The sequence below is a fragment of the Bombina bombina genome, chromosome 1 (assembly GCF_027579735.1).
Source record: "Bombina bombina isolate aBomBom1 chromosome 1, aBomBom1.pri, whole genome shotgun sequence".
Taxonomy (NCBI): domain Eukaryota; kingdom Metazoa; phylum Chordata; class Amphibia; order Anura; family Bombinatoridae; genus Bombina; species Bombina bombina.
Window position 1 is genome coordinate 1,382,301,325 of NC_069499.1, and position 144,179 is coordinate 1,382,445,503.

The 144,179-nt window shown below is 39.0% G+C and overlaps 1 protein-coding gene across 1 annotated transcript; it reads right to left on the minus strand.

Moving 5' to 3' along the window:
• Nucleotides 1–16,789: 16,789 nt before the first annotated feature.
• On the minus strand, nt 16,790–103,455 carry LOC128651188 (high affinity immunoglobulin epsilon receptor subunit gamma-like). Its single transcript, XM_053704480.1, has 5 exons — nt 103,321–103,455; nt 91,645–91,739; nt 55,775–55,825; nt 18,023–18,091; nt 16,790–17,237 (listed from the first exon to the last, which is right to left on the minus strand). The coding sequence occupies exons 1-5, from the start codon at nt 103,367–103,369 to the stop codon at nt 17,232–17,234; spliced, it is 270 nt and encodes an 89-aa protein (XP_053560455.1). The 5' UTR covers nt 103,370–103,455; the 3' UTR covers nt 16,790–17,231.
• Nucleotides 103,456–144,179: the final 40,724 nt, after the last annotated feature.

Consider the following 144,179-nt stretch of genomic DNA (forward strand, 5'->3'; position numbering starts at 1 on the left):
TGCCTATCAACTCACAACACAACATTATTTCAACAATCCCTGCTCTACGGTTGAGGCTGCCTCCTATATCTCTTGTGTATTATCAGCAGTAACTAAGCCATAAGATCTCCAAGAAGGTGAGGGGAACATGTACATGGCAGGAGTATCTAGTATAATCAATTCTACCTTATAACCCATCCCTACTATATAGCAACATATGCCCCACAATGAACTAAACAGGAGAATCCTAGTAAAATCTGATCTATGGCTGTATGAGGCATTATGTCCAGAGCTTAACTGGAGAGAGTCCACGTGGGTAATAAACTGAATGCAACAGGCTTAATAGTGCAATGTCACATAAATATATATATAAGGCCTCAGAGGCAGGTAAGGCCCAAGAACATATATGCATAAACCAGTGAAGGGAATAAAAGAAAGGCAAGGGGCAAAAATGGGCCTTAAAATAAAACCGGGATGTCCACATCTTTGGTTAGGAAAGTCTATATGGTTAATTAACCCATGCCTCTCCTAGGTGGCCTGTCCGTGTCATGCCAGCAGCTAATGAAAGGGTCAGCCGCTGTACTAGGTGACCATGGTTTCAGCCACCCTTCTCTGTTGGATCGGCGTCTACTACTCGGCCTGTAATATACACATGACCCCCAGTTTCTTCCCTGAGGCTGTGTAAGTACCCCATAGATCAGTCGCATCTTTCCGAGAATCGGTGAGGGAGGGATCAGTGGCCTGTTCCGTCTGGAAGGCTTGAGTGCAAAGGGCCGCTCCGATATTATAGATGGCCTCCGTGACGTTTGCATGTCGGGTGCTCTCCGGGTTTCCCCCAGCTGCTATTACTCCGTGGGTAACTCTTAGTTTGGGTAAGAGAGGATGGCCTGGCGTCATTCCGGTATTCTGTGCACTCTCGTGTAGGGATGTCCACCCACTGGGTTACTTGCTCCTTCGTTTCAAAGCCAGGTTTGGGATCGCATGTGGGCTTTAGTGATATGTGCTGCTTACTTAGGTTAGATGCCTCCTGCTGGGTAGCAATATCTGTCCCTTCAGGTTTGTCAGCTGACTTGTGTGCTACCTTCCCCATGGCAGCATGTAAGGTGCGGTGTAGTTCCTCAAAGTTGCGGAGCATCCGTTGCTCCAGCTCCTCAAGGGTCGCCTGCATCTGTATATTTACACCCCTCTCCATATCCGGATACTGTGCTGTAGTAAGTAATACAATTTTCACTAGCGTGGAACTGCTTTACCCGGCTGCTAGCAGACCGGGAGGGGGGGTGATTGAATGCTATGAAAAATATGAGGCCACCGTCGTCGCTCTCTGGAGACACAAGTTGTTCCTTTCAGCCGATGTAAACAGGGCTATATTTGGTATTAAAGAGATCCTCGTTTGCTACCCCTTTTAATTTCAGAGATTATGCGTAGTTATGGCTATTTAGGGCGAAGATGAGTAATATTTTCTGAAATTATAGAGAGAGCTTCTCCATTTTGCGACTCCTCATGGCTGTTGTTAGGACACGCCCCCCCATTAATTTATTTTTTTTAAATAAAATGATCAAAAATTCCTTTTCTCTGTCTGTGTCTTTGGTTAGAATTTTGTGTTTTAAAATGCAAATTATTAGTCTATATTTATTTAAAACAGCAAATATTACCTTTCTGATTACAGTACAGTTTTGTTATACTAAACAGTTACAGTGTATAGAAAAGTATTTAACATTATATAAATTATTATAGGTTGCATGTATAAGCTGTGTAATGACATGTAAATATTGCCTAAATGACATAAGATATGGTTGTTTACACGTGGTCCCATCCCCTCCAAACTGTCCCATTTTACAGATCCAAATATTACAAAATCCAAACTATTCCGAACCTTTTTCGATCCCAAAAAACTTGGATAAAGGTTTTTCTACCTGTAATACTTAACATAATAAGGGCCAGATTATAAGTGGAGTGCAAAATATCGATTTCGCTAAAGCGAGAGATGGCACAGAACCTAAGTGCAGCAAAGTGGGTAAGTAGCGCAGCGATGGCAACAATATTAAATTATTATATACATATATATTTATGTGTTAATATGTATATATACATGTTCCCATAGACTGCAATGTAAAGGCACTTTTCAGTGCAGTTTTTTTTTCTAACACCCCACATCCACCAACTTTAAAAATAAAAATGATAATATGTTTGTCTGTCCTGTTCACAATAACATTTACTGACAAGTATATTCCCCCATTCTACAGATCCTAGTCTTTGGCTTAATGAACAATTTTGTCCTTCCATATGTCTGTGTTATGAACTATACAATCTGGCATTTAGTCTCACACAACCACTTCCTACCACAACATTTGCACGTTCATAACCTGGTTAGACTACAAACTCACCTCTTTCCCAACAACAAACTTATTTACAAAACCAAGATCCAACTTACTAGCGGTCCCCATCACCCACTTCACAGCAACTTGTCTATAGATCAGTTTTATTTCCTCTACTTCAATTCCTTCCCAAAGCTATGAGAGACCAGACCATCAACTTTATTTAAATCAGACCATCCTCCCTTACTTCAATATACTAAAACTTAAAGGGACATGAAACCCAAAATGTTTCTTTTATGATTCAGATAGAACATACATTTCTTTTTTTTTTTTTTTTTCTTTGCCTCTTTGTTTATTTGAAATGCACATCTCTGGAAGCATATCACACCACAAGAAAACTCAGCTCTGTGCAAGAAAACCATAAAAAAAAAATTATATTTGCATTAAAACCATATAATTTTTTTTTTCATTGAAACCACAAGAAAGTGTGTAATTTGTGGTTCAGTCAGATTTGTACATATGTGTGTAACTCTTTGTGTTATATGTAACTGTCCCAAAGAACTTGTTTTTTTTTGTTTGTTTTTTAAGTAAATGTATGGGTACATTGAAATAGTATAAAAAAATAAAAAGATATACAATTAGTACTCTCCATGGCAGTTAAATGACATACAAACTAGCAATTCCAGCTAATACATGGGAATATGTAATATAAGAGTATGTTCAGCTGACTAGATTGTACCTTTTAATATACATCATAAAATATCGGATTTCAACCCTCATTTTACAACCTCCTCAGAACAAGTGAGGCCACTTTTGGACCTCCAATTTAGCTAACAGGATATATAAGAAGAGGATTATATTTATTTAAGGCCACTTTTGGGCCTTAGAAGAAAAATATCAACTGTAAATATAACATTTATAGGTTAAACACAATGACTATGAATATATGTATATACAAAACATTAATGGAACAAAGTAGAGGCATAAGTGGCTAACGAATTAGAGAATACTGGTATGAGGCATCCATCTTAAGGCCTATGAAGGGAACATATTTGTTGTTCAGAAAATATTTAAACAGGCTGGTAATGGTGAATATCGTGAAATGTGGCCACAAGTGATTGTATAAGGTATTAAAATAAGATTGCTAATGGGTAGCGCTAAGTTCTCTATAATGACCAGCATGAGAGCAATAGTGATCTCCAGACATTTGAGGGCAACATTGAAATGTGGTATGAAGAGATCATCTTAGAACTTGTTAAAGGGCTCCATTGTAGATTTTATAATTTTTGGATAGGCTAGCCCTGATAAGGAACATGCAATGCGATCACAGGAGGCTGTATACAGTACCTGGTTAGGGAGCTTCCATAACCATAGCTGAGAAAAAAATGCAAATGAAGAGGTCTGCCCCTTAGCTACAAGAGGTCTCAAAACTGAACTAAAACTGATAATGGACATGTTTGTTCTTTACATGACATTTAAACAGGCTAGCATTGATAGAGACCATGCAATGTGACCACAAGTAATTATATACAGTGATAAGATAAAAAGTATCATTAGGTAGCATTAAGTTCTCGATAATGCCTAACATGATAATAGTAACAAACTCAGAGCATTTTTTGGTCAGTAGTGGAAGCATGACATGGAAACAAACATATCTGCAATTAAGAAAAGTAAAAAATAAAGAGGTCTGCCACTTGACTACCAGATGCCTCAAGATTGAAATAAAAATTGGGCATGAAATTAGGTGCAGGGGGGTATTGATATCACCACGCTAAAGAACAATGATAGAGTCAAAGTTGGAGTCCTTGCGGGGAACACTATTTTAGATTAGTGAGCAGACTGTCCACTTTGAGGGTTGCATGTTGATTCCCCACCTGTACCAAAATAAAAATTCAGCCCACTCCAGACCGACCTCTCAATACGACCTGCAGTCCGTTCCAGTATAGTTTGACTGAGGGAAAGGGTTAACTGGTAGGTGGGAAAGTCGGCAGACCAACACTCCTTTGCTTGTTGATGCATGAAAGCGGCTTCTTTCTCGAAGCCTCTTGTGATAATGGGTAGTTCCTTGCCGCTTACCGTCTCCTCACTAGCAGCGGAAGATTTGCAGCCTGGAGCTTGTTGTGCAGGCCCGTCAGCGTCTAAATCTAGCCCATGTGAGTATCTTCGCAGCAAAGCACCATCGTGTGCACACAGAGCAGGCCCACCAGCTGCGGTCTGGGACGCCATGTTGCCTCATCATTTCAGTTGAGTATGGGGTAGATTTATGACCATTATCGTGGTTGTTGGAGTCAATATTTTTCTCAGTTCTCAAGTTAGCCTCGGGGGGAAGTTTCCCATTTGGAGAAGCTGTGTCACTAGCAATGTCTTTCCTGATGACCTGGTCTACCATTCTCGCATTCCAGCCCCTACCCTTAAGTAGGCTGCTGTCACCTAGCACTGTGATATCTGATGTAGTGTATGTCTGTGCCCTCCTCTCAGTAGTGGTGAGAATTATCTTTGCAGCCTCCAGGTCCTCTAGTTGCGGGCTAGTAGTAGTAGCGTGGACATCCCCTGATGCATAATCTGGGCGGACGTGAAAGCAGTTGTCAACAAGCTGATGTAGCTTTGCAAAATGGTCTTCCAATAATTCACATATAGCCTCTTCAAGCTTATGTAAGTTTACAGCCATGCTGGATCGATGCTTAATGAGTGTTGTAGAGAGAGTATCTGTGTCAATGCACTGCATCAAACATAAAACTGTGCACTCAGGGCACAGCTAGTTGTGGGGACGGTGTTGAGTCTTCTGGTATAGAGAAAGGCCTCAAATGTAATGGTCTGGTACTGAGGGCAATTAAGCCGCGCCTCAATCCAAAACCATATATCTCAGATCAGGTCACCAACAGCCAAGCTTCTCCGCTATTTTGAATAGGATATAGCCAGTTCAGCTTCATAGAAATTATTAGTTTTGGAGAGAGCTTAAGGAGCTGAAGCTCAGTGCATCCAGTAAGATGGCTGCCCCCCTTAAGTCCCCCAGAACATACATTTCTAAACAACTTTCCAATTGACTTTTATTAGCAGTTTTGCTTCATTCTCTTGGAATCTTTTATTGAAGGAGCAACAATGCACTACTGGAAGCTAGCTGAACACATTGGTAAGCCAATGGCAATAGACATATATGTGTAGCCACCAATCAGCAGCTTCAGCAATGAATACCAAGAGAGCAAAGCAAATTAGATAAATTAGAAACTGGAAGGTTATTCAAAACTGTATGCTCTATCTGAATCATGAAAGAAAAATGTTGGGTTTTATGTCCCTTTTAAAGCACTTAAAAGCTAGAATCTAAATAGTGGACATGTTTTGTTGGTATACATTTCATTGTAAAATTTGCTTTTTATTTTCAGTACCTTCCATTAGAGGCCTAGATCTAAAATAGAACCTGCATTTTAGTGTTGGTACCATATGGCCGGCACCTCACTCTAACGGTAATGCTGTGCGCAACACTTTTTACCTATGTCTGGCTCTAGGACTCGTTCTGCTCCAGATAATAGAAACTAACAACCAAGCTCCTGACCAGCAAAAATACCATTAACCATAATTAACTTTTTACACCATAGAGCAAATTAAACCAACCACAATTAACACCTTTAACCATCAGAACCCCTAATTTATTTACTTCTTACTATTAACCCCTAACTGCATTAACCCTTTACTCTAATTGCAATAAACCCTAACCACATCATCCTTTGAATGCTAGGATGTCCGAAGTAATTTACACCTTACTGCAATTAACCCCTTAACCCGCTAGCGACAAATAATGCTAACCACAACCAGACTAAACATAATTAACCATTACTAGACCCTCCTTAAAAATCTAACCCAAGCATATAGAATATTTACCCCCTCTGAGTTATCTCCCTCACTTTATAAACCCTTTCTAATTAAATATCACTTTGCAAACTCTACTTGTTAAACCTTGTATTCCAGGTTATCAGTATTGCCTATGCCTCCTGTCCACCATGGCGATCTGTGTATCCTGCTGAGCATTTTAGTCTGTGCATTGCCATCTGCATTTCCTACCATCTTTTGCTGTCTTTATATCTGACTGCACACTGTGTACCTGCTGGGCATCACTGTATGTGTATCTTGTTGAGAATAGCCATTGATGTTCCTGCTAGTTATCTCTGTACTCACATCCTATTGGCTATAGTTATCTGTGCTGGTCATTGTTACCTGAACATCCCACTGACTATAGCAAACTGCATTCCTGCTGGTCATTGCTGGTTGACCACAACCATCTGTGCTGCCTGCTGACCATAGTAATTTATGTATCGTGGATGGTGGCCTTACTATCTGGTTATTACTATGTGTGCCTTTCTAGCCATAACCGTCTGTGCTCTACTGGTTGGTCTTGACTATTAAAGTGTCCTACTGACCTTTTCCCTATATATAACTGGGTTAGTTTTGTATCCCTGTATCCTGCTGGTCTTTTCCTTCCCAACATACTGCTGGCCTTGCCATCTATATTATGGTTGCTCACTATCTGCCCATGTATCAATCTGTTCTGTTTTACTGACATTGACACAGTTATCCAAGGTCATCATTTTAGCAAAACATTCATTGTTTTGCAGTTCTTTATCTCATAACTTCAGCTGGAGCCAATTAGGAGAAGATATATGGCAGGATTAGATTTGTCGAATCTACTATGTGCTCTTCCAGTTGTTATTATTGAAAAACTCTTATATTTCAGACCTAACTTACAGCAAAAGCAGGCAATATAAATATTAAAAGAATATTGCAAAGTTCTTTTACTGCACATACATTGTATATTTTATATAAAAAATTGAAGTTGTGCGATTAGTGTTGATCATTGGATCAGTAGTGAGTCCCCAGTTGAACTTCTAGCGTGTTTAACCCCTTTGTGTGAGTTAAACATACAGTAGACTAGGGTTGATAATCTTAAAATGACACGCTCAAAACAAATTGGAGCATGTCATTTGTCGACTGTTTTGGCCATTTAATCTTTCAAGATTTAGACAGAGTGAAATTATGAAACTTTAATTTTGACTTACATGTTCATTTTATAAAGGTATTAAAGCATTTATTTTCCTATCTTGCATTTTTAAGAGGAAATTGAATACTGTATAACAGTTCCTTGTTCTGTAAATAACTTATGTTTCAGTTCCTGTGCTGGGAAAAAAACTAAATGAGTGGACAATATGCTTATCACCCAGAATGCAACAAAAAAACAACACCCTTAACTATGAATAAGTTAGCACCATTCTCCAAGACAAAATGCTCAAGATTTATAATAAACTTCTAATATGTAAAAAGTATTAAAGCTAAATTGCTGGATTACAACCATTTGCCAAGTATTTATATATTTTTTCTGTCTGGTTTTCACTCACAAAGTTTTTTTGCTTTATTATATCTGGGAAGAAGGAGAGTCTTTATCATTAAAGGGACATGCTAAATCATTTTATTATTGCCATATTGCTTGCATGTAACTAACGTTTGCAGGGGTTAAAGTCAGCTCCAGAGCTGCAATGCACTACTAGGAGCAAGCTGAACACATTTGGTGAACCAAAGATATGAGACAAACATTTGCAGCCACCAATCACCGGCTGTCTCTCAGTAATGTATTGCTGCTGCTAAGAATATGTATATATGCTTTTTTTTTTTTTTTTTTTTTTTAAGATACAAATATAACAGGTTCTCTCCTGTTCCAACATGACTGTGCCCATGTGCACAAAGCAAGGTCCATGAAGACACAGGGCTAGATTTATTAAAGCTGAGGCAGACAAGGGCGCGTATACGCACCCCCTGTACGCCTCAGCTCGTCTGTGGCGGGGCGAAATTACCCGCAGGTATTCACCATTGCACACGAGCGCAATTTTGCGCTCACATGCAATCCCGCCCCCTGCCCGTGCACAGCCAATCAAGCGCGGGCAGGAGCTGTCAATCTCCTCGGTCTGACTAGAGGTGGTTAGGGAAGCGGTGGTCTAGAAGAGGTTAGGGAAGCGGCGGTCTGGTGACCGCTGCTTGATAAATTACGGCGAGCAAGTTCTTGTGAGAACTTGCAGCCGTAGTGCTTTAATGAATCTAGCCCATAGTTTTAAGAGTTTGGTGTGGAGGAATAATTATACAAGTGGCCAGCACAGAGCCCTGACCTCAAGCCCACTAAACATCTGGAACTGATATGCCACAAATTCCCACAGACACCAAAAGCTTGTGAAAAGCCTTCCCAGAAAAGTGTGGCTTTTATAGCTGCAAAGGGGGCGGGGGGCAACTTCATATTAATGCCCATGGGTTTTGGAAAGGTACTCATATAGGTGTTCACCTACACATGGGCAAATAGAGTAAACTGAAAAGTCTCTTATAACTGCAGGCGTAAATATGATAATGTAACAGCCACTAATGAAACACTGGAAGATATAGGTGAAGTAGTCCTCAATTCATTTCGAACATGATCTTTCCTTTACAAACAGGCCTCTTGGCAGCCTCATGAGCTTCTATAACTCTATGCCTATGTCATTTTGTTAGTACCCTTTACAAGGTTTTACAAATCAAGAGCAGTTCAGGGATATACCTCTTGAAAAGCCTGGTGGGATCCATGTTCCTGTTCTCTATTGCTGTGGTAATTTAGAGATAGATTTAAATGAGCTGCTGCACTGAGCTAACCAATAACTATATAGAAAGTTGCAGGCTCAGATACATTTTACCATACTTAAGATCATTTTTATACCAAGAATATGTGACGGTAAAGATTAATAACTTTAAAGGGACATAAAACCCCATTTCTCCAACATAGGTGTGTCCGGTCCACGGCGTCATCCTTACTTGTGGGATATTCTCTTCCCCAACAGGAAATGGCAAAGAGCCCAGCAAAGCTGGTCACATGATCCCTCCTAGGCTCCGCCTACCCCAGTCATTCTCTTTGCCGTTGTACAGGCAACATCTCCACGGAGATGGCTTAGAGTTTTTTAGTGTTTAACTGTAGTTTTTATTATTCAATCAAGAGTTTGTTATTTTGAAATAGTGCTGGTATGTACTATTTACTCAGAAACAGAAAAGAGATGAAGATTTCTGTTTGTATGAGGAAAATGATTTTAGCAACCGTAACTAAAATCCATGGCTGTTCCACACAGGACTGTTGAGAGCAATTAACTTCAGTTGGGGGAACAGTGTGCAGTCTCTTGCTGCTTGAGGTATGACACATTCTAACAAGACGATGTAATGCTGGAAGCTGTCATTTTCCCTATGGGATCCGGTAAGCCATGTTTATTACGATCATAAATAAGGGCTTCACAAGGGCTTATTAAGACTGTAGACTGTTTCTGGGCTAAATCGATTCATTATTAACACATATTTAGCCTTGAGGAATCATTTTATCTGGGTATTTTGATATAATAATATCGGCAGGCACTGTATTAGACACCTTATTCCTTAGGGGCTTTCCCAAAGCTTAAGCAGAGCCTCATTTTCGCGCCGGTGTGGCGCACTTGTTTTTGAGAGGCATGGCATGCAGTCGCATGTGAGAGGAGCTCTGATACTTAGAAAAGACTTTCTGAAGGCGTCATTTGGTATCGTATTCCCCTTTGGGCTTGGTTGGGTCTCAGCAAAGCAGATACCAGGGACTGTAAAGGGGTTAAAGTTTAAAACGGCTCCGGTTCCGTTATTTTAAGGGTTAAAGCTTCCAAATTTGGTGTGCAATACTTTTAAGGCTTTAAGACACTGTGGTGAAAATTTGGTGAATTTTGAACAATTCCTTCATGTTTTTTCGCAATTGCAGTAATAAAGTGTGTTCAGTTTAAAATTTAAAGTGACAGTAACGGTTTTATTTTAAAACGTTTTTTGTACTTTGTTATCAAGTTTATGCCTGTTTAACATGTCTGAACTACCAGATAGACTGTGTTCTGAATGTGGGGAAGCCAGAATTCCTATTCATTTAAATAAATGTGATTTATGTGATAATGACAATGATGCCCAAGATGATTCCTCAAGTGAGGGGAGTAAGCATGGTACTGCATCATTCCCTCCTTCGTCTACACGAGTCTTGCCCACTCAGGAGGCCCCTAGTACATCTAGCGCGCCAATACTCCTTACTATGCAACAATTAACGGCTGTAATGGATAATTCTGTCAAAAACATTTTAGCCAAAATGAACCCTTGTCAGCGTAAGCGTGGCTGCTCTGTTTTAGATACTGAAGAGCATGACGACGCTGATATTAATATCTCTGAAGGGCCCCTAACCCAGTCTGATGGGGCCAGGGAGGTTTTGTCTGAGGGAGAAATTACTGATTCAGGGAACATTTCTCAACAGGCTGAACCTGATGTGATTACATTTAAATTTAAGTTGGAACATCTCCGCATTCTGCTTAAGGAGGTATTATCCACTCTGGATGATTGTGAAAAGTTGGTCATCCCAGAGAAACTATGTAAAATGGACAAGTTCCTAGAGGTGCCGGGGCTCCCAGAAGCTTTTCCTATACCCAAGCGGGTGGCGGACATTGTTAATAAAGAATGGGAAAGGCCCGGTATTCCTTTCGTCCCTCCCCCCATATTTAAAAAATTGTTTCCTATGGTCGACCCCAGAAAGGACTTATGGCAGACAGTCCCCAAGGTCGAGGGAGCGGTTTCCACTTTAAACAAACGCACCACTATACCCATAGAGGATAGTTGTGCTTTCAAAGATCCTATGGATAAAAAATTAGAAGGTTTGCTTAAAAAGATGTTTGTTCAGCAGGGTTACCTTCTACAACCAATTTCATGCATTGTCCCTGTCGCTACAGCCGCATGTTTCTGGTTCGATGAGCTGATAAAGACGCTCGATAGTGATTCTCCTCCTTATGAGGAGATTATGGACAGAATCAATGCTCTCAAATTGGCTAATTCTTTCACCCTAGACGCCACTTTGCAATTGGCTAGGTTAGCGGCTAAGAATTCTGGGTTTGCTATTGTGGCGCGCAGAGCGCTTTGGTTGAAATCTTGGTCGGCTGATGCGTCTTCCAAGAACAAGCTACTAAACATTCCTTTCAAGGGGAAAACGCTGTTTGGCCCTGACTTGAAAGAGATTATCTCTGATATCACTGGGGGTAAGGGCCACGCCCTTCCTCAGGATCGGCCTTTCAAGGCAAAAAAATAGACCTAATTTTCGTCCCTTTCGTAAAAACGGACCAGCCCAAAGTGCTACGTCCTCTAAGCAAGAGGGTAATACTTCTCAAGCCAAGCCAGCTTGGAGACCAATGCAAGGCTGGAACAAGGGAAAGCAGGCCAAGAAACCTGCCACTGCTACCAAGACAGCATGAAATGTTGGCCCCCGATCCGGGACCGGATCTGGTGGGGGGCAGACTCTCTCTCTTCGCTCAGGCTTGGGCAAGAGATGTTCTGGATCCTTGGGCACTAGAAATAGTCTCCCAAGGTTATCTTCTGGAATTCAAGGGACTTCCCCCAAGGGGGAGGTTCCACAGGTCTCAGTTGTCTTCAGACCACATAAAAAGACAGGCGTTCTTACATTGTGTAGAAGACCTGTTAAAAATGGGAGTGATTCATCCAGTTCCATTAAGAGAACAAGGGATGGGGTTCTACTCCAATCTGTTCATAGTTCCCAAAAAAGAGGGAACGTTCAGACCAATCTTAGATCTCAAGATCTTAAACAAGTTTCTCAAGGTTCCATCGTTCAAGATGGAAACCATTCGAACTATTCTTCCTTCCATCCAGGAAGGTCAATTCATGACCACGGTGGATTTAAAGGATGCGTATCTACATATTCCTATCCACAAGGAACATCATCGGTTCCTAAGGTTCGCATTCCTGGACAAACATTACCAGTTCGTGGCGCTTCCTTTCGGATTAGCCACTGCTCCAAGGATTTTCACAAAGGTACTAGGGTCCCTTCTAGCTGTGCTACGACCAAGGGGCGTTGCGGTAGTACCTTACTTGGACGACATTCTGATTCAAGCGTCGTCCCTTCCTCAAGCAAAGGCTCACACGGACATCGTCCTGGCCTTTCTCAGATCTCACGGATGGAAAGTGAACGTGGAAAAGAGTTCTCTATCCCCGTCAACAAGGGTTCCCTTCTTGGGAACAATTATAGACTCCTTAGAAATGAGGATTTTTCTGTCAGAGGTCAGAAAAACAAAACTTCTAGACTCTTGTCGGATACTTCATTCCGTTCCTCTTCCTTCCATAGCTCAGTGCATGGAAGTGATCGGGTTGATGGTAGCGGCAATGGACATAGTTCCTTTTGCGCGCATTCATCTAAGACCATTACAACTGTGCATGCTCAGTCAGTGGAATGGGGACTATACAGACTTGTCTCCGAAGATACATGTAAATCAGAGGACCAGAGACTCACTCCGTTGGTGGCTGTCCCTGGACAACCTGTCACAAGGGATGACATTCCGCAGACCAGAGTGGGTCATTGTCACGACCGACGCCAGTCTGATGGGCTGGGGCGCGGTCTGGGGATCCCTGAAAGCTCAGGGTCTTTGGTCTCGGGAAGAATCTCTTCTACCGATAAATATTCTGGAACTGAGAGCGATATTCAATGCTCTCAAGGCTTGGCCTCAGCTAGCGAGGACCAAGTTCATACGGTTTCAATCAGACAACATGACAACTGTTGCGTACATCAACCATCAGGGGGGAACAAGGAGTTCCCTAGCGATGGAAGAAGTGACCAAAATCATTCTATGGGCGGAGTCTCACTCCTGCCACCTGTCTGCTATCCACATCCCAGGAGTGGAAAATTGGGAAGCGGATTTTCTGAGTCGTCAGACATTGCATCCGGGGGAGTGGGAACTCCATCCGGAAATCTTTGCCCAAGTCACTCACCTGTGGGGCATTCCAGACATGGATCTGATGGCCTCTCGTCAGAACTTCAAAGTTCCTTGCTACGGGGCCAGATCCAGGGATCCCAAGGCGGCTCTAGTGGATGCACTAGTAGCACCTTGGACCTTCAAACTAGCTTATGTGTTCCCGCCATTTCCTCTCATCCCCAGGCTGGTAGCCAGGATCAATCAGGAGAGGGCGTCGGTGATCTTGATAGCTCCTGCGTGGCCACGCAGGACTTGGTATGCAGATCTGGTGAATATGTCATCGGCTCCACCTTGGAAGCTACCTTTGAGACGAGACCTTCTTGTTCAGGGTCCGTTCGAACATCCGAATCTGGTTTCACTCCAGCTGACTGCTTGGAGATTGAACGCTTGATTTTATCGAAGCGAGGATTCTCAGATTCTGTTATCGATACTCTTGTTCAGGCCAGAAAGCCTGTAACTAGAAAGATTTACCACAAAATTTGGAAAAATTATATCTGTTGGTGTGAATCTAAAGGATTCCCTTGGGACAAGGTTAAGATTCCTAGGATTCTATCCTTCCTTCAAGAAGGATTGGAAAAAGGATTATCTGCAAGTTCCCTGAAGGGACAGATTTCTGCCTTGTCGGTGTTACTTCACAAAAAGCTGGCAGCTGTGCCAGATGTTCAAGCCTTTGTTCAGGCTCTGGTTAGAATCAAGCCTGTTTACAAACCTTTGACTCCTCCTTGGAGTCTCAATTTAGTTCTTTCAGTTCTTCAGGGGGTTCCGTTTGAACCCTTACATTCCGTTGATATTAAGTTATTATCTTGGAAAGTTTTGTTTTTAGTTGCAATTTCTTCTGCTAGAAGAGTTTCAGAATTATCTGCTCTGCAGTGTTCTCCTCCTTATCTGGTGTTCCATGCAGATAAGGTGGTTTTACGTACTAAACCTGGTTTTCTTCCAAAAGTTGTTTCTAACAAAAACATTAACCAGGAGATTATCGTACCTTCTCTGTGTCCAAAACCAGTTTCAAAGAAGGAACGTTTGTTGCACAATTTGGATGTTGTTCGCGCTCTAAAATTCTATTTAGATGCTACAAAGGATTTTAGACAAACATCTTCCTTGTTTGTTGTTTATTCAGGTAAAAGGAGAGGTCAAAAAGCAACTTCTACCTCTCTCTCTTTTTGGATTAAAAGCATCATCAGATTGGCTTACGAGACTGCCGGACGGCAGCCTCCCGAAAGAATCACAGCTCATTCCACTAGGGCTGTGGCTTCCACATGGGCCTTCAAGAACGAGGCTTCTGTTGATCAGATATGTAGGGCAGCGACTTGGTCTTCACTGCACACTTTTACCAAATTTTACAAGTTTGATACTTTTGCTTCTTCTGAGGCTATTTTTGGGAGAAAGGTTTTGCAAGCCGTGGTGCCTTCCATTTAGGTGACCTGATTTGCTCCCTCCCTTCATCCGTGTCCTAAAGCTTTGGTATTGGTTCCCACAAGTAAGGATGACGCCGTGGACCGGACACACCTATGTTGGAGAAAACAGAATTTATGTTTACCTGATAAATTTCTTTCTCCAACGGTGTGTCCGGTCCACGGCCCGCCCTGGTTTTTTTAATCAGGTCTGATAATTTATTTTCTTTAACTACAGTCACCACGGTACCATATGGTTTCTCCTATGCAAATATTCCTCCTTAACGTCGGTCGAATGACTGGGGTAGGCGGAGCCTAGGAGGGATCATGTGACCAGCTTTGCTGGGCTCTTTGCCATTTCCTGTTGGGGAAGAGAATATCCCACAAGTAAGGATGACGCCGTGGACCGGACACACCGTTGGAGAAAGAAATTTATCAGGTAAACATAAATTCTGTTTTTTTTCTTTTATGGTTCAGATAGAACATACAATTTTAAACTACTTTCCAATTAACTTATATAATTACATTTTCTTCAGTTTTTTGTTATCCTTGGTTGAAAAGCAGGAAGGCAAGTTCAGGAGTGTGCACGTGTCTGCAGCACTATATGGCAGCAGTTTGCAACAATGTTATACATTAGCAAGAGCACTAGATGGAAGCACTATTTCCTGTCATGTATTGCTCCAGACACGTGCACGCTACCTATCTAGATATCTCTTCAACAAAGAATAACAAGAGAACAAAGCAAATTTGATAATAGTAAATTAGAAACATTTAAAAAATGATATTCTCTATCTCAATTGTGTACTTCCTGTTAATACTCATTAGCTGTTAGGTACAAAAGTTCATTGTCAGCCAATAAGCCACTTAATATTAGCAGGAAGTAACTATCAGCCAATCAGCAACAGCACAAGTATCTATCAGCCAATGAGACTTAGCAGGGAATACTCTAATTTTCTACATAATTTATTTTGTAATGATAAAAGCAGTGCAATTGTAATATTTTCAAAATTACAAATAAATTAGGCTCAAATATGTAGATTTTGCACCAAAAACATTTATGCTTGATTCCAATTTACAATACAAAGTCATAGCCCAATATTTACAATATAAAGTCATAGCCCAAGATCAAAGAACATAATTATTCTCCAAAAATATGTTTTTATTGTTTACATTTAAATTTAAATGTTCTAATATGTAACAAACAATTGTATTGTAAGGTTGTATTGCTGTATGAGTAAAGCCTACAAAGTAATAATGTCATACAAGTTGCAAACATAAAAAGCGCACATGAAACTCTTAAAGTGACAGTAAGAACTTTGAGATTGTAATAGAATATTTTTAATGTGTAGTAAAAAAAAGCTTTGCAATATCATTTTCTGCCATACTATAATTTGTTTGATATATTGGTGAATTTCTATTTGTTAAAAATTGGAAGTGAACATTGCAGACTTCAAAACCTAACCCTGCCACATATCTGCTTCTAATGGGCTTCAGCAGAGATGATAAAATAAGACACTGCAAAATAATGAATATTTCACTAACAAAATGACTAGCCTTTTCTACTCCCCTAACAAGCCTAGATAGGCTCCTCTAATTAAAGGGATACTAAAGCGATTTTTTTTTCCTTTAATGATTCAGATAGAGAATGCAATTTTAAGCAACTTTCTAATTTACTCCTATTATCAATTATTCTTTGTTCTCTTGCTATCTTTATTTAAAAAGCAGACATATAAAGCTTAGGAGCCTGCCCATTTTTGTTTCAGAACCTGGGTTATGCCATCCAGGGTGCTGAACTTAAAATGGGCTGGCTCTTAAACTTTGCATTCCTGCTTTTTAAATAAAGATAGCAAGAGAACGAAGAAAAATTGATAATATGAGCAAATTAGAAAGTTGCTTAAAAATGCATGTTCTATATGAATCATGAAAGGAAAAAAAATTGGTTTAGTATCCCTTTAAGGCAAGTGGTCAGTGGTGTATGGCTACTGAACAATTGCAAGAAAATGTTAATAATTTGTTAAAAAAAATAATCACACTTACCTAGTATCTTATTTAATTACAAAGCTTTTCTTTAAGTAATATTACTGGAAAGAAAGCACCCTAGGCAGTTGCCTATATTGCCTAAAATCTTAAAAATGGTCTCATTAAAGAATTCTACATTAGATATCCCTTTAGGCCTATAAATCTGAAATACATAAATGTTTTATAACAATTACTACACATTCTCAGCTTTGTATAAAGGCTGCCTTATGTTGTAAACTCTCATTAGTCATTGACGAAGTACAGAAAGATCTAATAATTATAGAAATGTATGAAAATAAAAAAGTATGTTTATTCAGCACAATGTCATCTTTAATAAAAAAAGGACACAAGACTAGGGAAGGGCTAAATGGATTATAGGCTGGTATAATATAATTTACATTTTATACACATAATCTTGAAAGATAGTAGCATCATAAATAAGGTATATTTGCATGCAAATGTAAGCAATGATCAAATTGAGTGGCTATATTTTATTATTATTATATCAACTGCACAATAATATCAGTAGTTTATCCTATATATTGCCCTGAATGCCATGCAACATCACAAAACAGAATGACAAAACTAAATATTGCTGTCCCTAAGCCAGAAAGGTTTCTGCTATTTGCAGCCAGTCGAGCCATTTTGCTGATGGATTATGAAATGGTTTCCATTACACAAAAACAGAACAACCAAGTCCCACTGTGTAGGCTGTAAAATGTCATTCTTCTTTTTTATTGCTAAAACAGAACAGGAAATATAATTAAACTCAAAAACGAATCTGCCATAAAATGCCTAAATAAAGTGAAGGTAAACTTTGGTGAATGAAAGCCCGTTTTTTAAAAATACTATTAAAAACAGGGGCACTTTCATTCATCAAAGTTTACAAAGCAGCCGTTTTGTTAAAAAAAATTACCTTTTTTTCTTTTCACTGCTACAGCAGCTTCCCCCACATAGAGATCCTCTATTCACACGTCAGCAATGACTAATCCAGCTTCCTCCAATCACAGCTTTCCCCCCAGTGTAGTCATTGCCTGAGACCATGCTGTGATTGGAGGAAGCCGGATTAGTCATTGCTAATCTCTAGATGGGGGAAGCTGCTGTAGCAGTGAAAAGAAAAAAAGGTATTTATTTTAACAAAATAGCTGCTTTGTAAACTTTGATGAATGAAAGTTCCCCTGTTTTTAATAGTATTTTTAAAAAACGGACTTTCATTCACCAAAGTTTACCTTCACTTTAAGTTTATTAAACCCATATATAATTTATAGTTATTTTGCCTATAATTTACCTATGAAATTTGTGTTTTTCTCTTTTCTCCATAGAGACATAAGTAGACATATCATACATGTACGTATGCTACACAACAACTGCAAGTGCTGGACATCTTTTTACATCTGGCCTCTGATCAGCCAGAAACAGTAGATAAGATAAACACAATCAAGATGCTTTTCAAGTAGTGAATGCTTGGACTTCTTTGGAATTGCAAAACCCTGCTAATTTCCCTTACAAATGTAGTTTTCCTTACCTTTGTCTCCATCTCTACATGTCCTTTGCCAATTTCACTGTAGATCTGTTTCTCAGGAAAGTTGAGTTGCTATGTTAAAAAAGGATATTAAAATTACATGTTGTATAAACAAATATATATGTATATATCTTTAACTAAATCTTACCCTTTCACAGCATTAAATAGATAATACACTGTAAAATTGTTTTTCCTAAATGTGTTTCCAATTACTTGTTAAAATAACTGCAGAGTATAAAATGTATGATTCATTGCTCCTTGTGTTTGTTTTTATATATGAAATAGCTGTTTTTGTTCTTTGACACCACAACCCACCAAAATGGGTTGAGCATGCAGGGAAATCAGATCTCCTTATTTTATCACTTTCTGTACACACATGCTTCCTTACATTATCTGTCTGTATATCAAATCCCAACACTTAGGCCCCAATATTCAAAACAATGACAGGTCTACTCTGCAACACAGCTAACCCCCCAAGACCCACTAAAGAACAAAAAAAAAAACATTACAAAAATAAACACTATCCTAAACACTACTACTAAAAGCCCTATCCTAAAACTAAAGTCTCCTAAAAAAAAAGCCCCCCCTCCTAAAAAAAAACCTATTCTAAAACTAAAACCTTCAGGGCATTTGTCAGGCAATGCCCTAGTTGGAGTGATCACTGCTCCTTTGCATAAAAAAACCCTATACTAAAACCAAAGTAGCCCCCAACGCCTCCCGCCCCCCAAAAAACTATAAAAATGGCCCTGAGAAGAGCGTAAGTGATTAAGCTCTTTTGCTTTTTATTTTTAAAACCCTATCCTAAAAAAATCCTAAAATTAAAAAGAACCTAACCTAAAAAATGCCCTGAAAATGGCATATGTGATATTACTCTTGCTTTTTTTTTTAAACCCTATACTAAGACTAACCCTCCTCCCCCAAGGAAAAGCATAGGGCTAAACCCCAAAAGTTTGTACTCACCAACATGAATCCAGCTCCTTAGGGGGAAGCGGCGGGTCCATGATGTCACTAATCTTCTGTCTCCGTCAAAGGGGGCTGTCCTCTGGGGCTGTCCTCTTCTTTTTTCAATTCTTTTTTTCCCTCATCCTCTTCCATCCTCTTCCTTATGCTGCCACTGAAGCTTGAATGCAAGCTCCCCCTTTATATAGGGGTGCTCTTGCAGTTCTATTGACTGAATTTCCAATCAAAATCAAATCAGCCAATCAAAAAAGCTTTCATTCTATTGGTTCATTTGAATTTGATTGGAAAAGCAGCCAATAAAAATGCAAGAGCACCCCTTTATAAGGGGGAACCTTGCATTCAATCAACAGTGTGCTGCGGTGACAGCATGAAGAAGCATCAGATGGAAGAGTATGAAGTGTCCAATGGAAAACAGAAGAGGACAGCCCCAGAGGACCGGCACCTTGGATGAAGACCGAAGAGGAGTGCCACCATGGACCTGCTGCTGTCCCCTTTAAGGAGCTGGATCCTAGTTGGTGAGTACAAACTTTTGGTGTTCAGTCATAGTTTTTTCGGGGGGTTAGTTTTAGTATAGGGGTTTTTAAATGCAAAAGAGCTAAATCCCTTATGCCCTTTTCAGGATATTTTTTTAGGATAGGTTTTTAAGCTTTCAAGGACTGCTTTTTCCCCCAGTCCAGCCCTGCAAAAGACCAGGAGTAGGATTTGATTTTTGGAGTCTTAGAATCCTAAGGATGAAACTTACTCTTACCCCTTAAGCATTTAGAAACCTTAGAAATTAGTTGTTGGTCAAAAAAGCCTAGTAGTTTCCAATGGAGTTAAGCTGGTATAAGATTTTGAGCCAGCACCAGCAATCTAATGTCCTATACAGCTTTATATCAGCAAGAAAGGAAAGCAGTAATATGTCACAACAGTGTCTAGCACATTTTCAGAAAACACATCTGATAACATATCTCGTCTGGATCAGTAGACCAGTACTGAAGCCTTCATAATACAAGACATTGACAGCAACAGATGAACCAATGCAGCCTGGAAAGCTTAAGTTTTATCTCTAGTTTCAGTTAAAGGGATATGAAACCCAAGCAATTTATTTCACGATTTAGATAGACCACTTGATTTTAAACACATTTTTCATTTACTTCTATTATCAATTTGTCTTCATTCTTTTGGTATTTTTGGTTAAGGAGCCGGCCTATTTCTGGAGCACTATATGGCAGCAGTTTTACAAGAATGTTACCCATTTGCAAGAGTACAAGATGGCAGCACTGTTTCCTGCCATGTAGTACTCCAGATGCCTACCAGAATATCATGGAAACAAAGCAAATTTGGTAATAGAACTAAATTGGAAATATTTTTAAAATTCTAAGCATTTACTAGCTGCCTCGGTATAGGAATTACATGTAGCTAAGGCACCTTAAAGGGACAGTAAAGGGACACCTTGTAATTACAAGACATGTCTGTATTGTTGCTATATTATAACAAATCTGCCAAATCTAAACATTTTTAAAACAAATTAGAATCTTGTTTGCTGCAATTGTCTTTCAACAGCCAAACTCCTACCACCTTATTTGGAGGAGCCAATCTGGGTTTGAGTCTGCAGACAACAAGGCTAACTGCAATCATAATATTAGTATAAAATGCATTGTTTTGCAGTTGTTATCAGTTAAACCAAAAAGGAAAAGATATGTACCAGGATTAGCCTAGAGAGGTCAGCAGGGTACATTTAAAGTTCTAAGAATTAGAAAATCCTCAGTTTTCAGAATTAAATTACATGAAAAGGGGCCAAATAAATAATGAAAGTATATTGCAAAGTTGTTTCCTTATGCAATAACTAAACATTATTGGTCAGATTCCAAGTGGTGCGATAACAGTTGTGCGCAAACGATATTGGGTTTATTAAGGCAGTTTGTGCGTGTCGGAGGTAGTGTGCGCATTACAAGTTGAAAGTAAACGCGTTCACTTGAGTGCAATTGAAATTAACACCAATCGTTTTAGCGCGACCTCAGAGCTCTGGTTAACTGTTACGCTTAAATAAAAAGTTGCACAAAAAACATTAAAATAAATGTAAAAGTGCAGTTACAATCAAAACACTATTTAATAAAAATTATTAAAAAGAAATTGCAATAAAAATTTATAAGGGCTCAAAGATATGAGGTCTCAGGTGCTAGAAAAAAAAGGGCTGCAAAGGGCTTTAACATAGAGATACATACATGCACATGTCTAAATTTCTAACATGTCTAGCGCTGCAGAATCTGTTGGTGCTCTACAAATAACCGATAATAATAATAATAATAAGTATATGTATGTATATCAATTGGTTGGATTTGGGAGTTGCGCCTGCGTTAGGAAAGAACTATGAATCTGGCACACTATGGGGGATCCTAGGGGTGGCTGCTGTTAGAGGAATCTCACTTCCTCCTTAGTGAGAAAAAAGAGGTTTTGTTGTTTGTAGAAGGGGTGTTTCTAACAGCGCCTTCCAAAAGGAACTCCTCATGTGCATGTGGGGATATAAATGCAAAATATACCCAAATGTGTTAAACTGTATAAAACAGTAGCGATATTGTAACCAATCTGCTCACCTGTAGGATCACAGGGATCAGTGATCAACGATGATATGATTTAGAAAATTCCTGTCCAGGTGCAGTTCCTTCCCAGGTGGAAATGTCCTCTTGTTTATAAATTAGGCAACTAAATAGTCTAATTAAAGACTGAAGTCGTAGTGCGGGACTCCCCTTTTCCACTCTGTATGAGTGGACAGAGGATGGATAGAAGGGGTATTCCATTTTAATGTGAGCTGATGTATGTGTGTTTTTAAAATGCAAATTTTATTAGTAATTTAAAATGGTGAATAAATATATATGTAGAATTTAATAAAAATATATCAAAAACTGAGGAATATAAAATAGATCATTGCATAATATAAAAAATATATATGTAAAAAGTATATATAAAATATATATATTAAAAAAAAAGTGCAAGAAGCAAGTGTACTGACTGCTAGCGAGTTGATGCCTGGCGGTAAATTGGATATCCGGATGTGATGTCATGAGCGTGCGTCACGTGCCTTACGCATTTCCTGAGCGTCTCAGCTCACTTCTTCAGAGGAGTGTAATCTGATGCCATCCTATGAGCCCTTAAGTAGTCTGTTAATTGCCAATAAGGATAGTTAATTGTAACAACATTGACTAATTGATATGATAAGTATTTACTAGTTTAAGCTGTTTTAAAAGTGCAAACCTTGGATTTAGGGCAAATTCCGGAATGGATCAAAAAGGATATTATTTGAATTGTGTTTGTAATGTTTTGTATTAAAAAGACTGATTATAAAATATTATTTTGTCATCAATTATCAGCCATTTTATGTGAGATTGTGAATATATGCGTAAATTTAAAAACGGCGGTATTAGAAAAATATTTTGTCTGTTTACTAGATACAAGTCATCTTGTCTCGTTTTTTAAATTACATATTATATAAAATGTTTAATGATACATCTGTTGAGGAGTGAACTATACATAACAAAAAAAAATACGATGTGTATATTTAAAACCGGGGTTGTACATTCATATTTTCTTATTTTTCTACTTGAGGAGCGCTAGTTTTAGCAATCAATAATTAATCAATAAATAATTAATATTCAATGAATAGGTTAAAGAATGTATATTTTATGTGTTTTGTTTTGTAAAAAATGAGAGTCCATATTAATAAAAATTCATATTAATTGATTGATATGTTGCAAATGCCAACAATTTCTTCCCTAGGGTAAAAGACTTTTTCAAAGTGATAGTGAATCAAAGAAAGGCTGCTAAATCTATATCTGTATTTAGCCCATATGGTTTTCTGGTTCTGAGCTTGTATATCCAGAAGGTCTCTCTTTTTCTCAATTGTAGCAGTATATTCACGCCTTCTGTATGTGGTATATGTTCAATAGCTTTTATTTTGAGCTTCTTTTCATTTTTATTATGAAATTCTTCGAAGTGGGTCCCTATACCATATTCGGGTTCATCACTAGTAATGTTTTTTATATGTTCAAGGAGCCTGGTTTTTAGGGTTCGCTTTGTCCTTCCTATGTACAATTTATTGCAGCTGCAGGATAGTTGATATACAACATACTGAGATTTACAATTCATGAACCTTTTAATTTCATATTTATTGTGTTCCCCATCAGTAATCCATTTGTTCTCATCTTTGTTCTTGCTGATGTGTTCACAGCATAGGCAGTTTTTTTCTATTACATTTATAGAATCCTTTTGTTTTGGTTGTTAGCCAATTTTCTTGTTTCTGTGTTTTATTGGTCTTTAATTTGGTTGGTGCTAGTATATTCTTAAAATTCAGATTTTTCTTATAGGTGATCTTTGGTCTTTCTGGTAATGTTTCCTTCAGTAGGGGATCTCTTTTTAAAATGTGCCAATGCTTGTTTAATATTTTCTCAATGTCTTTAGTGCCACTGTTAAAAGTGGTTATAAATCTAGGTGTCTGGTTTGAGGGTGAAATTGTTATTTCACAATTAATTTTCCCTGCTTTGTGTTTGCTTATAAGTAGTTCTTCTCTGTCAACCAAGTTTACTCTTTCATAGGCTTTGTCTACAGTCTTTTTATTATATTTCTTAATGTACAATTTCTGTTTTAAAGTTGCTGCCGCTTGTTCAAAGTCATTATTTCTCCAACATAGGTGTGTCCGGTCCACGGCGTCATCCTTACTTGTGGGATATTCTCTTCCCCAACAGGAAATGGCAAAGAGCCCAGCAAAGCTGGTCACATGATCCCTCCTAGGCTCCGCCTACCCCAGTCATTCTCTTTGCCGTTGTACAGGCAACATCTCCACGGAGATGGCTTAGAGTTTTTTAGTGTTTAACTGTAGTTTTTTATTATTCAATCAAGAGTTTGTTATTTTGAAATAGTGCTGGTATGTACTATTTACTCAGAAACAGAAAAGAGATGAAGATTTCTGTTTGTATGAGGAAAATGATTTTAGCAACCGTAACTAAAATCCATGGCTGTTCCACACAGGACTGTTGAGAGCAATTAACTTCAGTTGGGGGAACAGAGTGCAGTCTCTTGCTGCTTGAGGTATGACACATTCTAACAAGACGATGTAATGCTGGAAGCTGTCATTTTCCCTATGGGATCCGGTAAGCCATGTTTATTACGATCGTAAATAAGGGCTTCACAAGGGCTTATTAAGACTGTAGACTTTTCTGGGCTAAATCGATTCATTATTAACACATATTTAGCCTTGAGGAATCATTTTATCTGGGTATTTTGATATAATAATATCGGCAGGCACTGTATTAGACACCTTATTTCTTAGGGGCTTTCCCAAAGCATAAGCAGAGCCTCATTTTCGCGCCGGTGTGGCGCACTTGTTTTTGAGAGGCATGGCATGCAGTCGCATGTGAGAGGAGCTCTGATACTTAGAAAAGACTTTCTGAAGGCGTCATTTGGTATCGTATTCCCCTTTGGGTTTGGTTGGGTCTCAGCAAAGCAGATACCAGGGACTGTAAAGGGGTTAAAGTTTTAAAACGGCTCCGGTTCCGTTATTTTAAGGGTTAAAGCTTCCAAATTTGGTGTGCAATACTTTTAAGGCTTTAAGACACTGTGGTGAAAATTTGGTGAATTTTGAACAATTCCTTCATGTTTTTTTCGCAATTGCAGTAATAAAGTGTGTTCAGTTTAAAATTTAAAGTGACAGTAACGGTTTTATTTTAAAACGTTTTTTGTACTTTCTTATCAAGTTTATGCCTGTTTAACATGTCTGAACTACCAGATAGACTGTGTTCTGAATGTGGGGAAGCCAGAATTCCTATTCATTTAAATAAATGTGATTTATGTGATAATGACAATGATGCCCAAGATGATTCCTCAAGTGAGGGGAGTAAGCATGGTACTGCATCATTCCCTCCTTCGTCTACACGAGTCTTGCCCACTCAGGAGGCCCCTAGTACATCTAGCGCGCCAATACTCCTTACTATGCAACAATTAACGGCTGTAATGGATAATTCTGTCAAAAACATTTTAGCCAAAATGAACCCTTGTCAGCGTAAGCGTGGCTGCTCTGTTTTAGTTACTGAAGAGCATGACGACGCTGATATTAATATCTCTGAAGGGCCCCTAACCCAATCTGAGGGGGCCAGGGAGGTTTTGTCTGAGGGAGAAATTACTGATTCAGGGAACATTTCTCAACAGGCTGAACCTGATGTGATTGCATTTAAATTTAAGTTGGAATATCTCCGCATTTTGCTTAAGGAGGTATTATCCACTCTGGATGATTGTGAAAAGTTGGTCATCCCAGAGAAACTATGTAAAATGGACAAGTTCCTAGAGGTGCCGGGGCTCCCAGAAGCTTTTCCTATACCCAAGCGGGTGGCGGACATTGTTAATAAAGAATGGGAAAGGCCCGGTATTCCTTTCGTCCCTCCCCCCATATTTAAAAAATTGTTTCCTATGGTCGACCCCAGAAAGGACTTATGGCAGACAGTCCCCAAGGTCGAGGGAGCGGTTTCTACTTTAAACAAACGCACCACTATACCCATAGAGGATAGTTGTGCTTTCAAAGATCCTATGGATAAAAAATTAGAAGGTTTGCTTAAAAAGATGTTTGTTCAGCAGGGTTACCTTCTACAACCAATTTCATGCATTGTCCCTGTCACTACAGCCGCATGTTTCTGGTTTGATGAACTGATAAAGGCGCTCGATAGTGATTCTCCTCCTTATGAGGAGATTATGGACAGAATCAATGCTCTCAAATTGGCTAATTCTTTCACCCTAGACGCCACTTTGCAATTGGCTAGGTTAGCGGCTAAGAATTCTGGGTTTGCTATTGTGGCGCGCAGAGCGCTTTGGTTGAAATCTTGGTCGGCTGATGCGTCTTCCAAGAACAAGCTACTAAACATTCCTTTCAAGGGGAAAACGCTGTTTGGCCCTGACTTGAAAGAGATTATCTCTGATATCACTGGGGGTAAGGGCCACGCCCTTCCTCAGGATCGGCCTTTCAAGGCAAAAAATAGACCTAATTTTCGTCCCTTTCGTAAAAACGGACCAGCCCAAAGTGCTACGTCCTCTAAGCAAGAGGGTAATACTTCTCAAGCCAAGCCAGCTTGGAGACCAATGCAAGGCTGGAACAAGGGAAAGCAGGCCAAGAAACCTGCCACTGCTACCAAGACAGCATGAAATATTGACCCCCGATCCGGGACCGGATCTGGTGGGGGGCAGACTCTCTCTCTTCGCTCAGGCTTGGGCAAGAGATGTTCTGGATCCTTGGGCGCTAGAAATAGTCTCCCAGGGTTATCTTCTGGAATTCAAGGGACTTCCCCCAAGGGGGAGGTTCCACAGGTCTCAGTTGTCTTCAGACCACATAAAAAGACAGGCGTTCTTACATTGTGTAGAAGACCTGTTAAAAATGGGAGTGATTCATCCTGTTCCATTAAGAGAACAAGGGATGGGGTTCTACTCCAATCTGTTCATAGTTCCCAAAAAAGAGGGAACGTTCAGACCAATCTTAGATCTCAAGATCTTAAACAAGTTTCTCAAGGTTCCATCGTTCAAGATGGAAACCATTCGAACTATTCTTCCTTCCATCCAGGAAGGTCAATTCATGACCACGGTGGATTTAAAGGATGCGTATCTACATATTCCTATCCACAAGGAACATCATCGGTTCCTAAGGTTTGCATTCCTGGACAAACATTACCAGTTCGTGGCGCTTCCTTTCGGATTAGCCACTGCTCCAAGGATTTTCACAAAGGTACTAGGGTCCCTTCTAGCGGTGCTAAGACCAAGGGGCATTGCAGTAGTACCTTACCTGGACGACATTCTGATTCAAGCGTCGTCCCTTCCTCAAGCAAAGGCTCACACGGACATCGTCCTGGCCTTTCTCAGATCTCACGGCTGGAAAGTGAACGTGGAAAAGAGTTCTCTATCCCCGTCAACAAGGGTTCCCTTCTTGGGAACAATTATAGACTCCTTAGAAATGAGGGTTTTTCTAACAGAGGCCAGAAAAACAAAACTTCTAGACTCTTGTCGGATACTTCATTCCGTTCCTCTTCCTTCCATAGCTCAGTGCATGGAAGTGATCGGGTTGATGGTAGCGGCAATGGACATAGTTCCTTTTGCGCGCATTCATCTAAGACCATTACAACTGTGCATGCTCAGTCAGTGGAATGGGGACTATACAGACTTGTCTCCAAAGATACAAGTAAATCAGAGGACCAGAGACTCACTCCGTTGGTGGCTGTCCCTGGACAACCTGTCACAAGGGATGACATTCCGCAGACCAGAGTGGGTCATTGTCACGACCGACGCCAGTCTGATGGGCTGGGGCGCGGTCTGGGGATCCCTGAAAGCTCAGGGTCTTTGGTCTCGGGAAGAATCTCTTCTACCGATAAATATTCTGGAACTGAGAGCGATATTCAATGCTCTCAAGGCTTGGCCTCAGCTAGCGAGGACCAAGTTCATACGGTTTCAATCAGACAACATGACGACTGTTGCGTACATCAACCATCAGGGGGGAACAAGGAGTTCCCTAGCGATGGAAGAAGTGACCAAAATCATTCTATGGGCGGAGTCTCACTCCTGCCACCTGTCTGCTATCCACATCCCAGGAGTGGAAAATTGGGAAGCGGATTTTCTGAGTCGTCAGACATTGCATCCGGGGGAGTGGGAACTCCATCCGGAAATCTTTGCCCAAGTCACTCAGCTGTGGGGCATTCCAGACATGGATCTAATGGCCTCTCGTCAGAACTTCAAAGTTCCCTGCTACGGGTCCAGATCCAGGGATCCCAAGGCGGCTCTAGTGGATGCACTAGTAGCACCTTGGACCTTCAAACTAGCTTATGTGTTCCCGCCGTTTCCTCTCATCCCCAGGCTGGTAGCCAGGATCAATCAGGAGAGGGCGTCGGTGATCTTGATAGCTCCTGCGTGGCCACGCAGGACTTGGTATGCAGATCTGGTGAATATGTCATCGGCTCCACCTTGGAAGCTACCTTTGAGACGAGACCTTCTTGTTCAGGGTCCGTTCGAACATCCGAATCTGGTTTCACTCCAGCTGACTGCTTGGAGATTGAACGCTTGATTTTATCGAAGCGAGGATTCTCAGATTCTGTTATCGATACTCTTGTTCAGGCCAGAAAGCCTGTAACTCGAAAGATTTACCACAAGATTTGGAAAAAATATATCTGTTGGTGTGAATCTAAAGGATTCCCTTGGGACAAGGTTAAGATTCCTAGGATTCTATCCTTCCTTCAAGAAGGATTGGAAAAAGGATTATCTGCAAGTTCCCTGAAGGGACAGATTTCCGCCTTGTCGGTGTTACTTCACAAAAAGCTGGCAGCTGTGCCAGATGTTCAAGTCTTTGTTCAGGCTCTGGTTAGAATCAAGCCTGTTTACAAACCTTTGACTCCTCCTTGGAGTCTCAATTTAGTTCTTTCAGTTCTTCAGGGGGTTCCGTTTGAACCCTTGCATTCCGTTGATATTAAATTATTATCTTGGAAAGTTTTGTTTTTGGTTGCAATTTCTTCTGCTAGAAGAGTTTCTGAATTATCTGCTCTGCAGTGTTCTCCTCCTTATCTGGTGTGCCATGCAGATAAGGTGGTTTTGCGTACTAAACCTGGTTTTCTTCCGAAAGTTGTTTCTAACAAAAACATTAACCAGGAGATTATCGTACCTTCTCTGTGTCCGAAACCAGTTTCAAAGAAGGAACGTTTGTTGCACAATTTGGATGTTGTTCGCGCTCTAAAATTCTATTTAGATGCTACAAAGGATTTTAGACAAACATCTTCCTTGTTTGTTGTTTATTCCGGTAAAAGGAGAGGTCAAAAAGCAACTTCTACCTCTCTCTCTTTTTGGATTAAAAGCATCATCAGATTGGCTTACGAGACTGCCGGACGGCAGCCTCCCGAAAGAATCACAGCTCATTCCACTAGGGCTGTGGCTTCCACATGGGCCTTCAAGAACGAGGCTTCTGTTGATCAGATATGTAGGGCAGCGACTTGGTCTTCACTGCACACTTTTACCAAATTTTACAAGTTTGATACTTTTGCTTCTTCTGAGGCTATTTTTGGGAGAAAGGTTTTGCAAGCCGTGGTGCCTTCCATTTAGGTGACCTGATTTGCTCCCTCCCTTCATCCGTGTCCTAAAGCTTTGGTATTGGTTCCCACAAGTAAGGATGACGCCGTGGACCGGACACACCTATGTTGGAGAAAACAGAATTTATGTTTACCTGATAAATTACTTTCTCCAACGGTGTGTCCGGTCCACGGCCCGCCCTGGTTTTTTTAATCAGGTCTGATATTTTATTTTCTTTAACTACAGTCACCACGGTACCATATGGTTTCTCCTATGCAAATATTCCTCCTTAACGTCGGTCGAATGACTGGGGTAGGCGGAGCCTAGGAGGGATCATGTGACCAGCTTTGCTGGGCTCTTTGCCATTTCCTGTTGGGGAAGAGAATATCCCACAAGTAAGGATGACGCCGTGGACCGGACACACCGTTGGAGAAAGTAATTTATCAGGTAAACATAAATTCTGTTTTTTGGAGCAATTGTGTTTAATACGCTGGAATTGACCATATGGAATATTGTCTATCCATCTCTTATGATGATTACTAGTGGCGTGTAGATAATCGTTTGTGTCCGTTTCCTTTGTATAGATTTTGGTTTCGATCCTATTGTTTTCAATTTATATAGTGACATCCAAAAAATTTATTCCAATTGTTTTGATTTAAGGAGTTGACAAATTAATTGAACTGATGTTCATTTTCCTTCCATATTATGATAATATCATCAATTAATCTCTTCCACATAACGATGTTCCCTATGAATCTATTATTGGTCCATATATGTTGGTTTTCAAAAGCTCCTATATACATATTGGTAAAACTTGGGGCAAATGTTGTGCCCATTGCTGTGCCAAATTTCTGTAAGAATATTTTGTCTTCAAATGTGAAGTAATTTTTAGTTAGGATGAAGTATGTAGCTTCTCCTATAAAGGCGATTTGTTTTTTATTGATGTTTGTTTCACTGGTCAGAATTTCTTTGACTGCACAAATCCCCTTATTGTATAGAATAGATGTGTATAGAGCTGTAACGTCTAATGTTGCTAATGAATAGCTATCTCCCCATTGATTTTCTTTTAGTACTGACAGGAGATGTGGGGTAAATATATGATTTGATTTTTGGAACTACAGGTTGAAGGAAATAGTCCAGATATTCCGAAAAATGACTAGTTAAGCTATTTATACCGGAGATAATTGGTTGACCCAGTTTTTTTTTATGTTTTTGTGTATTTTAGGTAGGTGGTAAAATATTGCAGTTCTTATAGAGTGTCTGAGGATAGGAGTTTATACTCTTCCTCATTAAGGATTTCTCCTTTTTTAGCACTTCTTATTAATAGATTATATTCATCTGAAAAATTATCAGTGGGATCTTTTATTAATACTTCATAGGTCTCTTTATCAGAGAGTAGTCTATTTGCCTCACCAATATAATCTATTTTATTCTGTACTACAATTGAGCCACCTTTATCGGCTTCCCTGAAGACTAGATTATGATCTTTACTTAGATTTATCAGAATTTGTTCTTCCTTGTTTGTAAGGTCTTTTTGGGACAATTTAAATGATTTACACATAGTTTCCAGATCATTAGAACCTGGGTCTAAACAACTGTGTTTAATTATTTTACCTTCTTTTGTTTCAAGTGATTCTAAATCTAGTGACTCTAAAAGACTTAATGTAGGTAAATCACTTTGTGTTAGTGGAACAATGTTATTTGTTTCTATATTTACTATTGATTGTGAGGAAATAGTCAAACTTTCTATTTACTTACTATTCGTTTGAATGTTTCGTTGTAGGGTTAGTTTCCTGATGTATTTGTTGCAGTCAACAAATAATGAGAAGGCGTCTGGTTTTTTGCTTGGGGCAAAGGAAAGGCCTTTTTTTTCAGGATGTTTTATTCTCCCTCTGTTAGTTCTATATTTGATAGATTAAAGATTTTTACTTTGGTTCGTTCATCTGAGATTAGACCGACCTCTGTCTTGTTTGCCAATTTTCTCGTCTTAGTTTGTTTTTGTTTTCCTGCTCTACATCCTCTTCCCTACTTTCTTTTCGTCTTTTTTGTGGGGTTGATCGCTGCAGTGTTTGGAAATTGTGGAAGACTGTTTCTTGTCTTTCTGCCCTGAATCTTGGTGGAATTTACAGTTTCTGTATTGATTCTCTCCTTTCTCTTAAGCCTAAAAATGTGTTTGTTCATGATTGTTCTGATAGGTACTAGGCTTTTGGAATCTATCAAACTCTTGGTGTCTATTTGCAAATCTTGTGTCCCCTTTATATGATTTTAAAAATGGTTAGTATAGGAATTAAAGTGATTAGCACGAGTGTTAGAGTAATTTGTATAGGTGGTTTCAGGTTGGTTTCTTCTGTCTTGATTATAATTACTATAATTGGGATTATGATGATAATTATTATTCGATTGTCTGGAAGAACGTGACTTAGTATTATTACCAGTTTTGAAGTACATACTATGGTTTTTATTTCTGACTGTATTTTGTTCTGTTACTACAGTTCTGTTATTTTTATTTTTATTTTTTGTGGTTGTATTTGGAAAGAAATGGTTGGTTGTGTTTGGAAACACTTCTATATTGGGTGTATCTGTTGCGTCTAAAAACTCTCTTTCTAGGTCTATATTTTTTCCCCTAGTTCTGTTTTTTTAGTGTTGAGGTCTCTTTCTAATTTTTTCTTTTTCTTTTTAATTATATCCAATTCTAGTTTATTTTTCCTGTTTGCGATGTCTTTATCTGGTTGCTGATATTATAATCCTCATTATAGGGTTGGAGTTCATGTCTAATTTCTTTTATTTCTTTCCCTATTTTCTCAAGGTTTTGTTCTCTATATTTAATTAATATGTTTATAAATGTATTAGAACAAGTTTCCGTTGCTTCCTCCCATTCTGTGATTAATTCAATGTCATCTGAATTAAAAATCAGAGTTTTGGTAAGCTTTAAACGTTTTGGTATTAATTTTAATTTTTGATAATTCTCAAGAACTATTATGTCATTCCAGTTAGTGACTTCTAATCTTGAATTTTTCTAGTCTCCTCAGTAAAGCTTTGGGATTGACCTGTTCTGTGGTTTTAATGGGTTCTGATATGATTTCATTGATTGACCAAGATCTTATTTTTGTTTTTATATCGAAGTAGTTCCCAAAAGAGTAATTTTCCTGGTGGTATTCCTCCATATTTCAATAATATTATTATAATATTTATATTTATATTTATATTTGTGAGTTAGTATCAATGAAGGAATATAAAATTTAATAATGTTTGCAAAAGAAGTATTTTTATCTGTTTGTGTATTAGTTGAAAACCAAAAATAAATAACAGAACTAATTTGTAGATCAAATTTATAACATAATGTTTTTAGAGCTTGTGAGAGGTGTAGGAGTTTATAATCAGTCTTTTTAATACAAAAATTTAAAAACACAATTCAAATAATATCCTTTTTGATCCATTCCGGAATTTGCCCTAAATCCGAGGTTAGCACTTTAAACACTGCTTAAACTAGTAAATACTTATCATATCAATTAGTCAATGTTGTTACAATTAACTATCCTGATTGGCAATCAACTTAAGGGCTCATAGGATGGCATCAGATTACACCCCTCTGAAGAAGTGAGCTCAGACGCTCACGAAACACGTAAGACACGTGACGCACGCTCGGGACGTCACATCCGGATATCCAATTTACCGCCAGGCACCAACTCGCTAGCGGTCAGTACACTTGCTTCTTGCACTTTTATATATATATATTTTATAAATAATTTCTCCAACATAGGTGTGTCCGGTCCACGGCGTCATCCTTACTTGTGGGATATTCTCTTCCCCAACAGGAAATGGCAAAGAGCCCAGCAAAGCTGGTCACATGATCCCTCCTAGGCTCCGCCTACCTCAGTCATTCTCTTTGCCGTTGTACAGGCAACATCTCCACGGAGATGGCTTAGAGTTTTTTAGTGTTTAACTGTAGTTTTTCATTATTCAATCAAGAGTTTGTTATTTTCAAATAGTGCTGGTACGTACTATTTACTCAGAAACAGAAAAGAGATGAAGAATTCTGTTTGTATGAGGAAAATGATTTTAGCAACCGTAACTAAAATCCATGGCTGTTCCACACAGGACTGTTGAGAGCATTAACTTCAGTTGGGGGAACAGTTTGCAGTCCTTTGCTGCTTGAGGTATGACACATTCTAACAAGACGATGTAATGCTGGAAGCTGTCATTTTCCCTATGGGATCCGGTAAGCCATGTTTATTACGATTGTAAATAAGGGCTTCACAAGGGCTTATTTAGACTGTAGACATTTTTTGGGCTAAATCGATTGATATTAACACTTATTTAGCCTTGAGGAATCATTTATTCTGGGTATTTTGATATAATTATATCGGCAGGCACTGTTTTAGACACCTTATTCTTTAGGGGCTTTCCCAAAGCATAGGCAGAGTCTCATTTTCGCGCCGGTGTTGCGCACTTGTTTTTGAGAGGCATGGCATGCAGTCGCATGTGAGAGGAGCTCTGATACTGATAAAAGACTTCTGAAGGCATCATTTGGTATCGTATTCCCCTTGGGTTTGGTTGGGTCTCAGCAAAGCAGATACCAGGGACTGTAAAGGGGTTAAAGCTTAAAACGGCTCCGGTTCCGTTATTTTAAGGGTTAAAGCTTCCAAAATTGGTGTGCAATATTTTCAAGGCTTTAAGACACTGTGGTGAAAGTTTGGTGAATTTTGAACAATTCCTTCATGTTTTTTCGCAATTGCAGTAATAAAGTGTGTTCAGTTTAAAATTTAAAGTGACAGTAACGGTTTTATTTCAAAACGTTTTTTGTACTTTCTTATCAAGTTTATGCCTGTTTAACATGTCTGAACTACCAGATAGACTGTGTTCTGAATGTGGGGAAGCCAGAATTCCTATTCATTTAAATAAATGTGATTTATGTGATAATGACAATGATGCCCAAGATGATTCCTCAAGTGAGGGGAGTAAGCATGGTACTGCATCATTCCCTCCTTCGTCTACACGAGTCTTGCCCACTCAGGAGGCCCCTAGTACATCTAGCGCGCCAATACTCCTTTCTATGCAACAATTAACGGCTGTAATGGATAATTCTGTCAAAAACATTTTAGCCAAAATGAACCCTTGTCAGCGTAAGCGTGGATGCTCTGTTTTAGTTACTGAAGAGCATGACGACGCTGATATTAATATCTCTGAAGGGCCCCTAACCCAATCTGAGGGAGCCAGGGAGGTTTTGTCTGAGGGAGAAATTACTGATTTAGGGAACATTTCTCAGCAGGCTGAATCTGATGTGATTACTTTTAAATTTAAATTGGAACATCTCCGCATTTTGCTTAAGGAGGTATTATCCACTCTGGATGATTGTGAAAATTTGGTCATCCCAGAGAAACTATGTAAAATGGACAAGTTCCTAGAGGTGCCGGGGCTCCCAGAAGCTTTTCCTATACCCAAGCGGGTGGCGGACATTGTTAATAAAGAATGGGAAAGGCCCGGTATTCCTTTCGTCCCTCCCCCCATATTTAAAAAATTGTTTCCTATGGTCGACCCCAGAAAGGACTTATGGCAGTCAGTCCCCAAGGTCGAGGGAGCGGTTTCTACTTTAAACAAACGCACCACTATTCCCATAGAGGATAGTTGTGCTTTCAAAGATCCTATGGATAAAAAATTAGAAGGTTTGCTTAAAAAGATGTTTGTTCAGCAGGGTTACCTTCTACAACCCATTTCATGCATTGTCCCTGTCACTACAGCCGCATATTTCTGGTTTGATGAACTGATTAAGGTGCTCGATAGTGACTCTCCTCCTTATGAGGAGATTATGGACAGAGTCAATGCTCTCAAATTGGCTAATTCTTTCACTCTAGACGCCTCTTTGCAATTGGCTAAGTTAGCGGCTAAGAATTCTGGGTTTGCTATTGTGGCGCGCAGAGCGCTTTGGTTGAAATCTTGGTCGGCTGATGCGTCTTCCAAGAACAAGCTACTAAACATTCCTTTCAAGGGGAAAACGCTGTTTGGTCCTGACTTGAAAGAGATTATCTCTGATATCACTGGGGGTAAGGGCCATGCCCTTCCTCAGGATCGGCCTTTCAAGGCAAAAAATAGACCTAATTTTCGTCCCTTTCGTAAAAACGGACCAGCCCAAGGTGCTACGTCCTCTAAGCAAGAGGGTAATACTTCTCAGGCCAAGCCAGCTTGGAGACCAATGCAAGGCTGGAACAAGGGAAAGCAGGCAAAGAAACCTGCCACTGCTACCAAGACAGCATGAAATATCGGCCCCCGATCCGGGACCGGATCTGGTGGGGGGCAGACTCTCTCTCTTCGCTCAGGCTTGGGCAAGAGATGTTCTGGATCCTTGGGCGCTAGAAATAGTCTCCCAGGGTTATCTTCTGGAATTCAAGGGACTTCCCCCAAGGGGAAGGTTCCACAGGTCTCAGTTGTCTTCAGACCACATAAAAAGACAGGCGTTCTTACATTGTGTAGAAGACCTGTTAAAAATGGGAGTGATTCATCCTGTTCCATTGAGAGAACAAGGGATGGGGTTCTACTCCAATCTGTTCATAGTTCCCAAAAAAGAGGGAACGTTCAGACCAATCCTAGATCTCAAGATCTTAAACAAATTTCTCAAGGTCCCATCTTTCAAGATGGAAACCATTCGAACTATCCTTCCTTCCATCCAGGAAGGTCAATTCATGACCACGGTGGATTTAAAGGATGCGTATCTACATATTCCTATCCACAAGGAACATCATCGGTTCCTAAGGTTTGCATTCCTGGACAAACATTACCAGTTCGTGGCGCTTCCTTTCGGATTAGCCACTGCTCCAAGGATTTTCACAAAGGTACTAGGGTCCCTTCTAGCTGTGCTAAGACCAAGGGGCATTGCAGTTGTACCTTACCTGGACGACATTCTGATTCAAGCGTCGTCCCTCCCTCGAGCAAAGGCTCACACGGACATCGTCCTGGCCTTTCTCAGATCGCACGGCTGGAAAGTGAACGTGGAAAAGAGTTCTCTATCCCCGTCAACAAGGGTTCCCTTCTTGGGAACAATTATAGACTCCTCAGAAATGAGGATTTTTCTAACAGAGGCCAGAAAGACAAAGCTTCTGGACTCTTGTCGAATACTTCATTCCGTTCCTCTTCCTTCCGTAGCTCAGTGCATGGAAGTGATCGGGTTGATGGTAGCGACAATGGACATAGTTCCTTTTGCGCGCATTCATCTAAGACCATTACAACTGTGCATGCTCAGTCAGTGGAATGGGGACTATACAGACTTGTCTCCAAAGATACAAGTAAATCAGAGGACCAGAGACTCACTCCGTTGGTGGCTGTCCCTGGACAACCTGTCACGAGGGATGACATTCCACAGCCCAGAGTGGGTCATTGTCACGACCGACGCCAGTCTGATGGGCTGGGGCGCGGTCTGGGGATCCCTGAAAGCTCAGGGTCTTTGGTCTCGGGAAGAATCTCTTCTACCGATAAATATTCTGGAACTGAGAGCGATATTCAATGCTCTCAAGGCTTGGCCTCAGCTAGCGAGGACCAAGTTCATACGGTTTCAATCAGACAACATGACGACTGTTGCGTACATCAACCATCAGGGGGGAACAAGGAGTTCCCTAGCGATGGAAGAAGTGACCAAGATTATTCTATGGGCGGAGTCTCACTCCTGCCACCTGTCTGCTATCCACATCCCGGGAGTGGAAAATTGGGAAGCGGATTTTCTGAGTCGTCAGACATTGCATCCGGGGGAGTGGGAACTCCATCCGGATATCTTTGCCCAAGTCACTCAACTTTGGGGCATTCCAGACATGGATCTGATGGCCTCTCGTCAGAACTTCAAAGTTCCTTGCTACGGGTCCAGATCCAGGGATCCCAAGGCGGCTCTAGTGGATGCACTAGTAGCACCTTGGACCTTCAAACTAGCTTATGTGTTCCCGCCGTTTCCTCTCATCCCCAGGCTGGTAGCCAGGATCAATCAGGAGAGGGCGTCGGTGATCTTGATAGCTCCTGCGTGGCCACGCAGGACTTGGTATGCAGATCCGGTGAATATGTCATCGGCTCCACCTTGGAAGCTACCTTTGAGACGAGACCTTCTTGTTCAGGGTCCGTTCGAACATCCGAATCTGGTTTCACTCCAGCTGACTGCTTGGAGATTGAACGCTTGATTTTATCGAAGCGAGGTTTCTCAGTTTCTGTTATCGATACTCTTGTTCAGGCCAGAAAGCCTGTAACTAGAAAGATTTACCACAAAATTTGGAAAAAATATATCTGTTGGTGTGAATCTAAAGGATTCCCTTGGGACAAGGTTAAGATTCCTAGGATTCTATCCTTCCTTCAAGAAGGATTGGAAAAAGGATTATCGGCAAGTTCCCTGAAGGGACAGATTTCTGCCTTGTCGGTGTTACTTCACAAAAAACTGGCAGCTGTGCCAGATGTTCAAGCCTTTGTTCAGGCTCTGGTTAGAATCAAGCCTGTTTACAAACCTTTGACTCCTCCTTGGAGTCTCAATCTAGTTCTTTCAGTTCTTCAGGGGGTTCCGTTTGAACCCTTACATTCCGTTGATATTATGTTATTATCTTGGAAAGTTTTGTTTTTAGTTGCAATTTCTTCTGCTAGAAGAGTTTCAGAATTATCTGCTCTGCAGTGTTCTCCTCCTTATCTGGTGTTCCATGCAGATAAGGTGGTTTTACGTACTAAACCTGGTTTTCTTCCAAAAGTTGTTTCTAACAAAAACATTAACCAGGAGATTATCGTACCTTCTCTGTGTCCGAAACCAGTTTCTAAGAAGGAACGCTTGTTGCACAATTTGGATGTTGTTCGCGCTCTAAAATTCTATTTAGATGCTACAAAGGATTTTAGACAAACATCTTCCCTGTTTGTTGTTTATTCAGGTAAAAGGAGAGGTCAAAAAGCAACTTCTACCTCTCTCTCTTTTTGGATTAAAAGCATCATCAGATTGGCTTACGAGACTGCCGGACGGCAGCCTCCCGAAAGAATCACGGCTCATTCCACTAGGGCTGTGGCTTCCACATGGGCCTTCAAGAACGAGGCTTCTGTTGATCAGATATGTAGGGCAGCGACTTGGTCTTCACTGCACACTTTTACCAAATTTTACAAGTTTGATACTTTTGCTTCTTCTGAGGCTATTTTTGGGAGAAAGGTTTTGCAAGCCGTGGTGCCTTCCATTTAGGTGACCTGATTTGCTCCCTCCCTTCATCCGTGTCCTAAAGCTTTGGTATTGGTTCCCACAAGTAAGGATGACGCCGTGGACCGGACACACCTATGTTGGAGAAAACAGAATTTATGTTTACCTGATAAATTTCTTTCTCCAACGGTGTGTCCGGTCCACGGCCCGCCCTGGTTTTTTAATCAGGTCTGATAATTTATTTTCTTTAACTACAGTCACCACGGTACCATATGGTTTCTCCTATGCTATTATTCCTCCTTAACGTCGGTCGAATGACTGGGGTAGGCGGAGCCTAGGAGGGATCATGTGACCAGCTTTGCTGGGCTCTTTGCCATTTCCTGTTGGGGAAGAGAATATCCCACAAGTAAGGATGACGCCGTGGACCGGACACACCGTTGGAGAAAGAAATTTATCAGGTAAACATAAATTCTGTTTTTTATTGTGGTTTAATTCAAGGCATACATACTTTGGAAGTCAACTACCGGTACATGGAACAGAAATAACCATTTACAAAGCATGTAACCAGTATAAGACAAGAAAAATATACATTACATGCTCATCTAACATTATACAGTCTTGATGTACACAATATTTGCCTGACAAACGATATACCTCCTAGTTGACTCACAAGGCCACTCTTGGACCTCTCATCAGACTATAAATTGAAACTTCTAGTCGGTAAACTGAAAAAAAAGGAGACCGCTCATGGGTCTCAACTGATGAACCATGTTTTTCTTTTGTTTTGATTAAATTATAGATAGGGTTCTGCCTGCAATATAATCAGGGTGAACCTTTATAATGTTTAATTTAAGGTGGAGTTGTGCTTAAAATGAATAAACATATCTATATAGGATGTAGGGGCTTGCAAGTAAGGAAAAGTTATAGGCAGTATGCGTAAGATTGGGAGGGGTGTAGGCCACTGATTTAAGGTAAAAGGGAGACTCAACTAGTATCAACCCAGGAGGAGATCACTAATAATACTCTTTGTTTATGTTGCAGCACAATATCATCCATAGAAAAAACAATAAAATTACTCCAAAAACATTTAGAGAAAGAAATGGATAGCCTTTATGAATATGCTGAAAAATAAAGCTCAAAGGCTATCATGTATGTTTGGGATATAAATGCGGAGGTGGCTGTATACGTTTGTTACAAGTTTTGAGGAAATATATACTGTAAGTTGGGCACTGTTAAATGTATGAACATACCACATTTGATGTTAATAAACCATTAATCATTCAAGAGTAGGGAAAGAGACATGGAAATATATATCAAATAGAGTGTTCTCATGGATTAGGTAATAGGGGGTGAGGTATGAATTACTTAATTTGTTATTCATAAATTACATAGAAACTTTTCTAACCTGCAGCTATGTCAATGACATGCACAAAATATATAGCACAATGGTTACAGGGTATAACTTGTACCTAGTGAGACCTAACTATGATTTTTAGTTTGACACCTGTAGATGTAAAACAGATAGGGTATCCTCACTGATTGGGCCTTAAATGATATACCATAGATCTTTGAGCATATATTCATAGATTACATATAAGCACTTTTCAACCCTGAAATTATATCAACAACATTCACAATGTTCATGAGGTACGCCAGGGTAGAAAGTGATATTAGCATGCAACCGGGCTGATGATGTTATTAGGAAATGCCTATGTTGCGCTGTGATGAATCCAGTTAAGGTTGGTATACGATGCAACACACTTCCCCGTTTCTTGATTAGGATACCTCCTGGGATCTCTGTAGGTCTGAGCTTCATACCTTTCTGCATCAGCTCAAAGGCGGCATGACACACGGCACTAGTGCCTTCAAGAGCCGCCGAAGGCATGACGGTTCCCATAGCTTCCTGTGGACTCCCGGCCTCTGCTCCCTCCTTCCTTACTGCGGGCAGCACTGAACTGGACTCTTGATCATTTAGGTATCCAGCATAGGTAAGCGGCGAGCGCTGGGGCCCCAAAGCGCCACCACTCTCTAGCTGTACAGGAGTAGGTTCCGGCAAAGTGAGTTTCTTTGAGGTATAGTCGTGTACACAAACCAGCTCCTTACTAAGCGTCTCCTCAAAGGAAATAAGATAACCGTCCAGTAAACGGCACAGCTCTTCTAAGATAAAGGTTGCAGTCTCCATAGCCAATTTGATTTAGAATATATTCAGGCAAGGTAGAGAAAGATTTTACAGCTCTACTCTGAAAGGTGGACAGGATCAGTACTCTCAAGGTACTCCTTAACGACAGAGGCCCAAAGGCGCTCCGCCGGGGGGTTAGATAGGAGGCCTCAACCTCAGAAAGTCTCCGATAACTGTAGCTGGCGTTGTTCAGAGATATTATTAGCTCAAATTAGAGGGCTCCTTCAGCTGAAACTCATGTGCTGTGTATAACCAAGCGATTGTAGATATAAAAGCTGATTGTGGTTAGATTAATGAAGAAGCCTTCAGCAGCTAGCAATTAAGCGACCTGTCATGGCCGCCGCCCAGAAGTTCCCCCTATATATATATATTTTATATATACTTTTTACATATATATTTTTTATATTATATAATGATCTATTTTATATTCCTCAGTTTTTAAAATATTTTTATTAAATTCTACATATATTTTTATTCACCATTTTAAATTACTAATAAAATTTGCATTTTAAAAACACACATCAGCTCACATTAAAACGGAATACCCCTTCTATCTACCCTCTGTCCACTCATACAGAGTGGAAACAGAAGGGGAGTCCCACACTACGACTTCAGTCTTTAATTAGACTATTTAGTTGCCTAATTTATAAACAAGAGGACATTTCCACCTGGGAAGGAACTGCACCTGGACGGGAATTTTCTAAATCATATTACATAGTTGATCACTGATCCCTGTGATCCTACAGGTGAGCAGATTAGTTACAATATTGCTACTGTTTTATACAGTTTAACACATTTGGGTATATTTTGCATTTATATCCCCACATGCACATGAGGAGTTCCTTTTAGAAGGCGCTGTTAGAAACACCCCTTCTACAATATATATATATATATATATATATATACTGTATATATGTTTAGATGTGTGTAGAGATCTATTTATATGTGTATATATGTATTTACAGACATACTGTATATACACATAAATACATATGTATACATATATTCATATATATAGATATATATATATATATATATACACAAAACAGGGAAGGGGACTGCACTCCTAGACCAGACCAGGTACACATCCCATGACCCTGCAACATGCTCAAAATGGCCAATAGGATGAGAGCTACTGAAATAATATTGGCTGATTTGAACAGCCAATAGGATTTCAGTAGCTCTCATTCTATTGGCTATTTTGAACAGCCAATAGGATTTTAGAAGTTCTCATCCTATTGCTGATTTGAATTTGATGAATGCAAGGTACGCCATTTTGAAACAGCTACCTTGCATTGAAGCTTCAGTGTACGGCGGGGACCATTCCACCGGGAGGAAGATAGAAGACGCCCCCGCGATGGATGAAGATGTCTCCGCCTAGATGAAGACTTCTCACCGCCTGGATGTCCGGACTTTAGCAACCTTGAGTAGATATTCTGGGGTTAGTGTTAGGTATTTTTTTATTTTTGGGGGTGTTTTTTTTTCAGATTAGGGTTTGGGCTTTTGCAAAAGAGCTAAATGCACTTTTAAGGGCAATGAAAAAGAGCTGAATGCCCCTTTTAAGGGCAATGCCCATACAAATGACAATTTAGGGGAAATGGGTAGCTTAGGTTTTTTTAGAGTTAGTTATTTTTATTTTGGGGAGTTGGTTGGGTGGTGGGTTTTACTGTTGGGGGACTTTGTATTTTTTTACAAGTTGAAGCTTCAGTGTATGACTAGGACTGTATGAAGAGGACACTTTGCGCTGGATGTCTTCGCCGCTCCACTCCTCACCACCGGGATGAAGATAGAAGATGCCCCCGCAATGGATGAAGATGTCGCCGCCTGGATGAAGACTTCTCTCTGCCTGGATGTCCGGACTTCAGCAACCATGAGTAGATATACTGGGGTTAGTATTAGGTTTTGGGTTTTTTTTGGGGTGGTTTTTTTTTCAGATTAGGGTTTGGGCTTTTGAAAAAGAGCTAAATGCCCTTTTAAGGGCAATGAAAAAGAGCTGAATGCCCTTTTAAGGACAATGCCCATACAAATGCCCCTTTAGGGGCAATGGGTAGCTTAGGTTTTTTTGTAGAGTTAGGTTTTTTATGGGTTTTACTGTTGGGGGACTGTGTATTGTTTTTACATGTAAAAGAGCCTTTTACTTAGGGCAATGCCCTACAAAAGGCAATTTTAAGGGCTATTGGTAGTTTATTGTAGGCTAGGGGGTGTTTTTATTTTGGGGGGGGCTTTTTTATTTTTATAGGGCTATTAGATTAGGTGTAATTGTTTTTATTTTTGATAATTTCGTTTATTATTTTTTGTAAGTTTAGTGTTTTTTATTTTTCATAATTTAGTGTTTATTATTTTTTGTAATTTAATTTTTTTTATTTTTATCGTTGTGCTAGGTTTTTTTAAATTTGTAATTTTTTAATTGGTAGCATTTTTTATTTTATTATAGAATAGTAAGGTTAGGTTAATTTATAGCTTATGTTGTTTATTTTTATTTCACAGGTAAGTTTTTATTTATTTAAATATAGTTTTATTGTAAGTTTAATTTAAAGTTAGGGGGGTGTTAGGTTTAGGGGTTAATAGTTTAATTTAGTGTTTTGCTATGTGGGGGGGCCGGCAGTTTAGGGGTTAATAGGTTTATTTAGTTGCAGAGATGTGAAAGGCCAGAGGTTTAGGGGTTAATAACTTTATTATAGTGATGACGATGTCGGGGAGCGGCGGAATAGGGCTTAATAACTTTATTATAGTGGCAGTGATGTCGGGGAGTGGCGGAATAGGGGTTAATAACTTATTAGTGTCAGCGATGTCGGGAGCGGCAGATTAAGGGGTTAATAACTTTTTTAGGTGTCGACGATGTCGGGGGAAGCAGATTAGGGGTGTTTAGACTTGGGGTTTATGTTAGGATGTTAGGTTTAAACTTAACTTTTTTTCCCCCATAGACATCAATGGGGTTGCGTTACGGAAAATTTTTATTCTGCACTTCAGGTGTTAGTTTTTTTTTTAACACTCTCTCTCCATTGATGTCTATGGGGGAAAGTGTGCACGAGCACGTCAAAGCAGCCCTTGGATTTTGTGTGGTATGGAACTTAACGCCACCATATTGCACGCACAAGGAGGCTTTTTAGTAACTCGTAATGGCAGCGCTATGGAGGGTAAAATAACGCAACTTTTTTGGCGTTAGTTTCGCACCCTGTTTAGTGCAAAACTCGTTATCTAGGTGAATGTTATTTATATGACCCACATGAACTATCAGTCTCCTGTTGTGAACAGCAAATAAAACAGCATGTGATTAAGAGGCTGTCAATAGCCTTTGAAACAGGCAGAAATTTAGAGGTTTAAATGTTATAAAGTTTATTAATCTAACAATGTTGGTGCAAAGCTGGGGAATGGGTAGTTAAAGCATTAACTATCTTTTAAAACAATAAGGCCTAGATTTGGAGTTCGGCGGTAGCCGTCAAAACCAGCGTTAGAGGCTCCTAACGCTGGTTTTGGCCGCCCGCTGGTATTTGGAGTCAGTGATTAAAGGGTCTAACGCTCACTTTTCAGCCGCGACTTTTCCATACCGCAGATCCCCCTACGCCATTTGCGTAGCCTATCTTTTCAATGGGATCTTTCTAACGCTGGTATTTAGAGTCGTTTCTGAAGTGAGCGTTAGAGCTCTAACGACAAGATTCCAGCCGCCTGAAAATACCAGGAGTTAAGAGCTTTCTGGGCTAACGCCGGTTCATAAAGCTCTTAACTACTGTACCCTAAAGTACACTAACACCCATAAACTACCTATGTACCCCTAAACCAAGCTCCCCCCACATCGCCGCCACTCGATTAAAATTTTTAACCCCTAATCTGCCGACCGCCACCTACGTTATACTTATGTACCCCTAATCTGCTGCCCCTAACCCCGCCGACCCCTATATTATATTTCTTAACCCCTAACTTGCCCCCCACAACGTCGCCGCCAGCTACTTAAAATAATTAACCCCTAATCTTCCGACCGCAAATCGCCGCCACCTACGTTATCCCTATGTACCCCTAATCTGCTGCCCCTAACATCGCCGACCCCTATATTATATTTATTAACCCCTAATCTGCCCCCCACAACGTCGCCGACACCTGCCTACACTTATTAACCCCTAATCTGCCGAGCGGACCTGAGCGCTACTATAATAAATGTATTAATCCGCCTCACTAACCCTATCATAAATAGTATTAACCCCTAATCTGCCCTCCCTAACATCGCCGACACCTACCTTCAATTATTAACCCCTAAACTTCCGATCGGAGCTCACCGCTATTCTAATAAATGTATTAACCCCTAAAGCTAAGTCTAACCCTAACACTAACACCCCCCTAAGTTAAATATAATTTTTATCTAACGAAATAAATTAACTCTTATTAAATAACTTATTCCTATTTAAAGCTAAATACTTACCTGTAAAATAAATCCTAATATAGCTACAATATAAATTATAATTATATTATAGCTATTTTAGGATTAATATTTATTTTACAGGCAACTTTGTAATTATTTTAACCAGGTACAATAGCTATTAAATAGTTAAGAACTATTTAATAGTTACCTAGTTAAAATAATAACAAATTTACCTGTAAAATAAATCCTAACCTAAGATATAATTAAACCTAACACTAGACTATCAATAAAATAATTAAATAAACTACCTACAATTACCTACAATTAACCTAAGACTACACTATCAATAAATTAATTAAACACAATTCCTACAAATAAATACAATTAAATAAACTAGCTAAAGTACAAAAAATAAAAAAGAACTAAGTTACAGAAAATAAAAAAATATTTACAAACATAATAAAAATATTACAACAATTTTAAACTAATTACACCTACTCTAAGCCCCCTAATAAAATAACAAAGCCCCCCAAAATAAAAAATTCCCTACCCTATTCTAAATTAAAAAAGTTACAAGCTCTTTTACCTTACCAGCCCTGAACAGGGCCCTTTGCGGGGCATGCCCCAAGAATTTCAGCTCTTTTGCCTGTAAAAGAATAAATACAATACCCCCCCCCCCCAACATTACAACCCACCACCCACATACCCCTAATCTAACCCAAACCCCCCTTAAATAAACCTAACACTAAGCCCCTGAAGATCTTCCTACCTTGTCTTCACCATCCAGGTATCACCGATCCGTCCTGGCTCCAAGATCTTCATCCAACCCAAGCGGGGGTTGGCGATCCATAATCCGGTGCTCCAAAGTCTTCCTCCTATCCGGCAAGAAGAGGACATCCGGACCGGCAAACATCTTCTCCAAGCGGCATCTTCGATCTTCTTCCATCCGGAGCGAAGCGGCAGGATCCTGAAGACCTCCAGCGCGGAACATCCATCCGGACCGACGACTGAACGACGAATGACTGTTCCTTTAAGGGACGTCATCCAAGATGGCGTCCCTCGAATTCCGATTGGCTGATAGGATTCTATCAGCCAATCGGAATTAAGGTAGGAATTTTCTGATTGGCTGATGGAATCAGCCAATCAGAATCTAGTTCAATCCGATTGGCCGATCCAATCAGCCAATCAGATTGAGCTCGCATTCTATTGGCTGATCGGAACAGCCAATAGAATGCGAGCTCAATCTGATTGGCTGATTGGATCAGCCAATCGGATTGAACTTGATTCTGATTGGCTGATTCCATCAGCCAATCAGAAAATTCCTACCTTAATTCCGATTGGCTGATAGAATCCTATCAGCCAATCGGAATTCGAGGGACGCCATCTTGGATGACGTCCCTTAAAGGAACAGTCATTCGTCGTTCAGTCGTCGGTCCGGATGGATGTTCCGCGCTGGATCTCTTCAGGATCCTGCCGCTTCGCTCCGGATGGAAGAAGATCGAAGATGCCGCTTGGAGAAGATGTTTGCCGGTCCGGATGTCCTCTTCTTGCCGGATAGGAGGAAGACTTTGGAGCCTCTTCTGGACCGGATTATGGATCGCCAACCCCCGCTTGGGTTGGATGAAGATCTTGGAGCCAGGACGGATCGGTGATACCTGGATGGTGAAGACAAGGTAGGAAGATCTTCAGGGGCTTAGTGTTAGGTTTATTTAAGGGGGGTTTGGGTTAGATTAGGGGTATGTGGGTGGTGGGTTGTAATGTTGGGGGGGGGGTATTGTATGTTTTTTTTTACAGGCAAAAGAGCTGAAATTCTTGGGGCATGCCCCGCAAAGGGCCCTGTTCAGGGCTGGTAAGGTAAAAGAGCTTGTAACTTTTTTAATTTAGAATAGGGTAGGGAATTTTTTATTTTGGGGGGCTTTGTTATTTTATTAGGGGGCTTAGAGTAGGTGTAATTAGTTTAAAATTGTTGTAATATTTTTCTTATGTTTGTAAATATTTTTTTATTTTCTGTAACTTAGTTCTTTTTTATTTTTTGTACTTTAGCTAGTTTATTTAATTGTATTTATTTGTAGGAATTGTGTTTAATTAATTTATTGATAGTGTAGTGTTAGGTTAATTGTAGGTAATTGTAGGTAGTTTATTTAATTAATTTATTGATAGGGTAGTGTTAGGTTTAATTGTAACTTATGTTAGGATTTATTTTACAGGTAATTTTGTTATTATTTTAACTAGGTAACTATTAAATAGTTCTTAACTATTTAATAGCTATTGTACCTGGTTAAAATAATACAAAGTTGCCTGTAAAATAAATATTAATCCTAAAATAGCTATAATATAATTATAATTTATATTGCAGCTATATTAGGATTTATTTTACAGGTAAGTATTTAGCTTTAAATAGGAATAAGTTATTTAATAAGAGTTAATTTATTTCGTTAGATAAATATTATATTTAACTTAGGGGGGTGTTAGTGTTAGGGTTAGACTTAGCTTTAGGGGTTAATCCATTTATTAGAATAGCGGTGAGCTCCGATCGGAAGATTAGGGGTTAATAATTGAAGTTAGGTGTCGGCGATGTTAGGGAGGGCAGATTAGGGGTTAATACTATTTATGATAGGGTTAGTGAGGCGGATTAGGGGTTAATAACTTTATTATAGTAGCGCTCAGGTCCGCTCGGCAGATTAGGGGTTAATAAGTGTAGGCAGGTGTCGGCGACGTTGAGGGGGGCAGATTAGGGGTTAATAAATATAATATAGGGGTCGGCGATGTTAGGGCAGCAGATTAGGGGTACATAGGGATAACGTAGGTGGCGGCGGTTTACGGAGCGGCAGATTAGGGGTTTAAAAAAATATGCAGGGGTCAGCGATAGCGGGGGCGGCAGATTAGGGGTTAATAAGTGTAAGGCTAGGGGTGTTTAGACTCGGGGTACATGTTAGAGTGTTAGGTGCAGACGTAGGAAGTGTTTCCCCATAGGAAACAATGGGGCTGCGTTAGGAGCTGAACGCTGCTTTTTGCAGGTGTTAGGTTTTTTTTCCAGCTCAAACAGCCCCATTGTTTCCTATGGGAGAATCGTGCACGAGCACGTTTTTGAGGCCGGCCGCGTCCGTAAGCAACTCTGGTATCGAGAGTTGCTTTTGCGGTAAAAATGCTCTACGCTCCTTTTTTGGAGCCTAACGCAGCATTTGTTTGAACTCTCGATACCAGAGTTAATTTTATGGTGCGGCCAGAAAAAAGCCCGCGGAGCGTTAACAGCCCTTTTACCGCCGAACTCCAAATCTAGGCCTAACAATTTTAATGTAGACTGTCCCTTTAAGTAACTGAAAGCATGCAGAATCATCTTTATGCTATATTCATATTCAATAAAGTGTTTAACTCTGTACTGTAAATATTTTACATTCCAATGTTTTTAGATCGGACATTTTCTGTTTTGTGAAGAACATTGAAATGTGAAATATTAATATTTTATGTTGGGTGAGCACACTGAGAAAATGCGATCGGGTTTGTACAACTTGTTGGGTTTCTTCCACTTTTCGCGTGGTATCTGACATACGAAAAAAACAAACAAAGTCGAGCTCAGTTAGTGCTAGTGCAAGTGATAAATAGCGCTCCACTCGTAATCTAGCCCTATATGTAGAAATATATACATCTCAAATTGTTTACCGTCCCTTAAAATATGTCAAGTAAAGAATATCCATCTGTGGAAATAGGGAAATAGGAAAAAGCCTAAATAATGTACAGCAACATCGCCAACTCAAAACAAGCAAGTTCTTAGAAAATCTACATTATTTATTAGGATCAGCAAATGAGGTATCGGCAAATTCAGCGTATGTGACTTCTGTCTCAGACTTCACATTACAAATGCCGCTGATATGCTGAATATGATCTACATAAATACCAAACTTGTAGGAAGAGCAAAAGATTCTGTAACTGTTATAGACAATTAACACAAGGAAGCTGCATCAGTTGATTGTCACTGCCACATGTTGTATGTTCAGTCAGGGAACAAGAGCGTACACAACCAACGGGGCATATGCCCCATGGGCTATACGCAGTAAAGGTTATCATTATTAAATTAGTAATATTTTATGCTAGATGCTTTTTTGCAAATGGACTTATTCCGCAATGAAAATTCAATTAGCATCTGAAATATACTACCATGCATTTCTAATTCTACTACTACAATTACACTTTAATGATGGGGTAAAGTCACACACAGAGGCGTTAGTAGTTTGACTCCATATAAAAGAACAGTCACGAAGTAAACATAAACCAATTATTTTCTACACAAAAGAAACGGTTATCACCAGACAAATGCAGGCCCTTCACAGAAACATGCATATGCTCTTTGTAGGGCAAAAAATAATAATATACAGTATATATACAGAGTATATACCTATATATATACATATATATATATATATATATATCCTCCATGTGTATCTGCACTCACAGTGCAAAGTAGGGTCATTAACCAGGGTGCGAGGTCAATTATATTCACAGTCTATTCCAATTAGGGACTGCACTCACTGGATTTGGATCAAAACTTAATTTATTAAAGGGACATAATACTCATATGCTAAATCACTTGAAACTGATGCAGTATAACTGTAAAAAGCTGACAGGAAATTATCACCTGAGCTTCTCTATGTAAAAAAGGAAGATATTTTACCTCACAATCTCCTCAGCTCAGCAGAGTAAGTTCTGTGTAAAAAGTTATACTCAACTGCTCCCAGCTGCAGGTAAAATAAATAAAAAATGAAGAAATGAACAGCAGCCAATCAGCATCAGCAGTGCTGAGGTCATGAACTCTTACTGTGATCTCATGAGATTTGACTTAACTCTCATGAGATTTCATAGTAAGCTTCCTTTACCTGATTGGTGAAATAATATTAGAGTGCACGATGCTCATCCTTTCAGATGTCCCAGGACAGACACACTAAAATGCTGCTTAGAAGTCCTTTACAATGGGAGGTGGCTACTGAGGAACTTTTGAGGTAAAAACATAATTTATGTAAGAACTTACCTGATAAATTCATTTCTTTCATATTAGCAAGAGTCCATGAGCTAGTGACGTATGGGATATACATTCCTACCAGGAGGGGCAAAGTTTCCCAAACCTTAAAATGCCTATAAATACACCCCTCACCACACCCACAATTCAGTTTAACGAATAGCCAAGAAGTGGGGTGATAAGAAAAAAGTGCGAAAGCATATAAAATAAGGAATTGGAATAATTGTGCTTTATACAAAAAATCATAACCACCACAAAAAAGGGCGGGCCTCATGGACTCTTGCTAATATGAAAGAAATGAATTTATCAGGTAAGTTCTTACATAAATTATGTTTTCTTTCATGTAATTAGCAAGAGTCCATGAGCTAGTGACGTATGGGATAATGACTACCCAAGATGTGGATCTTTCCACACAAGAGTCACTAGAGAGGGAGGGATAAAATAAAGACAGCCAATTCCTGCTGAAAATAATCCACACCCAAAATAAAGTTTAATGAAAAACATAAGCAGAAGATTCAAACTGAAACCGCTGCCTGAAGTACTTTTCTACCAAAAACTGCTTCAGAAGAAGAAAATACAACAAAATGGTAGAATTTGGTAAAAGTATGCAAAGAGAACCAAGTTGCCACTTTGCAAATCTGATCAACCGAAGCTTCATTCCTAAACGCCCAGGAAGTAGAAACTGACCTAGTAGAATGAGCTGTAATCCTATGAGGCGGAGTCTTACCCGACTCAAAATAGGCAAGATGAAATAAAGATTTCAACCAAGATGCCAAAGAAATGGCAGAAGTTTTCTGGCCTTTCTAAAACCGGAAAAGATAACAAATAAACCAGAAGTCTTTCGGAAAGACTTAATAGCTTCAACATAATATTTCAAAGCTCTAATAACATCCAAAGAATGCAACGATTTCTCCTTAGAATTCTTAGGATTAGGACATAATGAAGGAACCACAATGTCTCTACTAATGTTGTTGGAATTCACAACTTAGGTAAAAATTCAAAAGAAGTTCGCAACACCGCCTTATCCTGATGAAAAATCAGAAAAGGAGACTCACAAGAAAGAGCAGATAATTCAGAAACTCTTCTGGCAGAAGAGATGGCCAAAAGGAACAAAACTTTCCAAGAAAGTAATTTAATATCCAATGAATGCATAGGTTCAAATGGAGGAGCTTGAAGAGCCCCCAGAACCAAATTCAAACTCCAAGGAGGAGAAATTGACTTAATGACAGGCTTTATACGAACCAAAGCTTGTACAAAACAATGAATATCAGGAAGAATAGCAATCTTTCTGTTGAAAAAGAACAGAAAGAGCAGAGATTTGACCTTTCAAGGAACTTGCGGACAAACCCTTATCTAAACCATCCTGAAGAAATTGTAATATTCTCGGTATTCTAAAAGAATGCCAAGAAAAATGATGAGAAAGACACCAAGAAATATAAGTCTTCCAGACTCTATAATATATCTCTCTGGATACAGATTTACGAGCCTGTAACATAGTATTAATCACAGAGTCAGAGAAACCTCTTTGACCAAGAATCAAGCGTTCAATCTCCATACCTTTAAATTTAAGGATTTCAGATCCTGATGGAAAAAAGGACCTTGAGACAAAAGGTCTGGTCTTAACGGAAGAGTCCACGGTTGGCAAGAGGCCATCCGGACAAGATCCTCATACCAAAACCTGTGAGGCCATGCCGGAGCTACCAGCAGAACAAACGAGCATTCCTTCAGAATCTTGGAGATTACTCTTGGAAGAAGAACTAGAGGCGGAAAGATATAGGCAGGATGATACTTCCAAGGAAGTGAAAATGCATCCACTGCCTCCGCCTGAGGATCCCGGGATCTGGACAGATACCTGGGAAGTTTCTTGTTTAGATGAGAAGCCATCAGATCTATTTCTGGAAGTTCCCACATTTGAACAATCTGAAGAAATACCTCTGGGTGAAGAGACCATTCGCCCGGATGCAACGTTTGGCGACTGAGATAATCCGCTTTCCAATTGTCCATACCTGGGATATAAACCGCAGAGATTAGACAGGAGCTGGATTCCGCCCAAACCAAAATTCGAGATACTTCTTTCATAGCCAGAGGACTGTGAGTCCCTCCTTGATGATTGATGTATGCCACAGATGTGACATTGTCTTATCTGAAAACAAATGAACAACTCTCTCTTCGGAAGAGGCCAAGACTGAAGAGCTCTGAAAATTGCACGGAGTTCCAAAATATTGATCGGAAATCTCACCTCCTGAGATTCCCAAACCCCTTGTGCCGTCAGATACCCCCACACAGCTCCCCAACCTGTAAAACTAGCATCTGTTGAGATTATAGTCCAGGTCGGAAGAACAAAGAAGCCCCCTGAACTAAACGATGGTGATCTGTCCACCATGTCAGAGAGTGTCATAAAATCGGTTTAAAGATATTAATTGAGATATCTTTGAGTAATCCCTGCACCATTGGTTCAGCATACAGAGCTGAAGAGGTCGCATGTGAAAACGAGCAAAGGAGATCGCATCTGATGCGGCAGTCCTAAGACCCAACATTTCCATGCATAAGGCTACCAAAGGGAATGATTGTGACTGAAGGTTTTGACAAGCTGATATCAATGTTAAACTTCTCTTGACTGACAAGGACAGAGTCATAGACACTGAATTTATCTAGAAACCTAAAAAGGTTACCCTTGTCTGAGGAATCAATGAACTGATTGGTAAATTGATCCTCCAACCATGAACTTGAAGAAACAACACAAGTCGATTCGTATGAGATTCTACGAAAATGAGAAGACTGAGCAAGTACCAAGATATCGTCCAAATAAGGAAATACCAAAACCCTATTCTCTGAATACAGAAAGAAGGGCACCGAGAACCTTTGAAAAAAATTCTTGGAACTGAGGCTAGGCCAAACGGTAGAGCCACAAAACTGGTAATGCTTGTCTAAAAAGAGAATCTCAGACACTAAAAGTAATCTGGATGAATCGGAATATGCAGATACACATCCTGTAAATCTATTGTAGACATATAATGCCCTTGCTAAACAAAAGGCAGGATAGTCCTACAGTAACCATCTTGAATGTTGGTATCCTAACATAACGATTCAATAATGATAGATCCAGAACTGGTCTGAAGGAATTGACCTTCTTTGGTACAATGAAGAGATAAAATAAAACCCCAGCCCCTGTTCCAGAACTGGAACTGGCATAAATACTCCAGCCAACTCAAGATCTGAAACACATTTCAGAAATGCTGAGCCTTGCTGTGTTAACTGGGACACGGGAAAGAAAAGAATCTCTTAGCAGGAGGCCTTAACTTGAAGCCAATTCTGTACCTTTCTGAAACAATGTTTCTGAAACCAGAGATTAAGAACGGAATTGATCCAAATTTCTTTGAAGAAAACGTAATCTGCCCCATACCAGCTGAGCTGGAATAAGGGCCGCACCTTCATAGGTACTTAGGAGCTGGCTATAGGTTTCTATAAAGCTCGGATATATTCCAAACTGGAAATAGTTTCCAAACTGAAACCGCTCCTGAGGATGAAGGATCAGGCTTTTGTTCCTTGTTGTGAGGAAAGGAACGAAATGATTATTTACCCTGGAAAGAAAGGGAAAGCAAAGTTGACTTAGAAGACATGTCAGTATTCCAAGTTTAATCCATAAAGCTTTTCTAGCTAAAATAGCTAGAGACATATACCTGACATCAACTCTAATGATATCAAAAGATGGTATCACCAATAAAATTATTAGCATGTTATAGAATAATAATAATGCTATAAAATTATGATCTGTTACTTGTTGCGCTAAAGCTTCTAACCAAAAAGTTGAAGCTGCAGCAACATCCGCTAAAAATATAGCAGGTCTAAGAAGATTACCTGAACATAAGTAAGCTTTTCTTAGAAAGGATTCAATTTTCCTATCTAAAGGATCCTTAAATGAAGTACTATCTGCCATAGGAATAGTAGTACATTAGCAGGAGTAGAGACAGCCCCATAACCTTAGGGATTTTTGTCCCAAAAAACTCTAATCTGTCAGATGGCACAGGATATAATTTGCTTAAACGTCTAGAAGGAGTAAATAAATTACCCAAATTATTCTATTCCCTGGAAATTACTTCAGAAATAGCATCAGGGAGATAAAACACTTCTGGAATAACTACCTTATTTAAACGTTTACATTTAGTATCAAGAGGACCAGAATCCTCTATTTCTAATGCAAATAACACTTCTTTAAGTAAAGAACGAATAAATTCCATCTTGGACAAATACAAAGATTTATCAGCATCAAAATGATGATGTTCATTTTAAAAATTCATCTGAAAAAAAGAGAAGTTTTAAAAGACTTTTATGTATACTAGAAGGAGAAATAACAGACATAGCCTTCTTAATGGATTTAAAATAAATAAAATCTCTTATGTTATCAGGAACACTCTGAAAATTAGATGTTGACGGAACAGCAACAGGTAATGTAACAGTACTAAAGGAAATTTTATCTGCATTAATAAGTTTGACATGACATGCAATACAAATAACAGCTGGAGAAACAGATACCAAAAGTTTATAGCAGACTTAGCTTGGTAGCTCCAGCACTGTGCAGTGATTTTCCTGTAGTAACTTCTGACTCAGTTGCAACGTGGAACATCTTGCAATATGTAAAAGAAAAAAACAACATATAAAGCAAAATTGATCAAATTCCTTAAATGACAGTTTCAGGAATGGGAAAAAAATGCCAGTGAACAAGCTTCTAGCAACCAGAAGCAATAAATAATGAGACTTAAATAATGTGGAGACAAAAATGACGCCCAAATTTTTTAGCGCCAAAAAAGACGCCCACATTATTTGGCGCCTAAATGCTTTTGGCGCCAAAAATGACGCCACATCCGGAACGCCGACATTTTTGGCGCAAAATAACGTCAAAGAATGACGCAACTTCCGGCGACACGTATGACGCCGGAAACGGAAATAGAATTTTTGCGCCAAAAAAGTCCGCGCCAAAAATGACGCAATAAAATGAAGCATTTTCAGCCCCCGCGAGCCTAACAGCCCACAGGGAAAAAGTCAAATTTTAAGGTAAAATATGTTAAATTAAAATGCATTATCCCAAATATGAAACTGACTGTCTGAAAAATAAGGAAAGTTGAACATTCTGAGTCAAGGCAAATAAATGTTTGAATACATATATTTAGAACTTTATAAACAAAGTGCCCAACCATAGCTTGGAGTGTCACAGAAAATAAGACTTACTTACCCCAGGACACTCATCTACATATAGCAGATAGCCAAACCAGTACTGAAACGAGAATCAGCAGAGGTAATGGTATATATAAGAGTATATCGTCGATCTGAAAAGGGAGGTAAGAGATGAATCTCTACGACCGATAACAGAGAACCTATGAAATAGACCCCGTAGAAGGAGATCACTGCATTCAAATAGGCAATACTCTCCTCACATCCCTCTGACATTCACTGCACGCTGAGAGGAAAACCGGGCTCCAACTTGCTGCGGAGCGCATATCAACGTAGAATCTAGCACAAACTTACTTCACCACCTCCATCGGAGGCAAAGTTTGTAAAACTGAATTGTGGGTGTGGTGAGGGGTGTATTTATAGGCATTTTAAGGTTTGGGAAACTTTGCCCCTCCTGGTAGGAATGTATATCCCATACGTCACTAGCTCATGGACTCTTGCTAATTACATGAAAGAAATATCTTTCTTTTTTACATAGAGATGTTCAGGTGATATTTTCTAGTCAACTTTTTACAGCTATGCTGCATCACTTTCAAGTGTTTAAACATTTGGGTATTATGGCCCTTTAATATATTAATAAATTAAGTTTTGATCCAAATCCAGTGAGTGCAGTCCCTAATTGGAATAGACTATATATATATATATATATATATATATATATATATATATATATATATATATTTATATTTAAATTGATTGCAATTTTTAATGCTGCGTTACATTTTTGAGTGGTAAAATAAAGTACACACAGGATCTGCAAACATGCCCATGACAGAAATTTGTGCAAGGCTTTGAAGACTTTAGATTAACATAAATCACAAAATGCAAAATACCTCATAGTGTTCAGAATGCGCAGACGATTTTTGGGCCTTTGCAGTCTTAACCTGAAAGAGAAAAAATAAATAAAAAAAATATTCAACTTTCCCAATGGAATTTCTGAATTTTAATAACTTCTGGGGGAAGCGGTACATAATTTTATTATACTAGGGAAATTGAATCTCAAAGCATAGATTAGTTGAATCAAAGGAATTCTCACTGCCCACCTCACTATCCCCTGCGTATATGTATATAAATATAGCTTATTGATGGTTTATATATTTATTGTTACACAGACCCTCTAATATTTTTAATAACTACTATTATTATCAATATGCACATATGCAAAATGCACAGATAGTGATACGGATATAAAAATCCAGTATAAACCTTTTAAAAACTTACTTAGAAGCAACCAGTTTAGTACTGTTGATGAGGTAGTCTGGGACACCCACTGAAAGGGGCTGGGAAAACAAGAAGAGCAGACACTCCCCCTCCCCCTCCCTGCATATGAAAAGACAGATATGATAAACAGGAGCCCGAAGGAGTCTGTAGATGCATGTATACATCTGGCACTGTGGGGCTTGGTTAGGAGTCTGTAGATGCGTGTATACGTGTGGCACTGTGGGGCTTGGTTAGGAGTCTGTAGATGCATGTATACATCTGGCACTGTGGGCTTGGTTACGAGTCTGTAGATGCGTGTATACATCTGGCACTGTGGGGCTTCGTTAGGAGTCTGTAGATGCGTGTATACATCTGGCACTGTGGGGCTTGGTTAGGAGTCTGTAGATGCGTGTATACATGTGGCACTGTGGGGCTTGGTTAGGAGTCTGTAGATGCGTGTATACATCTGGCACTGTGGGGCTTGGTTAGGAGTCTTTAGATGCGTGTATACATCTGGCACTGTGGGGCTTGGTTAGGAGTCTGTAGATGCGTGTACACTGGCACTAGTCTGTGGGGCTTGGTTAGGAGTCTGTAGATGCATGTATACATCTGGCACTGTGGGCTTGGTTAGGAGTCTGTAGATGCGTGTATACATCTGGTACTGTGGGGCTTGGTTAGGAGTCTGAAAATCAGCACAATGTTATTCTGGGAGTGGATGCTGATCAGGAGGCCCCAAATGCGTACAAGCAGGTACAAATCCCCGAATCCGGAATTCCAAAATCAAAGCAAAATCAAAACTTATTCTGAAATCCAAACTTATTAATTAATATTTAAAAAAAAAAAAATTCTGCCTGTAAATCACAATCTTCTGTGCCTGTGTTTTTTATTTTACTTTTGTGTTCTAAAATTCAAATAATAGTCTGTATTTATTTAAAACAACAAATATTACCTTTTTTTATTACAGTACTATATTATCTTTCTGATTGTACTATGTATTCAAAAGTATTAAACATGGTATAATCTACCTTTAGGTTGCATGTATAAGCAGTATCATGACATGTAAATATTACCTAAATGACATAAAAACTTGATGTTGACACTTGGTCCCATCCCCTCTCCAAGCTGTCTCATTTTACAGATTCAAATATACAGATATTTCTAGAATCAAACTATTCCGAAACACATTTTCCAGTCCCAAGCTGCTTGGATAAAGGGTTCTCTAAATAAAACATAAATATATATATATAGATATTGTGAGCTATCTAGAGCTCAAAAAACCACAAGGAACTATATTTCTCCAACATAGGTGTGTCCGGTCCACGGCGTCATCCTTACTTGTGGGATATTCTCCTCCCCAACAGGAAATGGCAAAGAGCCCAGCAAAGCTGGTCACATGATCCCTCCTAGGCTCCGCCTACCCCAGTCATTCTCTTTGCCGTTGTACAGGCAACATCTCCACGGAGATGGCTTAGAGTTTTTTAGTGTTTAACTGTAGTTTTTATTATTCAATCAAAAAAAAATTGTTTCCTATGGTCGACCCCAGAAAGGACTTATGGCAGACAGTCCCCAAGGTCGAGGGAGCGGTTTCCACTTTAAACAAACGCACCACTATACCCATAGAGGATAGTTGTGCTTTCAAAGATCCTATGGATAAAAAATTAGAAGGTTTGCTTAAAAAGATGTTTGTTCAGCAGGGTTACCTTCTACAACCAATTTCATGCATTGTCCCTGTCGCTACAGCCGCATGTTTCTGGTTCGATGAGCTGATAAAGACGCTCGATAGTGATTCTCCTCCTTATGAGGAGATTATGGACAGAATGCTCTCAAATTGGCTAATTCTTTCACCCTAGACGCCACTTTGCAATTGGCTAGGTTAGCGGCTAAGAATTCTGGGTTTGCTATTGTGGCGCGCAGAGCGCTTTGGTTGAAATCTTGGTCGGCTGATGCGTCTTCCAAGAACAAGCTACTAAACATTCCTTTCAAGGGGAAAACGCTGTTTGGCCCTGACTTGAAAGAGATTATCTCTGATATCACTGGGGGTAAGGGCCACGCCCTTCCTCAGGATCGGCCTTTCAAGGCAAAAAATAGACCTAATTTTCGTCCCTTTCGCAAAAACGGACCAGCCCAAAGTGCTACGTCCTCTAAGCAAGAGGGTAATACTTCTCAAGCCAAGCCAGCTTGGAGACCAATGCAAGGCTGGAACAAGGGAAAGCAGGCCAAGAAACCTGCCACTGCTACCAAGACAGCATGAAATGTTGGCCCCCGATCCCGGACCGGATCTGGTGGGGGGCAGACTATCTCTCTTCGCTCAGGCTTGGGCAAGAGATGTTCTGGATCCTTGGGCGCTAGAAATAGTCTCCCAAGGTTATCTTCTGGAATTCAAGGGACTTCCCCCAAGGGGGCGGTTCCACAGGTCTCAGTTGTCTTCAGACCACATAAAAAGACAGGCGTTCTTACATTGTGTAGAAGACCTGTTAAAAATGGGAGTGATTCATCCTGTTCCATTAAGAGAACAAGGGATGGGGTTCTACTCCAATCTGTTCATAGTTCCCAAAAAAGAGGGAACGTTCAGACCAATCTTAGATCTCAAGATCTTAAACAAGTTTCTCAAGGTCCCATCGTTCAAGATGGAAACCATTCGAACTATTCTTCCTTCCATCCAGGAAGGTCAATTCATGACCACGGTGGATTTAAAGGATGCGTATCTACATATTCCTATCCACAAGGAACATCATCGGTTCCTAAGGTTCGCATTCCTGGACAAACATTACCAGTTCGTGGCGCTTCCTTTCGGATTAGCCACTGCTCCAAGGATTTTCACAAAGGTACTAGGGTCCCTTCTAGCTGTGCTAAGACCAAGGGGCGTTGCGGTAGTACCTTACTTGGACGACATTCTGATTCAAGCGTCGTCCCTTCCTCAAGCAAAGGCTCACACGGACATCGTCCTGGCCTTTCTCAGATCTCACGGATGGAAAGTGAACGTGGAAAAGAGTTCTCTATCCCCGTCAACAAGGGTTCCCTTCTTGGGAACAATTATAGACTCCTTAGAAATGAGGATTTTTCTAACAGAGGCCAGAAAAACGAAACTTCTAGACTCTTGTCGGATACTTCATTCCGTTCCTCTTCCTTCCATAGCTCAGTGCATGGAAGTGATCGGGTTGATGGTAGCGGCAATGGACATAGTTCCTTTTGCGCGCATTCATCTAAGACCATTACAACTGTGCATGCTCAGTCAGTGGAATGGGGACTATACAGACTTGTCTCCGAAGATACAAGTAAATCAGAGGACCAGAGACTCACTCCGTTGGTGGCTGTCCCTGGACAACCTGTCACAAGGGATGACATTCCGCAGACCAGAGTGGGTCATTGTCACGACCGACGCCAGTCTGATGGGCTGGGGCGCGGTCTGGGGATCCCTGAAAGCTCAGGGTCTTTGGTCTCGGGAAGAATCTCTTCTACCGATAAATATTCTGGAACTGAGAGCGATATTCAATGCTCTCAAGGCTTGGCCTCAGCTAGCGAGGACCAAGTTCATACGGTTTCAATCAGACAACATGACAACTGTTGCGTACATCAACCATCAGGGGGGAACAAGGAGTTCCCTAGCGATGGAAGAAGTGACCAAAATCATCCTATGGGCGGAGTCTCACTCCTGCCACCTGTCTGCTATCCACATCCCAGGAGTGGAAAATTGGGAAGCGGATTTTCTGAGTCGTCAGACATTGCATCCGGGGGAGTGGGAACTCCATCCGGAAATCTTTGCCCAAGTCACTCAGCTGTGGGGCATTCCAGACATGGATCTGATGGCCTCTCGTCAGAACTTCAAGGTTCCTTGCTACGGGTCCAGATCCAGGGATCCCAAGGCGGCTCTAGTGGATGCACTAGTAGCACCTTGGACCTTCAAACTAGCTTATGTGTTCCCGCCGTTTCCTCTCATCCCCAGGCTGGTAGCCAGGATCAATCAGGAGAGGGCGTCGGTGATCTTGATAGCTCCTGCGTGGCCACGCAGGACTTGGTATGCAGATCTGGTGAATATGTCATCGGCTCCACCTTGGAAGCTACCTTTGAGACGAGACCTTCTTGTTCAGGGTCCGTTCGAACATCCGAATCTGGTTTCACTCCAGCTGACTGCTTGGAGATTGAACGCTTGATTTTATCGAAGCGAGGATTCTCAGATTCGGTTATCGATACTCTTGTTCAGGCCAGAAAGCCTGTAACGAGAAAGATTTACCACAAAATTTGGAAAAAATATATCTGTTGGTGTGAATCTAAAGGATTCCCTTGGGACAAGGTTAAGATTCCTAGGATTCTATCCTTCCTTCAAGAAGGATTGGAAAAAGGGTTATCTGCAAGTTCCCTGAAGGGACAGATTTCTGCCTTGTCGGTGTTACTTCACAAAAAGCTGGCAGCTGTGCCAGATGTTCAAGCCTTTGTTCAGGCTCTGGTTAGAATCAAGCCTGTTTACAAACCTTTGACTCCTCCTTGGAGTCTCAATTTAGTTCTTTCAGTTCTTCAGGGGGTTCCGTTTGAACCCTTACATTCCGTTGATATTAAGTTATTATCTTGGAAAGTTTTGTTTTTAGTTGCAATTTCTTCTGCTAGAAGAGTTTCAGAATTATCTGCTCTGCAGTGTTCTCCTCCTTATCTGGTGTTCCATGCAGATAAGGTGGTTTTGCGTACTAAACCTGGTTTTCTTCCAAAAGTTGTTTCTAACAAAAACATTAACCAGGAGATTATCGTACCTTCTCTGTGTCCGAAACCAGTTTCAAAGAAGGAACGTTTGTTGCACAATTTGGATGTTGTTCGCGCTCTAAAATTCTATTTAGATGCTACAAAGGATTTTAGACAAACATCTTCCTTGTTTGTTGTTTATTCCGGTAAAAGGAGAGGTCAAAAAGCAACTTCTACCTCTCTCTCTTTTTGGATTAAAAGCATCATCAGATTGGCTTACGAGACTGCCGGACGGCAGCCTCCCGAAAGAATCACAGCTCATTCCACTAGGGCTGTGGCTTCCACATGGGCCTTCAAGAACGAGGCTTCTGTTGATCAGATATGTAGGGCAGCGACTTGGTCTTCACTGCACACTTTTACCAAATTTTACAAGTTTGATACTTTTGCTTCTTCTGAGGCTATTTTTGGGAGAAAGGTTTTGCAAGCCGTGGTGCCTTCCATTTAGGTGACCTGATTTGCTCCCTCCCTTCATCCGTGTCCTAAAGCTTTGGTATTGGTTCCCACAAGTAAGGATGACGCCGTGGACCGGACACACCTATGTTGGAGAAAACAGAATTTATGTTTACCTGATAAATTGCTTTCTCCAACGGTGTGTCCGGTCCACGGCCCGCCCTGGTTTTTTAATCAGGTCTGATAATTTATTTTCTTTAACTACAGTCACCACGGTACCATATGGTTTCTCCTATGCAAATATTCCTCCTTAACGTCGGTCGAATGACTGGGGTAGGCGGAGCCTAGGAGGGATCATGTGACCAGCTTTGCTGGGCTCTTTGCCATTTCCTGTTGGGGAGGAGAATATCCCACAAGTAAGGATGACGCCGTGGACCGGACACACCGTTGGAGAAAGCAATTTATCAGGTAAACATAAATTCTGTTTTCATCTGCTCACCTATTTCTGTCCCTGATCTGGACTATTATTAAAGAGGATTTCTGTTTATCATTTTTTATTGGACATTGGAAAATAAAAGTGTTTTTATTTTAACCCCTTAAGGACCAGCGATAATAAAAAAATAAAAAAATATTTACAAACATAAGAAAAATATTACAACAATTTTAAACTAATTACACCTACTCTAAGCCCCCTAATAAAATAACAAAGCCCCCCAAAATAAAAAATTCCCTACCCTATTCTAAATTAAAAAAGTTACAAGCTCTTTTACCTTACCAGCCCTGAACAGGGCCCTTTGCGGGGCATGCCCCAAGAATTTCAGCTCTTTTGCCTGTAAAAAAAAACATACAATACCCCCCCCCAACATTACATCTTCTCCAAGCGGCATCTTCGATCTTCTTCCATCCGGTGCGGAGCGGGTCCATCTTGAAGCAGGCGACGCGGATCCATCCTCTTCTTCCGATGTCTCCCGACTAATGACGGTTCCTTTAAGGGACGTCATCCAAGATTGGCTGTTCCGATCAGCCAATAGAATGCGAGCTCAATCTGATTGGCTGATTGGATCAGCCAATCGGATTGAACTTGATTCTGATTGGCTGATTCCATCAGCCAATCAGAAAATTCCTACCTTAATTCCGATTGGCTGATAGAATCCTATCAGCCAATCGGAATTCGAGGGACGCCATCTTGGATGACGTCCCTTAAAGGAACCGTCATTAGTCGGGAGACATCGGAAGAAGAGGATGGATCCGCGTCGCCTGCTTCAAGATGGACCCGCTCCGCACCGGATGGAAGAAGATCGAAGATGCCGCTTGGAGAAGATGTTTGCCGGTCCGGATGTCCTCTTCTTGCCGGATAGGAGGAAGACTTTGGAGCACCGGATTATGGATCGCCAACCCCCGCTTGGGTTGGATGAAGATCTTGGAGCCAGGACGGATCGGTGATACCTGGATGGTGAAGACAAGGTAGGAAGATCTTCAGGGGATTAGTGTTAGGTTTATTTAAGGGGGGTTTGGGTTAGATTAGGGGTATGTGGGTGGTGGGTTGTAATGTTGGGGGGGGGGGTATTGTATGTTTTTTTTTACAGGCAAAAGAGCTGAAATTCTTGGGGCATGCCCCGCAAAGGGCCCTGTTCAGGGCTGGTAAGGTAAAAGAGCTTTTAACTTTTTTAATTTAGAATAGGGTAGGGAATTTTTTATTTTGGGGGGCTTTGTTATTTTATTAGGGGGCTTAGAGTAGGTGTAATTAGTTTAAAATTGTTGTAATATTTTTCTTATGTTTGTAAATATTTTTTTATTTTCTGTAACTTAGTTCTTTTTTATTTTTTGTACTTTAGCTAGTTTATTTAATTGTATTTATTTGTAGGAATTGTGTTTAATTAATTTATTGATAGTGTAGTGTTAGGTTAATTGTAGGTAATTGTAGGTAGTTTATTTAATTATTTTATTGATAGGGTAGTGTTAGGTTTAATTATAACTTAGGTTAGGATTTATTTTACAGGTAAATTTGTTATTATTTTAACTAGGTAACTATTAAATAGTTCTTAACTATTTAATAGCTATTGTACCTGGTTAAAATAATTACAAAGTTGCCTGTAAAATAAATATTAATCCTAAAATAGCTATAATATAATTATAATTTATATTGTAGCTATATTAGGATGTATTTTACAGGTAAGTATTTAGCTTTAAATAGGAATAAGTTATTTAATAAGAGTTAATTTATTTCGTTAGATAAAAATTATATTTAACTTAGGGGGGTGTTAGTGTTAGGGTTAGACTTAGCTTTAGGGGTTAATACATTTATTAGAATAGCGGTGAGCTCCGGTCGGCAGATTAGGGGTTAATAATTGAAGGTAGGTGTCGGCGATGTTAGGGAGGGCAGATTAGGGGTTAATACTATTTATGATAGGGTTAGTGAGGCGGATTAGGGGTTAATACATTTATTATAGTAGCGCTCAGGTCCGCTCGGCAGATTAGGGGTTAATAAGTGTAGGCAGGTGTCGGCGACGTTGAGGGGGGCAGATTAGGGGTTAATAAATATAATATAGGGGTCGGCGATGTTAGGGGCAGCAGATTAGGGGTACATAGGGATAACGTAGGTGGCGGCGATTTGCGGTCGGAAGATTAGGGGTTAATTATTTTAAGTAGCTGGCGGCGACGTTGTGGGGGGCAGGTTAGGGGTTAATAAATATAATACAGGGGTCGGCGGGGTTAGGGGCAGCAGATTAGGGGTACATAAATATAACGTAGGTGGCGGTCGGCAGATTAGGGGTTAAAAATTTTAATCGAGTGGTGGCGGTGTGGGGGGACCTCGGTTTAGGGGTACATAGGTAGTTTATGGGTGTTAGTGTACTTTAGGGTACAGTAGTTAAGAGCTTTATAAACCGGCGTTAGCCAGAAAGATCTTAACTCCTGCTATTTTCAGGCGGCTGGAATCTTGTCGTTAGAGCTCTAACGCTCACTTCAGAAACGACTCTAAATACCAGCGTTAGAAAGATCCCATTGAAAAGATAGGCTACGCAAATGGCGTAGGGGGATCTGCGGTATGGAAAAGTCGCGGCTGTAAAGTGAACGTTAGACCCTTTAATCACTGACTCCAAATACCAGCGGGCGGCCAAAACCAGCGTTAGGAGCCTCTAACGCTGGTTTTGACGGCTACCGCCGAACTCCAAATCTAGGCCATAGTATGTAAACTGAGCACTAATTGGTTTGCATACATACGGCTAGATTTAGAGTTTTGTCGGTAAGGACCCGCGTAGCTAACGCCGGCTTTTTTCTGGCCGCACCATAAAAATAACTCTGGTATTGAGAGTCCACATAAAGGCTGCTTTAGGCTCCAAAAAAGGAGCGTAGAGCATTTTTAACGCAGCTTCAACTCTCGATACCAGAGTTGCTTACGCAAGCGGCCAGCCTCAAAAACGTGCTCGTGCACGATTCCCCCATAGAAAACAATGGGGCTGTTTGAGCTGAAAAAAAACCTAACACCTGCAAAAAAGCCGCGTTCAGCTCCTAACGCAGCCCCATTGTTTGCTATGCGGAAACACTTCCTACGTTTGCACCTAACACTCTAACATGTACCCCGAGTCTAAACACCCCTAACCTTACACTTATTAACCCCTAATCTGCCGCCCCCGCTATCGCTGACCCCTGCAAATTATTATTAACCCCTAATCTGCCGCTCCGTAAACCGCCGCTACTTACATTATCCCTATGTACCCCTAATCTGTTGCCCTAACATCGCCAACCCCTATATTATATTTATTAACCCCTAATCTGCCCCCCACAACGTCGCCTCCACCTGCCTACACTTATTAACCCCTAATCTGCCGACCGGACCGCACCACTATTATTATAAAGTTATTAACCCCTAATCCGCCTCATTAACCCTATAATAAATAGTATTAACCCCTAATCTGCCCTCCCTAACATCGCCGACACCTAACTTCAATTATTAACCCCTAATCTTCCGACTGGAGCTCACCGCTATTCTAATAAATGTATTAACACCTAAAGCTAAGTCTAACCCTAACACTAACATCCCCCTAAGTTAAATATAATTTTAATCTAACGAAATTAATTAACTCTTATTAAATAAATTATTCCTATTTAAAAGCTAAATACTTACCTGTAAAATAAATCCTAATATAGCTACAATATAAATTATAATTACATTGTAGCTATTTTAGGATTAATATTTATTTTACGGGCAACTTTGTAATTATTTTAACCAGGTACAATAGCTATTAAATAGTTAAGAACTATTTAATAGTTACCTTGTTAAAATAATTACAACATTACCTGTAAAATAAATCCTAACCTAAGTTACAATTAAACCTAACACTATACTATCATTAAATTAATTAAATAAAATACCTACAATTACCTACAATTAAACCTAACACTACACTATCAATAAATTAATTAAATACAATATCTACAAATAACTACAATGAAATAAACTAACTAAAGTACAAAAAATATAAAAGAACTAAGTTACAAAAAATAAAAAAATATCTACAAACATAAGAAAAATATTACAACAATTTTAAACTAATTACACCTACTCTAAGCCCCCTAATAAAACAACAAAGCCCCCCAAAATAAAAAATGCCCTACCCTATTCTAAATTACTAAAGTTAAAAGCTCTTTTACCTTACCAGCCCTGAACAGGGCCCTTTGCGGGGCATGCCCCAAGAAGTTCAGCTCTTTTGCCTGTAAAAAAAACATATAATACCCCCCCCAACATTACAACCCACCACCCACATACCCCTAATCTAACCCAAACCCCCTTAAATAAACCTAACACTAAGCCCCTGAAGATCTTCCTACCTTATCTTCACCATACCAGGTTCACCGATCCGTCCTGAAGAGCTCCTCCGATGTCCTGATCCAATCAGCCAATCAGATTGAGCTCGCATTCTATTGGCTGTTCCGATCAGCCAATAGAATGCGAGCTCAATCTGATTGGCTGATTGGATCAGCCAATCGGATTGAACTTGATTCTGATTGGCTGATTCCATCAGCCAATTAAAATATTCCTACCTTAATTCCGATTGGCTGATAGAATCCTATCAGCCAATCGGAATTCGAGGGACGCCATCTTGGATGACGTCATTTAAAGGAACCGTCATTCGTCGTTCAGTCGTCGGCCAGGATGGATGTTCCGCGTCGGAGGTCTTCAGGATGCTGCCGCTCCGCTCCAGATGGATGTCGATAGAAGATGCCGCCTGGATGAAGACTTCAATCGGATGGAAGACCTCTTCTGCCCCGCTTGGATGAAGACTTCAATCAGATGGAAGACCTCTTCTGCCCCGCTTGGATGAAGACTTCTACCGGATCATGGACATCTTCAGCCCCCTGCTTGGGCTTGGATCAGGACATCGGAGGAGCTCTTCAGGACGGATCGGTGAACCTGGTATGGTGAAGATAAGGTAGGAAGATCTTCAGGGGCTTAGTGTTAGGTTTATTTAAGGGGGGTTTGGGTTAGATTAGGGGTATGTGGGTGGTGGGTTGTAATGTTGGGGGGGGTATTGTATGTTTTTTTTACAGGCAAAAGTGCTGAACTTCTTAGGGCATGCCCCACAAAAGGGCCCTGTTCAGGGCTGGTAAGGTAAAAGAGCTTTTAAATTTAGTAATTTAGAATAGGGTAGGGCATTTTTTATTTTGGGGGGCTTTGTTATTTTATTAGGGGGCTTAGAGTAGGTGTAATTAGTTTAAAATTGTTGTAATATTTTTCTTATGTTTGTAGATATTTTTTAATTTTTTGTAACTTAGTTCTTTTTTATTTTTTGTACTTTAGTTAGTTTATTTCATTGTAGTTATTTGTAGATATTGTATTTAATTAATGTATTGATAGTGTAATGTTAGGTTTAATTGTAGGTAATTGTAGGTATTTTATTTAATTAATTTAATAATAGTATAGTGTTAGGTTTAATTGTAACTTAGGTTAGGATTTATTTTACAGGTAATTTTGTAATTATTTTAACTAGGTAACTATTAAATAGTTCTTAACTATTTAATAGCTATTGTACCTGGTTAAAATAATTACAAAGTTGCCTGTAAAATAAATATTAATCCTAAAATAGCTACAATGTAATTATAATTTATATTGTAGCTATATTAGGATTTATTTTACAGGTAAGTATTTAGCTTTAAATAGGAATAATTTATTTAATAAGAGTTAATTAATTTCGTTAGATTAAAATTATATTTAACTTAGGGGGGTGTTAGTGTTAGGGTTAGACTTAGCTTTAGGGGTTAATACATTTATTAGAATAGCGGTGAGCTCCGGTCGGCAGATTAGGGGTTAATAATTGAAGTTAGGTGTCAGCGATGTTAGGGAGGGCAGATTAGGGGTTAATACTATTTATTATAGGGTTAGTGAGGCGGATTAGGGGTTAATAACTTTATTATAGTAGCGGTGCGGTCCGCTCGGCAGATTAGGGGTTAATAAGTGTAGGCAGGTGGAGGCGACGTTGAGGGGGGCAGATTAGGGGTTAATAAATATAATATAGGGGTCGGCGGTGTTAGGGGCAGCAGATTAGGGGTACATAAGGATAACGTAGGTGGCGGCGCTTTGCGGTCGGCAGATTAGGGGTTAATAAGTGTAGTTAGCTGGCGGCGACGTTGTGGGGGGCAGATTAGGGGTTAATAAATATAATATAGGGGTCGGCGGTGTTAGGGGCAGCAGATTAGGGGTACATAAGGATAACGTAGTTGGCGGTCGGCAGATTAGGGGTTAAAACATTTTTATCGAGTTGCGGCGATGTGGGGGGACCTCGGTTTAGGGGTACATAGGTAGTTTATGGGTGTTAGTGTACTTTAGAGTACAAAGAAAAGAGAGAGGTGTGTGTATGCGCTAAACAGCTATGGGGATAAAAAATATATTCTATAAATATATATTGGTATATTTAAAGATATATATTATGAAGATATATATTATGAAATCACTTTATGTGGCATACAAATATAGTGTGGGTGTTACAGAGTGTACCTGAGCAACTAGTGATAAGTCAAATATCAAAGCAACTGAAATAAATCAAATATCAAAGCAACATGTATATCAAAATAAAATTTATTTATCTTCTTTAAAATAACATGGAAATATTGTCTACTGATAATATGACCGGTCATATATAGTTACAAACACTATGCTAAAAATATGTAAAATAAGCTAAAAATGGCTAAAAGTGGCTGAATATTGGTGCAACTTGGTCTAAAAAGATATAGGGATGGTTGCCCTATATAAAAGAGTAAATCCACCTATGGAATCTTGACTCATATGAGATTAAGTAACAGTTAAAGTTCCGTTTGGAAAGAGGTAGATATAAAATTTCTACCTAGGGATGAAGTAATGTTATAGCTCCGTTATAGGAGTAAAACAGGTGTTAAAACCTCGTATGGAGATATTGGTAGTTCCGTTATTAGCAGTTTCTGTGATAATAAGATGATACCTTCTTTCAGGAATAACCTCTGACAACCACGCTGCAGGGCCGCTACACCTCTATGTTGCCTACCTGCTCTTTTCTCGAGCTGAATCCTCCGTCGAGGTACGGCACAGGTGTCCGGCGCGGCTCGCTACAGCTGGTGACGTCAGGAACGCTGGATGCGTGTCAGATGTAGGTCCGGTCTGGATGAGAAACTCTGCGCAGAGTATTAGAAGTGGATCAAGTAGTCCCAACGAATCCTTTGCAATCCTTGTAGATAGTAATGTATTGTCACTTTGTGATTATTCATCTAGGTCCATCAACGCGTTTCACCATATAACATGGCTTTATCAAGCTTGATAAAGCCATGTTATATGGTGAAACGCGTTGATGGACCTAGATGAATAATCACAAAGTGACAATACATTACTATCTACAAGGATTGCAAAGGATTCGTTGGGACTACTTGATCCACTTCTAATACTCTGCGCAGAGTTTCTCATCCAGACCGGACCTACATCTGACACGCATCCAGCGTTCCTGACGTCACCAGCTGTAGCGAGCCGCGCCGGACACCTGTGCCGTACCTCGACGGAGGATTCAGCTCGAGAAAAGAGCAGGTAGGCAACATAGAGGTGTAGCGGCCCTGCAGCGTGGTTGTCAGAGGTTATTCCTGAAAGAAGGTATCATCTTATTATCACAGAAACTGCTAATAACGGAACTACCAATATCTCCATACGAGGTTTTAACACCTGTTTTACTCCTATAACGGAGCTATAACATTACTTCATCCCTAGGTAGAAATTTTATATCTACCTCTTTCCAAACGGAACTTTAACTGTTACTTAATCTCATATGAGTCAAGATTCCATAGGTGGATTTACTCTTTTATATAGGGCAACCATCCCTATATCTTTTTAGACCAAGTTGCACCAATATTCAGCCACTTTTAGCTATTTTTAGCTTAATTTTCATATTTTTAGCATAGTGTTTGTAACTATATATAACCGGTCATATTATCAGTAGACAATATTTCCATGTTATTTTAAAGAAGATAAATAAATTTTATTTTGATATACATGTTTGATATTTGATTTATTTCAGTTGCTTTGATATTTGACTTATCACTAGTTGCTCAGGTACACTCTGTAACACCCACACTATATTTGTATGCCACATAAAGTGATTTCATAATATATATCTTCATAATATATATCTTTAAATATACCAATATATATTTATAGAATATATTTTTTATCCCCATAGCTGTTTAGCGCATACACACACCTTTCTCTTTTCTTTGTACCAGTTCCTTTATTATCTGCTTTATGGGAGCAGATTAGTGTGTATTGCAAGGGGCAGATTTGCGCACCATATACCCACCACTTTTCTTTGTACTTTAGAGTACAGTAGTTAAGAGCTTTATAAACCGGCGTTAGCCCAGAAAGCTCTTAACTACTGACTTTTTTCCTGCGGCTGGAGTTTTGTCGTTAGATTTCTAACGCTCACTTCAGACACGACTCTAAATACCGGAGTTAGAAAAATCCCATTGAAAAGATAGGATACGCAATTGACGTAAGGGGATCTGCGGTATGGAAAAGTCGCGGCTGAAAAGTGAGCGTTAGACCCTTTTTTGAGTGACTCCAAATACCAGAGTTAGCCTAAAACCAGCGTTAGGAGCCTCTAACGATGGTTTTCACGGCTAACGCCAAACTCCAAATCTAGGCCATAAAGTTTATACCATACTCCAGAGAGGAGAAGCATTTCAATTATAAAGAAGGGGGAAAGAAATAAACAGCAACAAGGAAAGAAATCCAGCAAAAAGAATTAAAGTGTCTCTACCTAACTCCAGAGAGGAGAAGTTTGTCTGAAATACCAACATATTTCTACTCCAGGGATATCAAGATTTCCACCTGCTAAAAGTTTCTGCATACCAGCTGGAAACATCTTTACCACAGATAGGGATTACATCCCCTCCATGCTTCCAACATACCTCACATGTTTGAGGTTAAACAAGGTGAGCACATTTAAATCTCACTTTTAGTTTTTGATTGCCTAGTACTGACATACTGCACCATAATTTGTTTTTGTTTTTGTTTTTCTCCATTCTATGTGCGCTGAACTCTGAAACTCAACTCCATACCTTTTTCCTTCACATTCCATTTGATGATAGTGGAATATTCAGAAACTAGCTGCCATTGAAATATATCAGGAGGAACTATTTAGAGCAAAATAACCATTTGCAACGTACACAGCGCAGATCAAGAAACACCCAAGCAACACTATATATATATATATATATATATATATATATATATATATATTTATATACACACACACACACACATACACACATATATATATGTTATGGATAAATTCAGATATCGGGTAATCCTAGGATTATCCGGGTAAAACGGACATTACCCAAGCAGCTGTGGGGAAAGCCTGATGTATGATCATAAATCCCCTTCATTGAGTCACTGCATCAAACATATATAGCACGCACTGTATTTCCCCCATTTTCACTATCTTTTTTGCCTCCACCTGGGGGGGTTCAAGGTTCACTTGGCATGGATGCCAGATGATCGGTGGGGCGCCTACCTTTAAACCCCCCAGGCGGAGGCAAAAAAAACAGTGTAGATGGGGGAATTACATTGGGCTTTACCCACAGCCACTTGGGAATGTCCGTTTTAGGATTACCTGGATTTCCTACTTTACCCATAACACACACACACACACACATATATATATATATATATACACACACATCCATATTTATATATATATATATATACACACAAAAATATATACATATAAGTATCTATATACATACAAACACACATATATACATATATATATATATATACACACACATATATACTATATATATATATATATATATATGTATATATATAAACACACACATATATACAGGAAATACAGCCATACCAAAACAGAGCTATTTAATTACATAGCTGCAAGCTTTAAATAGAACACCAAAATGCTACCTCATGTTTACCAGAAATTACATCACATCCCTTCCAGTCTGAATCATAAACCCTTTTCATTCCAATATCGATATACTCCACATACAGTGGGGCAAAAAAGTATTTAGTCAGCCACCAATTGTGCAAGTTCTCCCACTTAAGAAGATGAGAGAGGCCTGTAATTTTAATCAAAGGTATACCTCAACTATGAGAGACAAAATGTGGAAACAAATCCAGACAATCACATTGTCTGATTTGGAAAGAATGTATTTGCAAATTATGGTGGAAAATAAGTATTTGGTCAATATCAAAAGTTCATCTCAATACTTTGTTATATATCCTTTGTTGGCAATGACAGAGGTCAAACGTTTTCTGTAAGTCTTCACAAGGTTGTCACACACTGTTGCTGGTATGTTGGCCCATTCCTGCATGTAGATCTCCTCTAGAGCAGGGATGTTTTGGGGCTGTTGCTGGGCAACATGGACTTTCAACTCCCTCCAAAGGTTTTCTATGGGGTTGAGATCTGGAGACTGGCTAGGCCACTCCAGGACCTTGAAATGCTTCTTACGAAGCCACTCCTTCGTTGCCCGGGTGGTGTGTTTGGGATCATTGTCATGCTGAAAGACCCAGCCACATTTTATCTTCAATGCCCTTGCTGATGGAAGGAGGTTTGCACTCAAAATCTCACGATACATGGCCCCATTCATTCTTTCATGTACACGGATCAGTCGTCCTGTTCCCTTTGCAGAGAAACAGCCCCAAAGCATGATGTTGCCACCCCCATGCTTCACAGTAGGTATGGTGTTCTTTGGTTGCAACTCAGCATTCTCTCTCCTCCAAACACAACGAGTTGTATTCTACCAAACAGTTCTACTTTGGTTTCATCTGACCATATGACATTCTCCCAATCCACTTCTGGATCATCCAAATGCTCTCTAGCATACTTCAGACGGGCCCGGACATGTAATGGCTTAAGCAGGGGGACACGTCTGGCACTGCAGGATCTGAGTCCCTGGCGGCGTAGTGTGTTACTGATGGTAGCCTTTGTTACGTTGGTCCCAGCTCTCTGCAGGTCATTCACTAGGTCCCCCGTGTGGTTCTGGGATGTTCGCTCACCGTTATTGTGATCATTTTGACCCCACGGGGTGAGATCTTGCGTGGATCCCCAGATCGAGGGAGATTATCAGTGGTCTTGTATGTCTTCCATTTTCTAATTATTGCTCCCACAGTTGATTTCTTCACACCAAGCTGCTTGCCTATTGCAGATTCAGTCTTCCCAGCCTGGTGCAGGTCTACAATTTTGTTTCTGGTGTCCTTCGACAGCTCTTTGGTCTTCACCATAGTGGAGTTTGGAGTGTGACTGTTTGAGGTTGTGGACAGGTGTCTTTTATACTGATAACAAGTTCAAACAGGTGCCATTAATACAGGTAATGAGTGGAGGACAGAGGAGCCTCTTAAAGAAGAAGATACAGGTTTGTGAGAGCCAGAAATCTTGCTTGTTTGTAGGTGACCAAATACTTATTTTCCACCATAATATGCAAATAAATTCTTTCCAAATCAGACAATGTGATTGTCTGGATTTGTTTCCACATTTTGTCTCTCATAGTTGAGGTATACCTATGATGAAAATTACAGGCCTCTCTCATCTTCTTAAGTGGGAGAACTTGCACAATTGGTGGCTGACTAAATACTTTTTTGCCCCACTGTACTGGTATTGGCCAAATGTTATATTATATACATGCTAACAGCATGATCCTAAACACATTTTTGCTTATTTAAAATAAAAATAAATAAATAAGAAAAATAGAAACTTTACAAATAAACTAAATGTTGTCATAGCAACCAGTCAGCCAATCACTGAATGTAAAAAAAAAACAGTTTTAGCACCTGATCAATAGGCATACATCTTAGGTCAGCCACTGACCTAAGATGTAAACGTATGCCTATTGTTCAGGTGCTTAAACCACCTAGAGGAGGTGATGCAAAAATGTTACTTCAAAGAGCGATACAATGGATAGACTCTTGTACTTATTTATAAGTTATTGGCAACAGCAGAGAAATTACCCTAAGTTACAACATGACAGTGCACATTGCTTTACAAACACTAACGGCTAGATTACGAGTTTTTGTCGGTAATGCTTGTGGTATTAACGAGCAGTTTATGCTCACCGCTCACCTACAAACAACGCTGGTATTACGTTTTTTTTTTTTTAAACCCGGTAAAAAATGAGCGGAGAGCAAAATTTTGCTCCACATCTCACCTCAATACCAGTGCTGCTTATGGTAGCGGTGAGCTGGCTAAACGTGCTCGTGCACGATTTCCCCATAGGAATCAATGGGGCAGATTCGGCTGAAAAAAAAACTAACACTTCAAAAAAGCAGCGTTCAGCTCCTAACGCAGCCCCATTGATTCCTATGGGGAAATACTTTTTATGTCTACACCTAACACCCTAACATGAACCCCAAGTCTAAACACCCCTAATCTTACACTTATTAACCCCTAATCTGCCGACCCCGACATCGTCGCCACCTGCATAATCTTATTAACTCCTAATCTGACGCTCCGGACACTGCCGCCACCTACATTATACCTATGAACCCCTAATCTGCTGTCCCCCAACATCGCAGACACCTACATTATAGTTATTAACCCCTAATCTGCCGCCCCCAATGTCGTCGCAACCTACCTACAATTATTAACCCCTAATCTGCCGCCCCCAACGTCGCCGACACCTACATTATAGTTATTAACCCCTAATTTGCTGCCCCCAATGTCGCCGCAACCTACCTACAATTATTAACCCCTAATCTGGTGCCCCCAATGTCGCCGCCACTATAATAAAGTTATTAACCACTAAACCTAAGTCTAACCCTAACACCCCCCTAATTTAAATATAATTTAAAATAATCTAAATAAAATTACTACAATTAAATAAATTAATCCTATTTAAAACTAAATACTTACCTATAAAATAAACCCTAAGTTATCTACAATATAACTAATAGTTACATTTGTATCTATCTTAGGGTTTATTTTTATTTTACAGGAAAGTTTGTATTTATTCTAACTAGGTACAATAGTTATTAAATAGTTATTAACTATTTAATAACTACCTAGTTAAAATAAAGACAAATTTACCTGTAAAATAAAACCTAACCTAAGTTACAATTACACCTAACACTACACTATAATTAAATTAAATCCCTAAACTAAATACAATTAAATACAATAAAATAAATAAACTAAAGTACAAAAAAAACCACTAAATTACAGAAAATAAAAAAATAATTACAAATTTTTAAACTGATTACTCCTAATCTAATCCCCCTAATAAAATAAAAAAGCCCCCCAAAATAATAGAAATCCCTACCCTATACTAAATTACAAATAGCCCTTAAAAGGGCTTTTTGCTGGGCATTGCCCCAAAGTAATCAGCTCTTACCTGTAAAAAAAAATACAATACCCCCCAATATTAAAACCCACTACCCACACACCCAACCCTACTCTAAAACCCACCCAATCCCCCCTTAATAAAACCTAACACTAAGCCCTTGAAGATCAACCTACCTTGAGACGTCTTCACCCAGCCAGGCACAAGTGGTCCTCCAGACTGGTAGAATTCTTCATCCTATCCGGGCAAAAGAGGACCTCCAGACGGGCAGAAGTCTTCATCCAGGCGGCATATTCTATCTTCATCCATCCGGAGCGGAGCGGGTCCATCGTCAAGCCGACGCGGAGCATCCTCTTCTTCCGATGATTCCTGATGAATGAAGGTTCCTTTAAATGACGTCATCCAAGATGGCGTCCCTTGAATTCCGATTGGCTGATAGGATTCTATCAGCCAATCGGAATTAAGGTAGGAAAAATCCTATTGGCTGATGCAATCAGCCAATAGAATTGAGCTTGCATTCTATTGGCTGATTGGATCAGCCAATAGGATTTAACTTCAATTCTATTGGCTGATTGCAACAGCCAATAGGATTTTTACTACCTTAATTCTGATTGGCTGATAGAATCCTATTAGCCAATCGGAATTCAAGGGACACCATCTTGGATGACGTCATTTAAAGGAACCTTCATTCGTCGGGAGTCGTCGGGTGTACCACTCACTTTTTCCAAGACTCATAATACCGGCGTTAGGAAAATCCCATTGAAAAGATAGGATACGCAATTGACTTAAGGGGATTTGCGGTATGCTCGAGTCACGGAAATAAGTACCTGCCAGACTTGTAATACTAGCGGGCATTAAAAAGCAGCATTGGGACCTCTCAACGCTGCTTTTTAACCCTAACGCAAGACTCGTAATCTAGGCGTAAAAGTTTACACTTATTTTTTCAATATTTAAACAACTAATTAAACTTTAAAAAAAATACATCTACATGTTATTCTCAGACTAATCTTTTCTTTGACTACATCATTCTATCTAGTGTTTAATGTCCGTTTAATGTCGACAAGAAGAAAGATAATTGGGCTCAGTCAGACTTGACTTATTATGCTGTGTGAATTGAAACCAGGGTTTCGATAAATAGATGAATTAGATTAGGTAGAAGCTATGCCTTCTATGTTACTGTTTAGTTTCTACAATATTTTATTTGGAGGTAGCATTATTTTATATCATACAGTTTTTGTATCTGTTGCCTTTTGCTTACATTCAGAAGTAATGTCACCAAATCCTGGAGCGGGTTTTTGATTGGCTGATTTGGCTGAACAAATTTGTTTTTTTTGGCTAATACCAGTATGTAGAGTATATCGGTAGTGGAATGAAAAAGACTTACGATCCAGACTGGAAGTACGGCAAAAAGATTTCTGATAACCGAGAGGTAGAGGTTTGGCATTCTATTTAACCCCCTTCAAGATATAAATGTCTGTGAGAGGTACACTATGCGCCTGCCTAGATCGACCTTGGCTTTGGAAATTGACTCCTAGTAGTCAATAAGTACTGATCAGATAAAGTTTGGAAACCAAAGTGCCACAAAAAGGCTGGGTCTGAATAAATGCTAAATCAATAAAATTACACTTTATTTTAAAACATGCATGGATCCATGTTACAAACCTATAATTAAAATATACATAAAAACAATTTGACAATAGATTAAAATCACATCCAGTATCCTCTTTCTGGTGTCTAGTTTGACCAATTTAGACTGATGTACCAGTCCTTACTAATTAACATATACTTCCTAATAAGAGTTATATTTGGCTGTTCCTGAGATTAGGGTGATCAGTGGTGATGCTTACTTACAATCTGCTAAATTATCAGAAATGTCTGTTGTTAAATGTTGAGTGCATGAACTATACAAATGAGGTGACTGTGCAAATAAAAACTTTAATAGTGTGTCCTTCCGTGTTGTGTTTCAATCTATAATGCAAAATTGGAAATGAAAATAACTTCTTTCAGGTGATCAAATTATTTCAACCTGTGAAAAAATAAATGAGAAGGAATAGTAGCAAAAAATTCAAATCGTGTATGAGCTAATTGAACTGAAAAGTGACTTCCACTCAAACAAAATCAACCAAATGCAATATCAACTCCAACATGGTTAAAACAAATAATCGTGTGTGGAATGAAATAGAAATATAAGGGCAGATAGCCCAAGTCCGTGATAGTCACTAATTGAAAAAAAGTCTTCTAAAAAAAGTGTTGTAATCCAAATGTTAGTGTTAAATCCAAACCAGCAATAAAATGTAAAAAATACAAAGAATAATAATAATAGTCTCTTGCGAAAAAATATTAATAATCACTTGTGAAAAAATATATATAAACACTTTGAGAATCAGTGGCCACTGCTAAAAACAAAAATAAAAACTAAACGTGCAGAATTGTGGAAAAGATCTATAGATAGATCTTCCTAGTGAAGGTTATCCTTGTAGAGGAAGTGCCTGCAACCACAGCAGGACCAATGAGCTGTTATGGGTTGTCTAGGTCTCCTCAAAAGCCCGGCAATCCCAAATGGCACCTAAAATAATAAAAATAGACACAATAGTGCAGAGAGTATTTACCCAAGTATGATAAATGAAAATCAACTCACCAGTCGACGCGTTTCGGTCTATACTAGACCTTTTTCAAGACTGGAATATGTAATTACAGGTGCTCTTTTATACCTATTTGGCCAATGTAGACCGGAAGTGGTTGCATGGTACTTCCGGTTTCATACCATTTGTTAAAACCCTTATTTCTAAATGGCTTTGCTTAAAACTTAATTTTGCAAACTTGTTTCTTCCAAGTAATCTTATTGCTTATGTATTTTGTTTGTTTTTGTCTTTATTATATATAAACTTGAACCGGTTTGTTTATCATAGGTCCTTAAGTTCTTCCGGTTTCTTAGGCAAATTACTTCCGGTTTACCTTGTGCCTTATTCTACAAGTATTAACGTATAATGATCAATATACATATCACTGTGAATAAACTTGTATATTCCCATAATGTATTTGTTTCTTCCAAGTAATCTTATTGCTTATGTATTTTGTTTGTTTTTGTCTTTATTATATATAAACTTGAACCGGTTTGTTTATCATAGGTCCTTAAGTTCTTTCGGTTTCTTAGGCAAATTACTTCCGGTTTACCTTGTGCCTTATTCTACAAGTATTAACGTATAATGATCAATATACATATCACTGTGAATAAACTTGTATATTCCCACAATGTATTTAAACCTTTATATTCAGACCCGGCTCTTCTTAATGTTGTCATTTGTTAATCACTGGATCGTTTAGATCTTGGAGAATTATCGATTCGTAATTAAAATGGAACATCTTAGGGACAATGTTAACTATAGAGATTATAGCGTAATCTTAGATTGTTAATAAATGTTATGATTTCTTGTAACAGTTTAAAATCTATATGTTTGCATTTATGCGGTATTATCCGCTCTTCATTTTTTGGTTGCCATAGTAAGTTATCATGTACCTTGTGTGTTTAGGGAGATCTGTATGTTTAATCAAACTTCATTCTTTTGAATAGCCGTAGTATGTTATATGCATTTTTTTGAGTTGCCGTGGTAAGTTTATTGTATATAGGGGTGTGTGTAAAAAGGCAGGTTTCTTATTGGTTGAGAGCGGTTTTCCCTCTACCAATAGTGTAAGACTTAGGAATAATAACTATGCGCCTATTTAAAGACGCTTGAATCTCGGTCTTTATAAAATTGATCAGTGTAATAGTGTCACTGATATTGATTCAGTCTATCTGTTTTCTTTGGGAAAACTAGTGAAAGGCTCAACTCTCAGTTATTGCCGCAATATGCTGTATGCATTTTTTGAATTGCCGTAGTATGTTTATGTTTATTGTATCTAGGGAGGTGTGTAAAAAGGCAGTATTCTTATTGGTTGAGAGCGGTTTTCACTCTGCCACTAATATAAGACTTAGGAACAATAACTATGCGCCTGTTTGAAGACGCTTGAGTCTCGGCATTTGTAAAATTGATCAGTATAATAGTATCACTGATATTGACTTGAACTATCCGTTTTCTTAGGGAAAACTAGTGAGAGGCTCAACTCTCAGTTGTTTACAGGAGCTATATAACTCCTAGCATTCTTGCCACCTAGATTTTCTAAGCGCTATAGGCGCTCAATATTCTTACACAAATCTGATACAAGTATTATATTATTAATATTAATAAATGTGTTAACATATGGTTATATGTATTATTACGGACTCATAGTGTCAGTATCATTTTGAGAAAGCTAACATTGATTTTTCTATTAATCGCATCGGGACAGGGCTATTAAAATAGGGACAATCCCAGTTTCGATTGTTATCAGAGGCTGTATGTGACCTGAAATTACTTTTAGTAATATTAGAAAGTATTTAGAATCTATTATAATGAATGACTAAAATTAGTAGCCATTCTTTAGTAAAAGAGACGGACTTCCTATAATAATCTATTCCTTATAATATCAATTTCAATATCAATTTTGGAGAATCTTTATGGGATTTTCCATTTCTAGCAGTTGGGGGAGGCTCTTTGGAGGTTCCCATTTTAATTTGGTCTCACAATTGGCTAATACCTGTAGCACTTAGGGGAGGCTCTTTGGCAATACCAATTCTACATCTCTATACTGATATCTACCACTCCTCACTGCGAGTCTCCTGATTTCTATGTCTTTTAATATTTGGCCAGTACATGTATTCCTAATGGCCCTAGAATTTATGAGAGGCTCTTAAAAATAGAAATGTAAAAATGTCTTAAAAAATAAAATAAATAATAATAAATATAAAAATATAAAAAAATATAAAAAATATATATAAAAATAATAAATAAAAATGTTAATAATTATATGGAGGCTCTTACTCTTCTAATTTTTGGAGTATCAATCTAAATAGTTCAATTGATCCAGATAATATGGTGATTCCTCAATCCTAATCATTCTAGGTTTAATTCAGAAAACTGCTCTAGTGGCTGAGGTGTTTCCTTCTTCCTTATACATTCCCATCTTACTTTAATCAAAAAAAGGGAAATTATCTCCCTATTATGTTTGTAGTGTATTATTTTAATTTAATTATGAATCTAAAATTTGTTTTATAGTTAGTTTATAGTTTTATACGCACTTTACTGACGTATAATTTAAACTGAAGTTCAGATGTTCATGTTTATTTTGAGCTGAGTGGAGCATCTGTTCAAGATGTTCTTAACTAAATCTGATTTGTTTTGACAGATATCTCATTTACGGTTCAAAAGACAATTGATTCTTGACCTACCCTGGACTTAACAGAAGTTTCAATTTAGAGGCCCCAACAACAGGGACCCAATATATGTCAGATTTTGTATGTGGTCATGAGATAGAGAGACCCATTATATATGTTATATTTTATATACCACCATGAGATAGAGAGAGGCGACTGTGATGATTCTTTTTTTTCCTGTGACTTGGAGGTTTCTTTCCAAAAGTCATATCAGATTTGGATGTTTCTTTCCAGAAGTCTTCAATCTTCTACATGTTTGGGAGATCTGTATGTTCTTAATTTAGTAAATGGGAGAGATCTTCTTTATTATTAAGACCTATTGGATGTAGACAATCCATTAGAAATATCCATTTCGATTCGCTAGTTAGTAATAGTTTTTCAAAGTTACCACCTCTCCAATTTTTGGCAACTTTTTGAATTCCCATATATCTTAATGTGTTAGTATTTCCATGATGCTTGGTTGAGAAATGCTGGTATAATGGTGTATCCATATTTAACTTTTCAATCATTAGCAGATGTTCCCGAATTCTGTCTCTGAGGATTCTAGAAGTCTGCCCTACATATTGTAGCCCACATGGGCATTGCAGTAGGTAGATCACTCCCTTGTCATGACAGCGTATCAGATCTTGTATTTTGAATTCCTCTTTGGTATTGTTCGAGTTAAATTTGGTTGTTTTAATCCCACATTTACATGCTTTGCACATGTGAGAAGGGTAGAATCCTTTCACCTTTTTTCCAAACACATCCCGTATTCCTTCAGTTTTTTTCTTTTGAAGGCTAGGTGCCAGTCTGGTTTTCAGATTTTTCGTTTTTCTGTATATAAACCTTGGATTTTCAGGCAGTCTTTCCCCTAGGATTTCATCGTCCTTTAGCAACGCCCAGTGTTTTCGAAAGATGTTCTCTACAATCTCTTTGTTCTCACTGTATTCTGTTACCATAGCTATATTGAGACTGTCTTCAATGGGTTTATCCTTAACCTTTTCTTTGTATTTGGTAAGGTCTTTCCTTTCTGTTTTTCTCACTTCATCTAGTTTTTCATCCAGCATTTTCTCGTTGTAGCCTCTCTCTATGAATTTCTCCTTAATTATTGAAGCTTGTTCTTCCCATTTGGAGGGATTGGAGCAGTTCTTTTTCATCCGTAACAGCTGTCCCTTTGGGATATTGTTCTTCCATCTACTGAGGTGACAGCTCTTTTTGTGGACATAATTATTACTATCCACTTCCTTAAAATGTGTAGATGTTTCCAATCTTCCTTCTCTTACCTCTATTCTTAGATCCAAGAACGTCAGGGCTGTGTGGCTCCATTCATATGTAAACTTCAAATTTACATAGTTTTTATTCATAATTTCAATTGTATACATCAGGTCTTCCAAAGTGCCTTTCCAGATTATAATTATATCATCAATATAACGCCGATATAGGACCAGGTCCGCGCCAGCTGGGCAGGAGTCCCAGAATATTTGCTCCCATTTACCCATATAGAGATTCGCATAACTCGGCGCGAACCTGGTCCCCATGGCAGTTCCACAAATCTGGCGATAGAATTTGCCTTCATTACTAAAAAAATTATGTGTGAGAATGTACCGGATACTTTCCAATATAAACTCATTTTGTTGTAATGGTATATCGGGTTCCTTATCCAAAAAGAACTTTACTGCATCGATACCCTCCTCATGCGGAATGCTCGTATATAGTGACGTCACGTCACATGATGCCAGTATATAGCCATCTTTCCAAGGTAGATCTTCAATGAGGTTCAAAACTTGCATCGAGTCCCTCAGGTAAGAGGGTAATTTCTTAACCAACTTTTGTAAATGTTGATCTATGTATTCCGACAGGTTGCTGCTTAAAGATCCTATTCCGGAGATTATTGGTCTTCTGGGGGGTTTAGTTGTTGATTTGTGGATCTTGGGTAGATGGTATAGTATCGGTATGACAGGATACTTTATATTTAAATAATTAAACTCTTTATCGTTTAGTATCCCCTCCTCATTGGCTTCTTTCAACAAGTCGGTAAGTTCTCTCTTGTATAGATTTGTAGGATTCCCTTTCAGTTCCTCATATGTACTTGTATCGCTTAGCATTCGTCTGTTTTCAGCCTCATAGTCCTTCCTATCCATCACGACAATCCCTCCTCCTTTATCCACGGATTTTATTGTCAGATTCTGGTTCCGTTCTAGCTTCGTGATGGTCTCTCGTTGTTTTCTTGACAAGTTCTGCTTCTTGTGTTTTAATTTTCTTGATCGTATCTCCCTTATCTCTTTACAAACAACAGTTTCAAAGGCTTCTATTGCTGTTCCTTTACTGCTTACAGGATAAAAGGTTGACCTTGGTTTTAGTTCAGTATGTATATACTTGTCACTTGTCCCCTGATCTTCATTTCTCCTGATATTTTCCCCAATTTTCTCTGATTCGGCCTTAAGGAAGAATCTTTTCAACGTTAGTTTTCTGATAAATTCTTTCGTATTTACGAAAGTACCAAATTTATCTAAACCTCTCGATGGGGCAAATGAAAGCCCAAAATTTAGGATTGCTTTTTCGTCATCATTTAGTGTATATGAACTTAAATTGAAGATTCCTTTATCCGTTCCTCTTTTTCCTTCATTGTTGTTTTTCTGTTTGGCCTTCTTAGTCTTTATACCTCCTCTGCTTCCTCTGTGTGTCTTACCCTTGTTTTTGTTGTATGTTGTTTTTCTTTTCCTTTTTGGTGGTGATGTCCCAACTCTAAAAAAGGTTGTGATATGGTTGCTGTAACTGGGATTGCCACTTTTAAGTCCTTGTCTCTTGCTTTTTTGTGTTCTTTCCATTCCTCTAGTCTGTTAGCCTCTTTCTCCGTTCTTTCTTCCATTCCATTCTTTTGTTTGTCATTTCTCTGATATCCTCTTGGAGTTCCATATGGATTATCACCTTCTAGATTATTCTCATAATCTCTATAATGGTTCCTTGGTGGGTCCTGAAAGTTTTTCACTCTGTTTTGGTGATATTCGGATTGGTATCTATTCTCTCTCTGATAATATCCTCTTTCTGCCCCATGTTGGTGACCTCCATATTCACAATCTTCAGGCCTTCTTCTTGTGTCCTGTTCTGGCCCATAGTAATCAAATCTTCTAGAATCATCATGGTGTCTCCTCTCTCTATTCCAATGGTTAGAATGGTCCCTTCTGGTCCTATTCTCCTGATGCCAATGGCTAGAATTCTCCTGATTCCAATGGTTAGAGTGGTCCCTTCTGATCCTATTCTCCAGATTCCAATCGCTAGGGTAGTTATCTCTATTCCTCATATTATATCGCTGTCCCCTGTCCAATCTTTGGATGTAATTTTGTCTTCTATAGAATCTCTCTTTTTGTCTATAAGTGTTATACCCATTGTTATACTGGTAATGATTATGTCGATGATAGGAGTCATAATTACTATGTATATTTTCTATATGTGATTTTTTATTATTCAAATATCTTCCATTTCGAAAACCATCAGAAAGGGTTTCTCTTTGTTCTAAACTTAGGTCAATTGTCTCATTCTTATTAGAAATATTAGAGCCGGGTTTGTGTTTGATATCAATATCCTCTTGAGTGGTCCCTTTTGTTATATCGGTGTCGCCTAATACTGTATTATTTGCTTTTTCTTTATTATTTAGCTCTTTTATCAATTTCTTGGTTTTCTTTTGTATCACATCCTCTTTAATTTTACTTACTTTTTTAACTAAATTTTCTTTTCTATCTGCTATATCCTTTGTTTCTGGCCCTGAGTTCTCTAGGTTTAGGATAATTTCCTCATCTTCCTTTATTTCAAGGTCTATATTAGATGTTAGCATTGATCTGTATTCTATAATAAGTTCTATTAATTTTCTGGAGGTATCAATTAGTATCTGTCTCCATTTTTCGGCAATATTTTCTGACAGCGGGAATGCACATTCTTTATGCACCAATAGCCCTTTTGGTATAATATCTAATTCTAGGCACTTTTGCAGAAAAGATATTTCAGCTTTGTTTTTTACTTCTGTAATCAATAGTTTCTCCAATTCCCTGAAAATCAACTGGATGTCAATTACATCCTCCTCATCTGTGCTTACATTTAGATTAGTTCTATCTTTCACTATTTATAAATCAATTGCTTCCCTTAGATTCCGCAAACTCTCCATCATGAAATATATAAAAATACCGTGGTGCATAGGTGATAGAAAAATTAATATTAATATTAGTACAAACTTGGCTGGCAGCTTAGCGTGACTAGGTGAAAAGATTATAAATGTCTGTGAGAGGTACACTATGCGCCTGCCTAGATCGACCTTGGCTTTGGAAATTGACTCCTAGTAGTCAATAAGTACTAATCAGATAAAGTTTGGAAACCAAAGTGCCACAAAAAGGCTGGGTCTGAATAAATGCTAAATCAATAAAATTACACTTTATTTTAAAACATGCATGGATCCATGTTACAAACCTATAATTAAAATATACATAAAAACAATTTGACAATAGATTAAAATCACATCCAGTATCCTCTTTCTGGTGTCTAGTTTGACCGATTTAGACTGATGTACCAGTCCTTACTAATTAACATATACTTCCTAATAAGAGTTATGTTTGGCTGTTCCTGAGATTAGGGTGATCAATGGTGATGCTTACTTACAATCTGCTAAATTATCAGAAATGTCTGTTGTTAAATGTTGAGTGCATGAACTATACAAATGAGGTGACTGTGTAAATAAAAACTTTATAGTGTGTCCTTCCGTGTTGTGTTTCAATCTATAGTGCAAAATTGGAAATGAAAATGAAAATAACTTCTTTCAGGTGATCAAATTATTTCAACCTGTGAAAAAATAAATGAGAAGGAATAGTAGCAAAAAATTCAAATAGTGTATGAGCTAATTGAACTGAAAAGTGACTTCCACTCAAACACAATCAATCCAATGCAATATCAACTCCAGCATGGTTAAAACAAACAATTGTGTGTGGAATGAAATAGAAATAGAAATATAAGGGCAGATAGCCCAAATCCCAAGCGCTTAGAAAATCTAGGTGGGCAAGAATGATAGGAGTTATATAGCTCCTGTAAACAACTGAGAGTTGAGCCTCTCACTAGTTTTCCCTAAGAAAACGGATAGTTCAAGTCAATATCAGTGATACTATTATACTGATCAATTTTACAAATACCGAGATTCAAGCGTCTTCAAACAGGCGCATAGTTATTGTTCCTAAGTCTTATATTAGTGGCAGAGTGAAAACCGCTCTCAACCAATAAGAATACTGCCTTTTTACACACCTCCCTAGATACAATAAACTTACCACGGCAACTCAAAAAATGCATATAACATACTACGGCTATAAACATAAACATACTACGGCAATTCAAAAAATGCATACAGCATATTACGGCAATAACTGAGAGTTGAACCTTTCACTAGTTTTCCCAAAGAAAACAGATAGACTGAATCAATATCAGTGACACTATTACACTGATCAATTTTATAAAGACAGAGATTCAAGCGTCTTTAAATAGGCGCATAGTTATTATTCCTAAGTCTTACACTATTGGTAGAGGGAAAACCGCTCTCAACCAATAAGAAACCTGCCTTTTTACACACACCCCTATATACAATAAACTTACCACGGCAACTCAAAAAAATGCATATAACATACTACGGCTATTCAAAAGAATGAAGTTTGATTAAACATACAGATCTCCCTAAACACACAAGGTACATGATAACTTACTATGGCAACCAAAAAATGAAGAGCGGATAATACCGCATAAATGCAAACATATAGATTTTAAACTGTTACAAGAAATCATAACATTTAGTAACAATCTAAGATTACGCACTAATCTCTATAGTTAACATTGTCCCTAAAATGTTCCATTTTAATTACGAATCGATAATTCTCCAAGATCTAAACGATCCAGTGATTAACAAATGACAACATTAAGAAGAGCCGGGTCTGAATATAAAGGTTTAAATACATTGTGGGAATATACAAGTTTATTCACAATGATATGTATATTGATCATTATACGTTAATACTTGTAGAATAAGGCACAAGGTAAACCGGAAGTAATTTGCCTAAGAAACCGGAAGAACTTAAGGACCGATGATAAACAAACCGGTTCAAGTTTATATATAATAAAGACAAAAACAAACAAAATACATAAGCAATAAGATTACTTGGAAGAAACAAATACATTGTGGGAATATACAAGTTTATTCACAGTGATATGTATATTGATCATTATACGTTAATACTTGTAGAATAAGGCACAAGGTAAACCGGAAGTAATTTGCCTAAGAAACTGGAAGAACTTAAGGACCTATGATAAACAAACCGGTTCAAGTTTATATATAATAAAGACAAAAACAAACAAAATACATAAGCAATAAGATTACTTGGAAGAAACAAGTTTGCAAAATTAAGTTTTAAGCAAAGCCATTTAGAAATAAGGGTTTTAACAAATGGTATGAAACCGGAAGTACCATGCAACCACTTCCGGTCTACATTGGCCAAATAGGTATAAAAGAGCACCTGTAATTACATATTCCAGTCTTGAAAAAGGTCTAGTATAGACCGAAACGCGTCGACTGGTGAGTTGATTTTCATTTATCATACTTGGGTAAATACTCTCTGCACTATTGTGTCTATTTTTATTATTTTAGGTGCCATTTGGGATTGCCGGGCTTTTGAGGAGACCTAGACAACCCATAACAGCTCATTGGTCCTGCTGTGGTTGCAGGCACTTCCTCTACAAGGATAACCTTCACTAGGAAGATCTATCTATAGATCTTTTCCACAATTCTGCACGTTTAGTTTTTATTTTTGTTTTTAGCAGTGGCCACTGATTCTCAAAGTGTTTATATATATTTTTTCACAAGTGATTATTAATATTTTTTCGCAAGAGACTATTATTATTATTCTTTGTATTTTTTACATTTTATTGCTGGTTTGGATTTAACACTAACATTTGGATTACAACACCTTTTTTAGAAGACTTTTTTTCAATTAGTGACTATCACGGACTTGGGCTATCTGCCCTTATATTTCTATTTCATTCCACACACGATTATTTGTTTTAACCATGCTGGAGTTGATATTGCATTTGGTTGATTTTGTTTGAGTGGAAGTCACTTTTCAGTTCAATTAGCTCATACACTATTTGAATTTTTTGATACTATTCCTTCTCATTTATTTTTTCACAGGTTGAAATAATTTGATCACCTGAAAGAAGTTATTTTCATTTTCATTTCCAATTTTGCACTATAGATTGAAACACAGTCACCTCATTTGTATAGTTCATGCACTCAACATTTAACAACAGACATTTCTGATAATTTAGCAGATTGTAAGTAAGCATCACCATTGATCACCCTAATCTCAGGAATAGCCAAACATAACTCTTATTAGGAAATATATGTTTATTAGTAAGGACTGGTACATCAGTCTAAATCGGTCAAACTAGACACCAGAAAGAGGATACTGGATGTGATTTTAATCTATTGTCAAATTGTTTTTATGTATATTTTAATTATAGGTTTGTAACATGGATCCATGCATGTTTTAAAATAAAGTGTAATTTTATTGATTTAGCATTTATTCAGACCCAGCCTTTTTGTGGCGCTTTGGTTTCCAAACTTTACCCCCTCAAGATATAGTCAGTTGTCCAGGTTCTGAACATAAACAAAACCTAGAATCTGAGCTATATATTTGTTCAACCATAATTTACCTCTTTAAAATTAAGAGCACTCAAATGTATTGTATATTGTTTTTTAGAGGACAAATAGAGCTTTCTTTTAATATCAACTGTTTATATATAAACTATACTTTTATATGAATAAAAGTAAGTGTGATAAATTATGAAATGTTATGTTTTCCAAGCAATTGTACTGTGAATATCATAGTCCTAAAAGACTTTACTGCAATAAAACACACATATTTGTGTTCAGCAATGTTCTACAATTACAACAGTACCCCCCCATATACACATTTTATGGGGTTTCTGGAAGTTACAGAGCAAAATATGGGGCCTGCCCATTTACATGGAAAATTGTCACATTGATTTTCTGGACCTATGTCGCCTTTGAGACATTATGGCAGCCCAGTAATAAAAATTACCCCATCATAGCATCCCATTTGCAAAAGTAGATAACTCAAGGTAATCTTAAAGGGGTATTTTGAGTTGTTGTGTATAGTTAATTGATTATGACCTGAGAGTGATTGGGCTTAACATAAAACATAAAAAGGGTCAGGGCAAGGTCAGAGGATCAATGAAGTCAGGAAGACAGAATAATAAACTAAAATAAATTAGGAACACATACAGAGTCATTTGAATTAAAAGTTTAACTCTGTATGGTACATTTTTAAGCAGTCTGTGATACAGAGGCCAGGAAGAGATGGGCAGGAAGGACAATAGTAACTAGAGTCCTTCTTAAATCCTTTTTTTAAATATTTTATAGCATCTGCATTTTTTCTGGGGTGACTTTTTGCAGTCTGAATGGGGGATCCTAGAGGGAAAATGGCTACCGCAAAGTCTCTGGACATTTTCTGACTGAAATGTGGGAGGATTATTAGGGGTCTGGTTAAACAAAATATTAGATATAATATTTATGAAAATTCTTTTTTGTAGAGCACATACACATTATACACTGCAACCTGAATGACATAAAAGGCTACTTTTTTGTACCAGGTTTTGGTCTTTTGCTGAAGTAGATAGGGCTGTATGCACTGGTCAGCTAAATCTACTCCCCCATATTTTTGGTGTACTCCACAATGCACTTTGGTTTTTGGATCTGTGCATCCTTTTCCTCACATACACTGGCACTGCAGTGTCATCGTGCATTGGAGAGCATGTACACTTTTTTTTTTGTCAGTGTACCGAAGGGCTAGTACCTCATCACGGCATGAACCTGATTTTGTGCCCTTATGTTATTTTTTTCCATATATCAGCTTTTGGGAGAAACCTGTATGACTTTTTTGCACTGGGCTACAGGCTAGGGTTTCAAAATAAAATAAATACTTAAAAGGCTGTATGCTGGTATAATAATTGTCCAGCCATAGATTGTACCCTTTGTTCAGCAAGGGTAGGAGGAGTTCTCACACAATTTTGCAATTTTTGCCAATTGTATCTGGGCATCCAGGTGGATCTAGGAAGCTTTCTTTTCCCTCATAAATACAAAATGCCCAGGTATACCCTGTACTGAATTTGCACTGTTTATAAAATTTTATTCCATAGTGTGACAGCTTGGATGGATTAAATTTCTTGAAAATCAATCTTCTCTTAAATTTCACGAGAAATTCATCTATACAAATGTCCTTGTCAGGAGATTAATTTTATGATTTTTTTTCCAGAAAGGTGCCTTATTTTATATAGCCCCTGTCATGTGAGGGGTTATTTCTGGGAGGGGGGGCACTGGGTATTATCATTATAATGAAGAAACTGCTGAAGCTGTTTGTATCGATTCCTTTTAATAATCCCTGGGAAAAGAGGGGTAGCCAGGATAGGTTTCTAGTTCCAGTATAAAAGAATGCTGGGTTTCTTCACTATTCCAAAATGTTTTAATCTCAGAAGGGTATTGTTTCTGACATACTGAGAGTGGCTGGCATATAAATTTGTTTGAGCAGCTATATTCTCATATACTAAACCAAAAGATGTGCAATGAGTTCTTCACTCTAATCATGTTGTGGTTAAATTATACAGCCCCAGCTCACTTAATAATAATGATTACAATACAGGATCCCATCTCATGCCACAGTTAATGTGAGATATTTAAAAATTGCAGTACTTACTCTCATGCTGAGGGTTTATTATCTGTAAACTCAGCTTTATTCATTGCATGTGGAGAGCTGTCTACAAACACAAGCAACCTGTTGTGCAGTCTCAATAGTGTTGCTACTTCCACCTTGTCTCCAGTTAACAGCTCTGTAATAAGGATTCACATAGAAACCTTAGGTCGTCTTTCACGGGCCAAGTAGCTAATAATTGCCTTTTGCAAATAGACTCAGCGATGGAAGAATAACTGCTCCAAATGTTTTTCTAGACATTGTAGCACTGATATGTCTTCTTCTCTAATCGTCACTGCTCCTGAGTGCTGACTGGATCATAGGGGACTGTCTGAGTTGCTAGACACATCCCCCAACTGGTCCAGCAATCAGGAAGCAATGGGGGAGAAGGAACACACCATAACAGTAAGGACGTTCCATGAAGGGGTTAAAGCTAGTGGCTATGTAAGTAAATAGCTCATTTTTGTTATAGCTGTATTTCCTGGATAAAGTTCTGGTTTCTGGACCGAAACGTTGTGAATAACATTTTTGGTTGGAACTATAACGTGTACAGGGTTTGTGATCCGAGCTGCAGTATCCTATCTAGCCACACTTAGAACCACCCAATTAACTACACTCATTCTTGCTTGTTATTCTATTATTTTAAAAAAATGTCTTTGTTATCAAATTAAGAACCCTAATCTCTAGACATCGCCAATGAGTGAGAGGTGAACTGCTTTGTATAAAAAGTAAGGAAGTGCTCTAGAATGCAGATTCTCAAAGGAGAAAGCACATATGACAGGGTGCATCCTTGCACTGATATTTTTGTTAGCAAATGCAAATAAAACTGATCTACTTCCAGTGTTCTGTACTTTACATTTGCCTCTAGTTTTGTATACATCTTTTCTATTAGTGCAATAAACACATTGCATACTTTGCGACAAACTTACATCTTTAAAGAAAAAACTGTGAGATCTGCAAGAGTAGAATGATTAGACAATACAATGAGACCTGTAAGAAAAATTCAGACATGCTCAAGAAATGCTGTGGTTCAAGCCCATTTGCCAAGGCTGCAAGACTAATTTTACAATATAAAAATTGTGTGCCAGATTTCAAGTGGAGCACTAAGTATCACTTGCTTGTGCGCTGGTATTACAAGTTAATCGCAAATTTGTCAGTTTGCGGGAGCACAATAATTTAGCTCTTCACTTGTAATCTAGCCCAAAGTGTGTTTTTCTTCCTGCATAATGAAAATTAAACCTGTGTTTTTATGCATATCTCTCATTTTAAAATGTATTAATACAATTTTAATATCTACTTAATTAATCTGCAATTGTCTGCATATCTGCAATACTAATTTATTAAATCTATTTTAATGTGTATTTTGATTGTGATTTTTACTTCTTACTGTCAATACATAGGATTTTTTGAAACTAAGTAATTAAAAAATATTGTTATGAAACTCTAAATTCTAAAAAAAATTATAGTCCGTATCTATCATGTCATAGAAGATGAATACATTTTTTTTATTGCATTCCCTCACCTTGAGGTGGCAGTAGAGAGCAGTGAGGACTATCCCATACAGGAAAAGTATTGCATCCAGGACATAGCAGATCTCTGGCTCTTGCATACCTGCAACTTTAAAAAAAAAGTTTTGTTATGTTTTATCTCTTTTCCCAGTTAAACATTTTAAGTTGTAGTTTATTGGAAAATATGATCTAAAAAATATATAAAATATTACAGGGACATGAAACCTAAACATTTTCTTTCATGATTCAGATAGAGCATACAGTTTTAAACAAATTTGTTGACAAGCATACCTTGGTAGGCTCAGCATCTGGGAGCTAGCTGCTGATTGGTGGCTGCACATATATCAGCTAGCTCCCAGTAGTGCATTCCGGCTCCTTTTAAAAAGGAAACAAAGAGAATTAAGCAAAATTGATAATAGAAGTAGATTCAAAAGCTGTTTACAATTGTATGCTCTATCTCAGTGATGGCGAACCTTGGCACTCCAGACTGCACTTCATAGTGCCTAAGCATCATGGGAAATGTAGTTCTAAAACATTTGGAGTGCCAAGGTTCGCCATCACTGCTCTCTCTGAATCGTGAAAGAAAAAATGTGGTTTTCAAGTCCCTTTAAAAGAAACATAAAATCAATAGCTGCTCGAAACCAACACACCGTGCTCATCTCTGTGAACCTAAAATCCAGATTAGCAAAAACTCAAGGTAGCCCTAAATGCAAGAAATCATATTTTTTATGCCTTGTTGCAGGGAAGCTATTCAGTAAATCTATTAACTTCTGTAGAAAATAGAATGCTTCTATTTTTACCCTGAAATTTCCGTCAGTCAACCTTCTTTCTCAATATCCTTTTCTAGATTTAATCTTATTAAAATGCCTTCCCTCTTAAATGATTTACAGGATTTAAACTAACTTAAAGGGCCATAATACCCAAATGTTTAAACACTTGAAAGTGATGCAGTATAGCTGTAAAAAGCTGACTAGAAAATATCTCCTGAACATCTCTATGTAAAAAAGAAAGATATTTTACCTCAAAAGTTTCTCAGTAGCCACCTCCCATTGTAAAGGATTTCTAAGCAGCATATTAGTATGTCTGTCCTGGGACAGCTTAGGGGATGAGCCTTGTGCACTCTCTTATTTCCCTATTCAGCTTACTATGAAATCTCATGAGAGTTAAGTAAAATCTCAAGAGATCACAGTAAAAGAGTTCATGACCTCAGCACTGCTGATGCTGATTGGCTACTGTTCATTTCTTCATTTTTTTTATTTTTTTACCTGCAGCTGGGAGCAGCTGAGTATAACTTTTTACACAGAACTTACTCTGCTGAGCTGAGGAGATTGTGAGGTAAAATATCTTCCTTTTTTACATAGAGATGCTCAGGTGATATTTTCCTGTCAGCTTTTTACAGTTATGCTGCATCAGTTTCAAGAGATTTAGCATATGAGTATTATGTCCCTTTAAATCATCTTAAATATACAAGACTTTTGTGTAGTATTGCAATAAATTAACTGGTTGTGAATAGCTTCTGAATACATTAAAGATATATGAAACCCCAAATTTTTCTTTCATGATTCAGATTGAGTGTGCAATTTTAAACAACTTTCTAATTTAATACTATTATCATTTTTTTCATTCTCTTGGTATCTATTGTTAAAAAACAGGGACGTATACCAGAGCCGGACCATTTCTGGAGCACTATATAGAATTAGTTTTGCAATAATTATATCCATTTGCAAGAGCACTAGATGGTAGCACTATTTCCTGCCATGTAGTGCTCCAGATCCCTAACTAGGTATCTCCTTTATTATTATTATTATTATCATTTATTTGTATAGCGCCGCCAAACTCCATAGCGCTGGGTACAATGATAGGGGTATACAATGACAAAGATCTCCTTCAACACAAGGGTGCGATTTATCAGCTGAGGTGGACAGGGGCGCACATACGCTCCTCTGTCTGCCGCAGCTCGCCTCTGGCGGGCTGAATTCCCTTGAAGTAATTCTGCATTGCTTGAGAGCGCTATTTTGTGCTCACGTGCAATCCCGCCCCTGCCCGCGCACAGCCAATCATGCGCGGGCAGGAGCTGTCAATCTCTAGTACAACCGGGGATATTATATTTCACCACTTTAGAGGTGGCGAAAAATTAGGGAAGTAGTGGTCTGATGACCTCTGCTTGTTAAATACGGTGTGCAGGTTCTCTTGTGAGAACCTGCAGCCATAGTGGGTCGAAAGGCTTGCGAAGCCTTTGATAAATCAAACCCAAAATATCATGGGAACAAAGCAAATTTGATAATAGAAGTAAATTGGAAACGTTTTTTTCAAATTGTATGCTCTGTCTTAATCACAAAATAATTTTTTTGGGTTTCATATGATTTTACCACCTTGCCTGCAATTTATTTTCAAGGGCCAAACTTCCCACACCACTTACCTAATTTGAGGAGCAAATTTGGATTTGATACTGTATTAGACAAAGCTTGAAATTTTCAAGCCAGCTAGTGAAAGATGTATTAGAGTTAGGATTATTTGTCTGCAGTATAATCTTCCAATTCTCATAATTGGAAAACCCACAATTAAATTACTGGAAAAGGGGGCAAAATAAATAATGAAATAATGTTGCAAATAGCTTCTTTTTTTTTTTTTTTAAATAAGCATAATCAAACATTTTATGTTACAGTCATATACGGCTAGATTTGGAGTTTGGCGGTAAAAGGGCTGTTAACGCTCCGCGGGTTTTTTTCTGGCCGCACCATAAATTTAACTCTGGTATCGAGAGTTCAAACAAATGCTGCGTTAGGCTCCAAAAAAGGAGCGTAGAGCATTTTTACCGCAAATGCAACTCTCGATACCAGAGTTGCTTACGGACGCGGCCGGCCTCAAAAACGTGCTCGTGCACGATTCTCCCATAGGAAACAATGGGGCTGTTTGAGCTGAAAAAAAACCTAACACCTGCAAAAAAGCAGCGTTCAGCTCCTAACGCAGCCCCATTGTTTCCTATGGGGAAACACTTCCTACGTCTGCACCTAACACTCTAACATGTACCCCGAGTCTAAACACCCCTAGCCTTACACTTATTAACCCCTAATCTGCCGCCCCCGCTATCGCTGACCCCTGCATTACACTTTTAACCCCTAATCTGCCGCTCCGTAAACCGCCGCCACCTACGTTATCCCTATGTACCCCTAATCTGCTGCCCTAACATCGCCGACCCCTATGTTATATTTATTAACCCCTAATCTGCCCCCCACAACGTCGCCGACACCTACCTACACTTATTAACCCCTAATCTGCCGACCGGACCTGAGCGCTACTATAATAAAGTTATTAACCCCTAATCCGCCTCACTAACCCTATCATAAATAGTATTAACCCCTAATCTGCCCTCCCTAACATCGCCGACACCTACCTTCAATTATTAACCCCTAATCTGCCGACCGGAGCTCACCGCTATTCTAATAAATGTATTAACCCCTAAAGCTAAGTCTAACCCTAACACTAACACCCCCCTAAGTTAAATATAATTTTTATCTAACGAAATAAATTAACTCTTATTAAATAAATGATTCCTATTTAAAGCTAAATACTTACCTGTAAAATAAATCCTAATATAGCTACAATATAAATTACATTTATATTATAGCTATTTTAGGATTAATATTTATTTTACAGGTAACTTTGTATTTATTTTAACCAGGTACAATAGCTATTAAATAGTTAAGAACTATTTAATAGTTACCTAGTTAAAATAATTACAAATTTACCTGTAAAATAAATCCTAACCTAAGTTATAATTAAACCTAACACTACCCTATCAATAAAATAATTAAATAAACTACCTACAATTACCTACAATTAACCTAACACTACACTATCAATAAATTAATTAAACACAATTGCTACAAATAAATACAATTAAATAAACTATCTAAAGTACAAAAAATAAAAAAGAACTAAGTTACAGAAAATAAAAAAATATTTACAAACATAAGAAAAATATTACAACAATTTTAAACTAATTACACCTACTCTAAGCCCCCTAATAAAATAACAAAGACCCCCAAAATAAAAAATTCCCTACCCTATTCTAAAATACAAAAATTACAAGCTCTTTTACCTTACCAGCCCTGAACAGGGCCCTTTGCGGGGCATGCCCCAAGAATTTCAGCTCTTTTGCCTGTAAAAAAAAACATACAATACCCCCCCCCAACATTACAACCCACCACCCACATACCCCTAATCTAACCCAAACCCCCCTTAAATAAACCTAACACTAAGCCCCTGATGATCTTCCTACCTTGTCTTCACCATGCCAGGTTCACCGATCCGTCCTGGCTCCAAGATCTTCATCCAACCCAAGCGGGGGTTGGCGATCCATAATCCGGTGCTCCAAAGTCTTCCTCCTATCCGGCAAGAAGAGGACATCCGGACCGGCAAACATCTTCTCCAAGCGGCATCTTCTATGTTCTTCCATCCGATGACGACCGGCTCCATCTTGAAGACCTCCAGCGCGGATCCATCCTCTTCTTCCGACGACTAGACGACGAATGACGGTTCCTTTAAGGGACGTCATCCAAGATGGCGTCCCTCGAATTCCGATTGGCTGATAGGATTCTATCAGCCAATCGGAATTAAGGTAGGAATTTTCTGATTGGCTGATGGAATCAGCCAATCAGAATCAAGATCAATCCGATTGGCTGATCCAATCAGCCAATCAGATTGAGCTCGCATTCTATTGGCTGATCGGAACAGCCAATAGAATGCGAGCTCAATCTGATTGGCTGATTGGATCAGCCAATCGGATTGAACTTGATTCTGATTGGCTGATTCCATCAGCCAATCAGAAAATTCCTACCTTAATTCCGATTGGCTGATAGAATCCTATCAGCCAATCGGAATTCGAGGGACGCCATCTTGGATGACGTCCCTTAAAGGAACCGTCATTCGTCGTCTAGTCGTCGGAAGAAGAGGATGGATCCGCGCTGGAGGTCTTCAAGATGGAGCCGGTCGTCATCGGATGGAAGAACATAGAAGATGCCGCTTGGAGAAGATGTTTGCCGGTCCGGATGTCCTCTTCTTGCCGGATAGGAGGAAGACTTTGGAGCACCGGATTATGGATCGCCAACCCCCGCTTGGGTTGGATGAAGATCTTGGAGCCAGGACGGATCGGTGAACCTGGCATGGTGAAGACAAGGTAGGAAGATCATCAGGGGCTTAGTGTTAGGTTTATTTAAGGGGGGTTTGGGTTAGATTAGGGGTATGTGGGTGGTGGGTTGTAATGTTGGGGGGGGGGTATTGTATGTTTTCTTTTACAGGCAAAAGAGCTGAACTTCTTGGGGCATGCCCCGCAAAGGGCCCTGTTCAGGGCTGGTAAGGTAAAAGAGCTTGTAACTTTTTAAATTTAGAATAGGGTAGGGAATTTTTTATTTTGGGGGTCTTTGTTATTTTATTAGGGGGCTTAGAGTAGGTGTAATTAGTTTAAAATTGTTGTAATATTTTTCTTATGTTTGTAAATATTTTTTTATTTTCTGTAACTTAGTTCTTTTTTATTTTTTGTACTTTAGATAGTTTATTTAATTGTATTTATTTGTAGCAATTGTGTTTAATTAATTTATTGATAGTGTAGTGTTAGGTTAATTGTAGGTAATTGTAGGTAGTTTATTTAATTATTTTATTGATAGGGTAGTGTTAGGTTTAATTATATCTTAGGTTAGGATTTATTTTACAGGTAAATTTGTAATTATTTTAACTAGGTAACTATTAAATAGTTCTTAACTATTTAATAGCTATTGTACCTGGTTAAAATAAATACAAAGTTACCTGTAAAATAAATATTAATCCTAAAATAGCTATAATATAAATGTAATTTATATTGTAGCTATATTAGGATTTATTTTACAGGTAAGTATTTAGCTTTAAATAGGAATCATTTATTTAATAAGAGTTAATTTATTTCGTTAGATAAAAATTATATTTAACTTAGGGGGGTGTTAGTGTTAGGGTTAGACTTAGCTTTAGGGGTTAATACATTTATTAGAATAGCGGTGAGCTCCGGTCGGCAGATTAGGGGTTAATAATTGAAGGTAGGTGTCGGCGATGTTAGGGAGGGCAGATTATGGGTTAATACTATTTATGATAGGGTTAGTGAGGCGGATTAGGGGTTAATAACTTTATTATAGTAGCGCTCAGGTCCGCTCGGCAGATTAGGGGTTAATAAGTGTAGGTAGGTGTCGGCGACGTTGTGGGGGGCAGATTAGGGGTTAATAAATATAACATAGGGGTCGGCGATGTTAGGGGCAGAAGATTAGGGGTACATAGGGATAACGTAGGTGGCGGCGATTTGTGGTCGGAAGATTAGGGGTTAATTATTTTAAGTAGCTTGCGGCGACGTTGTGTGGGGCAAGTTAGGGGTTAATAAATATAATATAGGGGTCGGCGGGGTTAGGGGCAGCAGATTAGGGGTACATAAGTATAACGTAGGTGGCGGTCGGCAGATTAGGGGTTAAAAATTTTAATCGAGTGGCGGCGATGTGGGGGGACCTCGGTTTAGGGGTACATAGGTAGTTTATGGGTGTTAGTGTAGTTTAGGGTACAGTAGTTAAGAGCTTTATGAACCGGCGTTAGCCAGAAAGCTCTTAACTCCTGCTTTTTTCAGGCGGCTGGAATCTTGTCGTTAGAGCTCTAACGCTCACTGCAGAAACGACTCTAAATACCAGCGTTAGAAAGATCCCATTGAAAAGATAGGCTACGCAAATGGCGTAGGGGGATCTGCGGTATGGAAAAGTCGCGGCTGTAAAGTGAGCGTTAGACCCTTTAATCACTGACTCCAAATACCAGCGGGCGGCCAAAACCAGCGTTAGGAGCCTCTAACGCTGGTTTTGACGGCTACCGCCGAACTCTAAATCTAGGCCCTAGTGTTTTAAGTCCCTTTAACGACTTCCTTTCAAGTTAGCTATATACTGTATATGTTGAAAATAAATTCCCACAGAACATCCATTAGATTGCCTGAGTCAGACCATTTAAAATAAAGTACATTTTTACTATTAATGCAATATCTCTTTGTAGTATTAGGTATTTTGTATTTCCATATGAACCAAGGGTAAAAATCACTAAAGCACCCTCCAGTATCACCAATCCCTATATTATTGTGTGAAGCTTATTCACTAAAGAATTGTGACATGAGTATAATTTAGTGAATCAGCTACAGATAATAAAATACAAAACTAGTGAAAATAGATAGAATGGTGAAACTAGAGAGACAGGAGGTTTGTTTGTTTTTTGTGTGAGAGATTTGCCTAGAGTGTTTGTTTATTTTCTGGTGGGCAAATATTGTTTTCTGCATCTAGATCACTGCCAATATCATACACAATGACACAAGTTATCAGATGAAGCCATATGGAGAAATACATATTTACCCTAAGTAAGTCTGAATTAAATCAGGAAGGGATGTCTAGTTGTGTGTTTCTATTTTGGTTTGGGTGAATGATTTTAAAAACATTTCTACTTAAATATAATCATATCAGTAGTTTAGTCCTATTTAAATACTTCATTTTATTCCTGCTGGAAAATATCACATGCAATAAATCTATTACTTTATTACAAATTGTATGTGCCTTATAAACTCATTTGTGACCAAAAAGGACCCAGAACTAGTTCACCACAATTTCACTAAATATATCTGAAAAGGCATAGTATAAATTGAAAATCTCTGTTTCAGATGCTTAAATTTTCTCCCTGGATGACAAAAAAGTTCTTATTGGTGGACAGTGACAAGCCTCACAAGCATAAAAATATCAGTACAACTATTTTACAAAAAAAAACAAACATGTTTTATTGTGTGGGAAAAAAGAAACAATTTAAAAATGCATTGCATGCAGTAGTAATCCATATTTAAGATGAGAGAAAATGTATCAAAAAGGAAATCAATAAATAATTACATCAACGTTTTCAAAATTAATGTAAGATCCTATGGTCTGATTTTTAAAATCATTGTTACAGTGTTCTCAGCTTTATTTTAAACTCATTTTATCACATCTCAGCATAGGAATACACAGATCAGAAAAACAAATAGAGTCAATTTGTTGCCTCAAAATGTAATAGTTTGACCATAAAGAGACATTTTTTTCTTTATTACTTCTAAATGAGGGAATTGAAATGTATTAATTTTAAGTAAAAATGAAATGGAAAAAAACCCTCTGTGTCTCTGTTAGACTTACTCAACTCCCTCATGTACCCACTGTTAGACTTACTCAACTCCCTCATGTACCCACTGTTAGACTTACTCAACTCACTCATGTACCCACTGTTAGACTTACTCAACTCACTCATGTACCCACTGTTAGACTTACTCAACTCACTCATGTACCCACTGTTAGACTTACTCAACTCACTCATGTACCCACTGTTAGACTTACTCAACTCACTCATGTACCCACTGTTAGACTTACTCAACTCCCTCATGTACCCACTGTTAGACTTACTCAACTCACTCATGTACCCACTGTTAGACTTACTCAACTCACTCATGTACCCACTGTTAGACTTACTCAACTCACTCATGTACCCACTGTTAGACTTACTCAACTCACTCATGTACCCACTGTTAGACTTACTCAACTCACTCATGTACCCACTGTTAGACTTACTCAACTCACTCATGTACCCACTGTTAGACTTACTCAACTCCCTCATGTACCCACTGTTAGACTTACTCAACTCCCTCATGTACCCACTGTTAGACTTACTCAACTCACTCATGTACCCACTGTTAGACTTACTCAACTCACTCATGTACCCACTGTTAGACTTACTCAACTCACTCATGTACCCACTGTTAGACTTACTCAACTCACTCATGTACCCACTGTTAGACTTACTCAACTCACTCATGTACCCACTGTTAGACTTACTCAACTCACTCATGTACCCACTGTTAGACTTACTCAACTCACTCATGTACCCACTGTTAGACTTACTCAACTCACTCATGTACCCACTGTTAGACTTACTCAACTCACTCATGTACCCACTGTTAGACTTACTCAACTCACTCATGTACCCACTGTTAGACTTTACATAAATTGCTGCTTTCTCAGTGATACCAGTTTTCTCAAGCATATACAATGCAAACATGATTTTATATTAAAAATACAAATGCATGAATTAATTATAAAACAATTTAAATGTCTAAGGGGCAAATTATCAAGCGCCAAATGGACCGCTGCACCATAACTTGTCCGTCTGCTCTGAGGTGGCGGACAGAAATCAATCCGAACGAATACGATCGGGTTGATTGACACCCCCTGCTAGCGGCCGATTGGCCACGAATCTGCAGGGGGCGGTATTGCACAAGCAGCTTGTGCAATGATAAATTGTGCAAGTATGAGGTATTGTTGAATCAAATGTATGTTTTAAATAGAACAGTAATATGGCAGCAGTGTTTGTAATAATGTTTTTAACAGTTATACACTTTAAGCAGTAGGGGCAGCATATAGTGCACAAGACACAGAGGCATACTCCTGAACCTACACTGGTTGTGTATTTTTTTTTAAATAACATACTTTAAAAAAAAATAATAGAAGTACATTTGATAACTGAAGTACACTGAAGGCATGCTCTATTGGAATCATGAAAAATGAATTTATGACTTTTATGTCCCTTTAATTTTTCACACACCTTGCTTGGTCGTAAGCTATGACAATTTTAAAAGAAATATATGGCCCAACGGATGGTTCATACCTTCAATTATTATAGAGCAGGCAATTAGGCAGTGGTCAGTATAACATCAGAATAACAATCCTCTTTTTAAAAAAAAAAAATGATTTTAAAAATGAGTATTAGAAATGTAACATTTTAGTTCATTTAAAATCGGTCAGGGCTGCACAATATGTTTGAATTCAGCCTTTTCTCTTAACCATTAATAGTGATTCATGTTATGTATTCAATATATAATTTAACACAATTGTCCTAAATGTTTAAAATTATAGCTCACAATTAAAGGCAATACATATCTTTGAAACCCAAAATGATTGATTAACAGGAGTAGAATATGATTTCACACGGATTATTCTAGTTTTAAATATTTTCCCCATATTTTAGTGATTTTAATAAAAGTTATGTTTTTACATTTATCAAGCCTCAATTAATCTGGGCATAGAGCGCTTATAAAGCATCCTTGGTTTGGAATCTCTTTTCTTTACATTTCTGATATATCAATTGATGCACAGCACCACTCCCTAACATATAATATAATTAACTAGTTGATTTTGAGACACTGAACTAGCATTATTTACCAGGTATATCATTTGTGAATTTGCCTTTATATTGCCGTTGTTTAGTGTATTTTTATAATTAATCTTTAAACAATAGGTATGGAATGAAAACACACATAATGTGTGTGTGTGTGTGAAAAAAAGCAGTGCAAGTAGCCAAAGTCTAAGGTGTAGAATTTGAACACTCAAGAAACCTATTTTATTTGTGCCCCAAATGCTTTTGAATACCTTCTTTTAATTTGGTTTTTATTGCATATACAAATGGATTGGAATGAGATTAAATTTGAAAATAACACAAAAAAGTCATTATGGAATCCTAACAGATTGGAATTGGGGCCAATGGTTTGTTAGCTATTATTTAAAAAAAAAATATGAAAAACAGAAAAGGAAAAAAAAAAAAAAATTTACTTTAATACATTTAAAAGTAAAAAATACATTTTATTTATTAAACAGGCTATTTTTTTTTTTTTAAATAATGCAAAATATCAAAGAAGAAATCCCCTAAGCACTCAAAGGAAACTATACTATCAAAATCTCACTGATCCACAGAACTAATATAATAAATATGTTCTCTAAAACATAAATTATTCAAGAGAAAAATAAAATAAAACAGTTTAAAAGAAATCAAAAGCACCTGGTGAGCCCAGAGCCTAATCCCCCAGCACAAATAAGTACACAATTATAACCTGGGAAAAAGCACAATATGGGTAACTATCCCCATTATAGTGTGTGACACGAAAAAAAGATCCCTCTCACTGACCTATCTGTAACTATTAAGTACTCCGCACTGGAGCCAAAAGGGAATGGCAGTCTTCCTAGCCTTTCATATCACCCCGCTGTAATTATTTATAACATTCTGGGTATTCCCCTGCTACTAATAAATGAAAAGGTAATATCAAATATAAAAATAAATCCTAAGGGCCTTTGACAAAACTGTATGCAAAAGTGCATCAGGCTGTCCTTGTAAGTCCAGTGCCTTCCATGGCCTGTTTATAGATTTATTTTTATATTTGATTTATTAAGGGATATAATTGTGTACTTATTTGTGCTGTGGGATTAGGCTCTCGGCTCACCAGTTGCTTTTAATTTATTTTAAAGTGCTTTATTTTATTTTTCTCTTGAAAAAAAGTTATGTATTAGAGAACATATTTATACTGGTTATGTGGATCAGTGAGATATTGATGGTATAGTTTCCATTGAGTGCTTATGAGATGCTTCTTTCCTATCTTTGATTTTTTGCATTTACTTGTCTGCATCCCGCACTGCCCTCGTGGGCAATACTTTTTGTCCACTAGGGATTATTATTGGTCAACCACCTTTTTTATTTGCGACAGGCTGCGAACAGTACCAATATTTTATGATTTAGATGGTAAGAATGACAATGGGAGTTGGTTCTTGAATGGTCAAGATTATTTTTACAAGTCAGCAACTTACCTGTTCCTTGGACTCTTGAAAGAAGCAGGGCAATTGGAATAATCCACATCACAATAAGAGAGCTCACGCAGTAGGGAACCAAATGGCCTCTCTGCACGTCAGGTTTTTTTTTCTGTTCTCCAGTCGCTTTGGAGAGTTTCAAGAAGTGGCAGCAAGTGTTAATGTCCAAAACCACATAGGATGCAACGTCTACTCATAGCCCAGCCCTCAAATTCTTACTCTAGATGTTGTGTGCTTAAGGCAGATATTTCTCTTTGCACAGAGTTTTGTAATATAAGCAGTACATTATTACAGCAATTTCCCTATACACAGTTTATAAGGGGGAAATACAAATTCTAAAAATAAATAATTTATTAAGAATCTGTAATTACTTAACCTTTCAGTTTTGTTATACAACTTCTGCATAACACAGGCAGTTTTTCAGCCTTAAAATGCTGGAAAAGCTGTCTAAGTAACTGAAAATACATTGAATTTTTTATACTACACATATTGAACATTTTGTGGGAAATTCAATTGTTCTTTTAAAGGAACATAAATCCCCAAAGCTTTCTTTCATGATTCTGATAGAGCATACAACAAGTTTAAAAACGTTATGACTTTGTTTTTAGTGTATTCTTTATTGAATATATTTTATTTAGTTTACTCTGCTTTATGACATGTGTATCCTCTGTTTCAGTAATTACTCATGTCTACATACAAATTATAGGCGTTGCAATTAAAAACCTAATTAATAACATGCAGTGCACACAATGATAAAGCTTCCCCTTTTTATTTGTGATTTTTTTTTCTTTTTGTATTTTAAAGGGAGACTGAACCCAAAATTTTTCTTTCATGATTCAGATAGAGCATGCAATTTTAAGCAACTTTCTAATTTACTCCTATTATCATTTTTTCTTCATTCTCTTTCTATTTTTATATGAAAGAATGCATCTAAGCTTTTTTTCTTGGTTCAGAACTCTGGACAGCAGTTTTTGATTGGTGGGTGAATTTATCCACTAATCAGCAAGGACAACCTAGGTTGTTCACCAAAAATGGGCCGGCATCTAAACTTACATTCTTGCATTTCAAATAAAGATACCAAGAGAATAAAGAACATTTGATAATAGGAGTAAATTAGAAAGTTGCTTAAAATTTCATGTTCTATCTGAATCACAAAAGAAAAAATTTGGGTTCAGTGTCCCTTTAACTGTAATCTGATTCCACCTAAAACAGTTTTTACTGTACTGCATAAAAGCAAATCCCCTTAGGGGGTAAATAAGCTATTTAGTGTCAATATTAGACATTTAAAATGTTTTATAATCAATGTATTTATTTGTATTTTTAGGTAAAATATTTATTTATTGATTCACAACAGCGGAAGAAAAAAACACAAAGCAAGATAAATATATATAAGGCAGAGTAAGCATCAGATCATAACATACATATATCTCTTCATCATCATATGATCAGCAATTGTCCTGTCCTAACCATTAAAGGAGGAGAGGAATAATACCTCAAGCCTCCATAGGAAGGAGACCAGAGGTGACCCCCTGTCCATTCAGGTAAATCCCCCACTACATGTTTGAGTAGCTAAACTTAATGCTGTTCTATTAGTGGTTATTAACCTATTTCTCTCCTTTGTAGATTTACGTAAATGGGGGTCTCTTCCTCCCTCCTGATGAGAAGTCTCAATTCCCATCTTGGAGGCACTTCCTCAGGAGACCTATCACCGAGAGCCCCGTCTCTAACTCTGTCCTACATATACATCTTACCTCTGGAATTTGCCATGTGTTCAGATAGTGAAAATTTACACAATAAACAAGGAACCAAACATTTTTAACAAATAAAACATTTTTTAAAAATTATTTAAAACTTTGGTGGTTTGTTTATGTGGTTATCTACTCCCTAAGCGACTTAAGGCTAATGAACTCCTCAAGGAGTGGGTGGAAAAGCCCCTACTACAACCCCCTCCTGACCTCTAAGATAAACATTTGGATTGATAGGATCCAGCCAGAAAGCAGAACAGAGACTCCTCAACTCTTACTGATGTTGCCCTCTCCATTTTGCATAATCCAGAAGTACCAGACCTTGGTAAACTGCTCCCTGCTCCCCGTGATTGTGGCTACAAGCTCTGACATGCGGTATGTATGTTCAATTTTATTTAAAACTTTTTGCCACTCTGGGACCCCCACCTTCCAATGTATAGCAATACAGATTCTGGTAGCTGTGCTTAACGTTTTGATAAACGTATTAATTGCTCCATTGAATGAGTCCATCCTCTGATTGAGGAGAGCTTGGGCTGCATTAAGGGAGATAGGGTCTTGTAAGATCTCACTCAACATCCCGGTAGTTTATCCAATATCACCCTAACCCTAGGACAGTCCCACCACATGTGAAGATAACCTCCCTCCTGACCACAGCCTCTGTAGCAAAGCTTCATGCCCCCACTGGAGAAGTGGGAAGCTCTTACTGGAGTAAGGTACCATCTGAAGACTGTTTTTTTATACAGTTCTCCTTTAGATCCGCACTAATCAACCCTCTCCCTGAATCCCTAAATATTTGAGACCATTCCTCTCTGGGTATAATTAAGCCTGTGTCTGCCGTCCAGCTATCTACCAGTGGGGATGTAACGATATAAATATATCCAGTCAGGTTAAATATTTATGTTTAAATCTGTGCTTATAAATTTTAGGATATATCAGGAGTTTCCTGTAATTTTGTTTGTTACACCTTTCTTTTGTTAAAACTATTTGGAAGTAATAACTAATAAAGAGAGGTGTTTTTTATAGTAAAAGTATCCAGCAAGGCAAATAAGCAAATCTCTTATGGAAAGAAATGATAAAAACTGAGCAAAGGTATGTCCGGAGTCTGACTGATATACTGGAGAGTATTCAAAAGAAAAGTTCACAGAGTTAAGTTATTTCAGTAATAATAATGTCCGGTAAGTACGAATCCTCCTGATAGTGATGCGAGTTGTAACCGCTGATCGTTGCAGTGAGAGATGCGCCTTGTTTCTGTGGCGTCTGACATCAGAGAAGGTGAGATGGCGGAGTGCCGTGAAGCAACCTAGTAATACTTAGGAGAGATGGTGAGTGAAATTACCTTCAAATGCAGTACAAGTCACAACTCACAACTTTAGTAGAAATATCCAGTAGCAGGTTTGGGTAGTTGCTGAAGAAGTTAGTTGAACGGAGTTAGCTACAAACACAGTGAGACGATCCGGTATTGTACAGGTGAGAGGTGAAATGAAGGCGGCAGGAATTAAATTTCCAATGTGGAGCAGGAAGTATCACTGTAGAAACTGGTAGCAGGTTATATTTGAGTCACAATATTTAGAAATAAATATCGTAGTAGAGGAGCTTAGTTGAAGTAACTACGAAGGAGTCAGACAAAATACTAAGCACTGAATGAGAAGTGAGCAGGTGTTTTGTAAGGGGCGTATGTGTTTGATTGGCTAAAATCCTTAAAGGAACATATTGCATAACAATATCCTGACAGGACCCCCTCTTCAGGCAAGCTGTCCCACAGCTTGAGGTCGCGGACGATCGGGAAATCTCCAGTGGAACTGAGCCATTTTGGTAAATGTGTCAATGACGACTAGAATAGTAGTGTAAGTCTTGGATGGTGGAAGTTCAACAATAAAGTCCAGAGCAATCTGTTGCCAAGGTTTTGTAGAAGTGGGTAAATGCATAAGTAATCCGTAAGGAGCTTTCCTGTCTGTTTTAGAGATTTGGCAGATAACACAAGAGTTTATGTAATCGTAAACAGTTTGCAACATATTTGGCCACCAGTACTTTCTTCTGAGTAGGTCTACAGTACGTTTTACACCTGGATGTCCAGCCATAGGTGAATCATGATTCTGTTCTAATAATTGAATCCTGAGTTCTTCGGGAATGTAGAGAGTATCCTTATAATAAAATAACCCATCTTTACATATGAGGTCTTTATATATACTTGGAGGTGATAAATCAGTATATTTTTGGACCTCCTTCAGAAACATGGTGGTGAACCCTATGAACCGTTCAGTAGGTATGATGCATGCCGGTTTTTGAGTTTCGCATTGTGGTGTGACTTGTCTTGAAAGGGCATCTGCTTTTCCATTTTTGTAAGCTGGTCTGTAAATTATTTGGAAATCAAACCGGGAGAAATATAAACTCCAACGTACCTGTCTGCTTGACAGGGTTTTGTTGTTTTGCAAGTATTGTAAATTTTTATGATCTGTGAAGATCAAAATCGGATGAGATGCTCCTTCTAAGAGATGTCTCCAGAATTCAAGCGACTTACGAATAGCAAGTAACTCCTTGTCTCCTATTGCGTAGTTCTTTTCAGCGGTAGACATCGTTTTAGAGAAAAATGATATGGGATGTAACGGAGCTGTAGGTGAATCCTGTTGTGAAAGAACTGCTCCTATGGAGTGATCAGAAGAGTCAACCTCAAGGACGTATTGTAAGTTTACATTGGGGAACCTGAGAATTGGAGCAGTAGTGAATAATGTCTTTAATAAATGAAAAACGCTGGTATGCGTTGTAGTCCACTTAAACGGAACAGTAGAACCAGTAAGCTGAGTGAGTGGACGAACAACCTTAGAAAAGTCTTTTATAAATTTTCGATAATAGTTTGAGAACCCCAGGAATCTCTGTAGTTCTTTTCTGTTTGTGGGAGTAGGCCAATCCTTTACTGCCTCTACTTTTTCAGTCTGCATTTGTATACCTGATGGTGAGATGGTATAACCCAGAAAAGATATTGTAGTATTATGGAAAGAGCATTTTTCCGGTTTGGCATACAATTTATGTACTCTTAAACGTGCTAGGACCCATCTGACATGTTTGATGTGTTCTTCTAGAGTGGCAGAATATATTAGTATATCATCTAGATAGACCACCATGCACACGTCCAGCAAATCACGGAAGATGTCATTAATGAAATGCTGGAACGTGGCAGGGGCATTACATAGCCCAAATGGCATCACCAGGTATTCAAAAAGTCCGTAACGGGTCCTGAATGCAGTGAGCCATTCGTCACCCTCTCGTATCCGTATCAAATTGTATGCTCCACGGAGGTCAAGTTTTGTAAATATGGTAGCATCAGTCAGTCTTTCTATTAACTCAGGTATGAGGGGTAAAGGATAGCGATTTTTCACTGTACATTTATTTAGTTCTCTGTAATCTATGATGGGTCTTAACGTCTTGTCCTTGTTAGTAACAAAAAACATACCAGCGGCTGTTGGAGAGGTGGAGGGTCTTATAAAACCCTTACGGATATTCTCTTGTAAATATTCTTTGAGATGTGTAAGTTCGGGTTGGCTCAATGGGTACAAGTGTCCTACTGGTAGAGCTGATCCTGGAATTAATTCAATTGGACAATCATAGACGCGGTGTGGTGGTAAGGTCTCAGCTTCAACCTTACTAAAGACATCTTCAAAATCATTGTAGTAGGAGGGCAAATTTAATGCATCATTAGTAGTATGTAATATTTTTTGGTGAGGAAAACATGTATTTTTACAGTAAGATGAATTAAAAGAAGGTTCTAAAGTTTCCCAGTTGATAGTAGGATTATGCAGCTGCAACCATTGGAGACCTAAAACAATAGGGAAATGAGGTGATGGAATTATATCAAATGTCAAAATTTCAGTATGACCTGATACAGTTGTAATAAAAAGAGGAACTGTGTGATGAGTGATGGGACCTGTGACCAGTGTGGAACCATCAATAACTCTAAGAGAAACAGGCATATTCTTTTTAACAACAGGAATTTTATTGTTAGCAACATAAGTGGAGTCTATAAAGTTTCCAAAAGCTCCGGAATCAATTATGGCGTTGGTCATCAGTCTGTTAAGGTCCCACTGTAGTGAAAGAGACAGATTGCAGTAAGTTTGGGTTAATTCAGAATTGTGTGACTTATATAAATAAGTAGACTTACTCTTTTTATTCTTGTGGAGAGTCGGACAGTCACTAACTGTATGGTTGGGGTTGGCACAGTACATGCATAATCTCTGCGATCTACGTCGTAATCTTTCTTCTGCTGATAGTGGTCCTCTCAACACACCAATTTCCATTGGGGTGCTTCGATCAGTGGTAGTACTGGGTTCTGAGGATCTAGGGAAGTATTGTGTTTTCTGCTGTACCTCAGTGTGTTGCCGCTCAGCCTTCCTTTCACGCAACCTGCGATCAATTTGTGTAGCCAATTTCATTAACCCCTCTAAAGTGTCTGGCAATTCCGTGCGAGCAAGTTCATCTTTTAAATTGTCTGAAAGACCAAGTCTAAATTGATTCCTAAGAGAAATTAAACTCCAGGAGGAATCTGTAGCATACAGTTTGAACTCACTTATATAGTCTTCAACTGGTTTCTTTCCCTGTTTCAATTGTCTCATCTTTGTCTCTGCTGATAACTGAATATCAATGTCAGAATAAAGCTCATCCATTGCATGAAAGAAATCAGTAAGTGAATTTAATACAGGTGAATTTGATTCACAGAGCTGGTCTGCCCATGTTCTAGGTTCAGCCTTTAAGTAAGAGATAGTAGTTAAAACTTTCACACGGTCAGTGGGGTATGTTTTAGGTTTTAAACTGTACAAAAGACCACAGGCATTTTTAAATTGTCTGTAATGTTTTCTATCACCAGTAAATATTTCTGGTAAGCAGACTTGTGGTTCAGGAGATGTGCTGTGCTGCTCTTTAGAATCCTTAAGTAATTCTCTTAACACTTGATTTTCTAATTGCAGATCTAAAATGGCTTGTCCCATCTGGTCCACCTTTTGGGATAAATTATGCACAACCTGGGGAAGATTTGTTTGTTCCATGTTGTGTATAAACACTCTTTATGGCTTAGTATTATGTAACGATATAAATATATCCAGTCAGGTTAAATATTTATGTTTAAATCTGTGCTTATAAATTTTAGGATATATCAGGAGTTTCCTGTAATTTTGTTTGTTACACCTTTCTTTTGTTAAAACTATTTGGAAGTAATAACTAATAAAGAGAGGTGTTTTTTATAGTAAAAGTATCCAGCAAGGCAAATAAGCAAATCTCTTATGGAAAGAAATGCTAAAAACTGAGCAAAGGTATGTCCGGAGTCTGACTGATATACTGGAGAGTATTCAAAAGAAAAGTTCACAGAGTTAAGTTATTTCAGTAATAATATTTGAGACTCTGTATGTATTTCTTCAATCGATTCTACCATAAGAAGATTAGATGAATAAAGTTACCTAATGTCCGGTAAGTACGAATCCTCCTGATAGTGATGCGAGTTGTAACCGCTGATCGTTGCAGTGAGAGATGCGCCTTGTTTCTGTGGCGTCTGACGTCAGAGAAGGTGAGATGGCGGAGTGCCGTGAAGCAACCTAGTAATACTTAGGAGAGATGGTGAGTGAAATTACCTTCAAATGCAGTACAAGTCACAACTCACAACTTTAGTAGAAATATCCAGTAGCAGGTTTGGGTAGTTGCTGAAGAAGTTAGTTGAACGGAGTTAGCTACAAACACAGTGAGACGATCCGGTATTGTACAGGTGAGAGGTGAAATGAAGGCGGCAGGAATTAAATTTCCAATGTGGAGCAGGAAGTATCACTGTAGAAACTGGTAGCAGGTTATATTTGAGTCACAATATTTAGAAATAAATATCGTAGTAGAGGAGCTTAGTTGAAGTAACTACGAAGGAGTCAGACAAAATACTAAGCACTGAATGAGAAGTGAGCAGGTGTTTTGTAAGGGGCGTATGTGTTTGATTGGCTAAAATCCTTAAAGGAACATATTGCATAACAATATCCTGACAGGGGAGGAGTCCCTTCTCTTTGCCTCCTGTAGGGCCATGTATATAATGGAGATCATCTTCTTTTGTCTAAATGGGGTAGAACAAATACGCTTGTGCAGGCCACAGGGAGCAGTATGCATTTAAGGCCGAGGCAATTTGAAGGTATAAGAACCATTGTAGCTTCTCTGGTTGGATTATCTCTTGCAACTGAGTGTATCTTTCCCCCTTCTAGAAAGTCTGCTACCCTATATAGTCCTTTGTTAAACCACTTCCCAATTTCTTGATGTACGTCTCTGTGTAACAAAAGCTTCATTGTGATTGCTCCTGATCTCTGACAAATCAATGCCAATGTTCCCGTTAGGGACCTCCATAGTTTAAAGAAACAATCAGTTACACTAAGGGTGTGTTACTACTAGGGGGCGCACAGGACCCTATATGATTACTATGTAAATAGGCTAAGAGAGAAAAGAACAAGAAATTACATGTAATAACTAGAATGAAATATACTATATGAAATGATGTAAACATATAAGAAACAATTCTTATAAATATGGGACTATGAGAAACATAGGATACAACACAAATAATAACAAATACAGTAATAAGATATTCCTGAAAGGATCTTATCTGGAAATGCTGTCTTCTTCTGCAATGTTATATAGATGGTAAATGTCCCAATTGGGGTGGGATTAGTCCCAAATGATGAATGTGATCAAATACCAGGATGATCAATGATCAGGAACACAGATGATGACTGGAGTCAGCTGCTTTGTCAGGGAAATCAGGATCTAAGAGTAAGTTTTCTCTGTGAAAAAATCACAAAAAGACAAAGGCGCCTCCTGGTGTAATACAGTTGGTGAAAGAGATTTGTTAGGTTATCAAAAAGGTACTCACAAGTGGAGCAGCACCCAATTGTGCTAAATCAAACAGACTGGGATCTCACAGTGTCCCAGCTCACTGACACTGCAAGGAAACTGGTTTCTCCAACGTCTTGCCGGACTGATAGAGCTCAGACTCTCACAAAGAGGTTTAAATAAAACCAAATTTTATTAATAAAATAAAAATCTCAGTGTCTCATGACACTATATATTAAAATATATTGCTTGTTCTTTGAATACCTAGTGTCATGAGACACTGAGATTTTTATTTTATTAATAACATTTGGTTTTATTTAAACCTCTTTGTGAGAGTCTGAGCTCTATCAGTCCGGCAAGACGTTGGAGAAACCAGTTTCATTGCAGTGTCAGTGAGCTGGGATACTGTGAGATCCCAGTCTGTTTGACTTAGCACAATTGGGTGCTGCTCCACTTGTGAGTACCTTTTTGATTACCTAACAAATCTCTTTCACCAACTGTATTACACCAGGAGGCGCCTTTGTCTTTTTGTGATTTTTTCACAGCGAAAACTTGCTCGTACCTCCATAGTTTAGCCATCTCCTCTGTCACTCTGGATCTATAATATTGTCTGCCGTGTGTCTGTGCGCTGTCCCATAGAATATCTGCCGGACTCTCAAATCCTCCCATGTCTCCCATGTCTGCCTCTATACTGGTCCAGAGGATGTCTTTATTGTTATTGCCTAATAAGGATGCCTGGGATTATCTAGCAGCCTGGTAATTGTCAATCACATTCGGGTAACCCACACCTCCCAACTGTCTGTGTAATCTTAAAGTGTATGATGCTATGCGGGCCTACCTATCCCCCCTCAAGAAGGTGTTGATACTTGATTGCATCTTGTCCAAATCTAATTTGGGCCTAGTCAATGTCAAAAGAACATCGTCCGAAAATAGAGATAGCTTGTGTTTTTCAGTTTAACCCCTGAAATCTCAGTATTCCTGATGCAGGCTGCAAGCGGTTCAATGCAAAGCGCGAACAGCACCGGGGACAGGGGGCAGCCCTGCCGCCTAATGCTCAGGATATCAATGTTTCTGGATTGGAAACCAGCGGCCCTCACAACAGCTGTTGGGGTGAAGTAAATGCATCTTAATGCCTTTATAATGTTCCCCTCAAACCCCATCTCAAGCATGACAGTTTCCATGTATCGCCAATCTATCCTGTCAAACGCCTTCTCCACGTTCAAGAAAAGGAGCAGAGAAGGCGTTTTAGTCCCCACCAAGTAATCTACCAATGTTCTTCTAACATTATCAGGGGCCTCCCTCTCTTTTACGAAGCCTACCTGGTCTGCCGCCTACTGTTCAGGATATCAATGTTTCTGGATTGGAAACCAGCGGCCCTCACAACAGCTGTTGGGGTGAAGTAAATGCATCTTAATGCCTTTATAATGTTCCCCTCAAACCCCATCTCAAGCATGACAGTTTCCATGTATCGCCAATCTATCCTGTCAAACGCCTTCTCCGCGTCCAAGAAAAGGAGCAGAGAAGGCGTTTTAGTCCCCACCAAGTAATCTACCAATGTTCTTCTAACATTATCAGGGGCCTCCCTCTCTTTTACGAAGCCTACCTGGTCTGGATGGACCAACCTCGGGACAATAATCTTGATACAATTGGCCAGAATCTTAGTTAAAATTTTAAGGTCCTGGTTGATCAATTAAATTGGTCTATAACTTTGGCACCTTTCTAAATTCTTACCCGCCTTAGGGATGACCACTATCTTGGCTCTTAATATATCTGTGGGTGTATCCCCTCCTTTCATTATATTATTACAATACTCTTGTAGATTTGGGACCAATTCTGTCTTGAATATTTTTTTTAATACTCCCCCGAGTACCCATCTGGTCCCGCCACTTTACCTGGCTTTAGCTCCTTTATGGCTAATATTATTTCCTGTTCTGTAATTTCTGCATTGAGTCCCTCAATCTCCTGGGGGTCTAATTTTTCAAACTAGCTGTCAGTAGGAAAGACTTAAGTCGTTCCCTCGTGTGTGGGGACCACTTCACCTTCCGACCATCATATAGGGAGGCATAGTAGTCTGCAAAAGTGTCTGCTATTTCTTGTGGGTGCGAAGTACTCGTACCTTCTGATTTCTGAATGACCGGGATAGAATTTTTTTTAATTCGTTCTCTAAGCTAATGTGCAAGGTATTTGTCTGGTTTATTTGAATATAGGTAATAATGTGCCTTCTGCATATCGACTACCCTTATTGAGGAATCCTCTAGGATTTTAGCGAGAGTATTCTTTTTGGTTTGGAGTAGCTGGAATACTTTACTAGAAAGAGAGCGCTGGTGTTGTCTCTCCAGCTCAGCTATTTCAATATGTAGCTTATCTATCGTGGCTCTACAATTTTTATTGGCTATCGACTTTTCTTTGATTAGTAATCCCCTAAGGAAAGGTTTGTGTGCTGCCCATGCGTTAATTGCCCCTGTCGTTCCTTTATTCAGTTGCCTGTGATATTTTGAGATGTGTCGGTTGGTGTTAAAGTATGGATGGATCAAAATTCCATGAACGTTGTCTATGGATATTCAAAATACCCATCAACTCCAACTGAACCCAGGAATGGTCCGACCAAACACAGGGCTGAATCGAAGACGACGTGATATTTGGGTTCAACGTCTGATTAACAAAGATATAGTCCAGTCTGAATTATGTTTTTTGGGCACTTGAGTAAAAGGTATAATCTGTAGTAACCCCATATAGAGCTTCTCAGGAGTCCAATATATTATGCATAGCTAGGTAGTCTTTAATTGTCTTTATTTGACCATTATGCCTATGCTGCTTACTAGTTAGATTTGTGGCCGCTTTAGTAGTATAGGGGGCGAGGGAAATGTTAAAGTCTCCCGCCAATATGATTCGGGTTTGGGACCACTGAGTCAGCAACTGGGATAGAGTGTGAAAAAACCACTCCTGCTTCTCATTAGGGGCATATACATTGCAGATAGTGACTGGAGTGTCTTGGATACGGCCTTTTACTATAAGGTACCTTCCCAGTGAGTCTGAGACTAGTTTGTCAGTGCTAAATTGTAGGGATAGGCTAATAAGGATGGATACTCCCCTTTTTTTCGAATCAGTGGTTGAGTGGTAGGCCAGATTAAAATTCTTAGCCCAATATTTAGGCATTATTTCTTTAGTGAAATGGGTCTCTTGTAACATAATAATGTCTGCTCGTGCACTAATGTACTGAGTCAATGCTGTTCTTCTTTTAATATCAGTATTGAGCCCTCTCACATTATGTGAGATAATTCTAATAGGTTGTGTCATAGTGAGTGAATCTTAAGGGCGCCCTCTCTGTTCATGCCCCCCACCCTTTTGAAGTAGAACCACAGACCACCACTGAAAAGCTAACCAAGCATGTAAAACATTAACGTCCCATGAAATTTTTGAGAAAGTTTGTAGTGATCAGACACAGCACCTTAACTCAACGCAATATTACAATAAATTTGTGGGGTATAATCCCATCTATTAGTGGATGAGACAAATCATTCTGTCTTTACATAGAGTTCCCATCCATAAACTAGACTCTTCAACAGTCACATCCCTTATTTGGTAATCTTGCCTCTACTAGGCTCTCTTCTTAGACCTCAAAGAGTCCTGTTTTAGTGAATTAAGTCTAACTTTGTGTCATGTGGTGGCCTAACACAGTGAATGTATACTTATCTGGGTAGCGTCCATCCAGGTTAGTGGAGCAGTGCGAAGGAATCACACTCCATTGACAGGATAAGGGGGTTCTCTCAGCTCTTCTGCTTCTTCTTAGGGATCTTTGTCCAGCTCTGTCTTTGCGGGAGGCTTCTAAAATTGTTGGGCCCCTCAGCGCCTTTTCCCTGCGTGGCGGATGCCACTAGGGGAGGATCCAGCCCCAGGTGGTTGCATATATCTGGAATGTCTTTTGCTTCCCGCAGGGTGTAAGTAATCCTAGAGTGTAGTATATGCAATGCAATAGGGAAGCCCCAACTATAGGTGATGTGGTGTTTCTGGAGTAAGGTCGTGAGAGGCTTCAAGGCGTCCCTCCTCTGTAGAGTCCTGGAGCAAAGATCCTGATAGAATTAAATCACTGACCCCTGGAATTTAAAGGTCAGATTTTGTCTGGCAGCTGCTAAGATTGCTTCTTTTTCCCGGAATCTGAACATGCGGACAATGACGTCCCGGGAAGGGGCATCACCTTTGGGTTTAGCTCGTAGAGCTCTATGAGCTCTCTCCATCTGGAACATGTTCATCTCCACTACTCCTGTGATAGCTTGGAAAAGTTGTAATAGAAAGTTCTCCAGATTAGTTGCCATGACCTCTTCAGGAAACACTAACACCCCCCTAAGTTAAATATAATTTTTATCTAACGAAATAAATTAACTCTTATTAAATAAATTATTCCTATTTAAAGCTAAATACTTACCTGTAAAATAAACCCTAATATAGCTACAATATAACGAATAATTACATTGTAGCTATTTTAGGATTTATATTTATTTTACAGGCAACTTTGTATTTATTTTAACTAGGTACAATAGCTATTAAATAGTTATTAACTATTTAATAGCTACCTAGTTAAAATAATTACAAAATCCGAAGTCTTCATCCTATCCGGGCAGAAGAGGACATACGGACCGGCAGACATCTTCATCCAGGCGGCATCTTCTATCTTCTTCCATCCGGCACGGAGCGGGACCATCTTGAAGCAGCCAACGCGGAGCCATCCTTCTTCACCGACGGACTAACGACGAATGAAGGTTCCTTTAAATGACGTCATCCAAGATGGCGTCCCTCAAATTCCGATTGGCTGATAGGATTCTATCAGCCAATCGGAATTAAGGTAGGAAAAATCTGATTGGCTGATTGAATCAGCCAATCAGATTGAGCTTGCATTCTATTGGCTGATCGGAACAGCCAATAGAATGCGAGCTCAATCTGATTGGCTGATTCAATCAGCCAATCAGATTTTCCCTACCTTAATTCCGATTGGCTGATTCAGCCAATAGAATGCAAGATCAATCTGATTGGCTGATTCAATCAGCCAATCAGATTTTCCCTACCTTAATTCCGATTGGCTGATTCAATCAGCCAATCGGAATTCGAGGGACGCCATCTTGGATGACGTCATTTAAAGGAACCTTCATTCATCGTTAGTCCGTCGGTGAAGAAGGATGGCTCCGCGTCGGCTGCTTCAAGATGGTCCCGCTCCACGCCGGATGGAAGAAGATAGAAGATGCCGCCTGGATGAAGATGTCTGCCGGTCCGTATGTCCTCTTCTGCCCGGATAGGATGAAGACTTAGTTAATAACTATTTAATAGCTATTGTACCTAGTTAAAATAAATACAAAGTTGCCTGTAAAATAAATATAAATCCTAAAATAGCTACAATATAATTATTCGTTATATTGTAGCTATATTAGGGTTTATTTTACAGGTAAGTATTTAGCTTTAAATAGGAATAATTTATTTAATAAGAGTTAATTTATTTCGTAAGATAAAAATTATATTTAACTTAGGGGGTGTTAGGGTTAGACTTAGCTTTAGGGGTTAATACATTTATTAGAGTAGCGGCGAGGTCTGATCGGCAGATTAGGGGTTAATAAGTGTAGGTAGGTAGCGGCGACGTTGGGAGGGGCAGATTAGGGGTTAATAAATATTATGTAGGTGTCGGCGATATTAGGGGCAGCAGAATAGGGGTACATAGGGATAATGTAGGTGGCGGCGGTGTGCGGTCGGCAGGTTAGGGGTTAAAAAAATGTATTATAGTGGCGGCGATGTGGGGGGGACCTCGGTTTAGGGGTACATAGGTAGTTTATGGGTGTTAGTGTACTTTAGAGCACAGTAGTTAAGAGCTTTATGAACCGGCGTTAGCCCATAAAGCTCTTAACTCCTGACTTTTTTCTGCGGCTGGAGTTTTGTCGTTAGAGTTCTAACGCTCACTTCAGCCAAGACTCTAAATACCGGCGTTAGGAAGATCCCATTGAAAAGATAGGATACGCAATTGGTGTAAGGGGATCTGCGGTATGGAAAAGTCACGGCTGGAAAGTGAGTGTTAGAACCGAAGGCTACAGTGTCTCCAGTAAACCAGCATTTAAGGAGAAATTGGTCTTTTTTTTGCTACACGCTTGCTATCTGTAGCGATGCCCTCTGGATGACGACCTTTTGGAGCCACAAGCTGGTAATATGGAGGATAATGAGTAACTTACAGCTTGCATAATGGCATGGTAACTTTGTCTTCCTTTTTCCTCTGGAAAGTCACTGACTTTTTCTGGCTTTATGGCAGGATTAAATGGACGCTAAAGTGAATGCTATAAAGGGAGCACACTAAGACAACCTTTATTTATACTTGCTTCACAAAAGAACTGAAAGCGTACCTGCATTGAACTGCAATATTTATGACAGCAAATTCTACCTTCTTAATAACGATTCATGTTATATGTCCATACACTTTCCGTTTGGAAAAGCACTGAAATATACCACTTTATATGTGGTTTTTTGAATGATGTATTCTGTTTAATTAAAAAAAATGATTTGCTGAAATCCCTGTCTTTTGTGTAGCAACTTATTTAGTTTCTACCGTTCTTCCTTTTTAAATTTATTTATCAAGTTAGTTTAAGGGTCTGCACATTTCTTCCTTCATATAAGGTTAAAAGACCCAAGGCAAAATTTAAACCTGGGTCAACTATATATTTTATAGATTGTGTGAGCCTGATTCCCTTACAACTTTATATATATTATTAATTTTAATGTTACGTTTAATGTATATATAGTGTCTCATACCTTTTTCTTAATAATACTCTTATCCGCCACGAACTCTGTGTATAAATGTACCATGTCATTTGAAATAGCTCACAAACCAATGTTTATCAATGTTGACAAATATGAATAACTTTTAAATTCTTTCACATAATGTCAAGGGGTTTAACATTCCCTAGAAACACAAAACACAATGGAGTATGTATAATGATTAACAAAGGAATCCCCTTTAAGGTTAACTCAATCATTAAAGATAGGGAAGGGAGATACCTGATTGTTTCTGGGATTCTACGTCACAAACCTATTACCCTAGCCAATATCTAAGCGCCTAGCTTGGACTCTCCCCGTTTCTTCCACCATATCTGTAAACATTTTTTAGAAACCACTAAAAACAGCCTGGTTGTTGGTGGGGATTTTAATGTCGCTTTAGATCCTACTATTGACTGCTCCAAAGGAAAATTGTCGGTCCCCAGCAAAACTTTGCATTTAATAAAGTCCCACCTGTCTACCCTTGCAATACACGATACCTGGCGTATACACCACCCAAACACTAATGACTACACCTTTTATTCGCATCCTCACCAAAATTATTCTAGAATAGACTATCTGATAATTGATGTTTCTAGCTTATCGCAAGTTCTTTGCACAGAAATACACCCTATAACCTGGTCGGATCATGCCATGATTAGCTGTACTTTTAGTTTTCCCACACATGCACCTCTAACGAGAACTTGGAGATTAGATGAATCTCTCTTGAAAGACCCCTTAATACAAATACAATTAGCCAAGTCTATCGAAGATTATTTTGAGCTAAACAATACTGCCCACAACATATATGGAATGCCCATAAATACGTTCTCAGAGGTGAACTAATAGCTTTGAAAGCAGCCAAAATAAAACAACAGCACATCTACTTAACTTCTTTACTGGCCGACCTAAATAAGTTCCAAGAAATACATAAAGTTTTTACTAAAAGACCGCTCCCTCCTTGAAAGTCTAAAACATAAAAGACTACAACTTTATTGTTACCTAGGGACTGAGGCCAAATGCAATGCACTATTTCTCAAAAAAACCTTCTATGAGGGTGCCAATAAACAGGGGAAACCCCTAGCTAGACAACTTAGAAAAAAACCGCTCAACCGATACATTTTACATATTAAAGATGATGGGGGAAAGACTGGTACACGTCAACAGATATTGCGGACAATTTTAGACAATATTATGAATCACTATGTAATTTGAAACAAATTCATCCTCCCCCAACAGAAATAGCTATACAAAATTACTTAGCTCTATTATACCTACCCAGGATAACTGAGGAACAGAGAGATGATTTAGATGCACTCTTCTCAGCTGAGGAGATCCAACTAGCAATTAAATCCTTAAAAATAGGAAAGTCCCCAGGTCCTGGTGGTTTCAGTAATGACTACTACACCTCTTTTAAAGATCTCTTAACACCCCACCACCTAGCCTACTTTCAAAGTATAGATGAGCACAAAAGATTTCCTCCCTAGCCCTGCAAGCTAATATAACTTTGATACCAAAACCAAATAAATCTAATTTACTTATCCCAAACTATAGACTGATTTTGTTGTTGAATTCCGATATAAAAATCTTTGCAAAAATCATAGCTAATAGGCTGAATTTAATTCTACCCAAGATTATACACCAGGACCAGGTGGGCTTCGTCCCTTACCATGAGGCTAAGGACAATACAGTACGTAACCTTCACCTGATGTGGTTCGCCAAATCAAAAAATATTCCCTCAATCTGGCTTTCTACAGTTCCCAAAAAGGCCCTCGACCATGTCGGATGGCCTTTTTGTAGAAGCAACACTACAAGCTTTTGGGTTGGGTGATAAAATACATAGAATTTTTGCACTCTACAATAAACCCAGCACAAGAATAGCCCTTAATGGAATCTTATCACAACCACTCCAGATAGCGAACGGCACCAGACAAGGCTGCCCTTTATCCCCCCTGCTTTTCATATGTCTCATTAAGGCTCTGGTGACTAAGATTAAACAAAAACATACAAGGCCTATGTATAGAGGGAGAATATAAGATGTCACTATTCACAGACGACATCCTTTTCTTTCTTACAGATCCGGTTAAAACAATCCCCCCTTTCTGAGAGAGCTAGAGTTATTTAACAATTTACTCCTATAATCAAATTTTCTTCATTCTCTTGGTATCTTTATTTGAAAGAATGTAAGTTTAGATTCCCATTTTTGGTGAATAACCTGGGTTATTCTTGCTGATTGGTGGATAAATTAATCCACCAATAAAAAAGTGCTGTCCAGAGTACTGAACCAGAAAAGAAGCTTAGATGCCTTCTTTTTCAAATAAATATAACAAGTGAACGAAAAAAAATTGATAAGAGAGATCTCTCAACCAGGACTAGGAAAAATCTCTTCTGGTTAGGCAGGATTACTACTATTAAAATGAATGCCTTTCCACGATTGTTGTATATCATGCAAACCCTCCCTATTCCCCTTTATAATAACTATATTTCGCAGATACAGCAATTATTTGGTTCATTCATTTGGAACAGGCGTCCTCCTAGGATAAATAAACTCACTTTGTCACGTTCTACGGCCCAAGAAGGTCTGGGTGTCCCCGACATTGACTCCTATCGAAGGTCCATATTCCTTCAAAGAATTCTTGTTTGGAGAATACACAAAGACCATAAGAGATGGATTTTACTAGAAGAGAATCTAAATTTAAATTTTAACCTCCCTTCTATCTGTTGGCAGCCAAAATGTCAAATCCTATACAGACAGATCAGTAGTCCAATTACCAAGGAAACATTAAACATGTGAGATAATACCACTAAGACAAATCCATACCTTTCTTCATGCCCAGGTCCATTGACATCAATCCTTCACAACTATTATCTTTATTGTCGCTAAATAGAAATTCAGGGGCTTATAATGCTAATAGAGAGGTCTCAATTATGCACCTTACAATCAATGAACAGATGTGTACTCAAGAACAGCTGGTTGACAGGGGCCACACCTGGGCCACCAACTAGTTCCCTTACAGGAGAGTTCACCAATATGTCGCAACCCACCAACATTACATAAACATGTATCGTTCGCTAAAATGGAAAAATTGTTTACCTCCACACCCCCATTAAACATAGTCTCTCACACATCGCTCCATTGAGGTTTGGGAGGGTGAGCTGGGGTTGATTATCACACCCCAAACAGCTACTAACATTTTTCACAACACAAAATCCGCCTCCTCATCGGCCTCCATCAGAGAGATAAATTACAAAATATTACATTTCTGGTACTTGACCCCCAAGAGGCTTCATAAATTGTTTCCAAAAACTAACAATCGTTGTTGGCATTATGGACATGTAGGTAGTAACATGAGTCATATGTGGAGGTGGTGCTCTCAGATAAATACCCTGTGGTGAAATATAATTGAGGAAATAGAAGGCATTTTTCAAATTCTCCTTCCATTGGATCCTCTAGTGTGGTTGCTAAATAAGTCTTTTCAGACAGCTATTAAAAAACATAATTTATGCTTACCTGATAAATTTATTTCTCTTGTAGTGTATCCAGTCCACGGATCATCCATTACTTGTGGGATATTCTCCTTCTCAAAAGGAAGTTGCAAGAGGATCACCTACAGCAGAGCTGCTATATAGCTCCTCCCCTCACTGCCATATCCAGTCATTCGACCGAAACAAGACGAGAAAGGAGAAACCATAGGGTGCAGTGGTGACTGTAGTTTAATTAAAATTTAGACCTGCCTTAAAAGGACAGGGCGGGCCGTGGACTGGATACACTACAAGAGAAATAAATTTATCAGGTAAGCATAAATTATGTTTTCTCTTGTTAAGTGTATCCAGTCCACGGATCATCCATTACTTGTGGGATACCAATACCAAAGCTAAAGTACACGGATGATGGGAGGGACAAGACAGGAACTTAAACGGAAGGAACCACTGCCTGTAGAACCTTTCTCCCAAAAACAGCCTCCGAAGAAGCAAAAGTGTCAAATTTGTAAAATTTTGAAAAGGTGTGAAGCGAAGACCAAGTCGCAGCCTTGCAAATCTGTTCAACAGAGGCCTCATTTTTAAAGGCCCAGGTGGAAGCCACAGCTCTAGTAGAATGAGCTGTAATCCTTTCAGGGGGCTGCTGTCCAGTAGTCTCATAGGCTAAGCGTATTATGCTCCGAAGCCAAAAGGAGAGAGAGGTTGTCGAAGCTTTTTGACCTCTCCTCTGTCCAGAGTAAACGACAAACAGGGCAGATGTTTGACGAAAATCTTTAGTAGCCTGTAAGTAAAACTTCAAGGCATGGACTACGTCCAGATTATGCAAAAGACGTTCCTTCTTTGAAGAAGGATTAGGACACAATGATGGAACAACAATCTCTTGATTCATATTCCTGTTAGAAACCACCTTAGGTAAAAACCCAGGTTTGGTACTTAGAACTACCTTGTCTGAATGAAAAATCAGATAAGGAGAATCACAATGTAAGGCAGATAACTCAGAGACTCTTCGAGCCGAGGAAATAGCCATCAAAAACAGAACTTTCCAAGATAAAAGTTTAATATCAATGGAATGAAGGGGTTCAAACGGAACTCCCTGAAGAACTTTAAGAACTAAGTTTAAGCTCCACGGGGGAGCAACAGTTTTAAACACAGGCTTAATCCTAACCAAAGCCTGACAAAATGCCTGGATGTTTGGAACTTCTGCCAGACGCTTGTGCAAAAGAATAGACAGAGCAGAGATCTGTCCATTTAAAGAACTTAGCTGATAAGCCTTTGTCCAAACCCTCTTGGAGAAAGGACAATATCCTAGGAATCCTAACCTTACTCCATGAGTAACTCTTGGATTCACACCAATAAAGATATTTACGCCATATCTTATGGTAGATTTTCCTGGTGACAGGCTTCCGAGCCTGTATTAAGGTATCAATGACTGACTCGGAGAAGCCACGCCTTGATAGAATCAAGCGTTCAATCTATATGCAGTCAGTCTCAGAGAAATTAGATTTGGATGATTGAAAGGACCTTGTATTAGAAGGTCCTGCCTCAGAGGCAGAGTCCATGGTGGAAGAGATGACATGTCCACTAGGTCTGCATACCAGGTCCTGCGTGGCCACACAGGTGCTATCAGAATCACCGATGCTCTCTCCTGTTTGATTTTGGCAATCAGTCGAGGGAGCAGAGGAAACGGTGGAAACACATAGGCCAGGTTGAAGAACCAAGGAGCTACTAGAGCATCTATCAGCGTTGCTCCCGGGTCCCTGGACCTGGATCCGTAACAAGGAAGCTTGGCGTTCTGGCGAGACGCCATGAGATCCAGTTCTGGTTTGCCCCAACGATGGACCAGTTGAGCAAACACCTCCGGATGGAGTTCCCACTCCCCCGGATGAAAAGTCTGACGACTTAGAAAATCCGACTCCCAGTTCTCTACGCCTGGGATGTGGATCGCTGACAGGTGGCAAGAGTGAGACTCTGCCCAGCGAATTATCTTTGAGACTTCTAACATCGCTAGGGAACTCCTGGTTCCCCCTTGATGGTTGATGTAAGCCACAGTCGTGATGTTGTCCGACTGAAATCTGATGAACCTCAGTGTTGCTAACTGAGGCCAAGCTAGAAGAGCATTGAATATTGCTCTTAACTCCAGAATATTTATTGGGAGGAGTTTCTCCTCCTGAGTCCACGATCCCTGAGCCTTCAGGGAGTTCCAGACTGCGCCCCAACCTAGAAGGCTGGCATCTGTTGTTACAATCGTCCAATCTGGCCTGCGAAAGGTCATTCCCTTGGACAGATGGACCCGAGAAAGCCACCAGAGAAGAGAATCTCTGGTCTCTTGATCCAGATTTAGTAGAGGTGACAAATCTGAGTAATCCCCATTCCACTGACTTAGCATGCATAATTGCAGTGGTCTGAGATGCAGGCGCGCAAATGGCACTATGTCCATTGCCGCTACCATTAAGCCGATTACTTCCATGCACTGAGCCACTGACGGGCGTGGAATGGAATGAAGTTCAAATGAATGTATATCTATCAGCGCCACAATAATACCATACAAGCTATATCTGATATAGGCGGAGTCTCCCAACCAGACTCCAAAAGTTAAGAGTAAAATGAAATGCCAAGATACAGCGCTACACTACCCTCAGATGAGGGTTGGGTTGCTAAAGATGGTGTCCACGACTAGGAATGTGTATACATCAAGGTTAATATATAATATTGTGTTACACAAAGAATATATATAAAACCATGTGAAAAAGTACTTAAAAGGTAAAAGATTAAAAACAAAATATATATATATATATATATATATATAGGATGTGATATTAAAATGTATTAAACAAACATTTTATTAACATAAACTGACAGTTAAAAATACAGTTAAAAATAGATTCAACAATCTAATGGATTGCCCCATACAATGTCCAAGAAGTTATGTCCTATGTAACATACAAGTGTTTAAGTCCCATACCAAAATGTCCAAAGCAAATGTTCAAGGTTAATATCCAAAAAAAAATAAAAATAAAAATGATAATATGTCCAAAGTTGGTGTAAAAATCAAAAAGGTGAAAAAATGTAAAAAATATAAAAAATATATTAAATATTTTTTGAAAAGATGAAAAAATGAATAAAAATATATAAAAAATATATGAGTTGTGATCAGCAACCCATATGGAAGGAATATAATATATGTGATAGTGAATAATTCTCGTGAGGTGTACACCTAAAAAGTGTGTATATAAAAGGGTGTGGTAAAAAATGTGTCATAAAAAATGTGTCATAAAAAAGGATTCAAAATCCTGGTGAAATAAATAAAGTCCAAATTGCTCCAAAAAAATGTGTATATAATTCCAAGTATTCCAAATGTGAGTGTAGAAAGTGCTGGGTTGATGTTCCTCTTCTTAAAAGGTTATCAAATGTAATGGGATATCCTCCTGTACCTAAAAAAGTGTACAGAAAATAGACATAGTGCAATAAAATCACCCTAGGAAGGAGACTCTAGTGAGTGGTGATAGAGAACTCTTTTCCACGTTCACTTTCCACCCATGCGACCTCAGTAATGCCAGAACTATCTCTGTATGAGACTTGGCCATTTGAAAGCTTGACGCCTGTATCAGGATGTCGTCTAGATACGGAGCCACCGCTATGCCTCGCGGTCTTAGAACCGCCAGAAGTGAGCCCAGAACGTTTGTAAAAATTCTTGGGGCAGTGGCCGACCCGAAGGGAAGAGCTACAAATTGGTAATGCCTGTCTAGAAAGGCAAACCTTAGGAACCGATGATGATCTTTGTGAATCGGTATGTGAAGGTAGGCATCCTTTAAGTCCACTGTGGTCATGTACTGACCCTCTTGGATCATGGGTAGGATGGTCCGAATAGTTTCCATTTTGAATGATGGAACTCTGAGGAATTTGTTTAAGATCTTTAGATCCAAGATTGGTCTGAAGGTTCCCTCTTTCTTTGGAACCACAAACAGATTTGAATAAAATCCCTGTCCTTGTTCCGTCCGCGGAACTGGATGGATCACTCCCATTACTAGGAGGTCTTGCACACAGCTTAGGAATGCCTCTTTCTTTATCTGGTTTGCTGATAACCTTGAAAGATGAAATCTACCTTGTGAAGGAGAAGCTTTGAAGTCCAGAAGATATCCCTGAGATATGATCTCCAACGCCCAGGGATCCTGAACATCTCTTGCCCACGCCTGGGCGAAGAGAGAAAGTCTGCCCCCCACTAGATCCGTTTCCGGATAGGGGGCTGTTCCTTCATGCTGTCTTGGGGGCAGCAGCAGGCTTTCTGGCCTGCTTGCCCTTGTTCCAGGACTGGTTAGTTTTCCAGGCCTGTCTGGAATGAGCAACAGTTCCCTCTTGTTTTGAAGCGGAGGAAGTTGATGCTGCTCCTGCCTTGAAATTTCGAAAGGCACGGAAATTAGACTGTTTGGCCTTTGATTTGGCCCTGTCCTGAGGAAGGGTATGACCCTTGCCTCCAGTAATGTCAGCAATAATTTCCTTCAAGCCAGGCCCGAATAAGGTCTGCCCCTTGAAAGGAATGTTGAGTAATTTAGACTTTGAAGTCACATCAGCTGACCAGGATTTAAGCCATAGCGCCCTACGCGCCTGGATGGCGAATCCGGAATTCTTAGCCGTTAGTTTAGTCAAATGAACAATGGCATCAGAAACAAATGAGTTAGCTAGCTTAAGCGTTCTAAGCTTCTCAATAATTTCATTCAATGGAGCTGTCTGGATGGCCTCTTCCAGGGCCTCAAACCAGAATGCCGCCGCAGCAGCGACAGGCGCAATGCATGCAAGGGGCTGTAAAATAAAACCTTGTTGAATAAACATTTTCTTAAGGTAACCCTCCAATTTTTTATCCATTGGATCTGAAAAAGCACAACTGTCCTCAACCGGGATAGTGGTACGCTTTGCTAAAGTAGAAACTGCTCCCTCCACCTTAGGGACCGTCTGCCATAAGTCCCGTGTAGTGGCGTCTATTGGAAACATTTTTCTAAATATAGGAGGTGGGGAAAAGGGCACACCGGGTCTATCCCACTCCTTGCTAATAATTTCTGTAAGCCTTTTAGGTATAGGAAAAACGTCAGTACACACCGGCACCGCATAGTATCTATCCAGCCTACACAATTTCTCTGGAATTGCAACTGTGTTACAGTCATTCAGAGCAGCTAATACCTCCCCAAGCAATACACGGAGGTTCTCAAGCTTAAATTTAAAATTAGAAATCTCTGAATCAGGTTTCCCCGAGTCAGAGATGTCACCCACAGACTGAAGCTCTCCTTCCTCATGTTCTGCATACTGTGACGCAGTATCAGACATGGCTCTAACAGCATTTGCGCGCTCTGTATCTCTCCTAACCCCAGAGCTATCGCGCTTGCCTCTTAATTCAGGCAATCTAGATAATACCTCTGACAGGGTATTATTCATGATTGCAGCCATGTCCTGCAAGGTAATCGCTATGGGCGTCCCTGATGTAATTGGCGCCATATTAGCGTGCGTCCCCTGAGCGGGAGGCGAAGGGTCTGACACGTGGGGAGAGTTAGTCGGCATAACTTCCCCCTCGACAGAACCCTCTGGTGATAATTCTTTTATAGATAAAGACTGATCTTTACTGTTTAAGGTGAAATCAATACATTTAGTACACATTCTCCTATGGGGCTCCACCATGGCTTTCAAACATAATGAACAAGTAGGTTCCTCTGTGTCAGACATGTTTAAAGAGACTAGCAATAAGACTAGCAAGCTTGGAAAGCACTTTAAAACAAGTTTACAAGCAATATAAAAAACGTTACTGTGCCTTTAAGAAACACAAATTTTCCCAAATTTTGAAATAACAGTGAAAAAATGCAGTTACACTAACGAAATTTTTACAGTGTATGTAATAAGTTAGCAGAGCATTGCACCCACTTGCAAATGGATGATTAACCCCTTAATACCAAAAACGGAATAACAAATGACAAAAACGTTTTTTAAACAGTCACAACTGCCACAGCTCTACTGTGGCTTTTTACCTCCCTCAATACGACTTTTGAAGCCTTTTGAGCCCTTCAGAGAAGTCCTGGAACATGCAGGAAGAAGCTGGATGTCTGTGTCTGTAATTTTTGCTGTGCAAAAAAAACGCCAAAATAGGCCCCTCCCACTCATATTACAACAGTGGGAAGCCTCAGGGAACTGTTTCTAGGCAAAATTCAAGCCGGCCATGTGGAAAAAACTAGGCCCCAATAAGTTTTATCACCAAACATATGTAAAAACGATTAAACATGCCAGAAAACGTTTTAAAATACACTTTTATAAGAGTATGTATATCTATTAATAAGCCTGATACCAGTCGCTATCACTGCATTTAAGGCTTTACTTACATTACTTCGGTATCAGCAGCATTTTCTAGCAAATTCCATCCCTAGAAAAATATTTTAACTGCACATACCTTATTACAGGAAAACCTGCACGCTATTCCCCCTCACTCCTCAGAATATGTGAGAACAGCAAAGGATCTTAGCTACTTCTGCTAAGATCATAGAAAACGCAGGCAGATTCTTCTTCTAAATACTGCCTGAGATAAACAGTACACTCCGGTACCATTTAAAAATAACAAACTTTTGATTGAAGAAATAAACTAAGTATAAAACACCACAGTCCTCTTACGACCTCCATCTTAGTTGAGAGTTGCAAGAGAATGACTGGATATGGCAGTGAGGGGAGGAGCTATATAGCAGCTCTGCTGTGGGTGATCCTCTTGCAACTTCCTGTTGGGAAGGAGAATATCCCACAAGTAATGGATGATCCGTGGACTGGATACACTTAACAAGAGAAATTATGATAAACAGCGCAAAAGTTCTAGTAGCACAAAACTGGAGATCTACTGAAATTCCTTACATAAAATTATGGTGTAATAAAGTTACAAATTTGATTGAACTTGACGAATATGGATTATATTTGTCAGGCAAAAGAGAACAATTTATTGAGTTGCAAATCACATGGGAACAATATCTTAAAAATTTAGCAATCTAGGTTTCCTCTTGACCAATGTTTAGTTTTGATTATAATTTATTCTGGTTTAGTTCATACCTGGGTACATTTACTGTATAATTCTAAAGGTACCACCCTAACTGTTATATTATGGGCATTGAGACACTAATGTTATTGTTTGTCTTATTTCTGTAAAAAGGTTAAGACAGGAATCCAGGATACATGTTTATGTATATTATTACTTTTAGTCATAAATTTGCTTTTTATGTAAACAACTAAATGAATGTAACCTGTCAATTTTGTGTTACTATGCATCCTTCTGCCTATTGTATTCTTAATAAAAAGATTTGAGAAAAAAAAAATATTCCTGACAATCTATGGATCAGTTTGATCTGAATATTATTATTTTTTTAGTTTTAAACAAGCTTTATTGAAGATATAGTATCAAATGACAAAGAACAGAATTTACACAAGAAGACAATAATGTTAGGCATTCTACTTTCACAATATCTCAAGGTTATATAGATACTCTGTTCATTGCTCTGTTATTTTGTAGTATGTCCAGGGCTGGATTGGACTACCAGGATAGTAGGAGATTTACTGGTTGGCTGCAGCAGCTTGAACTGGAAAGCTTCAATTTAAAGGGGTGATTAATGGATGCAGTTGGGTTGTAGGGTGCATTTATAACAACAATCTGGCATATTTAATTAATGCAAAATAATATAATTAAATTCTGAACAAAATATTGGGGAAGGATTATACCAGTAATCCTCTTTGAGAAAAATGGGGCATATGTGTTCTACCGACTCAACGGAAAATAGGGCTGGTCTTCATATTTTTCCAGGACCATGAGTATGTCACTTGTGAGGCTGTAGTCTCGTGTCTCTTTGCTTTTCTTTTTTGTTGTATGTTTCCCTTCCAGGAAAATTGAAGTATGTAAAAGGACTTGGTGACCATTAAAATTGTACCTTATTGTCCATTATAGGCTTTCGCTTGTACTACTGAAATCGAAAACAAATAACATTTGAACATTGCAACAATGCCTGAGTGTCCGGTCCTCTCAGGAAGGGGAGTAGGAGAGGTTGGAAAGAGGAGGGAGGGGGAGAAGGGGAGGGGTGTAAAGTAATTCCTTGAGTGAACTATACAGTCTGGGTTTGTGTTATTTGTTCCCAGTAGAATTTGAGCTCTAAGAAAAAATCTACTTGATTGCGTTTCGTATAACCATATTCTTCCAGTATTAATAGCTCCTTGGTTTTCTCTGACCACATTGTTATATTGGGTGAGGTTGTAGTTTTCCAAAGTCTGGCTATCAGTTTCTTAGCCCCGTTAATCCCTATCTGAAGCAAATGCGCTCTAATTTTACATTGAAGGGGTGACAGATCGTTCAGTAAGGCCATGCTGTGAGTTAATGTGAAGGAGTCAGAGAAAAGTTCTTTAAATTGTGTTTCTATTTATTTCCATAATATGTTGATTATTGGGAAATCCAAACACGTGATAAAATGCGCCTTGCTGTCTGCATCCTCTCCAGCATCTACCAGAATTCGATTTATATATCTTAGCTAATCTGTCAGGGGTCAGGCACCATCTTAAGAGTATTTTGTGGTCCATCTCCAATATTTGGTGAATTTGAGGATTTGTTAGATAATTTAAAAATTATCTTTCATTCAGTTTCAAAAATTTAAGTATCAAGGTCTGCCTGACATTTCTGTGTATAGGTGGGCAAACCAGGGTAGAGCCCTTCTCTTATAATTTTACTGGCCAGGAAGAGAGTTCTCGAGATTGGTTTGTCTCCTCTACAATGAGATTCATAAGACGTCAGTGGTCTAAATAAGTTCTGTTTATGGGGGGAGGTGCTGAGACAGTGCTAAGTGCGTATTTTAACCATGAGGTGTATAAGTGTCCCGGGGGTTTCTTTCAATCTCTCTCTTTTCATTAATTTGCCATTATCTAGTAGTGGATAAGGGAATAAGTATATGCTCAAGTATCTGAGGGCGCTAGTCTGGTACTGTAGTCGACAATTTTGTTTCACTGTGGCAAAGTCTGATTGGGGTAAGTTTATATTCAGAATTTTGGATTTTGAGTTATTGACTAGAAAGTTAGAATAGGAGCCGAAGTTGTGTAATTCTATGAGTACTTCAGGTAATGTCGCAGGTGAAGATAGTGTGAGGAGCACATCATCCGTGAACATGGCGGTTTTGTAATCATTCGGTCCTATTTGAATCCCGGTGATGTTTTGATTGTGTCTTATGTGGGCTGCTAACAATTCCATGGTGAGTATAAATAGTATGGGGCATGTGCTGCTGTTAATGTTAAGTGTTTTGGAAAGTGAACCATTTATTTTGATTTTGGCGGATCGAGAGGAGTATAAATTAAAATTTTTATCTTGAGGGGGCCAAAGTCGAATGCTTCTAATGTGTAGCATAGAATTAGCCAATTAGTGCGATCAAATGCTTTTTCTGCACATACCTTATTACAGGAAAACCTGCACGCTATTCCCCCTCACTCCTCAGAATATGTGAGAACAGCAAAGGATCTTAGCTACTTCTGCTAAGATCATAGAAAACGCAGGCAGATTCTTCTTCTAAATACTGCCTGAGATAAACAGTACACTCCGGTACCATTTAAAAATAACAAACTTTTGATTGAAGAAATAAACTAAGTATAAAACACCACAGTCCTCTTACGACCTCCATCTTAGTTGAGAGTTGCAAGAGAATGACTGGATATGGCAGTGAGGGGAGGAGCTATATAGCAACTCTGCTGTGGGTGATCCTCTTGCAACTTCCTGTTGGGAAGGAGAATATCCCACAAGTAATGGATGATCCGTGGACTGGATACACTTAACAAGAGAAATTATGATAAACAGCGCAAAAGTTCTAGTAGCACAAAACTGGAGATCTACTGAAATTCCTTACATAAAATTATGGTGTAATAAAGTTACAAATTTGATTGAACTTGACGAATATGGATTATATTTGTCAGGCAAAAGAGAACAATTTATTGAGTTGCAAATCACATGGGAACAATATCTTAAAAATTTAGCAATCTAGGTTTCCTCTTGACCAATGTTTAGTTTTGATTATAATTTATTCTGGTTTAGTTCATACCTGGGTACATTTACTGTATAATTCTAAAGGTACCACCCTAACTGTTATATTATGGGCATTGAGACACTAATGTTATTGTTTGTCTTATTTCTGTAAAAAGGTTAAGACAGGAATCCAGGATACATGTTTATGTATATTATTACTTTTAGTCATAAATTTGCTTTTTATGTAAACAACTAAATGAATGTAACCTGTCAATTTTGTGTTACTATGCATCCTTCTGCCTATTGTATTCTTAATAAAAAGATTTGAGAAAAAAAAAATATTCCTGACAATCTATGGATCAGTTTGATCTGAATATTATTATTTTTTTTAGTTTTAAACAAGCTTTATTGAAGATATAGTATCAAATGACAAAGAACAGAATTTACACAAGAAGACAATAATGTTAGGCATTCTACTTTCACAATATCTCAAGGTTATATAGATACTCTGTTCATTGCTCTGTTATTTTGTAGTATGTCCAGGGCTGGATTGGACTACCAGGATAGTAGGAGATTTACTGGTGGGCTGCAGCAGCTCGAACTGGAAAGCTTCAATTTAAAGGGGTGATTAATGGATGCAGTTGGGTTGTAGGGTGCATTTATAACAACAATCTGGCATATTTAATTAATGCAAAATAATATAATTAAATTCTGAACAAAATATTGGGGAAGGATTATACCAGTAATCCTCTTTGAGAAAAATGGGGCATATGTGTTCTACCGACTCAACGGAAAATAGGGCTGGTCTTCATATTTTTCCAGGACCATGAGTATGTCACTTGTGAGGCTGTAGTCTCGTGTCTCTTTGCTTTTCTTTTTTGTTGTATGTTTCCCTTCCAGGAAAATTGAAGTATGTAAAAGGACTTGGTGACCATTAAAATTGTACCTTATTGTCCATTATAGGCTTTCGCTTGTACTACTGAAATCGAAAACAAATAACATTTGAACATTGCAACAATGCCTGAGTGTCCGGTCCTCTCAGGAAGGGGAGTAGGAGAGGTTGGAAAGAGGAGGGAGGGGGAGAAGGGGAGGGGTGTAAAGTAATTCCTTGAGTGAACTATACAGTCTGGGTTTGTGTTATTTGTTCCCAGTAGAATTTGAGCTCTAAGAAAAAATCTACTTGATTGCGTTTCGTATAACCATATTCTTCCAGTATTAATAGCTCCTTGGTTTTCTCTGACCACATTGTTATATTGGGTGAGGTTGTAGTTTTCCAAAGTCTGGCTATCAGTTACTTAGCCCCGTTAATCCCTATCTGAAGCAAATGCGCTCTAATTTTACATTGAAGGGGTGACAGATCGTTCAGTAAGGCCATGCTGTGAGTTAATGTGAAGGAGTCAGAGAAAAGTTCTTTAAATTGTGTTTCTATTTATTTCCATAATATGTTTATTATTGGGAAATCCAAACACGTGATAAAATGCGCCTTGCTGTCTGCATCCTCTCCAGCATCTACCAGAATTCGATTTATATATCTTAGCTAATCTGTCAGGGGTCAGGCACCATCTTAAGAGTATTTTGTGGTCCATCTCCAATATTTGGTGAATTTGAGGATTTGTTAGATAATTTAAAAATTATCTTTCATTCAGTTTCAAAAATTTAAGTATCAAGGTCTGCCTGACATTTCTGTGTATAGGTGGGCAAACCAGGGTAGAGCCCTTCTCTTATAATTTTACTGGCCAGGAAGAGAGTTGTCGAGATTGGTTTGTCTCCTCTACAATGAGATTCATAAGACGTCAGTGGTCTAAATAAGTTCTGTTTATGGGGGGAGGTGCTGAGACAGTGCTAAGTGCGTATTTTAACCATGAGGTGTATAAGTGTCCCGGGGGTTTCTTTCAATCTCTCTCTTTTCATTAATTTGCCATTATCTAGTAGTGGATAAGGGAATAAGTATATGCTCAAGTATCTGAGGGCGCTAGTCTGGTACTGTAGTCGACAATTTTGTTTCACTGTGGCAAAGTCTGATTGGGGTAAGTTTATATTCAGAATTTTGGATTTTGAGTTATTGACTAGAAAGTTAGAATAGGAGCCGAAGTTGTGTAATTCTATGAGTACTTCAGGTAATGTCGCAGGTGAAGATAGTGTGAGGAGCACATCATCCGTGAACATGGCGGTTTTGTAATCATTCGGTCCTATTTGAATCCCGGTGATGTTTTGATTGTGTCTTATGTGGGCTGCTAACAATTCCATGGTGAGTATAAATAGTATGGGGCATGTGCTGCTGTTAATGTTAAGTGTTTTGGAAAGTGAACCATTTATTTTGATTTTGGCGGATCGAGAGGAGTATAAATTAAAATTTTTATCTTGAGGGGGCCAAAGTCGAATGCTTCTAATGTGTAGCATAGAATTAGCCAATTAGTGCGATCAAATGCTTTTTCTGCGTCTGTGGCCACGAAAATCAATTTGATCCCTGTCTTTTTGGCATAGGACATGAGAGTATGGGCTCTAATGGTGTTGTCTCGAGCTTCCCTGTGTGGGACAAACCCCGCCTGGTCTACGTGTACGATGTCTTCTTAGTATTAAATTAATACGTTGCCAATATTTTCCTGAATAAAGAGTTTGGGAGTGAGATGTGGCGGTAGCTACTGGGGTCATCGAGTTTGATTTGAATATTGATGTATTTATTTATCTCTCTGTGGAGGAAGTCAGAGGTCAGAAGTTATGTTGTATCTGCTCAGGTCTCAATGATTCAGAACCACTGAGTTAAAGGGACAGCCAAGTCCAAAATAAACTTTCATGATTCAAATAGGGAATGCAATTTTAAACAACTTTCCATTTAACTTTTATCACCAATTTTGCTTTGTTCTCTTGGTATTTTTAAGTTGAAAGCTAAACACAGGAGGTTCATATGCTAATTTCTTAGACCTTGAAGGCCACCTCTAATCTGAATGCATTTTGACAGTTTTTCACCACTAGAGGGCATTAGTTCATGTGTTTCATGTAGATAACATTGAGCTCATGCACGTGAAGTTACTTAGGAGTGAGCACTGATTTGCTAAAATGCAAGTCTGTCAAAAGAACTGAAATAAGGGGGAAGTTTGCAGAGGCATAGATACAAGGCAATTACAGAGGTAAATGTATATTGTTATAACTGCTTTGGTTATGCAAAACTGGGAAATGGCTAATAAAGGGTTTAATTATCCTTTTAAACAACAAAAATTCTGTTGTTGACTGTCCCTTTAATACAAATCTTGTACACCCTGCTTGTGAGAGATGAGTGCAATACCACAAAAATGCTGTGCAGCTATTGCTTTATTTTTTTTAACGTATATTGAATTAGTGTGATTAGGGAATTGCTAATAGCTCTATAGACTGTGCAACTTCTCTAGTAGGAGCTAGGCATCAGTTTCCCAGCTTATCACAAAACGCTCTAGGAACACTGCAGTCTATAGCCTTATAGCATATCTGGAATGACAAATTTCAATGTGAGCCAGGTGCCATAAATTACTGTGCTGATTCAATCCCTTCTTATTAAGGAGCAGAGGTGCCTGGGCCTGACTGTGCTAGAAGGAAAGCTGGATTGGAGAGAGACCAGGGAAGATCAAGGCCTAGAAGAACATGGTGTGGGAAACACGTGATGCGCATACCTGTGAAGATCTAACTTTATCTCCATAAAATGTTCTTGCATGGGGGCATTGGAAATTTTAAGTGTTTTGCACTGAAGACCTCAACATATTTTCTATCTTACTGTGGGTCCTTTGAATACAACGGTCTCAGGGTAGCTGAGATTCCTCACAATATTATATTTAGAATGTTTGTTTTATTTAGACCAGTTAACATCTGAATTACATCAAGACCTTGAGGGTCTTGATTTTCTGGACTGGTGATTCGGAGTTGGTTAGGTATTTGGCAGATTGTTTTGTTCTTTACATGTCTTTTAATGGCACCAATTTGCTGTATTATGAAGCCTAATGGTTATTTCCATAATTTATATGAAGGCTTAATTCATTTTTAGAAATAGGGTTATCTTTTATGAGATTTTATGCATTTCCTTTTTCTTTTGTTTAATTGAACTTTATCTGCTGTACTGTGAAGCCTATTGTTTATGTGCATTCCGCATATGAAGACTTTATTCAGTCTGAGAAATTGAGTTATGTTAGGTACTTTTCCCAAGTCTACACTATCTTTGTTCTTTTAAATTATGTACAAATATTTAACAAATATGCAGAATTCCGCTTCATAATTCTGTAAGGCACAATTTTACATGATAATCAATCTTGCGAGTAACTGTTTACACACTGGACAAAATGAATCCCGTATATAGATAAGTCGATGTATTACATTATACTAGGTTCATCTAAACCACTGCTTTTCAAACTTGACCACATGCCTCTCCAACAGGTCATATTTTGGGCTACCTGAACAAGAGCACAGGTGAAAAACAAAATTTATGCTTACCTGATAAATTCCTTTCTCCTGTAGTGTAGTCAGTCCACGGGTCATCCATTACTTATGGGATTATAACTCCTCCCTAACAGGAAGTGCAAGAGGATCACCCAAGCAGAGCTGCTATATAGCTCCTCCCCTCTACGTCATACCCAGTCATTCGACCGAAAACCAAACGAGAAAGGAGAAACTATAGGGTGCAGTGGTGACTGGAGTATAATTTAAAATTTAGACCTGCCATAAAAAACAGGGCGGGCCGTGGACTGACTACACTACAGGAGAAAGGAATTTATCAGGTAAGCATAAATTTTGTTTTCTCCTGTTAAGTGTAGTCAGTCCACGGGTCATCTATTACTTATGGGATACCAATACCAAAGCTAAAAGTACACGGATGACGGGAGGGACAGGCAGGCTCTTTACACGGAAGGAACCACTGCCTGAAGAACCTTTCTCCCAAAAACAGCCTCCGAAGAAGCAAAAGTGTCAAATTTGTAAAATTTGGAAAAAGTGTGAAGTGAAGACCAAGTCGCAGCCTTGCAAATCTGTTCAACAGAGGCCTCATTTTTAAAGGCCCAAGTGGAAGCCACAGCTCTGGTAGAATGAGCTGTAATTCTTTCAGGAGGCTGCTGTCCAGCAGTCTCATAGGCTAAACGTATTATGCTACGAAGCCAGAAGGAGAGAGAGGTAGCCGAAGCCTTTTGACCTCTCCTCTGACCAGAATAAATGACAAACAGGGAAGAAGTTTGTCGAAAATCTTTAGTTGCCTGCAAATAAAATTTCAGGGCACGAACAACGTCCAGATTGTGCAGAAGTCGTTCCTTCTTTGAGGAAGGGTTAGGGCACAATGATGGAACAACAATCTCTTGATTGATATTCCTGTTAGTGACTACCTTAGGTAAGAACCCAGGTTTAGTACGCAGAACTACCTTGTCTGAATGGAAAATCAGATAAGGGGAATCACAATGTAAGGCCGATAACTCAGAGACTCTTCGAGCCGAGGAAATAGCCATTAAAAACAGAACTTTCCAAGATAACAACTTGATATCAATGGAATGAAGGGGTTCAAACGGAACACCCTGTAAAACGTTAAGAACTAAGTTTAGGCTCCATGGTGGAGCAACAGTTTTAAACACAGGCTTAATCCTGGCCAAAGCCTGACAAAAAGCCTGAACGTCTGGAACTTCTGACAGACGTTTGTGTAAAAGGATGGACAAAGCTGAGATCTGTCCCTTTAATGAACTAGCGGATAAACCCTTTTCTAGACCTTCTTGTAGAAAAGACAATATCCTAGGAATCCTAACCTTACTCCATGAGTAACTCTTGGATTCGCACCAATGCAAGTATTTGCGCCATATTTTATGGTAAATTTTCCTGGTAACAGGTTTCCTAGCCTGTATTAAGGTATCAATCACCGACTCCGAGAATCCACGCTTTGATAGAATCAAGCGTTCAATCTCCACGCAGTCAGCCTCAGAGAAATTAGATTTGGATGTTTGAAAGGACCCTGCACCAGAAGGTCCTGTCTCAGAGGTAGAGACCATGGTGGACAGGACGACATGTCCACTAGGTCTGCATACCAGGTCCTGCGTGGCCACGCAGGCGCTATTAAAATCACCAATGCTCTCTCCTGTTTGATCCTGGCAATCAATCGAGGAAGCATCGGGAAGGGTGGAAACACATAAGCCATGTTGAAGGCCCAAGGTGCTGTCAGAGCATCTATCAGAACTGCTCCCGGGTCTCTGGACCTGGATCCGTAACAAGGAAGTTTGGCGTTCTGGCGAGACGCCATGAGATCCAGATCTGGTTTGCCCCAATGCCGCAGTATTTGGGCAAAGACCTCCGGATGAAGTTCCCACTCCCCCGGATGAAAAGTCTGGCGACTTAGAAAATCCGCTTCCCAGTTCTCCACGCCTGGGATGTGGATCGCTGATAGGTGGCAAGAGTGAGACTCTGCCCAGAGAATTATCTTTGAGACTTCCATCATCGCTAGGGAACTCCTTGTCCCTCCCTGATGGTTGATGTACACCACAGTCGTGATGTTGTCCGACTGAAACCTGATGAACCTCAGAGTTGCTAACTGAGGCCAAGCCAGAAGGGCATTGAAAACTGCTCTTAATTCCAGAATATTTATGGGAAGGAGACTCTCCTCCTGAGTCCATGATCCCTGAGTCTTCAGGGAATTCCAGACAGCGCCCCAACCTATCAGGCTGGCGTCTGTTGTTACAATCGTCCAATCTGGCCTGCTGAAGGGCATCCCCTTGGACAGATGTGGCCGAGAGAGCCACCATAGAAGAGAATTTCTGGTCTCTTGATCCAGATTTAGCATAGGGGACAAATCTGAGTAATCCCCATTCCACTGACTTAGCATGCACAATTGCAGTGGTCTGAGATGCAGGCGTGCAAAGGGTACTATGTCCATTGCCGCTACCATTAGGCCGATTACCTCCATGCATTGAGCCACTGACGGGTGTGGAATGGAATGAAGGACACGGCAAGCATTTAGAAGTTTTGTTAACCTGTCTTCTGTCAGGTAAATTTTCATTTCTACAGAATCTATAAGAGTCCCTAAGAAGGGAACTCTTGTGAGTGGCAATAGAGAACTCTTTTCTTCGTTCACTTTCCACCCATGTGACCTTAGAAATGCCAGTACAAACTCTGTATGAAACTTGGCAGTTTGGAAACTTGACGCTTGTATCAGAATGTCGTCTAGGTACGGAGCTACCGTTATTCCTCACGGTCTTAGTACCGCCAGAAGCGAACCCAGAACCTTTGTAAAGATTCTTGGAGCAGTAGCTAACCCGAAGGGAAGAGCTACAAACTGGTAATGCCTGTCTAGGAAGGCAAACCTTAGGTACCGGTAATGATCTTTGTGAATCGGTATGTGGAGGTAGGCATCCTTTAAATCCACTGTGGTCATGTACTGACCCTTTTGAATCATGGGTAAGATTGTCCGAATAGTTTCCATTTTGAACGATGGAACTCTTAGGAATTTGTTTAGGATCTTTAAATCCAAGATTGGTCTGAAGGTTCCTTCCTTCTTGGGAACCACAAACAGATTTGAGTAAAACCCTTGTCCGTGTTCCGACCGCGGAACCGGGTGGATCACTCCCATTAGTAAAAGATCTTGTACACAGCGTAGAAACGCCTCTTTCTTTATCTGGTTTGTTGACAACCTTGAAAGATGAAATCTCCCTTTAGGAGGAGAAGCTTTGAAGTCCAGAAGATATCCCTGAGATATGATCTCTAACGCCCAGGGATCCAGGACATCTCTTGCCCAAGCCTGGGCGAAGAGAGAAAGTCTGCCCCCTACTAGATCCGTTTCCGGATTGGGGGCCCTCACTTCATGCTGTCTTAGGGGCAGCTGCAGGCTTTCTGGCCTGCTTGCCCTTGTTCCAGGTCTGGTTAGGTTTCCAGCCCTGTCTGTAGCGAGCAACAGTTCCTTCCTGTTTTGGAGCTGAGGAAGTTGATGCTGCTCCTGCCTTGAAGTTACGAAAGGCACGAAAATTAGACTGTCTAGCCCTTGGTTTGGCTCTGTCTTGAGGCAGGGCATGGCCCTTACCTCCGGTGATGTCAGCGATAATTTCTTTCAAACCGGGCCCGAATAATGTCTGCCCTTTGAAAGGTATGTTAAGCAATTTAGATTTAGAAGTCACATCAGCTGACCAGGATTTTAGCCACAGCGCTCTGCGCGCCTGAATGGCGAATCCGGAATTCTTAGCCGTAAGCTTAGTTAGATGTACTACGGCATCAGAAATAAATGAATTAGCTAGCTTAAGGACTCTAAGCTTGTCTATAATTTCATCCAATGGAACTGAACTAATGGTCTCTTCTAGAGACTCAAACCAGAATGCCGCTGCAGCCGTGACAGACGCAATGCATGCGAGGGGTTGTAATATAAAACCTTGTTGAGTAAACATTTTCTTAAGGTAACCCTCTAACTTTTTATCCATTGGATCTGAAAAGGCACAGCTATCCTCCACCGGGATAGTGGTACGCTTAGCCAGAGTAGAAACTGCTCCCTCCACCTTAGGGACCGTCTGCCATAAGTCCCGTGTGGTGGCGTCTATTGGAAACATTTTTCTAAATATAGGAGGGGGGGAAAAGGGTACACCGGGCCTATCCCACTCCTTGGTAATAATCTCTGTAAGCCTCTTAGGTATAGGAAAAACGTCAGTACACGCCGGTACCGCATAGTATCTATCCAGCCTACATAATTTCTCTGGGATTGCAACCGTGTTACAATCATCCAGAGCCGCTAATACCTCCCCTAGTAATACACGGAGGTTCTCAAGCTTAAATTTAAAATTTGAAATGTCTGAGTCCAGTCTATTTGGATCAGATCCGTCACCCACAGAATGAAGCTCTCCGTCTTCATGCTCTGCCATTTGTGACGCAGTATCAGACATGGCTCTAACATTATCAGCGTACTCTGTTCTCACCCCAGAGTGGTCGCGTTTACCTCTAAGTTCTGGCAATTTAGATAAAACTTCAGTCATAACATTAGCCATGTCTTGTAAAGTGATTTGTAATGGCCGCCCTGATGTACTTGGCGCCACAATATCACGCACCTCCTGAGCGGGAGATGCAGGTACTGACACGTGAGGAGAGTTAGTCGGCATAACTTTCCCCTCGTTGTCTGGTGAAATTTTCTTGACATGTACAGATTGGCTTTTATTTAAAGTAGCATCAATGCAATTAGTACACAAATTTCTATTGGGCTCCACATTGGCCTTTGAACATATTGCACAAAGAGATTCCTCTGTGTCAGACATGTTTAAACAAACTAGCAATTAGCCTAGCAAGCTTGGAAAATACTTTTCAAATAAATTTTCAAGCAATATAAAAAACGTTACTGTGCCTTTAAGAAGCACACAAAAACTGTCACAGTTGAAATAACAATGAACCGGATTAGTTATAGAAACCAAATTTTTACAGTAAATGCATTAATTTAGCAAAGGATTGCACCCACTAGCAAATGGATGATTAACCCCTTAATACCAAAAAAACGGATAACAAATAAAATCTATACGTTTTTATCACAGTCAAAGCACAGTCTCACAGGTCTGCTGTGAGTGATTTCCTCCCTCAAACTAGTTTTGGAGACCCCTGAGCTCTGTAGAGACGTCCTGGATCATGCAGGGAGAACAAGGAAGACTTGTGACTGAATTTCTACTGCGTAGAAAAGCGCCAAAATAGGCCCCTCCCACTCATAATACAACAGTGGGGAAGCTCAGTAAACTGATTTTATTCAAAACAAACGACAGCCAAGTGGAAAATAATGCCCATAAAATTTTTCACCAAGTACCTCAGAGCTAAAACAATTAACAAGCCAGTAAACGTTTTAAATATAAATATATGAAAAGTTATTAAAAAGCCTGTTGCTAGTCGCTTTCACTGCAGAAAGGCTATAAGTTATATGTATACAGTATTTTCTTAGTGAAGTGCCATTCCCCAGAAATACTTCAGTGCCAACATTCATACATAACAGCCTGATACCAGTTGCTACTACTGTATTTAAGGCTGTACTTACATTATATTAGTATTAGCAGTATTTTCTCAGTCAATTCCATTCCTTAGAAAATAATATACTGCAACATACCTCTTTGCAGGTGAACCCTGCCCGCTGTCCCCTGTTCTGAAGTTACCTCCCTCCTCAGAATGGCCGAGAACAGCAAATGGATCTTAGTTACGTCCGCTAAGATCATACACAAACTCAGGTAGATTCTTCTTCTAATACTGCCTGAGAAAAAACACACTCCGGTGCCGTTTAAAATAACAAACTTTTGATTGAAGAAATAAAAACTAAGTTTAATAACCACTGTCCTCTCACACATCCTATCTATTAGTTAGGTGCAAGAGAATGACTGGGTATGACGTAGAGGGGAGGAGCTATATAGCAGCTCTGCTTGGGTGATCCTCTTGCACTTCCTGTTAGGGAGGAGTTATAATCCCATAAGTAATGGATGACCCGTGGACTGACTACACTTAACAGGAGAAATAAGCTGATTAGTAAACATTGTTATTTTACTTGCTCTCACTCAAGGTAATCCTGAAAATATTTCCTGTTGGGGAAACCGGAGGATAGGTTTGAAAACCAGTGATCTAAAACGTATATCTAATTTACTGCTGCTACTATATAATATTTAGTTCACCTACACACAAATGATTTACTGCTAACCCTTTGTGATCTGTAACACATTTATTTGGTTTTAGTTTTCTATACTGTGCTTATTGTAGTATAGATGGTAGTACCACACATTATTACTAGAAGATGGATTCTAGTAAAAAAAAAAAAAGTCACTCATTTAGATATCTCAATTCTCAAATATCAACATCCACTGTTTTAAAGTACGATATTTATAAGTGTAAAACAAAAACCTGTATATTGTATATTATTGCATTACTGATTAAAACAGGGTTAAAGAACCATTTAACATAGTAGAATAGCATAATAAACTAAGGCATAATAGTAAGACGATGCAAAAGCACTTAGTTTGGAATTCATGAGTAGTAGAAATTTTCTGACATATTTCAAAGTTAGTTCCATTTTCCTTCCTGCTGCATCATGTGACAGCGTTCAGCCCATCACAAAATGCATATGTATTCTGTAAAGTTTTGCACATGCTCATTAGGAGCTGGTGCCTCAGAAAGTATTCATATCAAGTTTGTGCGCATTTCGTTAAGTGTGAATTGGAAAGTTGTTTAAAATCGTGTGTCCTATCTGAATCATAAAAGTTTAAATTTTCACTTTAGTGTTCTTTTAAACACAGTTAAAGGGACACTGAACCCAATTTTTCTTTTGTGATTCATATAGAGCATGCAATTTTAAGCAACTTTCCAATTTACTCTTAAGTTTTCTTCATTCTCTTGCTATCTTTATTTGAAAAAGGCATCTAAGTTTTTTTTTATTCAGAACTCTGGACAGCACTTTTTTATTGGTGGATGAATTTATCCACCAATCAGCAAGGACGACCCAGGCTGTTCACCAAAAATGGGCTGGCATCTAAACTTACATTCTTGCATTTCAAATAAAGATACCAGGAGAATGAATAAAATTTAATAGGAGTAAATTAGAAAGTTGCTTAAAATTTCATGCTCTATCTGAATCACAAAAGAAAAAAAATTTGGGTTCAGTGTCCCTTTAAGTCAGTAACACCAAAATTACAGGATTTAATTAGAGCATTTAAATGTTTGCATTGAAAGGTCCATTTAAAGGGGATGGGGTGACAAGTTAACAAAGATGCCTTCTGTTTCAAAATGAGAAGTTTTATAATTACACCGAGCACAATGAATGAGTAAAGATATCCTTGATATTTCATTCCCACAATGAATGCAGTCCAGAACATATACTACAGAAATGACCCAGTTAACAGGTTAATACTACAGCACAGATTTGAGGCAATGCAGAAGCAATGACATGGAGCTTGTTTTGGTGTTCCATCACAAGGAATTGTAGTTAGGATTCCATATACCAGACATATTCATGTTCATGAATAAAAGTAAAGTTACATTAAACATTAAAAACATTTCATGCATCTCCGTCTAATTATGGACGCTGCCATTTTAGAACC

Coding starts and splice junctions, on each gene's coding strand:
- LOC128651188 (XM_053704480.1), bottom strand. CDS start 103,369: ATGTGGATTATTCCAATTGCCCTGCTTCTTTCAAGAGTCCAAGGAACA. Junction 55,826..91,644: donor CTCTCTACTGCCACCTCAAG/GTGAGGGAATGC, acceptor TTTCTCTTTCAG/GTTAAGACTGCAAAGGCCCA. Junction 18,092..55,774: donor CGCATTCTGAACACTATGAG/GTATTTTGCATT, acceptor TTTTTAACATAG/CAACTCAACTTTCCTGAGAA.